We start from the raw sequence: 144,179 nt of genomic DNA, 5'->3' as shown, positions 1-144,179 counted from the left end.
TGTCTGTCTGGATTTTCAGCCTTAATTTTGAAATACAGTTCTGTCCTGTTATTGGTTTAGGAAAGCCCTTTAGTCTTTCCTAAACATAGGTTTTTGTGATTGATGTCATGGGTTTGTTTCCTTTGCAATTGTATTATTGCATCTAAGAGATCTTATTTGGAAAGAGAACTCACAATTTTTTCCCTATCAGCAACATATGTATATCAGCCCTTCCAATAACATCAATCCACTGTGCTCCTCTATACAACAGTAATAATCTTAACAAAACACTCACTGTCTAGGCTGTTACCACTGACAATTGCTTAGGATGGTCTAAAACTGGAAAAAATATATATAATGAAGGCTCTGATCCTGTCCTCGTGGAAGACAATGGGAGTACTGTCACAGACTTCAGTGAGAGCTAGATCAAGCCCTAAAGAGGGTGGAGGTTTTTTTAAAAAAAAAACAAAAAAAAACCAGCATGAATTCTTAACACAATACACAATTATGATCTATTGTGTTGATGCCCTACATACTTTGAGGACTTATTAATTGGCATATCATTGACCTGAAATAGTTCCAGTCTATCCCAGATGCAAAAAAAACAAGCTGAAATTTCCGTAAGAACACATCATAGGAGCACCCAGGAATTCATAATGAACCAACTCAGTTGATTTGTTTTCAGTTTCAAAGCAGCAGGGGGGTGGGGGGGAAGGGGGGAACAAAACCCAATCTACCCTCATTTAATTAGTAGCTTTGTAACTTGTGTAAGTGGGTGGGTGGGAACGCTCCTAAGTAGTATCTTACAAACAGGGCTACTGTTCTGGGCTGTCGGGTTTTTGGGGATTGTTACTTTCAGACTCATGATCTGGACAGTTTGGCATCTTTGGCAGAGATTTTCCTTGTTTACTCAGCATTTTCTCAGATAATTTTTTACCCTAGAAAACAGGAGGTTTGTAATAAGAGAGAATATGATGGCCATAAAAGGCCAAATCTATTTGCCTTCTCTTCCCCACCCCAAGCCCTCTCCAGGCTGAGCTGGTCACTGAAGAGATGCAAGGGGGGATTGAAGAGAATGAAAAGTGACCTTGTCCTATTTCCTCACGGAGGAAGCAGCCTGCGCATCCCCTAATGCATCTAGGGAAAGCACAGAAGCACTCTGCAGGAACAGAACTGCCTAGCCCATCTCTCTCCGATGACCTGTCCTGTGCCCTGATGCCTGCCCTCTGTGGTGCTGCAATCTGCAGTGAGGCTGGGCTCAGGTCTGTGCACACGGCATAGGGTTCACCAGTGGAACAGCGGCGGAATCAGGGCTGGTCCACATTTGAGATGCTACAGAGGCACAGCTGCAGCGTTTCGGTGTGTAGACACTAGCTATGCTGACAGGAGGGGTTCTCCCACGTCCTCGGCGTAGGTAATCCACCTCCCAGAGAGGCGGTAGCTACAGTGACAGAAGAATGCTTTAATCGGCCTAGCGCTGTCTATACCAAGGGTTAGGTAGGTTTAACTATGGCGGAGGGGTCAGTTTTACACACCCCTGAGCGACATAGCTGGGCTGACCTAATTTTTTTTTAAGTGTAGACCAAAGCTAAGAGTGACTTTATTCTGGTTTAGCTTATGTCTTCTGGGAAAGGGTTTAAGCTATGCCAAAAAAGCTACTATTGTACTGGCTAAGTGTCCATAAGGGGGGTTATGTCAGTATAACTACAGCCGTAAAACTGGTAAAACCTTCCCAGGTAGAAAAGGCTTAAGTCACACAGCCGTCCCACCATTGCTGCAAGAGTCCCATCCCTCTGCAGGTCCGGCCATCTGGATCATCCTTCCTGTATTCCTCTGCTGCCGGCTCTTTTTCCAATTTCATTTTGATCTATCTATAGCCCTTTGTTATTAGCTATACAGCTAAATGCTTCAGTCTATCTGCCATGCTGTAGCTCTGCTCCTGTTTACGCTGGCTTAGAGGTGTGACTGGAGAACACATCTGACCACATTAGTTGTCATTGTTTATGTGTTTGTAGCCTCACAAAGTCTGCTAGGAGGTCACTGTAATGGGAAAGGGCAGATTTCTTATACAGGCAGATTCCCAGAGGAGGAAACCCCAGGAGGGAAAAGTTCAGACATGCCTCAAGAATGTGGATTAGAGACAATACCCTGGGGGATCAGACACCGCAGGGTTCCAGGGGGAAAAGAACAAAGGGATGAAGTTCCACCATGAGGCAGACCCTGCTGGGAGAGGGGACACAGAGATAATGGGATACCAGAGGATGCTGCTCTTCCCAGGTCACCCTACTGCGTATGAGAAGGGAGAGAAAGAATCAAGCAAAAGGTTCTGACAGGGACACCGACATGCAAGGCTCCTGCTACCTCTCCTTGCCCTTTGGAGACCATGCTTCATGACCCATAGTGGTGCAGCTTCCCACATGAGCATACATGTCTTTATTTGCATCTGCTCCTCTCCTCTTTGGGAGAGGGACTCTCTTTTAATCTTATGTTTGTACAGCACCTAGCATAACGGGGTCTTGGGCTATATCTGGGGCTCCTAGGCACTATGGTAATACAAATTAAATAAATCCTCCTCCTCATTTGCATTTGGCTGCAAAGTACAAAAAAAGATTTTGCTCCATTTTGCTATGCACTAGCTTCTGCTGGTGCATCCCGGCAATCCTAATGCCCTAACTCCAGCCTTTCTCCCTCATTCTGTCCTTCCATTTTGTTGCCCACATTCACGGTGGGTAAATCTATTCTGCATTGTAAACCTACGTCTGTGGGACACGGGATTGTGGACTCGATGTTTCCAAACCCACACTTGAGCGTCCACACTGCATTGTAAACCTGGGCTTGCATCAGCTGGACCTGGGTCTCACGACCATGCTAACATGTCCATACTGCACTACGCAGACCTTCCGACTCAGATCTGCAGCTTGACTTATGTCCACACTGCAAAATCACAGGGCTTGGAATGGAGTCACAGTGGGATTGGGGCTCTGATCCATCCCTCTAGGAAGGTCCTAGGACCCAGGTCCTGAGTGCTTGCTGACCCGAGTCAGATTGATTTGTGTGTGGACGGAAACAGAGCTTGGGCTCAAACCAGAGTCAGAGCCTTATTGTGTAGTGTAGACATGCCCTCTATCATGGTTAAGCTAGAATGACTGGGCTTTGGGGTGGGGACTGTGTCTTCTCGATTGCAGTGGGAGGTGTCTGGTGCACTTTGGGGCACTGTAAGATTAGTAAACAAAGAGTTTGCCCTGGGAGGAAACATTTGTCCCGCATGTGAGGCAGAGCAAACGGTGCAGTCCTCTCATCTTGCAGCAGCACCAATGCGCAGAGGGGCTGTGGGTCTGGCCCAGTGCCAGTCACCACTCTTTATGTCCAGCCACTGATTCCCCTTCTCCCCCATAAACACAAACTATTTGTCTTTATATTAGAGGCCCTTTGTGGGTTGGCTCTGCCCAACCTTTCAGCTCAAATACCTTATTGCGCCATTGAGCCACCTGACCTCTCTGCCAGCACTGCCAGCCTGTATCACCTCAGTGGGGACCGACCGTCTTTCGTTCTGTGTTTGTACAGCACCTCACACAGCAGGGTCCTGGGCCAGGACTGGGGTTCCTAGGCAGTAATTACTGTGTTTATTATTAATTCAGGCTTTGTGTTATTTAGCTCTGTAAAGCATTCTGGGTTACAGTTTGCATGAATGACAAAATAAGGAGCTTTTCTGTTCCTATTTACTTTACTTTCAATTCTTTACCTTCATCAGGCCATTGTTGTTGGGTTTTTTGCTATATTGTTTTCTAGGATTTGCTTTGTCCTAACTTGCACCAAGACCCTGGTTTTTACAACAGTTGGAGGCCTCTTTAATCCATGCTTAATTTATCCATAGCATACATCTGGATACATCTGAAAAATTTAAGCAGTCAGTCTCAGAATATATATGTACTATTAATCTGGATTATTTAATTTTTCTGATCTGAAAGAAAATCAGATTCTAGTTACAAACTCCTTTTTAACTCTTTTGAACCCTGCTATGCAGCACCAGCATGCTGGAGGTTAGCACTAACGCAGATGCCATCTCCCAGCATGACATGGATTAAGCTGATCTGACTACTGCAGAGATGACTGTTTGCAAGCCCTTGTTTGCCATTTTATGGCTGTTAAATTCAGAGAGAGGGAGGTTGATTCTGCTTTTAAAGTTTTCACCCAATTTCTGGGCAGAGAAGCACAGCACTAGGGAACCTAGCATGGCAGCAGTCAGCATCTCACATACTGCGTACTGGTTTATAGTCGCCAGGGTGAGTTTTCCTTTCAAACCCTGTATGTTAAAGGTGAACGGAACAGGAAATTAAAATGAAGTTTGTCCCCTTTTTGTGATACATAAAGACAAAAGTTGTTTTCTGAAGTACAAGGAGGAGCTGAGGAGGGGCTTTTAAAAAAAAACAAAGAACAAATTAACCCCACCTAACTCACTGAAGTTATTTCTGCATTTTTTTTGTTTGTTTTTTTGTTGGGTTTTTTTTGCATTTCCTTGTGTTTCCTAGAAGATTGCGTGGATAGCTGGAGATCTTTTGCTGTGAAGTTCTGAGTGACCAAAGTGTGCAGCATAAAGACGACCCTAAAGTTCCTTGATGGCTGCAGGTTTGTAATAATATTCTAGTGTTCGGCAGCAGTGATTCTCAACAAGGTGTACATGTACCCCTGGGGTACGCAGAGATCTAGATATTTGCCTACTTTTACAACAAGCTACATAAAAAGCACTAGCAAAGTCAGTACAAACTAAAATTTCATACAGACAATGACTTGTTTATACTGCTCTATAGACTATACACTGACAGAAGTACGATATTAATATTCCATTTGATTTATAATTATATGGTAAAAATGAGAAAGTCAGCAATTTTTCAGTCATAGTGTGCTGGACACTGGTAGTTATGTCTGATTTTGTAAGCAAGTCGTTTTAAAGTGAGGTGAAACTTGGGGTATGCAAGACATATCAGATTCCTGAAAGGGGTCCAGTAATCTGGAAAGGTTGAGAGCCACTGTTCTGCAGGATCCTGGAGTACTACCACTACTATCTTTAGCATTTTAGAAGGGGAGCTCAACTCGATTAACTCTTACCACAATGAAGCCCTTTCTGTGGGGTAATCCTGGTTCAGCAGCAGGCTGAAAACTGATTAGAAATGCAAGTAATTCATTCCAACTAGGTGAGGCTAGCTTATTACACCTTGATCAGTGAGTTCATTACTTAACAGAGGGGCAGTCACTGTTTCCCTTGGAATTTGATCTCTATGTTAAACATGCCACAGGGACACTAACTTAAGTGAAAAGAAAAGGAGGACTTGTGGCACCTTAGAGACTAACCAATTTATTAGAGCATGAGCTTTCGTGAGCTACAGCTCACTTCATCGGATGCATTCAGTGGATGCTTTAAAAGTAAGAAGTTCACACACAACCAACCAGAGAGAAGAATCTGAAAATGCATATGGTTACATCAGATTCACTCATCATTAGCTGAGCCTTCTTAGTCTGCAATATGCTGAAAATTTCATGAGGTTAGCCCTTTTATGAGATTTCCAATATTTTCAGGTTTCTGCCATGCTGGAAGGTCAGTTGATCCATAGGTGGTTTTAGTGGGGACAGGTCCATTGAAATCAATGGAGATTTACCAGCTTACACAGTGGTGAATGAGACTCCTATCTCCCCTTTCTGGCTAAAGCCCCGTCTGCTTGAGAAGCAGGGTTTCCCAGTGGACAGGTACTCACGAGGCTGGGTTCCATTCCCAGCTCTAGCAGCAATATGCTGTGTGACCTTGCAAAAGTCACTTCCCTCTCTCTGTGCCTCAGTTTCCCATCCCACCTTTTGATTGCCTTGTTTATTTAGAGAGTGTGGACTTTGGGACAAGGACTGTCACTCACTCTGTGTGCACAGTGCATAGCATGATGGAACCCCAGTCTCAGCAGGGACCTGTAGGTGCTAACAGAACATAAATAATACTCATCTTCTACAATCACTTAACAGCCTGGTTACATGTTTCTGGACTGGCTGGAGAGCCCAGCAAAATCCCCAGGAGTGCCCTGGTTCAGATTGTCAACAGCCTCTTTCTAACTACTGCTAGCGAGCTGCCTTTTACATTTGTCTTTCTTGTCATCCTTCACAGCTGCATTTGACACATCTCAACATGTGATTCTCCTCAAATGCTTGATGACATCTGTTGGCTTGAGTGGAACGCTTTCTTTCTTGCAGGCCAATCACAAGCAGTTCATGTGTCTCTCAACAACTTCATCTCCTCTGGTGAATCAGTTGTCTTGGGTATTTCACAGGGTCTGTCCTCAGTCCCCTGCTTTTAATCTGCACATGCTTTCCCTCTGCAATTTGATCTATCGACATAGCTTTACATTTCATTCAGATGCCAAAGGCACAGATTTACGTTAAAATTAGCCATAATATTCCTTCTGCAACCTCTATGCAGTCTACGTGCCTAGTCAATATCAAGGCTTTGGCATCTCAACAGCAGCTACGATCGCTTGCCTCTTACCCCACAGTTAAATGCGTCCAGTGTTCAGTTGGGTTATGGTTCAAGAGTTGAACTGCATGAGATGAAGTCTGCTCTTGACCATTTAAAGAACACTGCCAGATCTTGCCGCCTCCTCCCTCTTTCTAATGTTGAGACCAGTGTTTCTTTCTTCCATACCTGGTACAAATTGCTACTTGCTGAATTCCCAATGGCGCTATCTAGCTATAGACCTGAATCTGCTCTCACTTTCCTCCAAAACTCCATTGACTTCAAGTTACTCTGGTGTATGTGATAGGGGCACCAGCCACTGTATATTTATAATGTAGCCATGTATAACGCGTCCATGATGCCTGATCTCACACATACCTGCATATCCACATTTGGCTCTGTTATGCTGGTTGCCAGTTTCATTCCAAATTAGCTTCCAGACCCATCTTTGAAATCTTAATCTGAGCTTTCTCTGATCTGGTCACTCTATTACAACCCTAAACTCCAGCGGCAGTGACGTGATTTTGGTTTACATGTTTCACCGGTACCAAGGGAGGCCACATTAGATAACCAGTGCTTTCATTTAGCAATTTCTCAATGGGCAGCCGAGCCATAAAATGTTACTGTGCTACTGCTCTTTAACTCTGATTTCAAAGGGAAGATTTCAATTGCTAACAGGCACTTGTGCATGGCATTACTCAATTGTTGTAGATGTTTCATAAAGTGCCTCGATATGATAAGACTCTATATAACCGCAAAGTCCTAACAACAGGACACTGAGTAATTATAAATCCCTAACAGAGTAAGTGTCTACACTAAAATTTCGCTGCCACCGACATAACGCGCCCACTACACCGACTTCTGTGAGAGGCAGAGAGCCAATGTCGATGTAGTTAGGTTGACACAGTGTCAGTGTAGACACTGCGTTTCTGACATCAACTAATGCGGACTTTCAGAAGCTGTCCCACAATGCCCCACACTGACAGCTTAATTGGAGCAAGTGCTCCTGGTGAGGACACGCACTGCCAACACAAGGAGCAAAGCTTAGACACGCACAAGCATGCAATTACTGCAGCAGCTGTATGCCGACGTAAGTTACCTCAATTTAATTTTGTAGCGCAGACATGCTTTGAGTGGCTAAAGGAATCTGAGCCCTACCAGAGGCACCACCCACGGAAGTTCAGACTGAAACAGCACCCAGCCCCACCAACAGGCCGACCGGTGCTATTTAAGCCAGAAGTTGTCCATGCAGCCAGGTGAATTCCTGGCTGGCTGGCACATTGGACACTGCCTTCCCACTTGACTCCTGAGCCCTGCTTTCCTGACTTGTTCCTGATCCCTGCCCCATGTCTCCCAACTCAGACCCTTGGCTCAACTCCCAATTCTGACTCTGGCTCTGACCCCCAGCTTGATTCCTGGTCTGACGACTAGGTCCAACTACCCGAATCCTGGTTGTGACACCAACCTTCATTCCCCCAACTGTCTTTGAGAAAGTTCTGGACATTTATTTGAGGCTGAAATTCTGTTTTGTCAAATTAGTAGAGAATGGTTTTCAAAAGTTTGAGCAAAATCAGCCGACTCATTTCTCATATGTTCCATTCAGGCATGACTCAAAACTAGCTGGGCCAAATTTGTTCAAACTCAGCTTGGTTGGTAGATCTTTAACGTGACGTGTTCCTTTGTCCTTGTCTGAGAAAAAAATAGCTTAAAGTCATGGGACGTTTGAGTGGGACATTTTGTTTGAAATGCTTATGGTTACTACACATGAGAGATACATGAATGACACACTTTCCCTTCCTGCTAGATAACTGGCTAATGTTTGATTATCCTCCACTATTGAACTACTCTCTAAACAACAAATTCTTCAATAGCACATGACGATGTCACTGTTAACAGGCACAGCATCCCATCTCCTTATGTTTTCATGATAATTTTATGGTGAGGATCTTGGCTTGTTTAGCCTAACCAAAAGAAGGTTGAGGGGAGATATGATTGCTCTCTATAAATATATCAGAGGGATAAATACCAGAGAGGGAGAGGAATTATTATACCATGAAAAATTTGGCTGGAAAATTGAGGAGAGAATGGAGTGAAAAAATGAGAGAAGACTGATGGCAAAGGGGGTGGAGGGTGGGAATCACCAAACAAATAAATGCAGCAGCGCCATGAATGCAGAGATGATCAAAAAACAAATGCGGAAGACATTTTAGGGAAGAGTTTGAAGAAATTTTTGTTCCACTCATTTAAAAAATGAATGATTTTGTATTTGATTTTTTGCAACAATATTCACTTCTACTTCTTTTAATTTCATTTTCCCTTTCTCCCTCTATTCCCTCTTTTTTCTTTCTTCCTCCATTTTGCCACTGAAAAGGAGGAGGGGGAGAAGGCAGAAGAGGAGCAACAATACGCTCAAGACTAAACTTCATTTTCCAGTTTCGTGGAAAATTCTGAAAAAAACCAAACATTTTTGGTGAGAATTTCCTATTCAAAAAAGGCCATTTTTTAGTGAAAAAAATTGTTGCCCTAAAAAATTTCAAATCAGCTCTTATATACAATAGCAACACTATGCCAACAATCTTGCTTTGGGTTGTTTTATTCTATCCCTTCTACGCCTCCCTGGTTTCTCATTAACTTGAAAAAAACCTGTTGTTGAATCACCCTAGTGGAAGATAAAACAGATTTTAATTACAAGGGGAAAAAGCCAATGACCGGGAACTAGTTCTGAGAACCCCCAAGAGGATCTACATCTCAAGCCCCACAAGTTTCAACCATGCACTGATGAATCCATGTCATGACTCTGCAGCCTAGAGGAGAAATAGCCATTTAAAATTTTAATTTGGTACATATCATATTTTTTGACTCTTAAGATCCTGTGAGACTGATGTTGTCCCCGAGCCCTCACACACCCTGCTTTCACTCTTCCAGTGACCTGCATTATCATGCACTTTTTTATTAAATCTACTGTTAAAAGGCCAAATAGCTGAGAGAAAAAGTACCCCATGCTGCTTTTCTAGGGCAATATATGGTTCCCAAAGAGGAACCATTATTTTGTATGGTTATAAAATTTTATAATATATTACTCAATATTTTGCCTCAGCAGTTATCCCCCCAGGGACTGGATCAGGGGTTTCTAAAAATCACGTTATGATGATCTTACTGTCATTTCAACATAGCTTCTAGATGAGCTCATGCTCGGATCCGTTCCATGTCTAGCACAAGTCAGTCAGAAAAGTAAAAATCACAAACGGAGAGTGATATCCAAGATATACATTCCTGCCATGCTAGCTATTACTTGCCTTGTAGAAGACCAGAATAAGTTCATGCAAAGTTCTTAGCTCTCAGTCAAGAGCTACAAAATAAAGTGGAACAAAAATGTTGCAATATCTTTCAGCCAACCAGTTCCCACGGTGCTATACAAACTATGGGGATGGGCCTGCCCCTGCTAGAACAGAGGGGTGGAATTTATACCCCTCTCTGCCAGCCAGGGCAGCTGTACCCACGTGGGATTCACCAGCTCAGGAGGGCAACAGCGTTTGCACTGCTGCATTCTGGGGAGGTTCCACAAAGCCACACCAACTCCAAATTGCCATCAGGCCACCAGAGGGGTTCCTACAGGACACACTGCACCAGTTCAGGAGAAGTAGCACCCTAAGGCTCCATACCATAAGGCGCTAAGTCTATGCTGCAACGTGATGATGACTCCCCTCAACTCCCGTTGACTTCATCAGTTGTCGGGGCACTCAGCACCTCCCAGGAGGCGCTGAGCATCTTGCAGAAGCAGGCCTGTAACCAGTGGAAGCCATATGGGGAAAGACAGTGAGCATGCTGTTACCCAAAACATTAGGGTTAGCACCTATAGCTGCTCCTGAGAATAGTGCAAGGGGCTCTTTGACTGAAATGAACCTGACCAGAGCATCCGTTTTACATCCTGTCAGAGCGACCCTTGGGAGGGGGCTTTCTACTGCACCAACACCACTTCCTCCAGCGCCCTCCTGCGCTTTCCCTGGGAGGTTGCCCTTGCGAGGACAGCGTCACCCCAGCCTTGCTTTTGAGATCGGACAGGTTGGCTGGTTCGAGGACACTAGGGTTGCCAGGTGTCCGGTTTTTGACCGGAAAGTCCAGTCAAAAGGGGACCTGTGCAGTGTCCAGTCAGTACTGCTGACCGAACACCAGAAGTCCGGTTGCCAGAGTAACCGCAATCAGCCTCCACCGCCAGGAGGGCGGAAAGAGCAGCTGCTGCTGGAGGAGGAGGCGGCATCCTGACAGCACACAGCATCTGAGGAGCAGGGACGGTGGCCGGGCTCACCGCCCATCCTAGCTTCTCAGTCTCCCGGGGCCTTGGCTCTCTCCAGCCCCAGGCTTCAGGGACTGACCCTTCCTCTGCCCTGCCATGACCCAGTTCCGCAGGCTGACAGGCTCCGCATCAGCTCCTCCCAGGCCAGCTCTGCAGGCAACTCATGAGTGCAGGGAGAGCAAACAACTTGGGGGGAGGGGATAGTGTGTCCACTTTTACAAAACTGGACAGTTGGCAACCCTAGCCGGAGACCTGGTTTCAGTTCTGGTTCCCCACTAGGTGTGGAACCCACTGCAAGCTTGGGAGAACAGCTTGCGAGATTTTGGCAGCAGCAGACTTTGCACCCTGAAGCTGCCTCTCACTCCAGCACCCTGAAGGTGCATCCTCCCACACATGCCTCCTCAACCCATCTCCGACCGCACACTTGGATTACACTCTGCATCAGGCACCAGACCTCTCGACCTTCAAACCTGCCAGTGGGATACATCATAGTGTGAGCGCTAAATGCAGAACACCCATGGTTCGATGCACTATTTTTTTAAAAACCAGAAAACCTGCTTTTAAGAGCATTTCATCACTGGGTCAATTAAATACAGCTCTTGGGTAACCTGTTACAGAGGGGTAGTACCTGGGAGGGGTCCCTGCTCTGTTTGCTCTGGGATTGGTGGGTCTGGGGAGAGGTTCCCACCTAGAGTTTCTCAGGGTGCTATGGGGAGGAGGGATCTGGCAAGAGGGGTGATCTCTGGGCTCAGTGTTCCCCTCACTATGCAACCAAGATAGGCTGACCCTACTCCGGCCAGACCTCTCCATTTCTCCTCCACACAGTTAATTCAGTCCCTCCCCTGCAGCCTGACAACTCTGCAGGGCTCCACCGGCCTTGCTGCGGCAGCTCTGGGCTCTTCTAGGCTCTGCCCTATTCCCCTAGGAGGGCAGGGAGAGGGAGACAAGATGCCCATTGCTTTCCCTGGCATGGGAGCAGGTGAGATGGAGAAAGCAGGCAGTGGGAGCCTCCCAGTCTATGAAAAGTCCAGCAGCTCAGGGCTGGCTGTAGCCCCCAGACTCCAGCTGGGAATAAAGTAGTGGCCCAGCCTCCTAGCCCTGCTCACAAAAACCTCAGCTGGCACCAGCAGCTTCCTTCCTAGGAGCCCCTCTCTGCTTCATGGAGATGGGGGCAGAGAGGAGCAGGGCCCCTGAACTGCTGGAAGAGCATCTCTCCCCATCCTCCTATAAAAGCAGCTGCCGTTCTCAAGCAGTCTGCTCCTGAAGAGATGCACACACTGTGCTCTCCCCAGGGGCATTCCCTTGATCTGAAATAAAAGCTCCAGTCAGGCCCAGGTATGGACCCCTGATGGGCCTTGCTCAGCTGTGCCATCAGCTCCCTGTGTGGCCTAGCAGGGAATTCCTGCAATAGCAACCCTGTGAAGCATATTAACGGCTTTATCTCGGCCCCCACCCCCACCTCCTTGGTAGCAAGTCCCCAAAAAGGGTGTGTGTGGAAAGGCATGGTCACAACCCCTCCCCTCTTCCCCCTCAGCTTGTAGCGTGGGGGCAGTGCAAGGAGGGAAGCAAGCTGCAGGTTGCACAGGGAGCAGCATTTGGAGAGACCACTCCTGCCTGCAACACAATCATCTCCCCCCAGGGCTCCTCCTGGGGTGCTCTAGCTCAATACTAACCCCAGCCAGGGGTCTGGTGTAAATGACACCCTGAAAATACAGCAGGGCTCTTGGTGCAGGGAAGATCATAAGACCCACCAGGAAGAAGCCAACCTCCAGATTTCAGCAGATTCCCACCCCCCCTTCTGCATGGGTTTATGTAAATCAAAAGCAAGAGAAGAAATGTATGTGGTGGGGAAGGGGGACAGAAACCTGGGAAAGGGAGAAGGATCCCAGGGAAAACCCTTTCACAGAAGAAGAAGAAAAAAAAGGCAGCAGCTTCCTCCGAGCAATGCCAGGGAAGCTGCATTCCCTGCCTAACTGAGCATGAAGGGAACAAGACTCTTCCCTGCTATTTCACATGATTCTCCCCCTTCTCTCTTGGAAGCTCCCCACCTGTTCCAGGCTGGAAAGGGAAACCGGCAGCATGAATTCAAGGAGCCATTGACTCTGTCTGCCCATTTATGAAAGGGGGGAGGGAAGAAAAAAAAACCCCAAAACCCCACACTCTTAGCCTTTGGTTGGGTAATGAAGGAAGGGGGGAGGAAGGGGAAGGGGGAGATTGTATGACACACCAAAGGGATCCATCCTGTAGGAACTGGTCTCTCCAGCTGAAGACAAAGAGTAAATAGACAGCCTGCACAGAGAGGCTCTCTTTATGGCTGAAAGTGGATACTTTGTTGGAACAGATTTCCAATAGATTGCCCAGCACTCTCTCACAACTCGGAATCTCATTTCTTTATGTTCCCTGAACACTGGGATATGTTAGTGAGCTTGCAGCTGTCTTTGAGGGGACTATTCACCGTCTCATCGTTCTTTTTTGAATGCTGGCTTTGTAATTGCTTATAATAAATGGCTTCTTTTGCAGACTGTCCCCAGATTAAAAATAAACTAGATTCAACTAGCAGAAATCAGACTTCAGCACCCACTCTTAGTTTTGTGATCAAAATATTTGTGGGGGGGGGGAGGGAAAGGGGTTTCTCTGGTGAGGAGACAAAAAGAGTCAATTTTGTATTTAACGTGTGTGAAACAGAACAATGGTGAAACAAACTGCAGCACATGTCGAGTAATTCATTCTGGCAAGTGAGCTGGAATCAGCCAAATCCAACAGTTCCCCAAGCAAAGATCTTAATAGTATAACTCCACCGTCTTTTTAAATAAAGCAGACGGGGCTGTATATCTTTCTCCTTATAAGGTCCGCATCACCCTAATAGCTGGGTACCTCATTATTATTATTAATGGAGTCCCCTCACAGCACCTTTTTGAGTACAGCTGTCTCACTGACCGATCATTTTACAGATGGGAAACTGAAGCACAAAGAAATTAAGTGACTGGCCCAAGAACACATAACAAAGCCTCCCACCGTCAATCCTGCAAAGACTTAATGCAAGTGCTTAACTTTCCTATTTCAGAGTAACAGCCCTGTTAGTCTGTATTTGCAAAAAGAAAAAGGAGTACTTGTGGCACCTTAGAGACTAACCAATTGGATGCCGATGAAGTGAGCTGTAGCTCACGAAAGCTTATGCTCAAATAAATTGGTTAGTCTCTAAGGTGCCACAAGTCCTCCTTTTTCTTTTTGCGAACTTTCCTATTGCAAGCTGTCCCACTGAAATCAGTGGAACAACCCACAGTAATCAAGTTAAGCACCCGTGTGAATCTTTGCAGGATTGGGGTCTATATCTGTTGTAGAGGGTGGGATCTGAATCCAGATTTGCTAGATCCAACTGCAGTGCCTTAGTCACAAGACCACCACCCAGCACTTAGTTATTGTTGTTAGTTTGTTACATTACAGACAGAAGCACCTAGAGGACCCAGCCAGGTAGGAGAAAAGTCTCTGTAAGCAAAGAGATCAAGGGCTTGAGTCTGTTGTTTTATGGCCCTGTTACACTGCTCTGGCAGCAGATCTGCTCACATGGGAATATTCCTAACAGAGGGGCTTTCCCTGGATGGCCTAGGGCTGGCTCAGCACCATCCCCTTTAAAAGCCTCTGGCATTGGGGCATGCCAAGGACGTGGCCAGAGGGGCCAGGAGCCTGGTAGGAGCACAACTGCATCCCAGATGCTCTCAGCTCCCATAACAGCCTTATGGAATCATGGGCAATGGAGCATGAGTTAGAGCAGCCTTTAGACTAGGGTTCCCAGGATCTGTGGCCAGCAAGACCCAGAGTCAGGGTTGGACTGATCTACCGAATGCCCCTCCAGTCGATCAGTTTCTGCCTGGGGTTGATATGTTGCTCATCTTCACCTAGTCCCAGTCCCCCTGGATGTCTGTCAGCAGATCCACACTTTTCTTTTTTCCAACCATGTTCTGGTACCACGCCCAGCAAAAACCAGCTTGCACAGGGTAGCAATAAGGCTGGTCTATACCCAAAAGTTGTATGGCTTTACGTGTGTGTAACATCTGACCAATACATCTTAAAGCATGCATGAGAATCCACTACTTCTGGGACCTGAGTTGAAGTTTCCATGGGAAGGTTATTGCTGGCCTTGCTCCCAGCGGAGTCTGCTCTTCCCAGCAGGTGTTTGGCTTCAATGTAGGACCAATTACAGGAGACATGTGGTGTCTAGATCATAGGCCCAGGAATGGAGAGGGATTCACTTCAAGCAAAAAATGTCCACAGTGACCCTCCCTTCCAGCAACCAGAAACTAGAGATGAGGCCCAAGACGAACTCCCAAACCAGACCACTCCCAAGCCTTGAGGAGTTCAAAGTAGGATCTGAACTTGACAGATATCTCCAGTTCTAACTAGCCAAAAACCTGGATCCAAATATCCCAGAGCTTTGTATCTGGACCAGAACCTTGTGCTATGTATCCATTTCTGCCAGAAACTTTCCCTCCTCCCCAGTGTAGTGTTCTCTAGCAAATTTCAAGCCCCCTAGGAAGTGTAGCCAGTTCCCAGATGACAGCCACCCAGGAATTAACGAGTTTCCCAGGGGTAAAGCTAAGGCTTTCAGAACCATTTCTAACTGCTGCAAAATTCATTAGAGTCCCAGTCTGATTTCTGGTGTTCCTAGGTAAGCCAGGGACGGAGCAGTTCACCCTAGCATATCTACATAAGAATCACAAACAGAGTGAAATCAAACCTGAGCAACAAGCTTTGCAAATATTAGAGAGAAAGAAAAAGATGTGGAACCAGGGTACACATTTCACGAAAGAGATCAAGCTAGTTCTGAGACAGCCTCTGAAAAAAAATCAGCCCCAATACATGACTGAGTCAACTGCTCAAAGTGCAAATGATTCACAAGTGGCTGGATAAACAAAGATTTAAGAGACCATGCAAAGCAAAAGAGGACAATAGAACTCAGCCCAGAAACAAGAGAGGCAGCCGGAATACTCAGAGGCTGTTAATGGACTAAATAATAAGGGAGTTCCAGATAGGCTCATTGTTTTGTTTTTAAAAAGAGGTGAGGGGAAGGGAGGAGACTTAAAAGGTTATTTCCTCCTCCTTGATATCTTGGGACAGATAAAGCAGAGGGCGCTTTGCATGTACATAGGGCCAGGGTATTGCTATTGATTTCAAAGGGATCAAGATTTGGCCTGTAAACATCCCCACAAAGTGTGTGGTGTGGTGGGGGTGGGGAAATTGGGTTTGTTCCTTCTTTATGACATACGGAGGTTGACCTGACAAGGGTTTGTTTATTTTCCTGCTTGTTTGTTTTGTTTTTTAAACCTTAGGCCTAGTTTATTGGGGCGATGCTGTTGACTCTTTTTATACCGGTAGCTACACTGATGCAAACTCCAATATAGATGAGAGGCACTGCTGAGGCTCCTACCAGTACCACTTGTTGGGGCATGCAAGTTTTCACTGCAATCAGAGACATGACAGGTCAGTGGGTGTAAACATCTAGATCAAAGATAGCTCAGGTACCTCAACCAGTGTTGCGGCCACACCTCCCATTGCAGTGTAGACACATCCTTAGTGTGGGGGAAGCTATGTTTTAGTCTAAACAGTACATCTCCATTAGGAGTTTGCTCTAGTGTAGCTTCCTCAACGTAGTTACACCAGTGCAAATTTCCCTCATCTATACAAGCCCTTAGAAATATCAGGAGGTCATGTCTGGTCTAGCCTGGTTTTGCTAGCTGTCTTTTTGGAAGGCTTAGATGTTTATTTCACCACTTTCTCAGCCTTTACTGAACTAATATTGCTGCTCCCAACCATTCAAAAATCATGAATCAGCCCACCCTATCAGAAAAATCATGGAGCAGGTCCTCAAGGAATCTGTTTTGAAGCACTTGGAGGAGAGGAAGATGATCAGGAACAGTCAACATGGATTCACCAAGGACAAGTCATGCCTGACCAACCTGATTACCTTCTATAATGAGATAACTGGCTCTGTGGATTGGAGGAAAGTGGTGGACGTGATATATCCTGACTTTAGCAAAGCTTTTGATACGGTCTCCCACAGTATTCTTGCCAGCAAGTTAAAAACATATGGATTGGATGAATGGACTGTAAAGTGGATAGAAAGCTGGCTAGATCATCAGGCTCAATGAGTAGTGATCAACGGCTCGATGTCTAGTTGGCAGCCGGTATCAAGCAGAGTGCCCCAGAAGTCAGTCCTGGGGCCGGTTTTGTTCAACATCTTTATTAATGATCTGGATGATGGGATGGATTGCACCCGCAGCAAGTCTGCAGATTACACTAAAATGGGGGGGGGGGGAAAGCGGTAGATATGCTGGAGGGCAGAGTCCTGCACGTAGGATGGAAGAATCCAATGCACCGCTACAGACTAGGGACCAGCTGGCTAAGCAGCAGTTCTGCAGAAAAAGGACCTGGAGATTACAGTGGATGAGAAGCTGGATGAGTCAACAGTGTGCCCTTGTTGCTAAGAAGGCTAATGGCATATTAGGCTGCATTAGTAGGAGCATTGCCAGCAGTACAAGGGAAGTGATTATTCCTCTCTGTTTGGCACTGGTGAGGCCACATCTGGAATACTACATCCAGTTTTGCCCCCCCGCTACAGAAAGGATGTGGGCAAATTGGAGAGAGTCCAGCAGAGGGCAACGAAAATGATCAGGGGGCTGGGGCACATGACTTATGAGGAGAGGCTGAGGGAACTGGGATTATTTAGTCTGCAGAAGAGAAGAATGAGGGGGGGATTTGATAGCAGCCTTCAACTACCTGAAAGGGGGTTCCAAAGAGGATGGAGCTTGGCTGTTCTCAATGGTGGCAGATAACAGAACAAAAAGCAATGGTCTCAAGTTGAAGTGGGGGAGGTCTAGGTTAGATATTAGGAAAAGCTATTTCACTAGGAGGGTGGTTAAGCACTGGAATGGGTTACCTAGGGAGGTGGTGGAATCTCCATCTTTAGATGTTTTTAAGACCCGGCTTGACAAAGCCGTGGCTGGGATGATTTAGTTGGGATTGGTCCTGCTTTGAGTAGGGGTTGGACTAAATGACCTCCTGAGGTCTCTTCCAACCCTAATATTCTATGATTCCGTGGCAGCAATAGAGCAGGGTAGGAGAGACAAGCATCTCATTTTACATTGCGAGGCTCAGTCCCATCTCAAATCAGATCGGACCCTGAATTTTACCAGCATTCCAATGGAGCTAGGATTCAGGAATTTGGGCTTATTATAGAGATTCTGCCCCCAGTTCTGTGCATTGGTGTGGCTTGATCATTTACTGCCATCAAAGCACATTCCTGGTGCAATCTAAGATAGGTGCATTAAACAAACAACAGACAAGATGGTAAGCAGTAGGTCAGATCAGGGTATGTAGAGGTTATTTAGCAGAGGAAAAAAGTATGAAGTGTTGGAAGAAAATGGGTGTGAAGGGAAAGAGGGAAGCTGGCAAATCTACAATGGTTTGCAGGTTCATTGTTATACTAGGATATCTGCAGCTGTCCTGGTTTTGTAAAGATATTTCAGTCCTTTAGAGCAGAGACCAATCTTTGCATGTAATCTCCTTACATTAATAAAAGGAAGTGGCAGGGGTGAGATTCTGATCTGTGTTACACCACCATCAATCCAGGGTGAATAATCTGGATCTCGCCCACTGACTTTTCAGGCTAGAACGTGCCAGTCTGAGGCCTGGGTGTGCACACATGGTGGTTTATGTGCCCTTGTGCAGCCTTTGTATGCTTGAATGAGGATATCGCCTCATAAGCGGCGGCGTTTAAGGGGATTCAAAGCCCACTGTCACTGCATCTTCAAACTGGCAAGATCTCAAGCAGTTGTTAGCATGGAAGGTTCAGTGTATGTTTTCTTGTTCTGAGCCTTTTTTCCTTTGTAATAATGTAATGTAATGGCTTGCCCTTGTTTCACCTTTTTTGATCATGTCAGCCTCTCTAGGATCAGACCAAAAGAACTGAGACGGCATTGCAGCAGACCGTCCTTGTCTTGCATTAACAGAAATCATTTAAAATATGTGTTCTGTTGCTAAATGGCATGGTATGGAATAAATGAAGATTTAGACTGACATCCAATTAGTAGCTGGATTTTGCGTGTTCTTCACCTTTACATATAATTGTGATTTTACTGTTTCTTAATCATAGAAAATATGATTGATGTAGTGCACAGGAATTGGAGAGTATCCCTTTAAATACCTTGGGAGCCCTCTAGTGGGACTAACTGCAGAAGCTAGTTAGTAAATACAATCATTTGGAACTTAGCGATGTCCTTGAGGTTGCCTCATATTCTTAATGCTGTGTAGACAGGAAAGACTCAACAAATGTGTCGTGTACAGCATTGCTGCTTTTGACCCAAGCAGCTAGTCAAAGTCTGGGGAGCCTGGAGATGTTCCAGGTGGAAGCATTAATTGGTGACCATCAGGCATTTCTTTGACACAGCTTTGTTTACTTACAAAGCCCTGTGTCCACAGGCCGAAGGAATCAAGAACAAAAGGAGCTGTTTCTTAGCTTGCAGGTAGCCCCCTGCCTCTTTAGCCAACACCAAACCCAAACCCTCACTCTGTCTTACAGGCTCCTGCTTGGCTTTTCTGGTCTGTTCCCAGTTTCTGGGTGTTCTAGAATCATAGAATATCAGGATTGGAAGGGACATCAGGAGGTCATCTATCTAGTCCAACCCCCTGCTCAAAGCAGGGCCGATCCCCTACTAAATCACTCTCACACACCTGGTCACAATACCCAGTCAAACCTCTGCTGGTGCTGGTTTCTGGGCAGACTCTGTAGGCTCTGTTTTAGGTGTGGCCCTCACCCTTCTCTTAAACTCATTCACAAATCAGCTTGAGCAAGGTCTTAACACAACCTTAACAAGATCTCACCCGGCTCATAACCATAGCTATGCTCCACCACAATTTACCTGAGGCTATGGCAGTAGAATTGTAGAACTGGAAGGGACCTCAGGAGATCATCTACTCCCATCCCCTGTATGTGTGGCAATACTCAGACCATCCCTGACGGGTGTTTGTCTAACCTGCTCTTAGAAAAAACCTCCAGTGAGGGAGATTCCACAACCTCCCTGGGCAATTTATTCCCATGCTTAACCACCCTGACAGTTAGGAAGTTTTTCCTAATGTCCAACCTAAACCACCCTTGCTGCAATTTAAGCCCATTGCTTCTTGTCCTATTCTCGGGTGTTTAGGAGAATAATTTTTTCTCCCTCCTCCTTGTAACGACCCTTTATGAGCTATATACTATGAACATGAATCCCCAGCATGCATAGCCATACTCACGGTATCTCAGTGATGGAATAGTAGCAGCATGGCTCAGCGGGTCAGGTACAAACTCTTGAAAAAGGTGGTTACATACTCAGCATGGCTCAAGTGTGCAGCAACTGCCTGGGCTACCATGGCTGCCCTGCTATTTACTTTGGTACTAGCTCTCAACAAGCTACTGTAAAATCATGACCGGTGTAGAGAAAATAGATAAGGAAGTGTTAGGAGAAGGAGTAAACACCACAAGAACTAAGGTCACCAAATGAAATTACTAGGCAGCAGGTTTAAAAACAAATAAAGGGAAGTATTTCTTTACACAACACACAGTCAATCTGTGGAACTCCTTGCCAGAGGATGTTGTGAAGGCCAAAACCATAACAGGATTCAAAAGAACTAGATACATTCATGGAGGATAGGTCCTTCATGGAGGATAGGTCCATCAATGGCTATTAGCCAGGATGAGCAGGAGTGGCGTCCCTAGCCTCTGTTTGCCAGAAGCTGGGAATGGGTGACAGGGCATGGATCACTTGATGATTACCTGTTCTGTTCATTCCCTCTGGGGCACCTGGCACTGGCCACTGTTGGAAGACAGGATACTGGGCTAGATGGACCTTTGGTCTGACCCAGTCGGGCTGTTCTTATGTACTGTGAGAACATGTACGCGAACAATGGAATCATGCCTCTAGTTCATAGTGTAGATATAGCCTGAATTACAGGGATCGAGCTGCAAACACAGAAAGCTGACACTATTTCCATCCCCAAGCATTCAAAAATCATGAGTCAGGGCCCCCCCAAGTTCATGAGAGCAGCTTTAAAATCATGAGGTTTTTTTTTTTTTTTAAAAGATGCATTCGGGGTTCTTTTATTTGCCTTTTTATTTTAGACTCCAGGGTTCATGTTTTCAACCTTTCACAGAAGTCTGGAAACTTACTTTTCAAAAAATAGAAAGCTGCGATTCCCAGGTAATCGAGGCCATGTGTTGGTCATGGATTCTGTGACTTTCCATGACCTCAGTGACTTCTGCAGTGTCTGGTGCTGGCTCAGGGGCTGTCTGAGCTGGGCAGCCCCTGGGCCAGCAGCAGTTTGGGTGTGTGGGAGTGGGCTCATGGCTGGTTCAGGGAGTTGGGGGGGTGCTTACCTGGGGGGGGTCCCCAGCTCCCACCAGCATCTTCCTGCAGCTCCTAGGCAGAGGGGCCAGGGGGCTCCATGCGCTGCTGTTCCTGGCCAATGGGAGCTGCAGAGCTGGTGCTTGTGGCAGGAGCAGCATGCAGAGCCCCGCCGCCATCCCTCCCCCTAGGAGCTGCAGGAACAGGACAGTCGGAGATGGGTAGGGAGCCTGCCAGCCCTGCCGCCTGCCCTCTCCAACACCCAGGGGGGTCCTGGCCCCAGTTTTAGTTAGGGGTATTTTTAGTAAGTCAGACCGGTTACAGGCTGTGATTTTTTTTTTTTTTTTTAAACACTGCTTGTGACCTGGCCATAACTTTTACTAAAAACCCATGACTAAAACGTAGCCTTACACATAATCACTTGACTCCAGGAGTTGTGGCTTTAAAGAAAAACACCAGATATCAGACGACTCAAAATTGCAAGAGTTGGCAAGACTGCTGATGTGAGAGGAGACTCAGGCTCTAAAAGTTTGCTGCTGTTTTAACTATCATACTGTTCTTTCCTTATAAAAGTGCAAACTGTGGGGTAATACTTACTACACCCAACATACATTTTGGTTACTTTTCCTGTGGAGTCAACTCAGTATTTCAGAAACTATTGTCTCATTGTTTCCTTCTATGCTCCCACTGGTCTGCCTGTATCCATCTGTTGTCTCATTTTATGTTTACATTGTAAGTTCTTTGGGGGCAGGCTCCATCTTTTTGTTCTGTGTTTGTCCAGCACTCACCACAGTGAGGTCCTGGTCCATGCCGACTAAGGCTCCTAGGTGCCATGGTAATCAAAATAACCATAAAAACGATTTGCAGCATTCAAGGTAGCAGCGACACTCGAGCATCCAGGAAACAATTTAACCATTGTAACATAATAGAAATACCCAAAACACAGGAAGAGGTTCTATAAATGCAGTAGGAGAAAGAGAAAGATGAAGGAAAGTGTAGGTCCACTACTTACTTGGGAAGCAGAGCTAATAACAGAGAACATCAAGAAGGCTGAAGTGTTTAATGCCTATTTTGCTTCAGTCCTCACTGAAAAGTATAATTATCTCTGACAATATTAAAGAAAGGAACACAAACCAGAAGAGGGAAAGAACAGGGTAAAGAATATTTGGGTAAGTTAGATGTTTGTATTCAAGTTGGCAGGGCCTGATAAAATCCACCTAGGGTACTTAAGAAACTAGCGCTGAAGCAATCTTGGAACCATTACCAATTATCTTTGAAAGCTCATGGAGGATGGGTGAAGTCCCAGAACACTGAAGGGCAATTATAGTATCTACCTTTAAAAAGGGGAATAAAGAGGTGTTAGGGGGCTTATTCCTTCACCCACTTACTTCCCTGGTCATTCTCGCATGACCAGAGCGACAATACCCAAAGTCCAAAGGTGCGAACAATTCGATGTTTATTGGGGTGAACTTCCAGCAAGCATGATTCTAGTTTCCTTCCTTAGTATCCTCCTTCCCAGCTCTGATACCACAGAGCCTTACACCTGTGTCCCTGTTCCCATTCCTGCCCTTAGCAAAACAATATTCCAATTTCCTTACCCCTACTCTCTGTTCCCATTTCCCCCTTTAGCAAAACATTATTCCAATTTCCCCCACCCACACCCACTCACTTCCTGATTGACTGCAGACTATATAGTAAAACTTGAGTTCTGCTTAGCTATACTTTAACCAATCATCTTTCTGAAATTTAACTAACCAATCCTAACATATTGTAACATGATTATGTAACCAATTATATCCCACCACCTTAATTAGTTTACACCCAGCAAAATTAATTATACAGCAGACAGGAACAATCACAGAACCAGACAGAGATTATACAGACAAACAATAGCAAAGTGGGAACTATAATGACAAGACAATACAGAAGTGAGGATTTCACATCCCAGCTATTGATAAGCTAGTTCTTGCCAGACAGGATGCTATCAAACTAAGTTTCCTTTTACATTTTCTAGGCACTTTCCTTTCTCTGGAGGTGACAGGCATTATCAAGATGGGATTGTATTCCTAACAGCCCAATAGCACCTTATTTCAATGTGACTAGTTTGGAATGTGAGGATGTGACCGTTCGCTTCCCAGCTTATGGCTGCCTCTGCTGCTTAGCCAAAGGTCTTAGCCTAAGAACAGGGCCTCAGATTGTCCCAGTAAGAGAAGGCTCTTACACCAGCAGACAGTGACTTTGATTCTTTCTTTTATACCTCTATAACTAGCCAAGTGATAAGAATACACCTAAATTCTTTGAGTACAGGCCTTTACCAACAGGCCTGAATATCTATATCCTAACAAGAGGATCTGGGGAATTACAGAGCCTGACTTCAACACTGGAAGGATTCTGGAACAAATTATTAAACAATCAATTTGTAAGCACCTAGAGGATAAGAGTAATAAGGAATAGCCAGCATGGCTCTGACAAGAACAAGTCATGCCAGACCAACCTAATTTCCTTGTTTGACAGGGTTACTGGCCAAATGCATGGGGGGGGAAGCAGTAGATGCGATTTATCTTGATTTGTAGTAAGGCTTTTGACACAGTCCAACGGGACATTCTCATAAGCAAACTAGGGAAATGTGATCTACATGAAAATACTATAAGGTGGGTGCACAACTGGTTGAAAATCTGTATTCAAAAGAGTAGTTATCAATGATTTGCTGTCAAACTGAGAGGACATATCCTGTAGAGTCCTGCAGGTGTCTGTTGTGTCCTAGTCATAGACACTTACTACGGTGACGGAAGGGGTTCCTCCATGTTGTAGCAAACCCACCTCTCCAAGAGGCGATAGTTAGGTTGATGGAAGCATTTTACCATGGCCTTAAGGTGTCTATGCCAGGACTTAGGTCAGCTTAATTACATCACACAGAGCGAGGCTTTTTCACAGCCCTGAGTGATGTTGTTAAGCCAACCTAACTTTGTAACGTAGACCATCCCTCAGCAACATAGGTGCTGGAGTGCAGAGCATCCCACCGATTCTCTTGGCAGTGACGAACGCCCATCTCCGCACTTCTGGGTAGTTTGTAGTATCCCAGGGTCTCCCAGTGACACCTTAGGAGCCGTTTGGGCACCACTGTCTTGTCATGCCACCCCCGACCCCTTACCAGTAATGGAATTTGTCCACATCCCCCCTCCATTGCTGTGCAGTTGGCTCAGCAGAGGAGCTTGAGCTGAAGGCGGTTCTGGGGGATGAGGGAGGAACTGTGGCTCGAGGCAGAGCTGAACTGGGGGTTGGCCTGGACCCAGCTGGGCACCCCCCCCAAACATTCCCACAAGACCCCTAGGCGGGCCTGCCCCACGGTTTGGGAACCACTGCCCTAAGGCCTAGGGTCCACACAAGGTTGCACCAGTTTAAGAGAGGTGATGTTGCACTGATTTAGTTAAAGCAGTGGTGCTTTGCATGTGGGCCCTTTCCCTGTGGTTTAAGGCCTTGCTTTCATGAGATGGAAGTGAAGTTTGAGCACATATAGCCAGTCTGGCAAAGGCAACAGGTTATGGCAGGTATGGGTATAGTATTTCTTTCCCCTTCCTGTATCTCAGCTTACCTCTCTGCTGGGGTGCAGAACAGTCTGGTGTTTTGGGGAGTTTGCGGAATAGATCTCTCTATATTAGACAGAAATCTCTGTCAGCAGGAGAGTGACCAAACCCCAAAAGGAAAATATTTACTAAATCTCTCTTGATCCATGTGAGCACATGACAGTATACTTGTAAACCAAGAAACTATAAATATTGTCAGTAACAACTCTACAAAAAAAAAAAAATCAATACTTTCAGGGGATTTCCCCCTCCACCCTCCCCAATTTTTAGTACTTACTATTGCAAGTTCAAATGGAACCTATAACTATGCATGTACATATATACACTTCCTCTTCTCTGGGAGGATTCACCCTGCTCAGTCTGAGGAATGGTGTCCAAACCCTCTGTATGGCACATCAGCTCCTTAAAGGTGGGAAAGTAGTGATAGGCACACAATCTCCTTCAAATTCCCCATAAGACTTTGCAATATCAGTCTACAATTTGCACAGCCTGCAGTCCATTCTAGTCCTCTTCTTCTGCAGGGGAGTGATGCAACCTGCAGTCTAAAGCCAACAGAATCAGCAGAGTCCCTGGAACACAATCCTTACCGTGGACTTGCCTGGATCTTGTCACGGCCAGATTTACCCCTGATGTGCCCCTGTGCACAGCGTCTTCAGTCCCCTCCCCCCCCATGCCTACAGCTCACCTTCATGTTTTCCGTAAAAAATGAAACTTTTAATCCATGTTTAACTTCTAGGTGTCCCATGGCATGTGCCTACTGTTCCTAATTGGAAATCCGGCCCTGGACTTTGTGCTGTTCTACCACTGAGTTCTTCAGTTGGGCTCCCACTTCTATTTATAAACTCCTGCCCCTCCCCTTGAGTTCCCATTGGTTTCACTCTCAGAGTGACTTTGAGCAGGTCCTGCCCAGCTGCTTGCCCACAATGGAAATCACCCAAGTAACTTCAAACAGCCAATGAGCATGCCTAGTGCCTGCCACACTCAAGTTCTGGAGGATTCTGGCCCATCCAGCAGAGTTGCCTCACCTAGCTACACAAAGTTTGAAGGCACACAGAGCGAAAACAAGAACAGTGTATGCTCACCACTGTTTCTTCCCTTATTTACATCACTAAATGCATCAGTGTGAGCCTGGGGATGTATACACACACACATACCACTTTAGCTTAACCAGTGCAGCTTCTTCATCTCACTAAGCCTTATCACCAGGCAGTAGCTGCAGTATGGAAATGTTTGTTCCACTCTGCCCAATAATATCTCATGGCTAATCATCCCCATCCCATCTGTTGGTCTCCTGATGGGTTACCATGGGATTTTAGTTAGTATGACAGGGTGGGGTACATGGTGCATGCACCCCATGAATAAGTCTCCTGGAATGTCCTTGGCCTCAGGGCTGTAAGGCTTACAGCCAGCATAAATAGAGTCACCTTTGCTCTCAGGGTTGTACGGCCTGATGGCCAGAATCAATATGGCTGCCCCCTTTCTCAGGGCTGAGTGGTCCAGCAGCCAGTCTGGGAAGTGGAACACCATCTAGGGGTGGGTGACAGCCAGGGTAGGGGGACCTGAGCCCCCCTGCTCCACCAAGTCCCAGCCCAGGGCCCTATCAGTGGCAAGAGTCTCTGCCACTGAGTCAGCAGGGATCCAGACCAAAACACACTGACTGTTCCCAGGCATGTAGCTGCCTCCTCCCACTGGGCTACTTTGTACCTTATCCCTTGTAGTCAAGCACCGGGCGTTTCCAGTCTATTCAGCATGGATGGCTCCCAGTGACCCTGGATTCTCACAGACCTCTGCTGATTTCTGGGTCTCTGCCAGGGCTGTAATGTGATTGGTTTCTGCTGTCAGAGCTTCTAGCACTTCCTAGGCTGGAGCCTATACCTTCCTGTGCCTTCTCCGGCTCCCTTTTATACTACAGCTTCACTTGGAGCTTGCCCAGTAGGGTTGAGGGGGTGTGGCTTCCTCAGCCCACAATGCGGAGTTAACCCTTCCCCGTCCATTGGGGGGTGAGTGCACTCTGTCACAGGTAGGTTTAACTTTAAGCATGTGAATAATCCCTTGATGGGGACCCCTTTGTGTTTGCATCAAGCAAACACAAGTGACAGTCCCTGCCTCAAAGAGCTATCATCTAAATAGACAAGAGACAATGGAAACAGAGACACGGAGAGTTAAGGGACTTGCCCGTGGCCCCAAAACAGCTCAGTGGCAGAGCCAACAACAGATCCCAGCCTTCCGGAGTCCCACACCAGTGCCCTAACCACGGACCACCCTGCTACACACACTATAGTATTGTTAGCTCTCATTTTGCACTACAGCTCCCCGTTTGGGCACTAAATGCAAAAAGGCTTTTACAATGACGCAGCAAAATCCCTGCAACAGGGTGAGGCAAACAGCTGCATTAAATTGGTCAGTATTTTTCTACAAGCTCATTGCTGTTGTACAGGCCATAAATATGGCTCTTTTCCGCCCCTCTGTGCTTTAAACAGTTGCTTTTGAAAATGATCACTACCAGGGCTGGCCTTTAAGCGGTTTTCATTTCTTTTGATAGAAACAAAGAGAGAACCCCCTACTGGAAACTCCTGTTCCTGCACCAGGATTTAAACAGCTTCAGGAATTGAAGTCTATGTTTCATTTGCTAATTACCGCGATCTCAGTGGTTAGTTCAAAGATGCACAAACTCAAGGTGGTTTTGGTTTTGCAAAGCCTCGTCGGGGCCGTTTGGCTTTTGAAATACCAGAGTGTCTTGTCCCAATTTATCTCAGCTGCGAAAGTCCAGGGCTGCTGGAACCAAGTAAATGATCCTGATTTTGCCTCAACTGTAGTTATTTTGGGATCACAGCAGAATCATTTCATGTCACTGTCAGAGTTGGCTGGGCAAGGTTATTTCCCTCCTTTTATAGCTATTTTACATATCATAAACTCTCCTACTCCAAATCTGTATAAAAACATATTGGGGGGGAGAGGGAGGTTCTGAAATTACTATCTGAGTAAGGAACGTTACTTGATCAATAATGTGTCGAGTTTTCTATTTAAATATGCTTTTTTGGTTTGGTTGGCAGTTGAACAAGACATGCCTATGCTCTAACATTTGGGTCTAGGGCCAGATTCCCAACACCCCACGGCTGCAGCTGTTTAGATACTTTGATACAGCTAGAAGAAAAAGAGTACTTGTGGCACCTTAGAGACTAACCAATTTATTTGAGTACTCCTTTTCTTTTTGCGAATACAGACTAACACGGCTGTTACTTTGAAACCTTTGATACAGCTGTTCGGGGAGCTCCTCGGGTGACCTTTTTGAGCACGTGGGCTGTGAAGGGAACAAGATTTCTGACTCCCCTATCTTCTAGTAAGACATTACTGCTAACACTTGCATCCTAAACTTCCTGTGTAACCTTGGGCAAGGCACTTAGCTGCTCTGAGTCTCAGTTCCCCATCTGCAAAAAAGGGGAAACAGCACTTCCCTACCTCACAGGGGTGTAGTGGAGATAAATACATTAAAAATTGTGAAGCGCTTTAAGATTTACGGGTGAGCAGCACTGTGTGAAAGCCAGGTATTATTATTACTAAGGTGAGATAATACCTTAGAGGATTGTTATCCCCGTGTCACCAACGGGGAAACTGAGGCACCGGAGAGTGACGTGCCTTTCTCCAGGTCATAAATGAGTCAGCAGTAGAGCCGGGTTTGGAAGCCAGGAGTCCTGACCTCCAGTCCTGTGCACCCTCCCCATCTTTGTTCCCGCTGTGTTCCCTTTCCCCCTTCTCACTCCCAGTCTCTCTCTTTGCCCCTCCTTGGGCCTTTCTCCTCGCCTTTTCCCACTGGCTCCTCTTTTCTCAGTTGTCCTGTCTCCCACGCAGGCTGCTCTCTCCCTCAATTCCCTTGGCACCCATCTCCCTCATAACATGGCTGGCTAGTGTGGCTGGGCTGCTGCTCAGGGCCAGGGGGAGGTAGGGCTGCACTGAGAAGCACTGAGCTGTGGGACAAGGGGGAATATGGTCTGGTTGCCTGCGAGGAAGCCGCAGGAGTAGCCTCTCATAGCCAAGAAGAGAAGCTAATGGCAAAGTCTTGCTCCCTGCCTGCATTTAAGTTGGCATGAGAGAGCGTGAGTGACAGCAGAGATCACTGTGTGACTGTGAGGGACCCTTGGCAGGCAGCAATGCAGGGTTTGGGTTTGGCCCATCACAAAGCCACTTGCAAAACATAGCTTTGCGTTCAAAGGAACAGATGTCAGTGTGCATGAGAGCACGAGAGAGCAGGCTTGTCAATGTCCCCTTCCAAGCACCTATCCCTGGCAGCAGCAGGACCCAAAAGACCTGGTGTCATGGATCCACAGGATTAGTGCCACACCCCCAGCTTTGCAACAAGCTCTTGGCGGAGCCCCTTTGATGTGCCGAACCTGCAAGGGTTCTCGCCCTTTCTTCGGGCAGGCCACACGGCCTCACTGAGTCCCACGACGGAACCTTTGGGCCTCAGCTCTCCTGCTTCACACCGTGAGCTCCGTTCAGCGAGTCCAACTAAAGCCAGCTCCTGGTAGAGACTTGCACACGCCTCACAGATTAATGCACCCGACCCCCGAGTTGCAGGGACACTCCAACCGCGCTGTCAAAACAGTCGGGTTTATTAGTACACTGGAACACAGCCTGGGAAGTCCTTAGGTGAGCAGAGAGAACTGAAGGTTAAAGCATAGTCCATTCTGGTGAGCCCAGAGCCCCAGCCAAGCTGTGGAGAACACCATGTTCAGGCTGTGTGTCTCTCTCTCAATCCGACCTCCTTAGTCAGTTCCCAGGTGAGAGAGCTCCCAGCGTCCTGCAGAAGCCAGCACTTATCCCCCTCTGCACATCTTCCAGTCCTTTGTTCCTGAGCTGAGGTCTTTGCTCAGCTTCCCTACTGGCAGGCAGGGAAATCCATCACCCTCTATGTCAGTGTCAATGTCCTGGAGACTGGGGTTTCCATTTTCTTCTCCAATTTTCCATTTATTCGGGGTCCCCCTAGGCAAGTCCTTTTTAATGACCCATTCAGGCTCAGAGAGCTAGGTGACACCCTCTCCTCCATGTCTCAGCCTACTGTGGGAGCCAACTTACTCCTTCCCCCCACCACCACTGTAGCCATGCAAAATATCAGGGAAACTGAGGCACACATAGGCTTCATAAAAATCTTACAGAAAAATTCCCACTTGGTCACACCTGGTTGTGGACAGGAGGGCACAGGACACCTGCTTAGAGTTGTGGGAGGTGGGACACAGGGAATGTGGTGGGCTGGAGGCCTACATGGCTGAAGGATGAGGTGGAAGAGACCCAGGAGTGCATAACACAGGAAGCATGCAGCCAAAAAAGAGACTCAGAAAGGAGCAGAGGAGAGCAGATAGGTTGATGGGAAGATAGGAGCAGAGAAAAGCTGGATGGGTTGATGGGAAGAAAGACTCTGTCTAGGGGTAAAGTGTGCTCATGTGATAGAGACCTGCATTAAAGACCTGGATGCTAATCCCAGCTCCCTTGGAGATTCATCTAGTCAATACCCAGGCTTACTTTCGGCAGCAGATGGATTCCTTATTTAGCTGCAGATGTCAAAGGGGAGTCTCCAGATTGGACTCTGGAACCTGGCATTTGTTACAGTTATTGCCATGCTACACAGCAGAGCAGATGATGGGCAGGGATGTAGCCAGCAAAACGTTAGGAAAAATCCCAGCACATTAACAAAGCACTGTCAGTTGCATGCTATGAAGTCAGCACTGTACATGCCGTTTGCTTTAAGAGCCGCTGACAGGACTGGCCAAGACTGCATCTTACTTTGTAAATTGCACAGGAAAATTTGCACCTGGCCTTCCTATTTAGCCAGCAGTGTTAGGATTACAACAGCATTCTTCAGGGGAAATGTTTTCATGGTGCTGCAGCTCAAGTCTCATTGCACTTTCTAGCACTGTTCAGAACTCAACAACACCTGTCATTCAATCAGCAGCTTATCCCACCTATCCATCTCTAGACCAGAGGCGTGACCCCGGAACCCCTCTGGAAATGTCTGCAATGCATGTTTATTGGGTGTGGTTTTGAACTGCATCCAAAAAATGTAGCTAATTGGCGCCATCTAGTGACTTTCCAAGGTCTATTTCTATTTGCAGAGTCGCAGCCGTGTTAGTCTAGCTGGAGACTCTTTGAGCAGAAATATCGGGAGCACAAAGCTGTTGTGAGCCGAGTCAGAATTTCTTGATGATGCGTTCAGGAAGGAGATGTAGTAACCCTTAGGCTGGGAAGTTAAACTAAATGAGTGGTGGAACCAGTGATCATGGACTGTTCCCAAACTCCTAGGCTACATAACCCCAGCCGGCTAGTTCTCTTGTCATCAGACAGCACCGATAACAGCCATGTCTCTGTCATGCACAGATTCCAGAACTGGAACTACTCAGATGACTTGTGGGCAGGAGGGAAGTTGCATCACGAATATATTACACTGAGGAAAGTAGTTTGCGCAAAGTTCTCTTCTCCAATTGCAAATCATTGAGAAACAATTCTGTGGCACTGAAAGAGTTCCCATTCACCAGCAAACTCTACCACGATGTAAAGCAGAATCCCTGTTAGGTGTGCCAGTATGAAGGCTCTGGGATGACCGCTAGCGGGAAACACACTTACACATACCCTTGGACAATCCGACATGTTAGTCAACAGAGGACACTACTGTATAGATACACTAGCCAGTATATTACAGCTCTGGCCTTCAGTGGGACATTTGCTGGTGCTGCCTTGGGTGTGGTACACTTATGACCTGAGAATTGATTCTCTTTCTTCAAAAGCAAAGCATGCTCACATGAAATCATTGCTTCACATTTTTAATGTTAATGATCTCATTCTGTTTTGTTGTGTTGGACATTTTCCTGTGCTGTAGCTAGGCTTTGCAGACGTCAGGTTTGATTATTTTTATATGTAATTTTTACTAATATCATTCATTTTTCTATTTGGATCCATTTAAATTTTCACAGTTGTGCAAAGTTCTGGGTTTTAAGGATTTTTTAAATTTTTATTTATTTAAATTTTCAAGCTTGTGGGAAATGGGGTAGGAGGGGGTGGGCAGACAATGGAGGGGTCAGGCAATAGTTATTGAATAACAGCCACTGAGTTTTTAAAAGTTAAAGCTCAACAATGGTTAAAACACAAATCGTCAACATCACCTGTCAAAAGAGACAAAGTAAATCCCCTGAAAGTAAACACCGCTGAGTTCTCAAGCTGCATTCTGCTTACTTTGCCGAGCTGTAAATTTCCATCCTCATCAATGGACACGTTTTTTTTGTCGATTTGTCTGTGTTCAGTGACATCAACAATTACCAGCAAAAGTCTAATCCTTCCAAGCCTAGCTGTAGCCCACTATTATCAATGCCACCCTGGGTGGTATAAGAAGTGTTGTTGTAGCCATGTCAGTCCCAGGATATTACTGAGACAAGGTGGGTGAGGTAATATCTTCTACTGGACCAACTTCTGTTCGTGAGAGAGACAAACTTTCGAGGATTTGGAAAGGGCCAATAAAGGTATACAGGGACCTAAGAGGGGATATGGATAGAGCGGAAGCCATCCCACAAATAAGCTGTGGTTTGGGGAGAGACAGGAACTGTTTCTTTAAGGGCCTGGGACCAGAAGCCTGGTGGAGTGAGTGAGGCAACCGGTGGGGGGAAGAACAAGGAGAAAGGGGCCATATAAAGGCTGCCTCCTCCCTTGCAGCAGGAGGCCAGACATCGGCAGGACAGACTGTCTGTCAGCGCTGACTCCCAAACCAAGGGACTAACCGGAGGGGGTGCTCAGCTGAAGGGAACTGGCCAGAGCTTTGCAACTGGCATAAGCTACAAGCCCAGCTCCAGAGAACAGGGATGGCTGGGGGGCGCCTGCTTAAAGGATGGACATACTGACCACCCAAAGGTGAGAGGGCTGAGACACCACCTCTGTCCCAGAAGGAGAGCTGGGGGGAACTCTGGTTTGAAGAAGGAAAATATGGACTACTTGAAGGCAGGGAGGCTGTGTGGAACACCCCTCACACCCTCCCGCCCCCAGCACCGGGAAGACACTACACCAGAAAAGAGCTCCTCCCGCAGACACAGCTATGCTGACAAAGCTGCACTTCATACTAGGACAGTCAAACCACCCCTGCCCGGTCTCACCTACCGAGCCTATGCCAGTAGGGCTCACTAGCGTAGGCGACTGAATGCCAGCGGCAGGTTTGCTGCTGGCAGAGTCACGCCACCTGAACAAGTGACGTTAGCTCCGCCGACAGAAGCGCTCTTCCGTCGGCACAGTTGCATCTATGCTGAGGTTTTCGTCGCCATTGCTATGTGGGCTGAGGGAGTAGTTTGGGGCTTTTCACACACACACACGCACGCAGCTAGTTGGCCTTTGTAGTGTGGACCAGGACGCCATGAACGAAAGAAGCTACCTGCAAAAGTGCCGTTTTTCCAGCGTCACTGCATTTCCACTAGGGTCTTCTGCCAGCTCAGCATGTTAGTCAGGGATCGCAGCTCATCAAGCCCCCAGCTGACATGGCTACACCTCCAGCAGTCTGTGGAATAGACCACAGCTATGCTGGCAAGCCCTCCTAGCAGAGACACAGCCTATACCAGGCAGAGTGCTTGGGCTGCTATCGTTTGTACTGATTCCCTGAATGTAAAAAAAAAAAAATAATAATACTGACAAAAGCACTTTTTTGGCTGGTGTCACTATATTCACAGGAGGGTTTTTGCTGCTATAGAAATGTCATAAAAAAATCACACACGCCCCCAACTGATATTACTGTACTGGGACTTTTTTAGAATAGACCTGGCCTACATCAACGAGGACAGCTCTGTTCCAGGAAGATGGACCCAACCCAAAAGCCTGGATCCAACTCACCCCTACACTTGGGAGAGTGATCAAAATCCAAACTTAGATCCAGCTCCCCACTTTATCGCTAGCCCCCTTAATTTTGATAATGGGCCAAACCTGAGAATCTCAGGGGTATGTGAATCCAGATGGGTTTGAACCCATCTCTACTACTGGGTGACTGTAAAGACATTAACGCACGATTGTGCTGCACACAGAACACCTCTGGTGTGATTTAATCATGCCTCACAATGTTAGCATGGCTGACCCTTGGATAGAACTTGCAGTAGATCTCCGAAGGAAAACCCAGGGGCTGCAGGTTCAGATCAGTCCAGTAACACAAATCTGGGGGAGAGTTAAGACTGACTGGGTGCTGGTCATTGAGGTTCTGGAACAGCCTTCTTATAGGAGTGATGGGGACAAACAACCTAACTAGTTTTAAGAGGGAGTTGGATAAGTTTATGAATGGGGTGCCCTGTGGTGGCAGGGGACTGGACTGATGACCCAGGAGGTTCCTATGTTCTTAATATTTCTGTTTAATGGTCTGCGTGGATGAACTGGGTTTTAAGGTTGGTGTCAGCATTGTTGTCTTGAGATTTCCATCATTTGTAATGTTAGTGGATTTGTGGCAGTAAACGCACGTCCCTTCTCCTGTTGAAGAGGACAATGGGTGTGCTGACACCGCGGCTACAGTCTACCTGACTGTTCCGGGCCTTACCACGATAAGGCACAATGGTCAGATTCAAAAGGCCAGCCCTTGGGTTCAAGGCAGTGAGGCCTAGTGGTCAGCCTCAGTACCGCAACCATTGAATTCAGGGCCATGCAGCCTAGCGGCCAGAGTCAGTACAGTTGCCCTCAAGGTCGGGGCCGTGTGACCTAGTGGCCAGAGTCAGTACAGTTGCCCTCAAGGTCGGGGCCGTGTGACCTAGTGGCCAGAGTCAGAGAAGTAGGCTGTCACCTAGGGTGGGAGGCGGCGGGCGGTGGGAGGGGCGCCCAGTAGTGAGCGTGGTCATCACCCAGTCAGCAGGGATCCTTCCGCAACATGCTGACTTTCATCGGGTGTGAGGTACCACTCACTCCACCCCCTGGGCCACTTCCTATCATGAGTCCTGAAACCATTCGTCATCGGGGTCTCCAAGCTCCTTGGCGCAGGTAGCTTGTTGGGACTCTGACTCCTGTTGACTGGCTGTGGGCAACTGGTCTCCGATCTGGGCCTCGGGCTCTCTGGTTCCTGCAGTCAGGAGCTGAAGCAGCTCCCAGGCTGGAGCCTGGACCGAGTGTCCTTCTTCTCTGGCAGTCAGCCCGGAATAAGCTGGGCTGCTCTTCTTTATACTAGTGCACCATTTGGAGCATTTCCAGTCTGGCCTAAGGGATGGGATTTCCACCGCCCATAATGTGAGATTAACCCTTCCTTGCCTAGTGCGGGGTATGCATGTCCCATCACAGGGATTTTACATATATGCTTAATGGCATGATCGCTTCTGAACTGCACTTCACAAATTTCAGACAAACAAAATGAAGTACTTCTTCACACAATGTAGTGTCAACCTATGGAACTCATTGCCAGGGGATGTAAAGCCAAAAGTATAACTGAGTTAAAAAAAGGATTAGATAAGTTCAATGGCTATTAGCCAAGATGGTCAGTGATTTAACCCCATGATCCGGATGTCCCTAAACCTCCAACTGCCCAAAGCTGGAATTGGACAACTGGGGATGGATCAGTTGAAATCACCGTGTGCTTTTCATTCCCTCTGAAACATCTAGCACTGGATGCTGTCAGAGATAGGAATCTGGACTAAATTGGCCATTGGTCTGACTCATTATAGCTGTTCTTATTTGGGTTGGAATAAGACATTGAAACATTTCCACAGCGTATGAATGTATGTTACACGTTTTGGCTGAGGGGGGGAAGGGCTAAATTCCTCAGCTTAAATATGAATTTATGCTGAACTGTTCTATGAGGAACTGTGCAAAAGTCTTTTGAGTTACTCTGCAGAGCATAGGCCATAGGGAAAGGACATTGCTTCTTCAATTATTGAGGAGACGGCATCTATTTACTCTCTCCAGTTTCAGTAGTACATGATCATTCGAGCAGCACACACGCTCTTCCAAGCCAGCACACACCAAAAAGCTCGAGGCTTTGTATTTATGTATTTATTTGTTAAGGCAAAGGACTCTGTTAAAGTGAGTTACCAGGCAATGCTGTCTCTCTGTGCAAGGAGTACTGTCTCTATTTATTTAATATATTCCAGCATTGCCAGCTCCAGAGGTTCCAAAATCAAGAGTCAGGCCCTGCAAAATCATGAGATTTTGAAACAGAACAGTTGGGTTCTTTTTCTTTGCCTTCTGATTCTGAGCCTTTTTGGAGTGCTCGGGCCAAGTCTTAAGGCTACTCTCCACAATGGCGAGGCCTAGAAACTCACCATGACAAGGCAGGTTGCTAAGGAGCTTGCTAAGGAGTCACTCCCACTCCCACAGTCTCTTTTAGGCATGTTTATTGTCCAAACAAACAAAGTTGTCCCTCAGCATCACTCTTTACATTTTAAAGAACGAGGAGGACTTGTGGCACCTTAGAGACTAACAAATTTATTTGAGCATAAATTTTCATGGGCTAAAGCCCACTTCATCAGATGCATGCAGTGGAAAATACAGTAGGAAGATAGATAGATAGATATACACATGCACACACAGAGAGAACATGAAAAAACAGCTCAATATTCCCAGCGACAACTTGGCCATTTTATTTTTGTGCCTAAGATAACTTCTACACTGCAATTGGTGTGGGTGGGTGGGTGAGAGCTAGCTTTAAGGTAGGTACTGCCAGGTACCAATAGCAGCAAAGCATGGGCTTCAGCATATAGAGTCTGCAAGCTTGGGCCCATGAGTACATGCTCGGACAGCAAGCTGGTGCTGAAATCTGGGCTGCCAGAGCTTCACCGTTATTAGTACCCAACATAGCTAGATTAAAGCTAGCTCAGATATGTCTACATGTACTTCAATCACTCTCGCTCTCTCTCACACACACACACACACTCACACACACACACACACACACACACCAACTGCAGGGTAAATTTACCCTAAGTAAAGAACTGCAGGGTCTCAATGCATGGATCAGATGATGGTGTTGGGAGGAGGGGTTTAGATTTATTAGGAACTGGGGTCAACCTTTGGGAAAGGCTGTAGAGCTGTTTTTAAACGAAGGGTTGGGGGAAAGCTGACAGGTGCGGAGGAGCACGTGGTTTGGACAGAGACATTCCTTAGGGGAGGATCTATTAATGGAGATTCTCTATGTCCTAGTAAGGAGGAGAGGATGGAAGATAAAATACAGGTGGGATCTGATGAGAAAGAGTCAAATGAAAAAAAAGTCCCATTCAATTACATCACGTAGTGGCTGATGGCTAAAAAGTGACAATTTTTTTAAGTGCTTGTATACAAATTCTAGAAGTCTAAATAATAAGAGAGGTGAACTAGAGTGCCTCGTATTAAATGAGGATATTGATATATTAGGCATCACAGAAGCTTGGTGGAATGAGAATAATCAAAGGAACTCAGTAATACCAGGGTACAGAATAGAAGGACCAGAACAGATCATGCTGGTGAGGGAGTGGCACTACATGTGAAAGAAAACCTAGAGTCAAATAAAGTAAAAGTCTTAAATGAACTAAACTGTACCATAGAATCTCTACGGATAGTAGTTCCGTGCTTGAATAATAAGAATATAGGAGTAGGGATATATTACCGACCCCCTGAACAGGATGGTGATAGTGACTGTGAAAGGCTCAGGGAGATTAAAGAGGCTATAAAAATAAAAAACTCAATAATAATGGGGGATTTCAACTATTCCCATATTGACTGGGTACATGTCACCTCAGGACAGGGTGCAGAGATAAAGTTTCTTCACACCTTAAATGACAGCTTCTTGGAGCAGCTAGTCCTGGAACCCACAAGAGGAGAGGTAATTCTGGATTTAGTCCTAAATAGAGCACAGGATCAGGTCCAAGAGGTGAATATAACTGAACCGCTTGGTAATAGTGACCATAATATAATTAAACTTAACCTCCCTGTGGTGGGGAAAACACCACAGCAGCCCACCATGTTAACATTTAATTTCTGAAAGGGGGACAATACAAAAATGAGGAGGTTAGTTAAACAGAAATTAAAAGGTACAGCGCCAAAAGAGAAATCCCTGCAAACTGCATGGAAACTTTAAAGAAACTGTAATAGAGGCTCAACTTAAATGTATACCCCAAATTAAAAAACATAGTAAGAGAACCAAAAAAGAGCCACCGTGGCTAAACAACAAAGTAAAAGAAGCAGTGAGAAGCAAAAAGGCATTCTTTAAAAAGTGGAAGTTAAATCCTAGTGAGGAAAATAAAAAAGGAGCATAAACTCTGGCAAATGAAGTGTAAAAATGTAGGAAGGCCAAAAAAGAATTTGAAGAACAGCTAGCTTCAAAAAGTAATAGCAAAAAAATATATAAGTACATCAGAAGCAGGAAGCCTGATAAACAACCAGTGGGGCCACTGGACAATCGAGATGCTAAAGGAGCACTCAAGGACGATAAGGCCGTTGCAGAGAAACTAAATTAATTCTTTGCATCAGTCTTCATGGCTGAGGATGTGACAGAGATTCCCAAACCTGAGCCATTCTTTTTAGGTGATAAATCTGAGGAACTGTCCCAGATTGAGATGCCATTAGAGGTGGTTTTGGAACAAATGTATAAACTAATCTGTAATAAATCACCAGGACCAGATGGTATTCACCCAAGAGTTCTGAGGGAACTCTAATGTGAAATTTTCAGAACTGCTAACTGTGGTATGTAGCCTATCATTTAAATCAGCTTCTGTACTAGATGACTGGAGGATAGCTAATGTGATGTCAATTTAAAAATAAGGCTCCAGAGGCAATCCCAGCAATTACAGGCCAGTAAGACTTACTTCAGTTCTAGGCAAACTGATCATTTTGTTCTGTTCTATAGTTTCAACCAGACACATTGATGAACATGATTTGTTGAGGAAGAGTCAACATGTTTTTTGTAAAGGGAAATCATGCCTCACCAATCTACTAGAATTCTTTGAGGGGGCAACAAGCATGTGGACAAAGGTGATCCAATGGATATAGTGGTACTTAGATTTTAAGAAAGCCTTTGACAAAAGGTCCCTCACCAAAGGCTTTTAAGCAAAGTAAGCTGTCATGGGACAAGAAGGAAGGTCCTCTCATGGATCAGTAACCAACTGAAAGATAGGAAACAAAGGGTAGGAATAAATGGTCAGTTTTCAGAATGAAGAGAGGTAAATAAATAGTGGTATCCCCCAGGGGTCTGAACTAGGACCAGTACTAATCAGAATATGCATAAATGATCTGGAAAAAGGGGTAAACAGTGAGGTGGCAAAATTTTGCAGATGATACAAAACTACTAGAGATAGTGAAGTCTAAAGCAGTGAAGAGTTACAAAGGGATCTCTCAAAACTGGGTGACTGGGCAACAAAATGGCAGATGAAATTCAATGTTGATAAATGCAAAGTAATGCGCATTGGAAAACATAATCCCAACTACACATATAAAATGATGGGGTCTAAATTAGCTATAACCACTCAAGAAAGAGATCTTGGAGTCATTGTGGATAGTTCTCTGAAAATATCCATTCAATGTTCAGCGGTAGTCAAAAAAGCTAACAATGTTTGGAATCATTAAGAAAGAGATAGATAATAAGACAGAAAATATCATACTGCCTCTATATGAATCCATGGTATGCCCACATCTTGAATACTGCGTGCAGTTGTGGTCGCCCTATCCAAAAATATATATATATATTGGAATTGGAAAAGGTTCAGAAAAGAACAACAAAAATGATTAGGGGTATGGAACAGCTTCCGTATGAGGCGAGATTAATAAAATTGGGATTTTTCAGCTTGGAAAAGAGATGACTGGGCGGGGGGGATATGAGAGAGGTCTATACAATTATGACTGGTGTGGAGAAAGTAAATAAGAAAGTGTTATTTACTCCTTCTCAGAACACAAGAACTAGGGAGTCACCAAATGCAATGAATAGGCAGCAGGTTTAAAAGAAAACAAACCAAGTATTTCTTCACACAACGCACAGTCAACCTGTAGAACTCTTTGCAAGAGAATGTTGTGAAGGCCAAGACTATAATAGATTCAAAAACGAACTAGATGAATACATGGAGGATAGGTCCATCAATGGCTATTAGCCAGGATGGGCAGGGATGGTGTCCCTAACCTCAGTTTGCCAGAAGCTGGGAATGGGTGACAGGGGATGGATCACTGGATGATTACCTGTTCTGTTCATTCCCTCTGGGGCACCCGGCTTTGGCCACTGTCAGAAGACAGGATACTGAGCTAGACTGACCTTTGGTCTGACACAGTATGGTCATTCTTATGTTCCTAAGTGGGAGCTGAGATCTTTTGAAAATCTGCTCTGAAAAGTTTCCTACAGGTACTGTCCTGACCCCCCCTAGTCAAAACTTTCTCTAAGGCCTTGTTTTCACTGGGAACAAAAAATGTATTTCAACACTGGTTAGCTGGTAAACCCTTGGCTTCCACTGCGTGTTAGGGGGCTTATTCCTTCACCCACTTACTTCCCTGGTCCTTCTCGCATGAACAGAGAGCAACAATACCCGAAGTCCAAAGGTGCAAACAATTCGATGTTTATTGGGGTGAACTTCCAGCAAGCATGATTCCAGTTTCCTTCCTTAGTATCCTCCTTCCCAACTCTGACACCACAGAGCCTTACACCTGTGTCCCTGTTCCCATTCCTACCCTTAGCCAAACATGATTCCAACTTCCTTACTCCCATTCCCTGTTCCCATTTCCCCCTTTAGCAAAACATGATTCCAATTTTCTTACCCCCATTCCCTGTTCCCATCTCACACACCCCCATGCCCATGCCCATGCCCACCCCCACCCACACCCCCACCCCGTCACTTCCTCATTGACTACAGATTATATAGTAAAACTTGAGTTCTGCTTAGCTATACCTTAACCAATCATTTTCCTGAAATTTAACTAACCAATCCTAACATATTGTAACATGATTATGTAACCAATTATATCCCACCACCTCAATTAGTTTACACCCAGCAAAATTAATTATACAGCAGACAGGAACAATCACAGAACCAGACAGAGATTATACAGACAAACAACAGCAAAGTGGGAACTATAATGACAAGACAATACAGAAGTGAGGATTTCACATCCCAGCTATTGATAAGTGAGTTCTTGCCAGACAGGATGCTATCAAACTAAGTTTCCTTTTACATTTTCTAGGCACTTCCCTTTCTCTGGAGATGATAGGAATACAATCCTGTCCTGATAGTGCCTGACAGCCCAATAGCACCTTATTTCAATGTGACTAGTTTGGAATGTGAGGATGTGACCGTTCGCTTCCCAGCTTATGGCTGCCTCTGCTGCTTAGCCAAAGGCCTTAGCCTAAGAACAGGGCCTCAGACTGTTGCAGTAAGAGAAGGCCCTTACACCAGCAGACAGTGATCTTGATTCTTTCTTTTATACCTCTATCACTAGCCAAGTGATAAGAATACACCTAAATTCTTAGAGTACAGGCCTTTGCAGACAGGCCTGAATATCTATATCCTAACACTCCACCCCTTTTTTTTTCTTTTGGGATCCTCCTGCCCAGGTATCCCTGGAAAAGCATAGGACATATGGCGACACATTTCCTGATAGGGCCAGGCATCAAGGTGGAAGGTGTCGATATTCCATTTGTCCCACTGCCCCTTGTGTAGTATAGTGCCCTGCACCTTCTCTCATACGGGCATACCACACCTATTCCAATTAGTGTTCCAGACTTCCCATTAGAGTGGGCCTGAGAAGGTTGGGTCCGGGTTGTCTAGTACACTGCAGGGTTTGGAGGGCTTATTACATTCCTAATAGGTTATCTCCCTATGCAACGTAACACAAGTACAGTTAACAATACAAAATCCACAGCAACACTGAGTCCTGACCACTGCAGTATGGTCCAACGTTCGAGACACCCCCAAAATACTGCCTCTCCTCCTTCGATGGGGTCACGATCTTGTGTCCAGTTGCTGGCAGTTGCAACAAGCTGCTCCTTCAAGTTTTGTATGCTTTTGTCCATATCACAAGTCCATTGAATGTTCACAGAGAAATGGGATATTGTCCAAACCAGCTTGACCACTTGGTATGGAATCAGGCAGTAAGCCCTGGCTTATTCACACAATAAGATTCACAGATCCATTTGTGCACCAAAGTCCATATAGCAGCATGTAGATGGGTATAGTTTGGTTATGGGCTGGTGTAATTGTGCCCCCAGTAATATGTACATTCCTAGCAAAACACCTTATACACAGTACACCCAATTGTCCACCCCTTGCATAGGCCATTGATCCCGCTCCTCTATAGTCATAAGAGAGGGGCACATCCAAACATCTTCTATTAATTTACACTATTTTACACACACCCCCATTGATTTCCCAGTGAGCTCCTCCCCTTTTCATTATTTCCATAGGGCTTGTGGGGGCCACCTTAGTTGCCATTCCATTTCCAGGTACCACGGTAGCTATTACACAGGTGCTGGCCTCCTAGTTGAGAATTTGCATTCCCATACACATCTTCCCCCCCAAGGCCAGCCTTTGGAAGCCATCCCCCACCCACATCATGAGGTTTTCTGTTCATTAAAACACAACAATGCTAGCAACAAGACAAACACCACAGACAAACAACACAAAACATAGATCCATGGTATTCTGGGTTATTTTTCCCGCTGGCGCCAGCTTGCTTGTAGAGTGTCTGAAAAACAAAAGAAACAATTTCCTTCCCCATGGTGGGGACAGATTATTGCTTAATAATAATACCACTTTCTTTTACAAATGTCCTTGCTACTTGCAGGAAAAACAGAAGAATTACCTCCAGACTGTCCTTATTTTGTTCTATAGTCAGGCTAGTGAATTACCTCACTCACTGGTCATTTATGAAATTTATGAGATGGTGTACCTCAGTTTCCCCTCTTGTACAACAGACCAAGTTTGCAATAGTTTCTCTGCTGTACCAAGCTTTAAGTTTATTCTCAGGTAATAGCTGAGACACAGCTTCAGATTTTAGCACTGTACACACACACACACACACACCCCTTAAGGTTAACCTGTCCCCCTTATTTTCAGGCTTAACTTGTTTTTTTTTTTTTTTTCACCTCCCTTTCCTGAAGGGCCATAATCTGAGTCTTCTAGTAGCTTGTTTGCTGACCGGATGTATTTGTTATTTGCAGCTCCTTTGTGCCCATCAGCTAGGTAATTTGCATTTACACACAGAGGCTTACTAGCTTGCTTTTGGATCCAAAGCTGTTAGCAGCTCAGACACTGTCTTAAAAGGGAAGCATTTTACTTCCACCAGAGTTCTGATTACTTTCCACTTTCATCTCCTGCTCCAAAACACAGCGACCTGGAAAAGAAAGCACAACCTATTGTGGCTCCTTTTGGAGCCCTATTAGGATTTTAATGAAGTACCATGTTTTATTTGCATTTCTTTTACTCCTTTTCCAATATACACTGCACATGTCCTGGGAAAATGCAAATTCCTTCCATATAGTTTAACCTCCATAACATCATATTAGCCAAATTAATTTTACACAAGGTATAACTGCCTCCCCCATGCCTACAGAGTTTTCATGCAGAACCCACCAAAGCAACAATCTGATCCCCCAGAGCCATCCCAAGGTTCAGTGTTCCCATCATTCCTCCCCTTTTCCTTTTCTTTTACCTGTGCACACATACACACAAAATTCTGTTTTGCCTAACATCCCTTGCACTGTAATTACTCTTTTTACACAACTGTACCCCGATTACACTTCCATCTTGTACAACTAGACACAACTAGGGGCAGCCAAGTTAAGTTCCAAAAGAAACCTCTTCTATCCTTTAGTGATTTTGATTACATTACCCAATAGTCAAATAATTTTGCTCAGATTCTCTCTCTGCCTGCTGCCTGCAGCAGTCCCCTATAGACCATTTCTGTGGGAAAAGGGCCCATTTTCCCTCAGAATAGCCATAAAGGCTTCTGGGGACAGAAGCGTAGTGGTGATAGTAGCCACTCTACCTGACCCCCTTGGAAAATTTAATGACCAAGCTTCCATCCAATGTGACTGCACAGAGTTGCACATACAGTTACATTTATATAACTGGGTTTTATCATTAAACAAAAACTTCCTTCTTGACATCTCACATAAGTATCCAAAGTACCCTCCATTAAAACTTCAGAAAAACAAGAGAGTTTGGAAAGGCAGGTTGCACTTTGAAACTTTTTTTTTTTTCCCTCTACTCCCCCAGGACCAAGTCTCAGATCCAGTCTCTAAAGGTAGTCTGTTAACTCTGCTTTTGACCTTAAACCCTTTTGTGCCAAATCATCTTTCACTACCCCTAACTAATTTACAACCCTTCAGCAGCCCTTGCTGAAGCAGCACCAAACTTGAAAGATTACTGGCAGCTTCCCATAATGCTGCCCTTACTTCAAACCTCTCAAGCAGACTGAAGTGCCTCTTTTCCCTGGGAGGCATTCAGTCCCCATGGGCAGGGACCTTCTTCCCCTACCCATATACCAAGGAGGGTGGGCTCCTCAGCCACCCCCCATACCTCTGGGTCCCCTAACACTTCCTCCATTTCTTTTTTAATCTTATCCCAGGTTGACCCCTGTACCTGGTATGGGCCCTGGTCCTCCCTTATCCATTTATCCAAAAAATCCTTTACCCTGGCTTGCCAGAACCCGCAACTACCATCACGAGAGTTCGCGATACCCCCTCCAAGCAGCTGCGCGGACTGTTGGGGAGGGGGACTTACAGGCTGCCACTCACCTATCCAATGCGATGCATCCGAGTCACCGGCACCAAGATGTTAGGGGGCTTATTCCTTCACCCACTTACTTCCCTGGTCCTTCTCGCATGAACAGAGAGCAACAATACCCGAAGTCCAAAGGTGCAAACAATTCGATGTTCATTGGGGTGAACTTCCAGCAAGCATGATTCCAGTTTCCTTCCTTAGTATCCTCCTTCCCAGCTCTGACACCACAGAGCCTTACACCTGTGTCCCTGTTCCCATTCCTACCCTTAGCCAAACATGATTCCAACTTCCTTACTCCCATTCCCTGTTCCCATTTCCCCCTTTAGCAAAACATGATTCCAATTTTCTTATCCCCATTCCCTGTTCCCATCTCCCCCTTTAGCAAAACATGATTCCAATTTTCTTACCCCCATTCCCTGTTCCCATCTCACACACCCCCATGCCCATGCCCACCCCCACCCACACCCCCACCCCGTCACTTCCTCATTGACTACAGATTATATAGTAAAACTTGAGTTCTGCTTAGCTATACCTTAACCAATCATTTTCCTGAAATTTAACTAACCAATCCTAACATATTGTAACATGATTATGTAACCAATTATATCCCACCACCTCAATTAGTTTACACCCAGCAAAATTAATTATACAGCAGACAGGAACAATCACAGAACCAGACAGAGATTATACAGACAAACAATAGCAAAGTGGGAACTATAATGACAAAACAATACAGAAGTGAGGATTTCACATCCCAGCTATTGATAAGTGAGTTCTTGCCAGACAGGATGCTATCAAACTAAGTTTCCTTTTACATTTTCTAGGCACTTCCCTTTCTCTGGAGGTGATAGGAATACAATCCTGTCGTGATAGTGCCTAACAGCCCAATAGCACCTTATTTCAATGTGACTAGTTTGGAATGTGAGGATGTGACCGTTCGCTTCCCAGCTTATGGCTGCCTCTGCTGCTTAGCCAAAGGCCTTAGCCTAAGAACAGGGCCTCAGACTGTCGCAGTAAGAGAAGGCCCTTACACCAGCAGACAGTGATCTTGATTCTTTCTTTTATACCTCTATCACTAGCCAAGTGATAAGAATACACCTAAATTCTTAGAGTACAGGCCTTTGCAGACAGGCCTGAATATCTATATCCTAACACTGCGGATTTACCTGGACCAGCTAACACATGTTAAAATGACAACTGTCCTTGTCCGCATGAGGATTTAAACACCTGTTAGTTAACCTGTGTTAAAAATATACATTTTTTCCATATACATTTTTTATTCTTCATCTTGGGTTTTATGCCATCCCTGCAACACCTGAGCACACTCCTCTAGATTCCCTTTTCCTTCCTTCACTTTGAAAAGCTTTCCTGGTGTTTCACTTTGAAAATCTGACCACCCTATGTCTCCCCAATATTTAATATTCATTCTAGGATTGGAAAAGCTCACACTAGCAGCCCAGAGCCAAGACCTTGATACACTGAAGAAAGGTGTTAAAAGACGAGTGACTTGACAAAAAACACAGAGAGCTGTTTTCTTTTTCTCCTTTGATTATTTAATTCAGCTTCATCACATACAGATGACTTCAAATACTATTTTTAATGCTAAAATCCCAGTTTTGCCATCCTAAATCAGGGTGAACTGCCCCTCCCTCTGTGCATAAGCCCTGTTGATAATCCACAAGTAGGACACAGTCACGAAGCTCTGAGAGGATGCAGTTGTGTCCTGCATCTCCTCTTTTAACACTCCAATGATATTTACAGGCACTCCTCCTGTGTATAAAGGCTAGGTCATCCAATTAAAGAACAGAAACCAGAACCTAACTGAAGCTTGACGAATTCAGACTAGAAATAAGGTGCAATTTTTTTTAAAATGAGTGAGGGTCATTAATCACTAGAACAACTTGCTTAGGCACATAGTGGGATAGTACCATGGTGGTCCATCACTTGTAGTCTTTAAATCAAGACTGGATGTCTTTCTAAATGATATATTATAGCTCAAAGGGAAGTTATGGGCTTGACGCAGGAATTACTGGGTGAGTTTCTTTGGCTTGCATTATTCAGGAGGTCAGATTAGATGAACATAATGGTCCCTTCCAGCCTTAATGTCTATGGATCATGTGATTTAAATTACCAATCACACAGCTCAATATCTAACCCCAAATACTCAGAAGAGTTCCCACTATGAACTGTTTTCCCAAATATGTCCATCTATTCTGAATAATGAACAAATAAGGAAAAAGTCAATCTATTCAGGGGCAATGCACAACCAGAAGAAAAGCCCACAAAGAAAATACCTTGTAATGAATAGTCAGCCAGTTCTCTGCATTGTTATACAGGGCTCCTTTTTGGCTATTTGTGCAGGTTACAGAACCCATTAAAGCTATAAAATGTTGGCAGGACCAAGGTGTTACTAAGATGTCTGAAAATAGACCGCCTGTGTTTAGCTTGTGATTTGTAGCTGGCTGCTCATATCCTGTCAAAGGATATTTTTATTAGGTGTTTTTGTCACATACACCCCCGGGAGAGTGTTAACAAATGGCCCCAAATGGGAAATGTAATCATGTGGAAAAGCAATACAATTATCCTTTCATGAATCCCTGTCATATCCTGCACATCCACTCGAGCAGGTGAGATGAGCTTAGAGTAAGAGCACATCTCATAAAGCAGTATAATAGCAACACATTGCTCATCAGGCTCTGAAAAGCATAACTCCAAGCCAAATATCTCTGACACTAACACTCCCCTTTGGGTTCATATAATAATGAGGCCATCACCAGAGCAGAATACAAAAGATAACAGAAACACATCCCGATATACTCCCGTTGGAGAATTTAAATTGTATACCTGCTGTTACAAAGGGTATGTCTTCACTATGAAATTAGGTCGATTTTATAGAAGTCGATTTTTCGGAAGCGGTTTTATGCAGTCGATTGCGTACGTCCCCACTAAGCGCATTAAGTCGGCGGAGTGCGTCCACAGTACCGTGGCTAGCGTCGACTTTCGGAGCAATGCACTGTGGGTACCTATCCCACAGTTCCCGCAGTCTTCATTGCCCATTGGAATTCTGGGTTGAGCTCCCAATGCCTGATGGGGCAAAAACGTTGTCGCGGGTGGTTTGGGGTACATGTCAGTCGCCCCTCCCTCTCTCTCCCTTCCTCCATGAAAGCAACGGCAGACAATCGTTTCGCAGCTTTTTTCCTGGGTTAACCGCACAGACGCCATAGCACTGCAAGCGGGAGCCCACTCAGCTCACTGTCACCACTGCTGTTGTGGGCAAGTCTGCTGTGGGGGCTGCTGTGATTCAAGTAGCCAATGCAATCATTGACATTCTGTTATCAAGGGTAGTGACTCTGGGAAATGTGCGGGCCTTTTTAGATTTTAGGTGCATCATATTCCTGTCCTTTGTCGCTGGTGAAGAAGTCTTGCAGGCGCACATTCCACAGGAAACAGCTCCAGGGCTCCTGCTCTTTTGCCTCGGCCTCGCAGCAGCAGCTCCTGGGTGCCTTCGCATCAATGGTGAACGGCTCCACTGCTTCCGCTGCAACTCTGCAGCAGACGGTGCAGTAGGGCTGCGAGCCGTCCTCCTCCATGGTGTTTTGCTCGCTCCACCGCTTCCGCTGCAACTCTGCTATCTTGATCTCCTGCGAGCTGGAGGCTTCTGCCTCAGGCTGCTCTCCCAGCCAGCAGCACCGTGCAGTTTCACCTACCCCAGCCTACCCCTTGCTCCCATGGCTCATGAAGCCTGGACAGTAGTAAGGAGCAGTTTAACTATAGGCTGAGCAAGTGCAGAATGGTGGTAGAATGTGCCTTTATGTTTAAAAGCTCGCTGGCATTGTTGGTCAGACCTCAGCGCAACCAACATTCCCATTGTTATTTCTGCTTGCTGTGTGCTCCATAATATCTATGAGAGTAAGGGGAGAGGGGGACGTTTATGGCAGGGTGGGAGGTTGAGGCAAATTGCCTGGTGTCCGATTTTGAGCAGCCAGACACTGATTAGAAGAGCACAGCAAGGCACACTGCGCATCACAAGAGACTTTGAAAGCTAGTTTCATGACTGGCCAGGCTACGGTGTGACAGTTGTGCGTGTTTCTCCTTGATGCAAACCAGCCCCCTTTGTTGATTTGTTAATTCCCTGTAAGCCAAACACCCTCCCCACTTCAAAATCAAGTAACTATTGTTTTGAAACCATGCATTCTTTATTAATTAAAAAAAATTGAGATAACAGACAAGGAAACCGCCAGTGGTTTTGGGTACGTGTCGTCAGTGACCATTCCCTCGCTCCCTCCCTCCATGAAAGCAACGGCAGACAATCATTACTTGCCCTTTTTCCTGGATTGCCCGCGCATACGCCATAGCACTGCAAGCAGGAGCCCACTCTGCTCACCACTGCAGTTGTGAGCATTGTAAACACTTCACAATTGCCCTTGGAGATTTTGGCATATATATTGGCATTACGTCTTTTGGAACGGAGTTCTGACAGCGCAGATTCGTCTCCCCATACAGCGATCAGATCCAGTTCCCCCCGCTTTTGGGGGACTGCATGGTCACCTGTGCTGATGAGCTCGCCATGCTGGCCAAACAGGAAATGAAATTCAAAAGCTTCCAGGGCTTTTCCTGTGTACCTGACTAGTGCATCTGAGTTGAAAGTGCTGTCCAGAGTTGTCACAATGGAGCACTCTGGGATAGCTTCCGGAGGCCAATACCGTTGAATTGCATTTACACTACCCCAAATTCGACCCAGCGATGTCGATTTTAGCGCTAATCCCCTTGTTGGGGAGGAGTGCCAAAATCGATTTTAAGAGCCCTTTAAGTCGACAAAAATAGCTTCGTCATGTGGACGGGTGTAGGGTTAAATCGACCTAATGCTGCTAAATTTGACCTAAACTCGTAGTGTAGACCAGGGCAAAGTCAGTTAGTCCTCAGCCTTACCCTGGAGGTTTGCAGAGCTTTAGGGTGTTCTAAAGGGTTATTATGAGTATTGGGATGAAATTGGGCTATTTAAGGCTATCGTTAAAATCTGAAAGCACTTCCAAAGAAAATGGCAGGAAGACTATTGCTTAACATTTAAAACATGCCTGACAACACATCCTGAGAGGAACAATGGTTTTGTGATTAGGACGCTGGACTGGGATTCAGGGGGTCTGGGTACAAATTTGTGGCTCCACCAAAGACCACCTGTGTGATCTTGGGCAAGTCACTTCATTTTTCTAGATCTCAGGTCTCCATCTGTCATGTAAACACTCCATCATGTAAACACTTTGGGGCATGGACGGTCTCCCTTGCGTGTATGTGCAATATCTAGCACAAAGGGGCCCTGATATTGAATGAAGCCTTTAGACAACCACAGTAATACAAATCATCATCGTCCAAACTAGAGGGGAAAGTTCTATTACGTTATCTAGTCCATTTCCCCAAACAACACACAGAGTAAACCCAGGATTAGTCTAGTATTTAAATAAGAGAGAATAAACTTGCAATGGGCAAGGGACATACCAGATGACAAGTTAGGCCTTTGCCACCTCTTTCGACTAGTGGTAACTAAGTCAGGTTTCAGAGTAGCAGAGTAATTGGTTAGTCTCTAAGGTGCCACAAGTCCTCCTTTTCTTTTAACTAAGTCAGAGGGCTTGCCATACTTGCTTTAATAAGGTGAAGGCCAAAGGAGTGAAAAGCTACATGCTGACCAGGAAGCTATCTAGGTTTCTACATTACATTCATGACCATAGTACTTGAATACCTAACTGGAATATGTGAGCACTGACACACAACTATAAACTAAGCGTGGAAACAGGTGCTGTAATTTTCTGCATTTTCACTTGAGGATTATGGTTTAAAAAAACCAAAGTGGGACTTCAGCAGGTCTGTGTGAGATTGAGGATGAGGCAGTCTTAGGGAGAAAGTAGCAGGTTTGAACAGCCATGTATAATAAACTCCATTTTCCAGCAGGCACTGTGTGTGTATATATTAACACATGCCTCAGTTTTAAACAGGGCTAATGCTTTTTTCCATCATGGCCTTCAGCAGCTATGTTAGCTCTTGAATGTGTGTTTTCAGTTTATTGTCTCAGACAGTGCTCATAAGAGGTATCCATTTGACAGCCCTGCAGATGGAACTCCTTTATTTAGCTACAGAAGAGATACGGCTGGCTTCCTTGCACTGCCCCTCCCCTCTCCAAAACATGTCTCAACCCTGAGCTGGACGGACCCACCGCAAAGAATGAGAAGATAATTTCATACCAACAAAGGTGCCAGTTGTGATGCAGACACATCACTTAGGGAACTAGATGGAGACCATAACTTCCTTCACATTGGCCATTCAACAACCAGCAAAATGACTTTCAGTTACTACCGCCTTAGTGGAATTCAAACAAGAATCCTAGGTAATAGGCTCCATATCTAATTACCTTTCCCTAGCCACTGAACACACAAGAAACACCTTTAAATAAAATCTTTAGTCAGTATAATAAAATAAAGGTCCCGGGAGGGCCGCAGTTTTAACATGATGGAAAGGACAGGATCTTCAGTAGGTAAGGACCCTGTAGTAATTCCCTGATGAAGGGCGCGCTGTGATTCTCCCTTTCTTAGTGTTCTGCAGAACTTTGCTTTCTAAACATTCAGCCTAATCAGGGCTTCTCACTGGAAGCAATAGCATATCAAACACTTAAGATTTTTCATCAGCAACTTGGGAAAAACACTACATGTTCTAGTTCTTTTGCCCTTCCATCTCCGGCATGTTTTCTCACTTGCCTCTTGCCAATTTCTCACGTGCGATCCTGTCATAAATATAAAGGGAAGGGTAAACCCCTTTGAAATCCCTCCTGGCCAGGGGAAAGCTCCTCTCACCTGTAAAGGGTTAAGAAGCTAAAGGTAACCTCGCTGGCACCTGACCAAAATGACCAATGAGGAGACAAGATACTTTCAAAAGCTGGGAGGAGGGAGAGGAACAAAGGGTTTGTGTGTCTGTCTGTAGTCGTCTTGGCCAGGGACAGAACAGGAATGGAGCCTTAGAACTTTTAGTAAGTAATCTAGCTAGGTATGTGTTAGATTATGATTTCTTTAAATGGCTGAGAAAAGAATTGTGCTGAATAGAATAACTATTTCTGTCTGTGTATCTTTTTTGTAACTTAAGGTTTTGCCTAGAGGGGTTCTCTATGTTTTTGAATCTAATTACCCTGTAAGATATCTACCATCCTGATTTTACAGGGGGGATTTCTTTATTTCTATTTACTTCTATTTTTTATTAAAAGTCTTCTTGTAAAACACTGAATGCTTTTTCATTGTTCTCAGATCCAAGGGTTTGGGTCTGTGGTCACCTATGCAAATTGGTGAGGCTTTTTATCCAACATTTCCCAGGAAAGGGGGAGTGCAAGTGTTGGGAGGATTGTTCATTGTTCTTAAGATCCAAGGGTCTGGGTCTGTAGTCACCTAGGCGAATTGGTGAGGCTTTTTACCAAACCTTGTCCAGGAAGTGGGGTGCAAGGTTTTGGGAAGTATTTTGGGGGGAAGGACGCGTCCAAACAGCTCTTCCCCAGTAACCAGTATTAGTTTGGTGGTGGTAGCGGCCATTCCAAGGATAACGGGGGTAATATTTTGTACCTTGGGGAAGTTTTGACCTAAGCTGGTAAAGATAAGCTTAGGAGGTTTTTCATGCAGGTCCCCACATCTGTACCCTAGAGTTCAGAGTGGGGGAGGAACCTTGACAGATCCCTAAATTGGCAAATCAAGGCAATAACACAGGAGGTTTATCGGGGGTTAATGAGTTCATCAGGTTTACCCCTGCCCATTTCACCCCCTTAGATTTACCCTTTGAAAAATGCCATCCCCCCTATCAGCAGCTGGCAGCCAATTTTAATTTTAAGCGGAATTGTAAATACAGCTGAACAACCATCTCCAAGAGAAAACAGCCAGGGTGCGTAGGGGTGTTCTCTACACATCAGTGTTCTCATCGAGTCTGTACAGAACACACCCATCTGCTCAGGGACATGAGAGTTTTGCTCAACCCTGGTATCAAGAAAGACTCAGGGATCTGAACTCCTGGACTTTTCCATCTCATTTCAATATTAGGTGGAGACTATTCTTATTTTTACCTGTTCCAGACCACTTTAAATGCAGGACCTGTTGGTGGTAACCCCGCCTTTGGATTAGAACTTTGGATAGAACTTTGGTGGAGTGCTGCTCTTTTCCCAGTGTAAACTGTAGTCGTAATTCATTGATACTCTGGGAAACAGGGCGCGACAGCAATGGTCATTCAGACTATGGCCCTAAGAAGGCGGAACGGTGGGAACAGCATTTCACCAAAGGATACAGAGGTATTTACAAATGCTACTGTGAAAGTGGACCACCTTTCGATCCATTTACTTTCAATTCCCATTTCAAAGCAGATGAAACAGCTTTTCAGCCAAGAAATTAATTCGCATCCAGAAGATCTTATGGGGTGTGGGGGGGTGAGGAAGGGAAGAAAAATCAGGACTGACTTATTAGCTCTTGCCAGCTCTTGCGTTGTCCCAGGAATCATGATTTTCATAAAGAAAAGTGGCAATACGAAGTGAATCAGCCTGAGCCAGGAGGAAAGAGGTAGGTGGTTGGGGTAGAACTTCAGATGCTCTATATTTCAATTTATGAAGGCTTAGTTTATGGTACCCTTCTGGGTGTGAAGAAAGCAGATTTTGAAAATATAAATGATAGAAAAATGGTTAGAAACATATCCAGCCTGTTACTGCAATCTTTCAAAATGAGCATCAATATCAAATCAGGAGCTGAATGACTGGGAGGTGCACCAGTTGTCCTTTCGAGCTTTGCATCAAACTCTAAAGTGTCAACCTCTCTTCTGATGCCCGATGTGACATTAGTTGGAGTCCTGTACCAATGTCCACAACACACCACCACCACAATTTGTAATTTCAATACTAAGGAGTGAATGGGTATGAAGAGTGAACTACCCTCAGCACCTCTCCCTATTTATCTTTGTATTTAGTATATATGGCACTTAGTGTAGTACCAGCTTGCGTCCTCATCTAACAAAAAGACTGATACTAAACAAAACTCTTCCTCTACCCTCTTCTCCTGCAGGAATAGCTTGAAAGGTAGTAGAGTTCTTTTCTTTCCCTTTGCTTCCCTCCTATGCATAAGCAGACTGAAAAGTAATGGGAAAGTTAAGTCAAAGTAAGGAACTTTGCATTTAATTCTGAATGTGGAGAGGCCCATGTCATTCTTATCTATTGCAGGAGTGAGTTCCATAGTCTAGATCCAACTCCAGGGGAAGTTTTGTCTCCCACATTCAGACGTCTCCCCCTATTGGTCAGTTTCATGGTTCCAATAGAACTTGGCTGACATGGGTGGTCACAGAGGAAGAGTTGTGATCCCAGGTAGCTGGGGCAAATCCTATGGAAGGCTTTGAGTATCAGGACTGAGACTGAATTGGACATGGTATTCTCATCCCTACTTGTGGTCCCTGCCGGTAAGGTTTAAGGCACATGGTGGGAATGGTTTGTAGAAACCTGTCTTGCTGGTACCCATGGTGTACCTAGGTCCTATAAATAAATATAGGAATCCACTATTCATTGTCACCAGTTGTCACCTCCCATCAGTACCATAATCCAAAATTGTTGTGCTGGACCAAGTCTTTGACATGCTGGATAAAGGAAAGCTTTTGTGGTGAGGAAATAAAACATTTAACATTCTAGGCATCTAACTGAATGTCAGAGAAGGGAATAGTACTGAATTCTAAAAGTATATAACCCACTCTCAGAGCTTAAAGGCTTTATTTTGGAGGCACTCCAAATATCACAGTATTAAATGGAAGTGGAAAAAAAACTCCCACACACGGTAATATTGTTTAAATAATACACTCTATTTTATTTTGTCTTAAAATAGTTTAACCTTTATGCTACAGACTTGTTTCAAAAAACAGAAGGTCTCATCTTGCACCAAAAATATATATATATTTATTTTTTTATATATATATATATATATATAACACTCTTATTATTTTTTTCCTCCAAAGACCATTAAATACTAGATGGAAAATGAGAACTAAATAATGAGTGTCAAGAAGAACCAAATTTTTAACTAGAGTTGCACATTTTAAACATTAAATTCTAAGCAATGATTTGTCTCCACTGCAGAAGATTCCAAGTTCAAACGCTAGCAATAGAGGAACTGCTGAACCATAAAGGGCTTAAGACAGTGCCCACTGAAGTCAATGGAAAGCCTCCGATTGCCTTCAGTGGGCTTTGGGATCAGGCCCCAAGTGCATTGGTTGTTCGCCATACAATGGCTAACATTTCACTTTCCTGTTGAGAAGAGCAAAATTGTCCAGGCACCTTTTGCTCTCTTAAAAAAAATCCCCCAAAACAAAAAAAGAAATACTTCCTAGCTATCCAGTGATTGTGGTTTTTAGATCACTACCCTTTAAAATTTGTTAAAAGAATAAAAGAAATATGTAGTGTTTTAAATAAAAGAAAAGAAAACCAGCATCAGACTAAAATACATGATTTGTTTAAAACAAACACAGTGCACAATTGAAGGAAGTTTGGTTAGGATGCAGTCATTTTTATATATACATGGAAGTCACATCATATACAAACTGAGAAACAGAAAGTCTGTTTGCAATTTTTTAAATGGAAGGACTACAAATGGGTCCCTGCAGCTTTCTTAGAAACTGATCTTTTAAAGACAACTTCATGAAACAGTAAAAAGCAGCCACACTAAATCATCTTTCCCAGTTAACCTACAGCATGGTGCTAATCTGCTAAAATGATGGATAAGTTATGTAATTAACCAATTAGGAAAAAAGATCAATAGTCACTATTAATATAGTGAACCAATATTACAGGACAGTTCTCTACTGCAATGAGTATGGATTCCATTCACTACACTCCCTCCCACCCCCAAACAAAGACCAATTACTAGAAGCACCAAATACATCTTACAGGTTATGGTCATGCAACACGCTGATCACCATTTACTGTTTTAGAAACTTTTAAAACAGAATATAAATCCTTTTCCTAGTTGCTCTTTAAAGTGCAGTCACAACCTTTCCACTTTTTGAAGCAAAGCAAACTGTTTACTATTAACAATACTAGAATCATTTTTTTTTAAACAAATCTATGCTACCAAAGGCAAAATGCTTGTCCATACAGCAAATTTTTGGAAGCCACCCTGTGCTCTTGCAAACTGACACCAAATCAACCAGACCAGGACTCGCGGTGTCCTTTCTACTTGCTGCATAACCCTAGCTGGTAAAAATTCTGTGTCGGAACTGTAGAAAAATCCCATTAAAAGCATTTTGAATACAAAAGGACACATTTCAATTGCACAATAGATATTTAAAGTGAACATCCTCTTGTTTTGAAGTTTAGTCTTTGGTTTTTACCTTGAACAGGAGCCAGTGTGAGTGATTAAGGGCTACTTCAATACTTACTATAGGGACTAATGCTTACTAGAGTGTCTAGTCCAATTGATTTCACTGTAGTAAACACCCAGCTTTGGTAGGTAAGTGTTTGCAGGATCAGACCCTAAGAGAGGTTCAAACACTAGGATAGAAAACATGACCTAAGATAGGTAAATGGGCAGAACTACTTAAAACCAAAGGATAAGTGTAGGCCCTGATCCTGCAAAGTACTAAAGCACATTGACAGTTTTAAGCATTTGAGTAGCCCCATTGATTTCAATGGGGCTACGCTGGTGCTTAAAATTACACATCTGCTTAAGTGCTGTGCTGGAATGGGGCCTGATAGAGTAAGTTTTCTGGAGAAGATGATTGAAGGAAAGAGGTAAAATACAAAAGGAACCTTTCAGAAGGAAGAAGATTGAGAGGCATGGTTAAAAAAAATCAGGATCCTAAAATGCAAGGGATTCAGATCCCTTTAAAATGGGCAGGAATGCGGGTCTTTTTGTGACTATTTTCTTATGCTTTTGTGCTGATCAGCTGCTATTAAGTCATTGTTATTTGGGGGGGAAGAGGGGGGAAATGTAACATCTGTGGCAAATGACCAATAAAACACCATAGCCAAGAAAGACAGAAGACAGCACTGAACAGAATGTAAACTATAAATTACAACAGAAAATGACAATCCTTGAATTAAAAAGTTGTCCAGTGCATGTTATGGGCCTTTCTATAAAACGACAGTCCTGCTGGTGAAGAAACCAAATCAAATTGGGTAAATACTGTTGGTCCAATTTTCAGAAGGGCTGAGCACTTGCAGTTCCACTGAAATCAATGGAAGGGGGCTCAGCACCTCTCAAAATCAGGCCATCACTGTCTCTGATGCTCACAAAGCAAAAACACTAGCTTCTAGCAACAAAATCAATTTACTGGTAAATTAAAATCATTTTGATATCAGTGGTGGGAGAGGATGGGAGCGTGTATCTGTCTGCACAATTATTTCTTTAGATTAACACACACAATGCATAACCATAGGTGTCATTTAAATTCAGTGCTATCAAGTTTTCATACTAGGAAAAATCCTCCTTTGAGAAGGTAATATATTTGAAGCGATATTAAAATGACACTGCATTCTGATGGAAAAGGAAATTCTCCAGGAGTTTTAAGTCCATAACGCTAAGAACAGGGCTTCTGAAGCTGAAGCTACAACAATGAACTTCCGTGCCATAAAGAGGGGAAGGGATGGTGGGGGCAAAAACACAGTGACATTGCTTTACAGTAGATATTTGCGTCTGGTATCCTCGTCCAAAGTGAGATCAACTACTTCTGGGGGTGAAGCCCAATTCTGCTGGGGGGCCACCGCTGTCCATGACTGTGTTTGCCGAGTGCTAATGTACTGTGAGCCTGAGCCATGTTTCCAGGAAGACACACTCTGAATCACACCTCCCCTAGGATGGGCACACCTGCAACAAAGCGAAGAGCAAAAGCATTAACACTATTGTCAACTCTCCATATAAAATCCTTCATTGCAATATTTCAAGGTGTTAATTTGCATCCAATTAACAGGTCTCTCTGCAAAATTTGCTCGTGCCTTTTCCATTTGTGGAGTCCATGAAGGTCTGCCAACATGACTTACTACATTTTTATATATATATTTTTTGTGTATATATACATATATATATACACACACACACATATATACATACACACACACACACATGAGACCAGATTCCCATTACCAGAGATGATACATGCCTTGCAACGATTATAGTAGACATACCTATGTTTTGTACAATTATTTTTTTAAAAAATAAGCCATTATCCTTTATTGCCTTTGTAGCCCAGTGGGGTATTATATTTACTTGTATTATATTCACTGCTTTGTATCATATTCTGATTCATTATATTCAACAGTATATATATATATTCAACAATATATATTTATTATATTCAACAGTAATGCAAGGAACTTACAGGCTTGTATCCTGTAAGACACTGGCTGCAGCAGTTTTCATAGGCCTCAATCCTCATGCTCTTTGGCATAGATAAATTTACGTAACACAAGTTTTGGGGAACTGGAAGTAGAGCTTAGCGGGGAATTTTGTCTATAATGACATCAGCCAACAATAGAAACATGAACACACACCAACTTCTGGAAGGTTCTGGACGGAACATCCAACCGTAAGAGTGCCATGGCAACGAACTGACCTACATGATGAGTTAAAATCATAAATTTACTAACCTATACAACCTAACATTGGTAAGGGGAGGAAATACAAATAAGGAAGAGGGGGAAAACCCCTACTGAATATACATTAGACACGTAACATCAGAGTAATATTATAAAATTTGCATCCCAGTGTGTGGTCACTTGTAGAGGGAGAGGGAGAGGGAGAGGGAGAGAGATGTAGCCCTTGGGAGGGGCCAGAATAATGGCCCCTGGTGAAGATGAGGAAGGTGACGGTGATGAGGAAGATAATGGCTAACATTTCAGGTTGTTCTGCAAGGGATGGTGAGAGTATGGATATTCAGATATACTTTATGTATTATCTTTATTTACCTTACTGAGTTAGAGTGTGTGTGACTTTGCTAAATGTATTAACAGATTATTTATTTGTAAATTTAAAAGAGTTCCTATAGTGTGAGCGTTGCACCTGTGCACATCGGGGTTCCCAATTATATAATAATTGTAATAATACAGGGCTTGATCTTGGGACAAGAACCTGTCTAACCTTAAGGTGATAACTGGGTATTCTTATTCATAATCTATAGATCAGGCTACAGATTGGTGCCTGAACAGTGACCCTGAGGGCATACCGCGGTAATCTCCCTACCCGGGATAGGTAAACTCACCTCTGGTAAAATCTAAATTAAAATCCAGGTAAACTCTTAGTCAGAATTTGGTTCCTGTCAGAAACACTCACTGTAACTCACCAGGGACTTGCTCTTTCCCCCTCTGCTATTGTTCCTCTTTTCTAGTTCTTTGCCTCTAGTCTACTATTTCTGCTTTTTCTTAGCAAGAGAGGGAGGGTATGCCCCCCTGGAGGACAGTAGTAACACAGACCCACATCAAACAGAGGAGCACTTGATTTCTTGACTATCAGATTCACTTGGCATGCCAGAGGCAGGGTGGGACCCTCGTGGGTAACCACCTGTCTCCCACCATTAGATGCTCAAGGAAATTATAACCACATAAGGGATGCAAGTGAGTGATGTGGGACTTCAGCCTGACTGCACTCCTCATTGGGTATTATCGACTAGTCACTGGTGTTTAGAATCACGCAAGGAGGGGATTCCTTTATACACATGTTAAGGGGGCTTTGTAAACTGGTTGTAATTTTGAGGTACCTATAAGAGTTACTATGGCAGTCGCATTTGGCCCAATGACCCACACTTTGAGGTGGTGCCAAGAGGCCGCAGCGGCTCAGAACTTGTACGGTCCAGGATACTTTATTTCAGTCCCCTCAGCTCTCCCGGGCTGAGCCCAGATCCATCTATCAGCAGCCTCCCCTTTGCTGCTCTGTAGGTCCCGACGGGGTAATTATTCTCCATCGGATAAGAGCACATTAGCCATCGAGGGAAGAGAGGGGGAGCAGAACCCCATCCCCTCTGCTTTTCTTGAGACTTGTTCAAGTAATTGTTGAAACTGGTTAAGGGGTTAATTATTTAAGGAGGGACACGTCTACATATGTACAGTGTTAAGTGCTTATTGCGCAGATTTAGAATGCAGCTAGCTAGTAAGATTTAATTGAGCTCATTTGAAGTAGGAGTTGGAGGTAAGTGGAGTAGAGTCTGCTCAGAATTCTGGTTGTGGTCGACCAAAACATAGCATACAAACATATTAAAGATTATGGAGGAGGTTTCATACAAATGCAACATGGACTAATTTTTAATCGCCCTAACTTGAATTTGTGTGGGGGGGTGGAGGGTGAGAAAACCTGGATTTGTGCTGGAAATGGCCCAACCTGATGATCACTTTAGATAAGCTATTACCAGCAGGACAGTGGGGTGGGAGGAGGTATTGTTTCATATTCTCTGTGTATATATAAAGTCTGCTGCAGTTTCCACAGTATGCATCCGATGAAGTGAGCTGTAGCTCACGAAAGCTCATGCTCAAATAAATTGGTTAGTCTCTAAGGTGCCACAAGTACTCCTTTTCTTTTTGCGAATACAGACTAACACGGCTGTTACTCTGAAACCTAACTTGTGGGTTTGTTCATATGATCATATGTCTAATGTAACGTAACAACTAATGCTCATCAGTGGTTAAAGACTCAAATGGAGAAATGAGAAGCAACAAGACTGTCTAAGCACAGCTGTTAGTATAAATCCAATTTCCACCAAACCAGGGTGTTAAAATCCCAGGAGACTAAATTAAACGGTAATATAAAGGAATGGTTGAATAAAAAGTATCAAAGGAACAAGGGAAAAACCCTTACTTACCAGAAAGTACCAAAAGCTTCATTTTAGAGACCTTGTAACTATGCATTTAGCCCGTACCCTGTAATCCACCAAGACAACAGGCTCTGTGCTTTTAGCTTGTAATTTTGAAGTAATCCTCAGCAGCAAAATCACTTAGCCTTTGACCAGCAACTAACATGTTACTGAAAGGGGAAGTACTTTTGCACTCTGTGCTTAGGAGGAAAAGGGGAAGTAGGCAAAGAAAATTGCTTCTAACTTGAATTTGGCAGCATATTATTAAAGAGTAGGGACCCATAAAACATCTTATATATATTTTAAAAACATATCCCATAAATTGAGAGAGAAGGTTCAGCATCTTTTAGACAGACTAGACATAACCTTGTCTAAATGTGCATGTACAAGATAAAGCAAACTCTGTTTACTACTCCTCTAACTTGTAAGTGGTAGGGGAAGCAGTGCATAAGAACACAAAAACGGCCATACTGGGTCAGACCAAGGGTCCATCTAACCCAGTATCCTGTCTTCCAACGGTGGCTAATGCCAGGTGCACCAGAGGGAATGAACAGAACAGGTAATCATCAAATGATCCATCCCTGTCACCCATTCTCAGCTTCTGGCAAACGGAGGCTAGGGACACCATCCCTGCCCATCCTGGCTAATAGCCATTGATGGACCTATCCTCCATGAGAAAAAGTAGAAAAAGGAGTGAGGTAACGGCCTTAGGGAATAGTCAAGCATTAAGTATTTATATTTTTTTGTTACTTGCATGTTTGTATTAGATATATTCCTAATTTAACTAATTGGTTGTGCATTATTATTCCAAAAATAGGTATCATGTTAGTTGCAATTCCAGACTTACCCAACATGGTAAAGGAAGTCAGCAACATATAATCTTTCTGCTTCACACAGGAATTATTCTTTTAAGGAACTATTGACGCCTCTCACAAGCGACAGGTAGAAAACTTTGCTACCACAATATACATCATGTTTATTATTATAGGTCCTAGTTCATGAAAATAAAACATTGAATCTATCTAATTGCAATTTTCCCTTTATATTTCCTAAATAAAGAATGTGTTTTTTTTTTGCCCATTTCTGTTTTAATCTAGAATTTAAAGATTAAAGAAAAGCAAGCTCCTGACTAAATCATTAAACTTCTTTTATAGATAAACCAAGGTTGTAAACCCAGGACATTTAATAATTTCAACCCTTAGGTTTCCTGGACTTGCTCTGAGCAGCAATATTTAATCCATTGGTGGTATAGTTTGTGGTATGTTGGGATTACTTGTTTGGATTTATTTTTATGTTTTGTGTCACGTAACTAGTTTAGGATTTTTCATACTTTTGTTTTTATTGCAACAATCTTTTTGTGCGCAAAGATGTAAATAATAAAATTATTACTAGTAAAACATTTTTCTTTGTGGTACCACACTATTTCAGTATTATAATTAAAATCTAATTACAATGGGTGTGTCCCTATATTACAGCTAGGGTGGTTCAATCTTTGCAGAAATCAAAGATAGTTAAAATTAAATTATTAATTGAAACAAACCTAACTAATCGATGTGTATATAACACACACACAAAATTTTGATTTAGAGTTTGTCAAGCCATGTGGCCAGTTTGGCAGAACCCAGATTAAAATTCAGAAGTTCACTGAGCAAACCACCATCATATTAATGTAGGTTTCATAGCTATATTACAGCTACAATGCAGCACTCTTGCTGTCCTGACAGTTTGTTCAGGGAAGCACCTGGCCAATTACATGCAGACTCTCAAGCTCCAGTACGTGTACCATGTGAAGGAAGCAAAGAAAACAGACTTTGTAGTAAACCTCCAAATGATGACCTCTAAGGCTGAAGTAACTGTGGTCTGGAATCAATGGCAGCAGCCTACTCTTTGGTGCACTGCTATCTTTGAAGCCATATGATTTTGTCCCCAAATGGCAGTATACCGAACTCAAGGACGACTAATTATCATGGACAGTATTGAATTTATTGCCTGAACTGATGGTATCAATGTATATATGTACTAGAAAACAATATGTATCTAAAATGGGCCTATTGTAAAGGGCATACCAGGTAAAAGGGCAAACCTTAACTATACACTAATAAATGTAGCCATGTCACCTTTAGTAACCTGGAAAAAGGTCTGCCCTCTAATCAATAACGCCAGGGTGGTAGGTGGCTACACTTATGCCAGGAGTAGTAATGGATACAATTGTTATATCAATTTCTGCATACAGTACACACATATAGCACAATTTAGAATTGGAAAAGGCCCCACATTTAATCAAGGATTAGCAGTTGCTAAATTATATTGTTGAAACTGTTTTTAAATATGGAACAGGAAGAGCCATTTGCTTTAATTCTTATTTAAAAGTGCCATTGAGAACAACTCAGATATGGGGTCTGTGACACTGCACCCTAATTAAGAGTCTTATTTAACTAAGATTACATCACGGCACCTCCTTGCCTCTGTTCAATCCAGATGAGGATGTGTTCGGTCACTTTGCAGCTATCCACTCAGTAGGTCATCTTGAAAATAACGTCAACATTAAATGCATCAATGTACCTGCTCTGGTAGCATATCACCCAACATGGGAAATTCCAGTGATAGCCTGTTGCTCTGGGTAGGGGGTATCCGTAAATTGGCGGATGCAAGATGTTTAAGGTGGACATACAGCTGCGTGGCCAGAAGGAGGGTACCAACAGAATTTGTCGTCATCGTTGTTGGTAGCCTATCAGGTTAACCAAGTGAGTAGCGTGTATAAGAAGGGTGACGTATAGTGGAGATAGCCAGTATGGTAATGACCGAATATCAAGATATTCTTATGGTCAATTGGAGTGCAAAGTCACAGGTTTATATTTTTGTTGCACCCCACAGGCACTTATACACATATACTAACTGGGCAGGCACTTCTCTTTTATCAATCATCTATTGGGTTATGTAAAGCACAGGTTTTAAGCATTCAGTAAGGCCCTAAATGTATGTGATAAGCTTCATTAACGATTACCCTAACAAGGGAAGGGTGTCTGTATGCCAATGGGCCATACTTACCTCTATTATATTCACTGCTTGGTATTACATTCTGCTTTATTGTATTCAGCAGTAATGCAAGGAACCTACAGGCTTGTATCCTGTAAGATATTGGCTTCAGCAGTTAGCAGGAGGATTGAAGCCTATGAACTTTAGCATAGATAAACTGAGGTAACTCATACATTTTGGGGAACTGGAAGTACAGTGTAGGGGGCAATATTGAGCCAACCACAGGAACATGAACGAACACCAGCTTCTGGAAGGTTCTGAACAGAATAGCCAACTGCAAGAGTGCCATGGCAACGAACTGACATATATGATGAGTTAAAATCATGAATATAGTAACCTATAGAAGGACATGTTAACATTGGTAAGGGGAGGAAATACAAATAAGGAAGAAGGAAGAAACCCCTGTTGAATACGCATTAGACATGGTAACGTCAGTGTAACATATTATAAAAGTGGCATCCCAGCATGTGGTCAGTTGGAGAGAGATGTAGCCCTTGGGAGGGGCCAGAAAGATGGCCCCTGGTGAAGATGAGGAAGATGACGGTGATGAGGAAGATAATGGCTAACATTTCAGGCTGTTCTGCAAGGGATGGTGAGAGTATGGATGTTCAGATGTACTTTCTATATTATCTTTATTTACCTTACTGAGTTAGAGTGTGTGTGATTTTGCTAAATGTATTCATAGACTTATTTGTAAATATAAAAGAGTTCCTATAGTGTGAGCGTTGCACCTGTGCACATCGGGATTCCCAATTATAAAATAATTGTAATAATATGGGGCTTGACCTTGAGACAAGAACCTGTCTAATCTTAAGGTGATAACTGGGAATTCTTATTCATAATCTATAGATCAGGCTACTATATTAACTCAAGACTACCTGCATATGTGTGAATACTGAGATATTGTAACTGTCCAAATATAAGGCACTAATTCAGCAAAACAATTAAACTTGTATTGATTAAAGACAATGGGATTTCAGCATGGACTTGAAGTTAAGCACATGCTTGAGTGCTTTGTTAAACTGAGGCATAAATATGTTACCTTACAACATACTTCTAATTGTTATACTGCCTTACTGACAGACAAAATAAAGTACCTGGTAATATTTAGGAAGAAACAAAACAAAAAGCAAAAATATACAGATGTATTTTGCTACAAAATGGAGTGGTAGAAAGGTCTTTACTGGCACTGATTTAGGATTGTCACATCTCTTGCCACTGATAACCTTCTTAAAATAAGTGCTAGTAAACCTTTCAAACCACTCCATGTGTTCCAAATTTATTTTTTAAAATTCTGTATGATGAAAGCTAAATGAATTTTCCCAGATCTATTCAGGTTACATTCCCCACATTTCTCTGTGATGGGAGACTGAGGATTTTCTAATTCTATTTGATGAAACTCTTCCTTGTCCAAGCTGGTTTTTTTAATGTTTCTTTTACTGCTCTTTAAAAGTACTGCATTCATGTTTCCTATTCTGCCTGCGGCCTGCTATTTAACCTTAGATGTAAAGTTCAAGGTGGCTTTTCCATCAGTTTTCTCAAATCTTTTGGAGTTCTATAGATCTACTAAAATTTCTTTCTTTAAAAAAAAAAAGCCTTTAATAATAATTAACAAGACAAGACAGTGGCCAAAGCAGAAGTATCTCATGATGCTTGAGTCCACAAGAACATGATAGTTACAGTGCATTGTTCCAGTGTAAAATGACAGTCTCTTTGGGCTTGTCTACACTGCGTGCTAAATCGGCGCCGTTGCAATTGATGCAGCGGTGTCAATTTAGAGGGTCTGGTGAAGAAACAATGAGTCAGCGGGAGAGTGCTCTCCTGTCAACTTCAGTACTTACCTTTTGCCTCTTGGGGAGGTGAAGTCAACAGGAGAGCGTCTCCCATTGACATAGCGTAGTGTAGACACTGTGTTAGGTCGATGTAAGCTAGATCGCTTGGGCTGTGCGTGATTTTTTCACACTCCAGAGCTACGTACCTTACATCAACTTAAGCGCCAATGTAGACCTGGCCTTTGGGACCTAGGCAAAACTAAAGGTAACTTTTCACCCTGAAGATGAAAAAAATCTAGCTATTAATTACTACGTCGAAATGATGCCTAACAAAAATTCATATCCTTGAACAAATCACACAAGGCAGCCAACTGCAGAAGGTTAAATCAAACATTAGCTCAGGAAACATGCTTGACAACCTGAGCATGAGGTCAATATGTCATCATGGTAAATGCAACAAACCCGAAACAGAAAAGGAGAAACAGAGGAAGATTTATTTTTTAAATACATGCATGGTAGGAAATCCACTCAACAAACAAAAAACAGCCAATAACTACCAAAAGGATTCAGTGCTTTAAGTAAATACCAAATCATTTCTAATGATGAAAAATGTCATCAAATCACTAGAATCTAAACAACCACAAATGAAAAAAGACAAACTCAAGTTTCACAGCCCACACCAATCCAGCAACACTACAGAATATGGAGCAGAGAAATATAGTGCGAACTGAATACAATCATACAAACTAAGCATGCAAAAAAATACTGATCAAAAACCTAAAACCTTTTCAACATGACAACCCTGCCAGAAGCCCATCAATACTTCATAACTGCAAGCCTAGACCTGCAAGAGAAATAAAATTCTAAATAGGAAACAAACAACCAAAAGGTGCAAGTTTCAAAACAGAACTGATGAGAGATGGCCTCCCCAAAGATGGCAAAATAGTTATAAGCACAAAGGAAAACACAGCTGAGGATGACTTAAGAAAAATGTGCTGGAAAAACAACCTTCTCTCTCCTTCCTTTTTGAAGTGCAGGAAATATTTCCACATTAGCAAGCCTATGTCCACTAAAACTAACTTTCACTAGCAATTGTGCATTGAATTTAGAAAGATTTACATTTTAAGTATTACTGAGGCAAACAACTTAGAAAGTTTAAAAAAGAGAGAGAAAGGGATGAAACATGAATGTGATTAGTATTAGCATCTACACAAACTAGAATTTACAATGAGGAGAAAGGTCTTCTAAATAGTAGATCTGCAGGATATAGAAACCACGTATTCCAAGTGAGATCGTCTTTAAAAGAATTATCAATGTTTCATAAGATAAGGCTCAACCTGCACACAAAATGTCATCCATCTGTCTGTCTGTCTGTCCCCGCCCCAAAAATCCCACAGGTCTAGGTTGTGCCAGGATCCTATGGCGTCAGACTGAGTAAGGCCTTCTGTGTGACTACAAAGGATTGAGATCTTGGGTGCTGCGTACTTCATACGTCCCTCCTCCCACCAGCCCATAAGTGGTGAAGGAGCAAAGAGGGTGAAGAGTAGGTGGAGCCAGGGTTCTATCTCCCCACGCCCAACATCAGCAAGCAGAGCTGTGCATGTTTCAAATGTAGCTTTGTGTGGACAATAACGACTGATTTTTTTTCCAATTTAGTTTCCCAGAATGTAGAAAAAAAGTCTCTATGTGGGCCTCAATCTGTTAATTACTTCATAATACCTCGGTCCAAAGATAGATATGAGAAGGCATTTGTCATAAATATAAAGGGAAGGGTAAACCCCTTTGAAATCCCTCCTGCCAGGGGAAAGCTCCTCTCACCTGTAAAAGGTTAAGAAGCTAAAGGTAACCTCGCTGGCACCTGACCAAAATGACCAATGAGGAGACAAGATACTTTCAAAAGCTGGGAGGAGGGAGAGAAACAAAGGGTCTGTGTGTCTGTCTATAGTTTGTCTTTGTCAGGGATAGACCAGGAATGGAGTCTTAGAACTTTTAGTAAGTAATCTAGCTAGGTACGTGTTAGATTATGATTTCTTTAAATGGCTGAGAAAAGAACTGTGCTGAATAGAATAACTATTTCTGTCTGTGTATCTTTTTTGTAACTTAAGGTTTTGCCTAGAGGGGTTCTCTATGTTTTGAATCTAATTACCCTGTAAGATATCTACCATCCTGATTTTACAGGGGGGATTTCTTTATTTCTATTTACTTCTATTTTTATTAAAAGTCTTCTTGTAAGAAAACTGAATGCTTTTTCATTGTTCTCAGATCCAAGGGTTTGGGTCTGTGGTCACCTATGCAAATTGGTGAGACTTTTTATCCAACATTTCCCAGGAAAGGGGGGGTGCAAGTGTTGGGAGGATTGTTCACTGTTCTTAAGATCCAAGGGTCTGGGTCTGTAGAAACCTAGGCAAATTGGTGAGGCTTTTTACCAAACCTTGTCCAGGAAGTGGGGTGCAAGGTTTTGGGAAGTATTTTGGGGGGAAAGACGTGTCCAAACAGCTCTTCCCCAGTAACCAGTATTAGTTTGGTGGTGGTAGCGGCCAATCCAAGGACAAAGGATGGAATATTTTGTACCTTGGGGAAGTTTTGACCTAAGCTGGTAAAGGTAAGCTTAGGAGGTTTTTCATGCAGGTCCCCACATCTGTACCCTAGAGTTCAGAGTGGGGGAGGAACCTTGACAGCATTCAATGCAAGAAATATGTAAGGCTTAAAGATTATAAATTAAAACATGGTGGGCCTGCCACCTATTAGGATTTTGTTCCCCAATTCTCATCTCAGGTTGAGCACATGAAATGTTCTGAAATCAAATTACGACTCGTAAAAACATATTGGCTAATTCTTAAGCTACAGTGGGTGTGATGGGCCCGTCTGGGATGCAACCTGGAACTGGGATATCACTGTGCCATCTGTCTCCCCGGCCTGGGCTCTCAGTCACACTGTGACGCTGTGACAAGCTACAGTCCCCTCCAGGACTTGCACTTACACAGACAGGGACACACCCAGCTGCAGTTACATGAACACTTCTCCTCGGCCATTCATGAACTAACAATAGAGAGGCTACAGCCAGTAACCTCCCCCTCCCCAGCCCAACTCCACAGCCTAGGAACCCAGAGCTGTACCATCTTGCCCTGGTCAAAAACCTGACCAGTAAAGAATACCACCCAGTCTACGCCTCCCTCAATGTGGAGAAGACAATGCACCAGTCCCCGTTCCTGAGATTCCCCAAGCACTTAAAGCAAAACACACTGTTTTAGGTAAAAATATAAAACAAATTTATTAACTATCAAAAGATAGATTTAAGTGATTATAATAACGTACAGTAGATTATCATAAGAAATAAAACAAAAATGCAGTCTAAATTCTCTAAACTGGATAGGATTTGAATCTCACCCTGTTAGATAGTACAAACAGTCCACCAAGCTTCCATACACAGGCAGGCTTTCTTCTTTCCCGCCTGAGACCTCCCTTCCCCAGTTCAGTCACAGTTTCTTAGCTGTTTCCAGGTGTTGTCTTCTATGGGGAGGGAGGCCTAGTAGTCATGTCACCTCCCCCTTTTATAGCTTCTTCCACGTGGAGGCAACTTTTGTTTCAAGCCAAGCCCCCAAGCACAATTTGTGAAAAAGTACAAGCAATGAGATGAAGTTCAGTATCACATGATCTAGTCACATGCCCTAGCATGCTTGGATGAGTAATGGCAGCCATTCCCTATATTTTGGCTGAAGCATCCACACAAAGCTTATCAGGCGAGGCCAAGCTTTTCCCATGGCCCACTGTCTTCGCTGATGAGCCATTACCTTGGATAGCCCCTTCACTATGTGCTGGCTAGACTGGATGTAACCAAACTTTGTGGGTTTTACCCAGGAGCAAACACATTTGAAATACAGATGCACAGTCAACTCCAGATACAAAAATGATACATGCATACAAATAGAATAATCATATTCAGCAAACCATAACTTTTCCATTGACCCCTCACATGACATTTTGTACAAGATGCATCATAATTCTATTATAACCATATCATAATCAGATCACTATGGTGAATATGGAGTGCAGAGTGTCATAGTGGGCATCCTTACATTTATCACATTGACCATGCAAGTATTTAACGGTCAATGTTCTTAAAATGGGGAATTAAATATCCAAGAAACCATTTCAATACTTAAATGAAATAAGTGCACATTTTTAAGGGCACTGTGTACACACACAGTGGGATACCTTAAACACACCTATTTTTGTGTAACCCTATTAGTATGTTCAGTTGTACACTGAATAAACACATCACATCAGTATCAAGTATACCTTGCCTATCAATATATTTGATATAGAAATCACATGCTTAATCTGTGTACATCTGAAAACATTAATAGGCTAAAAAAGATAGGCAGAGTATAAGAACCTAATAAAACAGTATATATTTTGCATATTTGGCACTGGTCATGGCTGAACTGTAACATCAGAAGTCAGTCAGCATTTTTCTTTTTAATTTATTTTGGCTATTTAAGAGTTTGGATAAAATGAAGAATTCAAAATTAAAATATAAAGCAAAAAATATAATAAGTACCTTGCATGTTCTTGAACTCCCACAATCTCCACTTCACTGTCAGAAGAGGCAATATTAATTTCTTCATTGATCTGTGCATTGCCAGAAGAGGTTCTCTCACTTGCTAGGAAACCTGGATCCAAATGACCTGCATAGAAGAAAAAATGCAAACACAACCTGAGCCTAAAGAACTCAGAAAACCAATGCTGAAAGTTACTTCCCATCAAACTAACCACAAACGATCAATGAATTTGAGATAATCTATTAGATCACCTCATGCAACCCCCTCCTACTGCAGGACTGGTAGATACTGTATATTGAAGTGATTTGTCCAATCTTGTTTTGAATGGCTCAAGTGATAGGGCTGTCGCACAAAAGGTCGTACCCAATTACTGTTATGAGAGCTTTCCAACTCTAGAAATAATTAGATTCTTCACCTGTAGTACTTCAGAATTGCCTTAAGAATCAGACTGCTCCTGACCAACCCTGAGAAAAAGTCATATGAAGGCCAAATTATGCCTTATCCTAGACAAAAGAAAGTTCCTTCCAGTCAGTTACTGAAGTAGCAAGATGGAAATTTACAACAATTGTTTTTATTGTACCTTTTCTTAAGATTAAGCCATTTACTCTAGGAACTATTTTTGTATGTAACTTCCAGCACCAGCAATGAATGTATGAAAATCACTAGACAAGGAATTAGCAGTGCCATAGTCATAAACCCAAGCTCTCCCATCACTCAGAAAAGGAAACATTACTGTGAATAAATCAAGAGTCACAGGTTAAGCAGAATAAAAATCTTCTGTGGTGTTTCAGGCTTATTTTTTAAAAGTCAGGGAAGGGGGGCAGGAAATCATGCAATCAGAAATCAATACAAACCATCAGTCCCTTCTTCATGCAGTTTAAACCCTTAAACTCCAACATGTACATAAAGCAACCAATATAAAGTAGTGTAGTTCTTCTCTCTGCAGAGTGTTCTCTATCGGATTCTAGAAAACAAATTTCTCTCTCACATGAAACTAGCCTAGCTCTTCTCTACAAGCTGATTGCCAGTACCTCAGATCAGTGAGGACCTCTTAGGTGGGACTCTGAAACCCCTACTAGGATTCCATCCCAGAGCCCCATGACATTGTCTTGCTGGACAGGACTTCCCCCAGGAGACTGCTGGAGAGGTATGTGTTATGGCAGAAGGCCCTCTTCCAGGGCATGCCAAATGGTCTGTTCACTGTCACAGACTAACAGGCAGTTTTCAGTATAAATAGTTTTTCTGGTGACTGATGACTGAAAGGGCTGGAGAACAGGATACATTCTGCCACCTCTTGGCTGTCAGCGAAACCCAGCCAAGGTCAGCAGAGGCTTGTTCCACATGAGGCTGTCTAATGGTTTAGGAAGTGAGTTGGTGATCTCTGTCTCTAACTCCCACTGACTGCATCATAAAAACCATCACCACAACTGGCCTTTATTAGTGTCAGCAGAGAGAATGGACATGAAAACTGAACTACTCTCTTGCCCACAGAGGTGGTCTCTTTCAAACAGAGTCAAAGCAGAGGGATTGGAAGTGTGGACAAATGTTCACTGCGATTACCTCTGTATCAGCTATGTGGATGATGAGAATTTTGGTTGAAAGGGTACCTTGTCCTTAGCACTGAATTAATTGGGAAAGGATTTGAGAGGAAACATGATGCTAAATACAAGAGGCAGTAGTTGTTGTTAATGATAATACATGGTAGTTATAAATTTCAAGTTACAAAATTCAGATATTTAAATTACAGATGCCCCCAAGAACACAAAATATAGTCTGAAAAATACAGAATTGTCAGTGGACTCTCCTGAAATGCATCTCCTGCCTACAAACATACTCTATCAGGGAATCTTTTTGAAAAAACATTCATGAAAAGATCTGCAGGTGCGTACAGAAAAGTTGTTCTTTAAATAGTATCATTCACTGGACATTCACTTGAGTGGTTCACCAAACAATAAGGATGTTTTTAAAAGCTGTTTTACATACTGTGCCAGACACCACATTACCATGACACAGTAGGTAAAGTCCTAGCTTTGAATTGGAAAACACTAAATCTTTAGCATATTTTAGTGAAGATGTGTAGAGAACCACAAAACACACCTAAAATAGATACCAGACCAAAAAAGCACTCAGGTGCTCTGGTGATAAGTTCTCTAGAAAAGTCAACTACTACCAGCGCTCCAAGGAAAGTTAAAACCTATATCTCTTTTTAGTGCACAGTGGTGAGACGGGAGAGGTTGGGCAGCCTTGAAGGAGACTGCTTGCTCTTCCAACTGCCTGAGGAAACAGCTAGTACAGCTGCACTACACAGTGGGAGAGTCACTCATCCAGAGGGAAAGCGCTCAGATAAGAAGGGAGGGGTGTGTATACATCTAGCTTGGCTGAACACCCGCTAAACAGACAAAGGAGGAGGAAGGGACATGATAACCTCTAGTATTTGAAAAGATCTTGAGAAACGGTTACACATTAGGCCGATACAAGGAAAGGATAATTAGGAAGAGCGGGTTTAGGCTGGATACTAGAAAAACTTTCTAATGGGATTCTATTAATTGTAAAGGTTTCAGAGTGGTATCCGTGTTAGTCTGGATCAGCAAAAACAACGAGAAGTCCTTCTGGCACCTTGGAGACCAACAAATTTATTCCAGTTGTGCAGTTTCTTGTTGGAGTCTGGACAGTTGCTACACAAAAGAATAAACGGACACAAATCTGACATCAGGAATTATAACATTCAAAAACAGGAGAACACTTCAACCTCGCTGGACACTCAATAACAGACTTAAAAGTGGCAATTCTTCAACAAAAAAACTTCAAAAACAGACTCCAACGAGAAACTGCAGAAACGGAATTAATTTGCAAACTGGACACCATCATATTAAGCCGAATAAAGACTGGGAGAGGTGGGTCACTACAAAAACTAATTTCCCCCTGCTGATACTCACACCTTCTTGTCAACTGTTTGAAATGGGCCACCTTGTTTACATTGGCCTCATTAGCACTACAAAAGTGATTTCCACCCCTTCTTGTCAACTGTTGAGAATAGCCCACTTCCAACTTAATTGAATTGGCTCATTAGCACTGACCCCCAACTTGGTAAGGCAACTCCCATCTTTTCATATGCTGTGCATTTATACCTCCCTACCTTATCTTCCACTCCATGCATCTGATGAAGTGGGTTTTAGCTCACGAAAGCTTATGCCCAAATAAATCTGCTAGTCTCTAACATGCCACAAGGACTCCTCATTGTTTTTATTAATTGTAAAGAGTTCTATTAGATACTGGAATGACCCCTTGGGGAAGCACTGGAAGCAATATCACTTGAGATATTTAAAGCTGTTCTAGACAAAGCACAACAGCGGAGAATACACTGTAGAAAACAACGCTGCACTGGGAACAGGACTGACTAAATGACTTAATCAGTCTTCCATCTCCAACTTCTATGATATTATTTGAAGCAGTACAGCGGTGCATAGACAATCCAGGAAGTTTTTGGAAAGTGTAGGGGACAATTTCCTGGTGCAAGTGCTAGAGGAGCCAACTAGGGGGGGAGCTTTTCTTGACCTGCTGCTCACAAACCGGGAAGAATTAGTAGGGGAAGCAAAAGTGGATGGGAATCTGGGAGGCAGTGACCATGAGTTGGTTGAGTTCAGGATCCTGACACAGGGAAGAAAGGTAAGCAGCAGGATACGGACCCTGGACTTCAGGAAAGCAGACTTCGACTCCCTCAGGGAACGGATGGGTAGGATCCCCTGGGGGACTAACATGAAGGGGAAAGGAGTCCAGGAGAGCTGGCTATATTTCAAGGAATCCCTGTTGAGATTACAGGTTAATGTTAATGAATGAGGGAGGCAACCTAGCGACGGAGGATGTGGAAAAAGCTAATGTACTCAATGCTTTTTTTGCCTCTGTCTTCACGAACAAGGTCAGCTCCCAGACTGCTGTGCTGGGCATCACAACATGGGGAATAGATGGCCAGCCCTCTGTGGAGAAAGAGGTGGTTAGGGACTATTTAGAAAAACTGGACGTGCACAAGTCCATGGGGCCGGACGAGTTGCATCCGAGAGTGCTAAAGGAACTGGCGGCTGTGATTGCAGAGCCATTGGCCATTATCTTTGAAAACTCGTGGCGAAAGGGGGAAGTCCCGGATGACTGGAAAAAGGCTAATGTAGTGCCAATCTTTAAAAAAGGGAAGAAGGAGGATTCTGGGAACTACAGGCCAGTAAGCCTCACTTCAGTCCCCGGAAAAATCATGGAGCAGGTCCTCAAAGAATCAATCCTGAAGCACTTACATGAGAGGAAAGTGATCAGGAACAGTCAGCATGGATTCACCAAGGGAAGGTCATGCCTGACTAATCTAATCACCTTCTATGATGAGATTACTGGTTCTGTGGATGAAGGGAAAGCAGTGGATGTATTGTATCTTGACTTTAGCAAAGCTTTTGATATCGTCTCCCACAGTATTCTTGTCAGCAAGTTAAGGAAGTATGGGCTGGATGAATGCACTATAAGGTGGGTAGAAAGTTGGCTAGATTGTCGGGCTCAACGGGTAGTGATCAATGGCTCCATGTCTAGTTGGCAGCCGGTATCAAGTGGAGTGCCCCAGCGGTCGGTCCTGGGGCCGGTTTTGTTCAATATCTTCATAAATGATCTGGAGGATGGTGTGGATTGCACTCTCAACAAATCTGCGGATGATACTAAACTGGGAGGAGTGGTAGATACGCTGGAGGGCAGGGATAGGATACAGAGGGACCTAGACAAATTGGAGGATTGGGCCAAAAGAAATCTGATGAGGTTCAATAAGGATAAGTGCAGGGTCCTGCACTTAGGACGGAAGAACCCAATGCACAGCTACAGACTAGGGACCGAATGGCTAGGCAGCAGTTCTGCGGAAAAGGACCTAGGGGTGACAGCGGACGAGAAGCTGGATATGAGTCAGCAGTGTGCCCTTGCTGCCAAGAAGGCCAATGGCATTTTGGGATGTATAAGTAGGGGCATAGCGAGCAGATCGAGGGACGTGATCGTCCCCCTCTATTCGACATTGGTTGAGGCCTCATCTGGAGTACTGTGTCCAGTTTTGGGCCCCACACTAAAAGAAGGATGTGGATAAATTGGAGAGAGTCCAGCGAAGGGCAACAAAAATGATTAGGGGTCTGGAACACATGAGTTATGAGGAGAGACTGAGGGAACTGGGATTGTTTAGTCTGCAGAAGAGAAGAATGAGGGGGGATTTGATAGCTGCTTTCAACTACCTGAGAGGTAGTTCCAGAGAGGATGGTTCTAGACTATTCTCAGTGGTGGAAGAGGACAGGACAAGGAGTAATGGTCTCAAGTTGCAGTGGGGGAGGTTTAGGTTGGATATTAGGAAAAACTTTTTCACTAGGAGGGTGGTGAAACACTGGAATGCGTTGCCTAGGGAGGTGGTGGAATCTCCTTCCTTAGAAGTTTTTAAGGTCAGGCTTGACAAAGCCCTGGCTGGGATGATTTAATTGGGTATGGGTCCTGCTTTTGAGCAGGGGGTTGGACTAGATGACCTCCTGAGGTCCCTTCCAACCCTGATATTCTATGATTCTATGAATGTCCACCTTACCATACCCACTCAGTCTGATCCAACCTTCTTGATCACTGCTTTTGGGAAGAGAGGGCTGCCGCCTTGGCACAGCCTCTGATCAGGGTCAGAAGAGGTATGAAAGTGCTGGGCTCAGACGTGGGGTGGGTCCTGCCACCTCACAAGTAAAATATGACTATAAAAGAAAGATGACTTGTCAGTTGAACTTTAAATGAGTAATAGATAAGGCCAACTACTTTGACAATTCAAGTTCAACTGAATAACTCTTGACAATTGTTATCAGGCTGTCAGAACTTCCAAATATTTTGTTATATATATTTCGTATGTAATAAAGTGGCAGAGCACACTGTGAAGCATGAAATGGAAGTGCTAAAGAATAGGGCTATATATTACCATGCCTCAGCAATTCACCCGAGAAAGCATGATTAGCACAGCAAATACAAGAATACACTACAATGAGAAGCTTGGTACAGGTGAGAGTTGAAGTGCAGAGGCAGACTTGAGTATGCAAATGCTTAAAGACACAAATGTCATATCTAGGCTGTTAAGTTTCTCACTTTCACAAACACACACACACACACACACAGAGAAGGTATTTTGTTTACCCTCCAAGATCAACACTTGCAGAACAACCCAAAGTATTTGCATCCCCATCAAAGAGTTGTTACCACTCCCTAGAAGACATTTTCCACTTAAACACAAAGAAAGTTTCTCATATAACCCCACAATGTATGATCTGCTGGACTCGGACTCTCTTCAATGGAGGATCTAGGTTTTTTGGCACGCACGGTGCAAGTATTTAACCAAAGAAATCCAAAGCCTTTAGGGTATGTCTATACTTACCAGGGATAGATGTTGAGGCGATCGATGCACTGGGGATCATGCTAGCGGGTCTAGCGAAGACCCGCTAAATTGACTGCAGATAGTTCTCCCGTCGACTCCAGTACTCCACCAGAAAAAGAAGTGCAAGGTTAGTCAACGGGACTGTGTCTCCCGTCGACCTAAGCTACGTCGACTCCAGTTATGTTATTCACGTAGTTGGAATTGCATAACTTACGTCGACTTACCCCCGTAGTGTACACAAGGCCTCAGATAAAGAGGGGGTTGGACGAAGATGAAAGCCAGTTAGGGGAGAAAAGACTGTGTTCCAAATTCCCAATCTTGGAGCACAGTAAAGAGAGACCACTGAGTTTGGAACACACAACCAGCTTACAAAATGTTTGGGGCTTGGAACACCAAATAAATCCAAGAAAAGAGTCTTTTATATGCCCTATATGACTAGGGCTTTTCTCCAAAGTGAAGCAGAGTACCCTTCTGCTACTGAAAGGAATACTGCATCATTCCTGTTGGATGCAGTCAAAGAAGAGAGTCCAGAAAAGACGACTGATATCCTGAACATTGGGACATTAACTGGAAAAAAATACAGAGCTGGTACAGACATTGATGAAAAGGAAAGTACAGATTTCCTGCTTTCAAGAGACCAAGTGGAAAGTCTCTTGAAGACAAGACAAGAGATATTGAGGAAGGCTATATGCTACTATACTATGGACGTTGAATAAGAGAAATGGACTTGGTATAGTTTTAGAGAAAGTGATGCAGGGATGTGTAGTTGTTGTGGATAGGAATGGTAGTATGAGTGTACAGATAAATTACTTCCTGATAATCCAAGTCAAGCAGAAGAACACAAAAAACTGTAAGGTTATCTCAGGGGAAAGCACTACAACTCAACATATGCTGGTTCTTGACTATGGAGACATATTGCATATGAGAAGAAAATGGTCCAAAACAGTACAGGAAACCAAGTGGTGGAAGCTTAATGAAGTTAACAAGGAGTTTAAAATAAAAATGTTGCAGAAGATCCCTTTAGAAGGGGTAAGAGAAAATACAAATCAATGGTGGAATCATATTGCAAGCTACATTCTAGAATGTGCAAAAAGCCTGCTTGGTGAAACAAAAGCAAAAGTCTTCTTCCCCAATGAGACCTCATGGTAGAATGAGAAAGCTTGAGAGGCTCTGAAGAAAAACTAAGTGTTTTAAACTTCAGCAAACAATGCTCCAACAGCAGGATTTTCAGGAGTATTAAAAAAAGCCAAAAAAGATAGCAAAGTAAGAGGTGTCAGCCACCAAGCCTAAAGCCAGAGAAGGCTTATATGCCCATCTTGAAACAAAGGAGAATGTGAAAGAAATATATAGATTGACAAAGACCCACGATAAAAGAATTAAAGACACTGATGAGATCAAAGTTATTAAAAACGGGCATACGTTAATCAGTGAAAACCAGATTAAGGAATGGTGAAAAAATTACTTTGGAAGGCTTATGAATTAAGAGAATCCAAGAGAACTGAGACATATGATAAAACCAAGTAACGTCTCATGGCACCAGTCTTAAGAGATGCTTTTACAGAAGCACTGAGAAACATGAAAAATAAAGTTCCCAGCCCCTACGGCATACCTGCAAAAGTATGGAAGTGCCTGCAGCAATTAGACATGAACATATTGACAGAATTAATTAATTTCATCATGAGGACTGAGAAGATGCCTAGTGAAAAAATATTAATACCAATATTTAAAAGAAAAGGAAACATACAAGACTGTGGTAACTACTGGGACATTAAACTCTTGAGCCACAAAAAGATATGGGAGACAAGTTATTGATAAGAGACTTTGAAGCCCTGGTCTACACTACAGGGTTAGGTCGAATTCAGCTGCATTAGGTCGATTTTATAATGAATGCGTCTATACAAGCAACCCCATTCCGTTGACCTAAAGGGCTCTTAAAATCAACTTCTGTACTCCTCCCCAGCAAGGGGAATAGCGCTAAAATAGACCTTGCTGGGTCTAATTTGGGGTAGTACGGATGCAAATCGACGTTATTGGCCTCCGGGAGCTATCCCAGAGTGCTCCAATGTGACCGCTCTGGACAGCGCTTTCAACTCCGATGCACTAGCCAGGTACACAGGAAAAGCCACGGGAACTTTTGAATTGCATTTCCTGTTTGGTCAGCGTAGCAACCTCATCAGCACAGGTGACCATGCAGTCCCCCCAGAATCACAAACGAGCTCCAGCATCGACCAAAAGGGAGACACTGCATCTGATTGCTGTATGGGGAGAAGAATCTGTGCAGGCAGAACTCCAGTCAAAAAGAAGAAATGCTAATATATATGCCAAAATCACACAGTGCATGGTGGAGAGAGGCTACAACAAGGACACACCACAGTGCCGCGTGAAAGTCAAGGAGCTCAGGCAAGCCTACCAAAAGACAAAGGAGGCAAACAGTCGCTCTGGGTCAGAGCCCCATACATGCCGCTTATTCTAGGGGGGGGGACCCTATCTCTGCCCCACCACTGTCCATGAACACCTGCAAGGGGGGCGTCTCACGCAACACAGAGGAGGATTTTGGGGATGAGGAAGAGGAGGTGGAGGAGGAGAAGGAGAACGCGCAGCAGGCAAGCAATGAATCCGTTCTCCCCGGCAGGCAGGACCTTTTCATCACCCTGGAACCAATACCCACCCAAAGCAGGATCCCCGACCCTGAAGGCGGAGAAGGAACCTCTGGCAAGTGCACATTTGTAACTACGGTACAGGGTTTAAAAGCAATAGTGTTTGATTTGCCCTGAAGACTTGGGATGCATTTGCAGCCAGTACAGCTACTGGGAAAGTCTGTTAACGTGTCTGGGGATAGAGAGGGAATCCTCCAGGGACATCTCCATGAAGGTACTCTGGAGGTACTCTGAAAGCCTTTGCAGAAGGTTTCTGGGGAGGGCTGCCTTATTTTGTCCTCCACAGTAGGACACTCTACCACGCCAAGCTAGTAGCACGTAGTCTGGAATCATTGCAGCACAAAGCATGGCAGCGAATGGTCCTGGGTTTTGGTCGCATTCAAGCAACATTCAGTCTATATCTTTCTGTGTTAGCCTCAGGAGAGCGATATCATTCATGGTCACCTGGTTGAAATAGCGGAATTTTTGTAATGGAACAGTAAAAAGGATCCCGTTCATGCTGAGCTGTTTGCGTTTGGCTAAAAGGGATCATCCCATTGCCATGCGGCGGGGGGAGGGGTGAAGGGATCATCTCAAATAGCCACACAGAGGGGTTTCCCACCTGAAAACCGCAGCTCCTCCTTTTAAATGGCAAACCCAACCGGCATTGCTTGCCATCGGAAAGGAGGGTGCTTCAGTTTGAAAACATTCCCACATGTTATGAAGGCATTAGAAGCCAAAACCGCATACCCTTTGGCTTACCATGGCTGCCTGGAAACCAAAATCTGTTGCCCAGCCATGGGTCATGTGTCACCATACTGGCAGTCGCTCAACATAAAAGGCAAAATGCAACCTTGTACCTAAAGCACATGTGCTGTCTGCTGTGAATTGCTTGATTCACTGTGAAAGAGTCTCCCTTTTTTTCTCTGAAATGTATCTTAAATGTACCATCTTAAATTTTAAACCTCCCTTTTTTTCCCCCTGCAGGTGCAATTTTTCTATGCTCCCCCTATCACCTCCATCCCTGAGGTTATCGCAGATGAGAAGGCAAAAAAAACGCACTTGCGATGACATGTTTTCCGAGCTCATGCAGTCCTCCCACACTGATAGGGCACAGCTGAATGCATGGAGGCATTCAGTGGCAAAGGCCAGGAAAGCATTAAGTGAGCGCAATGAGAAGAGGCAGGATGCTATGCTGAGGCTAATGGGGGAGCAAATGGACATGCTCAGCCATCTGGTGGAGCTGCAGGAAAGCCAACAAGAGCACAGACTGCCGCTGCATCCACTGTACAACCACCTGCCCTCCTCCCCAAGTTCCAAAGCCTCCTCACACAGATGCTCAAGAACAAAGAGTGTGTGTGTGTGTGTGTGGGGGGGGGGAGCAGCTCTTGTCACCCAGCCACTGCACTCCAGACGACAACCCAAGCAACAGAAGGCTGTCATTCAAACAAACAGTTTTGATTTGTAATGTGGCTACAGTAAGCAATGTGGCCTTGTCCTTCCCTCCTCCCCCACCCCACCCGGGCTACCTTATTAGTTATCTCCCTTTTTTTAAAAATTAATAAAGAATGCATGGTTTCAAAACAATAGTGACTTTATTTCCTTTGCCAGCTGTGATCGAAGCAGGAGCGTGGTTGGCTTACAGGGAATTAAAATCAAGAAAGGGGGCAGGTTTGCATCAAGGAGAAACATACACAACTGTCACACCGTAGCCTGGCCAGTCATGAAACTAGTTTTCAAAGCCTCTCTGATGCGCAGCGCACCTACCTGTGCTCTTCTAATCGCCCTGGTGTCTGGCTGTTCAAAATTGGCAGCCAGGTGATTTGCCTTAACCTCCCATCCTGTCATAAACGTCTCCCCTTACTCTCACAGATATTATGGAGCACACAGCAAGCAGTAATAACAATGGGAATATCGGTTGCGCTGAGGTCTAACCTAGTCAGCAAACAGCGCCAGCGAGCTTTTAAACGTCCAAAGGCACATTCTACCACCATTCTGCACTTCCTCAGCCTATAGTTGAACTGCTCCTTACTACTGTCCAGGCTGCCTGTGTATGGCTTCACGAGCCATGGAAGCAAGGGGTAGGCTGGGTCTCCAAGGATAACTATTGGCATTTCAACATCCCCAACAGTAATTTGCTGGACTGTTGTCTTGTGCTTGTTTGCCGGGCCCAGAATCAGCATTCCACTGTATCAACCATCCCCACTGCCGCCATGATGTCCCAACTGCCACAGCCCGTGCTTTCAGGAACGTCTGTGTCCATGTCCTCATCACAATCGTCCTTGTGCTGGCATCTCTCAGCCAGGTTCTGCACATACTGTAGTATAATGCACGAGGTGTTTACAATGCTCGCAACAGCAGTGGTGAGCTGAGCAGGCTCCATGCTTGCCATGCTATGGCACCTGCACAGGTAACCCAGGAAAAAAGGTGCAAAATGTTTGTCTTCAGTTGCTTTCATGGAGGGAGAGAGGGAGGAGGGATAGAGGGGAGAATGACGACATGTACCCAGAACTACCCACAATGTTTTTGCCCCATCAGGCATTGGGGGCGTAACACAGAATTCCAATGCGGAGACTGTGGGAACTGTTGGATAGCTACCCACAGTGCACTGCTCCATGAGTCGATGCTAGCCACGGTAGTAAGGACGCACTCCGCCGATTTAATGTGCTTAGTGGGGACACACACAATCGACTGTATAAAATCGATTTCTAAAAATCGACTTCTATAAAATCAACCTAATTTCGTTGTGTAGACATACCCCTAGACAAGTCAAGGTGTATGACAATCAGTGTGGTGTCATGCCAAGTCACCAGTGGATGCTATCTTTGCATTAAGATTGTGTGTGGAAAAATACAGAGAAAAGCGAAAAACCCTGCACATAGTACTAATCAATCTTGAGAAAGCTTGTGACCACATTCCAAGAGAAATCATCTGGTAGTGTATGAAAACGAAACAGATACCTGAAGACTACATCACACTTGTCCAGGACATGTATGAAGGTGCTGTTACCACAGTTAGAAGTGAAAAGTTTCTAGAAAGAGTTGGAGTACACCAAGGAAGTAAACTTTAACCATGATTCCAGGGACTACTTCTGCACCTGAAAACTCTAAGGTTTTGCAAATAACTTAGGAATTAGCTGACAGGAGAACTGTATCTAATTATTAGTCCTGGGGGACTAACTTGAAGGGGAAAGGAGTCCAGGAGAGCTGGCTGTATTTCAAGGAATCCCTGTTGAGGTTACAGGGACAAACCATCCCGATGAGTCGAAAGAATAGTAAATATGGCAGGCGACCAACTTGGCTTAATGGTGAAATCCTAGCGGATCTTAAACATAAAAAAGAAGCTTACAAGAAGTGGAAGGTTGGACATATGACCAGGGAAGAGTATAAAAATATTGCTCGGGCATGTAGGAATGTTATCAGGAGGGCCAAATCGCACCTGGAGCTGCAGCTAGCCAGAGATGTCAAGAGTAACAAGAAGGGTTTCTTCAGGTATGTTGGCAACAAGAAGAAAGCCAAGGAATGTGTGGGCCCCTTACTGAATGAGGGAGGCAACCTAGTGACAGAGGATGTGGAAAAAGCTAATGTACTCAATGCTTTTTTTGCCTCTGTTTTCACTAACAAGGTCAGCTCCCAGACTGCTGCGCTGGGCATCACAAAATGCGGAAGAGATGGCCAGCCCTCTGTGGAGATAGAGGCGGTTAGGGACTATTTAGAAAAGCTGGACGTGCACAAGTCCATGGGGCCGGACGAGTTGCATCCGAGAGTGCTGAAGGAATTGGCGGCTGTGATTGCAGAGCCACTGGCCATTATCTTTGAAAACTCGTGGCGAACCGGGGAAGTCCCGGATGACTGGAAAAAGGCTAATGTAGTGCCAATCTTTAAAAAAGGGAAGAAGGAAGATCCTGGGAACTACAGGCCAGTCAGCCTCACCTCAGTCCCTGGAAAAATCATGGAGCAGGTCCTCAAAGAATCAATCCTGAAGCACTTGCATGAGAGGAAAGTGATCAGGAACAGCCAGCATGGATTCACCAAGGGAAGGTCATGCCTGACTAATCTAATCGCCTTTTATGATGAGATTACTGGTTCTGTGGATGAAGGGAAAGCAGTGGATGTATTGTTTCTTGACTTTAGCAAAGCTTTTGACACGGTCTCCCATAGTATTCTTGTCAGCAAGTTAAGGAAGTATGGGCTGGATGAATGCACTATAAGGTGGGTAGAAAGCTGGCTAAATTGTCGGGCTCAACGGGTAGTGATCAATGGCTCCATGTCTAGTTGGCAGCCGGTATCAAGTGGAGTGCCCCAAGGGTCGGTCCTGGGGCCGGTTTTATTCAATATCTTCATAAATGATCTGGAGGATGGTGTGGATTGCACTCTCAGCAAATTTGCGGATGATACTAAACTGGGAGGAGTGGTAGATACGCTGGAGGGGAGGGATAGGATACAGAAGGACCTAGACCAATTGGAAGATTGGGCCAAAAGGAATCTGATGAGGTTCAATAAGGATAAGTGCAGGGTCCTGCACTTAGGACGGAAGAACCCAATGCACAGCTACAGACTAGGGACCGAATGGCTAGGCAGCAGTTCTGCAGAAAAGGACCTAGGGGTGACAGTGGACGAGAAGCTGGATATGAGTCAGCAGTGTGCCCTTGTTGCCAAGAAGGCCAATGGCATTTTGGGATGTATAAGTAGGGGCATAGCGAGCAGATCGAGGGACGTGATCGTTCCCCTCTATTCGACATTGGTGAGGCCTCATCTGGAGTACTGTGTCCAGTTTTGGGCCCCACACTTCAAGAAGGATGTGGATAAATTGGAGAGAGTCCAGCGAAGGGCAACAAAAATGATTAGGGGACTGGAACACATGAGTTATGAGGAGAGGCTGAGGGAGCTGGGATTGTTTAGCCTGCAGAAGAGAAGAATGAGGGGGGATTTGATAGCTGCTTTCAACTACCTGAAAGGGGGTTCCAAAGAGGATGGCTCTAGACTGTTCTCAATGGTAGCAGATGACAGAACGAGGAGTAATGGTCTCAAGTTGCAGTGGGGGAGGTTTAGATTGGATATTAGGAAAAACTTTTTCACTAAGAGGGTGGTGAAACACTGGAATGCGTTACCTAGGGAGGTGGTAGAATCTCCTTCCTTAGAGGTTTTTAAGGTCAGGCTTGACAAAGCCCTGGCTGGGATGATTTAACTGGGAATTGGTCCTGCTTTGAGCAGGGGGTTGGACTAGATGACCTTCTGGGGTCCCTTCCAACCCTGATATTCTATGATTCTATGATTCTATGATTATATAAAGAAAGAAAAAATATATACAAACTCCAGCAAAAGACACGTTTAAAATGTATACGTAAATTTAGATCAATCAGGAGATAATACAGCAAGATATTCCGAATCCCAAACCTTGAGGTATCAGTTCTAGAGCTTTAACACAGATATCAGAAACACGTTTGATACTTTGTACGCTATCTTTATTAGGGACACACAAAAATTAATAAAATCTGCTTAAAATCTGTGTTACTGCCATTATCTACTCTATTTTAGTCCATTTTTTTCACTAAAAACATAATTTTAACATGTGATTAATGTTTTTTTCTCTCTCTCTTTTATTAAGAAAGGGAATTAATTTTTCTAATTATTTTGGCATTTATGTTTACCAATCAGAGTCATGTATGTGACTCACTAACATTTGATTCCATCATTGCTATTGGTATCATTTACTTTCATGCAAATTTTAAGTTTTTTACAGATATAACTAAAAATACAATTTGAAAACAAGAAACCTTCATCTGCCCTGTGTCTAAAGTTATGCATTTAGCTAATGTTTTTTAAACTGGCATTGCTTAGATTAGTACAAGCTAAGGTTACATTCTAGACGGATACTATTATTTGATTGTACCACTTTAAATGATGAATGACAAAGCACAATATGACAAAGCCCAGTTTGCCCCTACGTAAGGCCAGCCGTGCTGTGGCGTTTCCGAGGAACTGCTTCAACATGGACTGGAATGGAGAAGACAGACTTGAAGAGCCAACCCCATAAAATTGAGACTAATGCCAGAAGAAGATGAAGGGCTTGATACCCAGCCACTGAGTTCAGTGAAAAGAATGTCAAATTGATTCACAGACCGGTCTTCTCATCTTCAAGGGCTTTAGTGGACATCGCTAACTTAAGTTAATCACGAGTGTACGTTAACCAACTTATATTTTATGCACTTGTGTTAGTCCTGCTTCTTTGGAGAAGTTTCAAGCAGCTGCCTTTCCCGGAGCCTTAGACACACTACAGAGTAGCTCAGGACTCACAAGAAGATGGAAATGCTTCAGGTGGCTGGTTTTACAAATATTATTAGGACAAAGAAAAGAAAGCCCTTGACGGTCAGCCCAGATTAGTCCAAAAATATCTTCAACTTTTTAAATACAAAAAATAGATTGCTTTTATAGGATGTTTCCACCAGAATTCAGACAACATCACTTCAACATTTTCTAGTTTTCACTGGCTTCATCTTCATGGGTGGATCTGTGAACAATATTTGCACTACTGTGCGCTGAGAGACTGACCATTTGTATTCATCTGCCTTGACGATACATTTTAAAATCACTGCATAAGGAAGGCCAAAGCTTCAGACTCTCATACTATCAGTACAGCCAAGTCCCCATGTCCTGTGCAGCTAAAGACGTAAATATGCAGTAAGGATTCTGAATTTATGCCATACTACCTACGCCAAACCCTCTTCCTTCTCTGTTTTTCCCCTCTGCACACCCCAAGTCCAATCCACTACTTCTTGTATTATTTATTTTTATAGTCAATTCAGTCACATTATGCTGCCCCTAAATGTTCAATGTGCTGCAGATTTTTTGTTGACAAAGATAACTTCATCACTGAATTTGCCTGGGAAAAAGCTGGAGGTAATTAGCAGTAATTAGATAGGAGACAGTTGGCTATGGGAACTTGGGACATTTTGGAGCTGTCCCCAGGAAGCAGTTAAGGTTTCTGGGACTGAGGAAGGAATACTCCTCTTCTTTCCATCCCCCTTTTAGGCAAAAGCAGTGGTGACTTTCAACTTAGAGAAAGGGATGTTTGAATTACTTATTACCTTCTCCAGCAAATACTGACAGCAACTAACTGCCTGACTGCATTGTGTCAGAAACATAAATGGCCAGGGTGGGCCAAGGCTCTGAGGTGGCACGAAGCTGGCTGGTTCTTGCTCACATGTTCAGGATCTAACAATGCTATATGTGGGGGCAGTGACGTTGGAGGTTTTCCACCTTCCTCTAAAGCATGTGGGTGCAGGTCACTTGCCCGGATTAGCTGAGTATATCCCACTTAATCATGTCCTTGCCACTGCAAGGGCCTCTGCCTTTCATGCACCTCAGTTCCTTCCTATTCTCTCCCTGTGGCACATCTCGTCTAGTCTCCTGTGGGCTATAATATTTTGGTCTAATTTCAGTTGCTGGGTTTAATGTGTGGGTGCTGGGGGGGGGGGTGGTGATGTACAGACTAGACGATCCAGTGGTCCCTTCTGGCCGTAAGCTCTCTGACTAAATATCTACCACTACATCCAACAACAATGGATAAGCATTAGCTTGCTTCTGCTAAAATGATCTGCAGTGAAACAGTAAATGGTGACATTTAAATTATCATTAGGTTCCTGTGTCAACTGCCCATTGAGGTGAAATGGGAGCCATTCACGTCTATCATCCCATCCAACAACACTTCCCACTCTTACTTGAAGTGGATTTGACCCATTCTCCGTGATGTGTTTGGAAAGGTGGGTGATAAGAGGGAATACGTAATTTTGATATTAAGGGGACAATAAGAGGAGTAGGTCCAAAACCTGACTCCCCCATGACCTTCCACCTGTTTGCAAGATCCATGCAATTCTTGAGATGATTCAATGTTGCGTTGGCTGACTGGTGTTTTTAGGAGAAAAAAAGTCACAGCTCAACACAGCCAACCCTTCAATAAAAAGGCTAGTCTGCAAGCAGGATGTCAGAAAAAGCTGACTTCAGTTTTAAGGTTCCAAGCAGTGGTTTGGGGCAGAGGGAAGGGAACAGATTCCCAGCAGTTTTGCAATGAGATAAATCAGAGTCAGACATTTTTCATAAGTATAAATAAATTTTTCCTTGTGACTGAAAAGAAGGTATAGATGTTGCATTTCCATAGCATCTTCCATCCAAGCTCCCACCAGGTCTTTGGTGAATTGTAAGGGGAGGGAAGGGGGAATTTTGGCTTAAAAACATAGGGGCAAACTTTTAGGATCTTTAGTGTCCATGTAGCACACACAGGATCTAAGGCCCAGACCTGCAAAAGATATTTAGGTACCTAACTTCCACTGCATTCATGGTTGTTAGGACCCAAACCTGAAAACTCTTACGACTAATTATAGTGCATAAGTACCATGAGTAGACCAATTCTTAAAATCAAAGTAGGAGTAAAAGTGTTTTCAAAATTGATCACTTAGGGCTTGAGCCTTTCAAGGTGCTGGGCACTCTGGCTCTGAACCAGCCAAGCACTTAAGCATATACTTAACTTTAATCACATGATTAGTCTATTGGTTTTAAAAGGACTACTTAAGTACTTAAAGCTAAGTACATGTTTAAGTGCTTGGCTAGATTGGGACAAAGGTGTTCAGCATCTTGTAGACTCGAGTACTTAGCTTTCAGAAGTATCATCCAAAAGACCTACACATAATAAATTTCATCGGAGTTATTTTATTTACTTTGGAAGATTGAAGGGTTGAGTTTGACTCTGCTGGGATCTGAACTTTATGGTTGCAGATAGTGTGGAGTATATCTAACATAGTACTCACAGGCCTGATTCAGTTTCCCCCGGAAACTGATTCCAGCTGTCTTAATTTGTAGCGGATCACATCCTATGTCGGTAGGCCATTTTCAAGCTACAATCTGTGGTCAAAGCATGATGATGTCAGCATCTCTCTGCCTAAGTTTGTACATTGCTCATGTGTGTGCACACTTGCCAGCTTGCATCTTACTCATTAGGAGTGCTTGTGTGGCTGTAAAGTTCAGTGCATCACAGGTAAATATCCCAGTGTGCCATGTGCCACCATCGAGTGCAGAGCCTTTTGGGAAATTTTTGCAATGGGTTGGTGGGATTAAAAATGACATAATCCCTAGCTCCTAGATCCCTGGGTAAGTTCCCAGTATGCAACTTTCTCCATCCCATAATCATCCATATCCCATAATTTTCACACTTTTTAAAATCCCACAAACCCATGTGGCATTTTTCCGTCTCTGCTACTTCTGACAGAAGCATGGAGCCTGCAGAGCTCTGCACTACTCTCATGAACATTGAAAATACAGGATGCATAATTCTCCTGTACTTGCAGACCCGCAGGAAGCACCACAACAACTGGGGACACGAGGTTGTCTCCAAGGATGGTTTGCTGAGGGACACAGCAAAAAACAACTCAAGGTTGATGGTAGCATTCACAGAGCAGCTGCAGACAGTGGAGCGCTGCCTTCTGGGCCCTAGAAAGGAGCATTGACAAGTGGGATCGCATTGTAATGCGGGTATGGGATGACAAGCAGTGGCTGCACAACTTTTGGATTCCTGGAGGTGGTTTTATTGTGTTACTGTAACAAGGCGCTTACGTCAGCCAGAGGCAAATCTGAGCATAGAAACATGCACAAATAGGTTGGTGCAAGGTGATTTACGTCAATGTAATTTGGTTGTACAGACCAGGCATGGGCAGTCCCTTACTCTGTGAGGAGTCCATTGATTTCAATGGAACAAGTCACAGAGTAACAGACTACTCAGCATGAGAGAGAATGGGAGAATATGTCCCTAAACAAGAAACAAAGTACATTCAGGACACACGTTTCTTCAACATGACCCTTTATACCTGATCTGTACTATTCTACACTTTTTATAACTGGTGTCAGGCCATATACATGCTACAGCATCAGAGAAGGAGGTTAATGTAGACAAACCTGTATCAGTATTCAGTTCCTCTAGCAGACCTCTGGTCCTCCAGGTAGCTCCTGTGTCCTGGTTTCCTACAGAATTATTGTGCTCTTGAACTACTGCAGCCGCCAATAGATTGTCCACATTTACCACTTCAGAGTCAGAGTTTGTGTCCGATATATCATAATGAGCTACAACCGGAGGTCCATCTGAGGAGGAAAGGAAAAGCAATGGACAAAAGATGAATGCATGTTTTGAAAGACAGACACTTTTAAAACATAAATCTCTAGCTCTAGGATCACCACATCTTCCTAAGTATGTCCTCAAGGAACAGTCAGAGGCACGTACATTAATGATTAAACTTCAACTGGAGGAAGGAAGTCTGACACCAGAGGCATTTTAAGTTTTGCATAAATAGAAAAGATATAGAGTACCCCGCCATGTAAGCTTGCCCTCTCATATCTGATATTTACATATTATCCTTTACATTAACCCAGAAAATTCTACATATTTAACAATGTTACATTTATAACACTAAAACAAATACGTTTCAGTTTAAGGAAAGAAATAATATTCTGAATGACGGGACATTAAGTAAGGCAAGAGAAAATGTTTATGGAATTGTACCTAATTCAAATGACAACTTACATTTTTTAGGGGTTGATTTGGATAAAACTACTATTTTTTTGTGTGTAATGGATCCAAACACAATACATTTAACACCAGGCAAGTTTCCTTACATAAAATCCACCTGCCAAGGACACTGGCATTTATCAAAACTGCAGTGGCTTTTTTTCATATACAAGTGCAAAAAAAAAAAATGTAAAAATATACAAGCGAATAATACCCTTTCAGGCAGAGTTTTCTGTTGAAAGCAAAGCATAGCGACATGTATGCCTTTAGCAGTGTTTTCACAGTATGAGTCTACCACCACCAAGGGGTGGGGGGATTGGGGGGGGGGGGGAGAAGAGATGTAAACCTTCAGTTTTTTGCAGCCTATTATTGAAAAACAACTACAAGAGTTTTTTTGGGGGGGGGGCGGTGTTTTTCTTTCCTTCGTTTTCTTTCATCCTTGAGAGATGAAAATAACGTATAGTTTGATGGGGTACCAGAAGCAGCCCATCCTCAAAATAAAATCAAATTCAATTAAAAGGGTCATTTGGAAGCAGAAGAATAATTAATAAATATCATTATGAAAGTCCTCATTTTCATTAAAAAAAGGCTGCGTCCCTTAATAGCTCTAACTGATCTAGATAGTTTGGAAGACATTTTAAAGGATGAAATCCTCTCTCCACTGAAATCAACTGTAAAACTTCCACTGACTTCAACAGGGCCAAGATTTCCTCCAAAGGAATCATACCTTTGAGTGGCACATATAAAAATATCTGAATATTCTGGACCAAGACTCGAATGATGTCAGCATAGCATAGCTTTTATTTGCACTAGGAATAGGATACATTGACAAGGCTACTACTACTTTTGTTGTATAGAACCATCTAAATTATAAAACAACTAAAATACAAATAAAAAAGCAGTTCTCTAAAAAACATTTGTTTCAGGAAAGTCTGGCTTCTTTAGGGGCATAACATGAAAAGTGTTTGGCACTGAAGAAAAAAAGATCAATGTATAATTAAAGCTTAAAACTTGGGTCACGGCTGATTCCACCAGAGCTTGTTTTGTTTTTACTTAATCCTTCAGAAAATAATCCAACACAACAATTTTAAGGAATTCTTATTCTGCAGTTAGCAACTCACTTCACTAAAACACAACATTATGAAGGAATCTTGCTTAAACTGTGCTGAAGATCAGTTCTGCAATCTGACATGAAAAAATTCACAAACCATTTCAAGTCAGAACTCCCCCAACATCAGTTTCATAAAACAATGTTGTTACATTACAAATTCAGAACAGACCCAACGTAAAAATAAATGGGTAGTTAAATGCCAATGTATAAGAGAGCAAATATGTCACAACATGAAATACTGATGATTATTACTGGGAAAAAAATCCTTATGACCAGTGGAAAGACAACTGTTTTCTTTTAAAAAGGCAAATCCAAAGTACAAGATTACCAACTTTATGATTAAATTGGTTGTTTTTGAGGGGTTTTTTTTTGCACATTTTGGACTAAATTACATGTAGAATTTACAATATAATTAATGATCCAAAGGCATGTTTTCACAGTCTTATCATCAGAGTTCAGTGTGATATGGTATCAATATATTGTGTGATCTATAAAAATAAATACTTGAGTGCAGAAGATACGAGGGTCAAGTACAATATTGACTATTTGACCATGTTTTCAGTAAGGATGTTATCTAAAATTTAAGGAGCTGTGTATAATTCCTTCATTGTTTGGTTTCTCTTTTGGTTATTACTAATCTTTCTAAGAGCAGACGCCAAATTTAAATTAAGTCGGCATGTCTACATGAGTCAAATTATAGTTGGAAAATGGCATCAAAAGTCTCAAGTCAAAATTGTACCACTCCTACATGTATAATCATGCAAAAATGTATAATAAATGTATATACATGCAGAGTGATATTCTCTTCACCTACCCATAGAAATAACTTGTGTGAAAGTCTTCATCAGTAGGAAATACAAGCATAAACTTGTTATCTGTAGCTCCACTCTTGTATCTTCCACACTTCCAAACAGCACACCTTATAACTTAGCTTAAATTTAGTATACATCAAACAGACAAATATCTTCAATGTAATTTACATTATTGTACAGTAATTTGGTCAATTTGACAGCCACCATTAAAGGATCTTTAAAATCCACATAATCACAAGCAGACTATTTACAAACCATCCACAAAAAGGAGAGAGATTTTTGCTTTTCTCAGCCTTGTCTTTCAAAATCAGATTTGGAAACAAAATGTGCCGTGAATATCAGGGCTATCTAAACCCGTCATCAGTGAATGACTGATTATGCCAACTTAATGACTACAAGACTGGAGCAAAACCCTGAGACTGTCAGCATGCGTAAAGCTAGAATATACACCCTATTGAAAAGCTGTGATGCCCCTTTAAAAAAACCAAAAACAATCAACCCAAGATTTTCTCATTAAAAAACAACTCTAGAAGGACTAGAGCACTTAGAAGATTTGTACAGCGATACATAGCATTTCCCGTCTCGGTAGCCGTTTTAAATCCAGCTCATATTGGTACAGACTGAAAGTTGTTGCAAATCTGATAGCTGTCAGTGGCCTATGTTAAAAGAGCTGGTGTTTTCAGTCCAATTTCCTAGGAGACAGACATACACATGACCAAAGCCACCATTACAAATGGAATCCTTGATGGCAACCTTGATGAACTCCGTGCCCTCACACATGGCAAGGAACAGGGCAGCATGGGGAAGCTAACAATGCTACTGTCAGTACTTCTTTCGAACAGATAAAAAGAATTCTCTTGGCATCTGCCATCACAATCTGGATAAAGAAAAAGTTATGCGCTAGATCCTGCAGTGCAGCTGATAAGCACAAATGATGACATTAGTGCACCCTCTGCAAAGGGACAAAAGACCTATGCACTATTTAAATCCCCCTCACACTTTATTTTGAGGGCTGAGGCCCAGGTCCTCAAAGGTATTTAAGCTCCTAACTCCCACTGATTTCAATGACCAAAGAAGAACGCTGTGTAACTTGAAACCTTCTCTTTCACCAACAGAAATTGGTCCAATAAAAGGTATTACCTCACCCACTTTGTCTCTCTAATATCTTGGGACCAACATGGATTCACATGCTGGCTCCATACCATTGGTGGATTCCCCCCGCCTCCTCCTTACAAGCCAGTTATGCCAGCTTTAGGGCCAGTTTACACTGGTGGTGCAATGCAAAACTAACACATAGCACCAGAAAGATCAGGATCACTGACTCTAGGTAGGGAATAAGAATGAACTTTACTGAAGAAAAATTGTTTTCATTACAAATATCCTTTTGAAAAGGATGAAAAAAAATTCAACACTTACTTTTTCCAGTTTTTTCACAAGAATTAGGCTACTCTTTTGAAGGAGTGGATTGAGTAAAAGGAATTCAAAAGACAGTTATTAAAGCAGACTCTGGCAAAATCAAAAATGATATTCCACATGAGAGAAAACAGGAAGTTTTTTAGTCAGCTGACAAAAGCTAAACAATTTTTTTCTCTTTTAAAAAGTCAGACCTATTGAGACTTGATTTAGGAGAAATGCTTAAAAAGCTTCATTGGTGGAAAGCTTAAATCCATGATTAATGCAACAAACACATGGGAAAAGACAAGTCTGAAAGTTAACATACATCAGCAGCAAAATACAGCTATTGACATTTAACATTAATACTGCAAAAAATTAAAAGGAGTACTTGTGGCACCTTACAGACTAACAAATTTATTTGAGCTCAAATAAATTTGTTAGTCTCTAAAGGTGCCACATGTACTCCTTTTCTTTTTACGAATACAGACTAACACAGCTGCTACTCTGAAAACTGCAAAAAACAGACAATTTTTTCCTTTGAAAGGCAGAGGCCATCTTGGCATAAAAATATCAAGGGTCTGATTCCGTTCTCACCTACACTGATGTAAATCAGAATGGTCTCCACCAGTGTCAATGGAATTTCAACCAGTGTAAAATCAGACTCAGGCCTCAATTGTCAATTTTTTATATTTTTAAGTTTGCAATATAGTTAGTTCACTATCTCACTCATGTTTACTAACCACTTACGTGTTTACTAATCACAGTGCCTCTCTCCCTGCTGGATCCCAAAACACTTTGGGCCAGATTTAGCTAGGTGTATGATGATTGTTGTATATAAAATTCAGCCTCTTTGTGATGAAACCCAACAGCTGTTTATTGATACACTATAATACTGCAAAAAGAAAAGGAGGACTTGTGGCACCTTAGAGACTAACAAATTTATTTGAGCATAAGCTTTCGTGAGCTACAGCTCACTTCATCGGATGCATTCAGTGGAGTTTAGGACAGGAAGCAAACAACTCTAACTAACTAACGCGATAGGGAAAATTTAGCCACTACATTTTCATATATAAAACAGGTATTACAAACAATCTCTCAAAGTGCTTTTCATCAGAAGATCTCAAATCGCTTTACAAAGGATGTAAGCATCATGATCTCCATCTTATAGATTGGAGAACTGAGGCACACAGCCGTGACTTGCCCAAAGTCAACCAGCAGCCAAGCTGGAAATAGGAAGTTTCCCAAGTTCTAGCCCAGCGCTCCAATCAGGATGCTGGGACAGTTCCGAACAGTAAATTACTAATGGTTAAAAAAATTAGCTTCAGAGTATTTTCTTGAAACAAAAATTAAAAAGGGTGACAAAGAACTGGGAGAGGCACTTTGTTAATGGCAAACCAATAAAGATAAGGCTTCCTTTATTCTTGCAATACAACAATACTTTTGGATCTTATTTATGGGTATTGATAATGCTTTGTAGTATTTGAACTGCATTACCCCACAACAGAGAAGTTTAATTTTTTGTATCTATCATGTGAGGAGAATATTAAAAAATTTAAAAGAAAAAACCCACAAGAATAAAAGGTCAGATTCTGGCCTCATTTATATCTGGTATAAATCCAAGGTAACTTAGTTTACATCAGTGGAGTTACACCAAATTTTAAAAAGTAGCATTTCATAGATTTATAGTTTTTAACACCAAAAGGTCATTAGAATCATCCTGTATAACATAGGCCAAAGAACACACAACATAGGTTATGCTTAAGAATATGGCCCTTCATGACTTGCAAAATTTATTTTAGACAATATATACTACTAATGCCTCTGACTCCATAGAAGGATTTTTTTTTTTAGAAGGAGTTTGGACTGGATACTTTTTTTGATTTAAAAAGCACAATACAAGCTTGATATTATTCAAGACATGAGTAAGAGCAACAGTTTCATAACACATGCATGGTTCAAGTGGCATTGAACCAGACTAGCTGAGCTCTAAAATGATTCCCAAATGAGAAGAAAAAAAATCTTGCCCATTGTCTAGAATTTATTAACAAGAAACATTTTATTACTATTTATATTTATTCACTCTAGGTTACAGTAGTTACATTTCAAAATTTACAGTGTTAGGCAAAAGATACACACTGTGTATACAATAAAAACAGTGAAACTACATTCTCCCTAAAATCATAAAGTGAACAAAAATTACTATTGAGATTAGTGTTTTTCATATTTTTCCTTCATTCAACAAGATACTTAATTTAATTTACACCATGGCAATAAAATCAGAAGAAAAGTAGATGAGTATCTGTTCCGAGCTAAGATTCAAGCTCATTTTAAGATACTATGCACAGATGTTAAAGCTTTGTAGATCAACATTCATACTTTCAGGCTATTTGATGGCTAGATGGAAAATAGCTTTGTTTTTTGGATAATACACAAGCGATAAAGTCACTGAGTTGTGCTCTGAATAAAGGCACATGGAACATGGCTATGTCCTGAAGATTCTAGGAAGTGGTGCATATTGTTTTACAGTGCATGTTTATCTTCTGATGGTATGTTCTGTTTCTACTGTTATTGAATTGTGAGCTAAACATTACAAAAACTGAATATCCAGGCACTCTAGTTGGCCAGTCTGTAAACTTCCACCTGACCTTTTGAGTCCCTTTCAGTCAACGAAACTATTTTCCATGTGCCCTCATTTTCCCAAGCTAATACTACATGGGATTAATAAAATTTGTAAAAAAAAAAAAAAACACCTAACACCCACACACACTGAAGTGGGTTTGTGACTTCACTTTTTGCTAGGTACTGTCCACCGTTATCAATCAGCCTGAATATTTATCTTATACAGTACATATCACACAGCACTCTCATTCTAATGATTTCTTGTAACTGTAGTGTCATGTTGCAGCCCTGTGTTATGCTGAATCTAATCAAGCATCCACTTACAGGGCCTGACCTGCAGACCTTATTCATGCAAATGCCCCATTAAGGACAATGGGAGTTATCCTTGAGTAAGAACTACAGGATTAGCTCCATCATAATTAAAAATAAGGTTTGAATACTGGTTCCATGGAAATCGACTTTTTTCCACTGACTTCCATGAAACCAGGATTACACTCTGTGTTAAAATGGCCTATAGAGACATACAGTATGTGATACAGGAAAAGACAATATATATCTTCAACAACAAAATCATTTAAATACATTTAAGGTTGTAACAACTGCCACAAATAATCCCAGAAAATGTTAGATTCAGATTGATAATCCATCCTTAGCTTTAGCAGCTCTGAAAAATAACCAAAATATTCCTTTCATAGACATTAAATAATAATAGACAAAAAAATGATATTTCTGACAATCATTTTTTTACCTACCATTATTACAAGTCACATTGAGGATCAGTGTAAGTAAAAGGTATTGAGCAAAATATTTTTCCTCTATTTTCTCAGGGCTTGTCTACACTTGAAATGCTACAGCATAGCGCTTCAGTATAGGCAATACCTACACCAATGGGAGGGGTTCTCCTGTTACTTTAACTAATCCACTTCTACAAGAGGTGGTAGCTAGGCTGATGGAAGAATTCTTCCATCAACCTAGCGCAGTCTACAAAGAGACTTAGGTCGGCTTAACTCTCAGGGATATGGATTTTTCACATCCCTGAGTGATGCATCTAGATCAACCTAATTTTCTAGTGTAGACCAGACATCGATTTCTTTACTTTGTGAATCTGACAGCACTTTGTGTACTCAGTTTCATGCTTTCACCTGTATAGTCCCAATAGCCAGTCAGTTTTCTGTTTGTGTAGTCACAAGGCAACACGTGAGAGAATTTTTTTATTAAAATAAATAGAAATATGTTATAGAAAAACACAAAACTCACAGAAGAACTCTGGCCAGGTGCAATATCTGAAACTATCAGCGTCTCTTTTTAAATGGCTAGTTTTCAAGTTGATGACATCTCTCTAATAAAATACCTGTTAGTTAAAATACTAGAAGAACTCTTCCGAAGGCATTCAGCTCAAGTAAATGTATGTTTAGGAATGTTTACTGGTACTTTATGAACAAAGAGGCAGATTCAGGCCTTGGATGGATGCATGGACTTCTATTAACTTCAATTAGAGCCACGCAAAAGTATCAGAATTCAATGCATCACATGAAATCACAAGAGATATCTCAGTAGTATCATTGGGCATGTCAACCATTTCTTAAATGTGCCTATGATCAGTATATCAAGATGCCTCCTGGGACTCTACATGGGGGTAAGAGTCTGTTCACACAGATCAGATCTGCAGGACCGGATCGCTACCCCTTCCTGCTTCTCCACGTGGGCACCAATGATACTGCCAAGAAGGACCTTGAGCGGATCACTGCGGACTACGTGGCTCTGGGAAGAAGGATAAAGGAGTTTGAGGCGCAAGTGGTGTTCTCGTCCATCCTCCCCGTGGAAGGAAAAGGCCTGGGTAGGGACCGTCGAATAGTGGAAGTCAACGAATGGCTACGCAGGTGGTGTCAGAGAGAAGGCTTTGGATTCTTTGACCATGGGACGGTGTTCCATGAAGGAGGAGTGCTGGGCAGAGACGGGCTCCACCTTACGAAGAGAAGGAAGAGCATCTTTGCGAGCAGGCTGGCTAACCTAGTGAGGAGGGCTTTAAACTAGGTTCACCGGGGGAAGGAGACCAAAGCCCTGAGGTAAGTGGGAAAGCGGGATACCGGGAGGAAGCACAGGCAGGAATGTCTGTGAGGGGAGGGCTCCTGCCTCACACTGAGAATGAGGGGCGATCAGCAGGTTATCTCAAGTGCTTATATACGAATGCACAAAGTCTTGGAAATAAGCAGGGAGAACTGGAGGTCCTGGTGATGTCAAGGAATTATGACGTGATTGGAATAACAGAGACTTGGTGGGATAACTCACATGACTGGAGTACTGTCATGGATGGTTATAAACTGTTCAGGAAGGACAGGCAGGGCAGAAAAGGTGGGGGAGTAGCACTGTATGTAAGGGAGCAGTATGACTGCTCAGAGCTCCGGTACGAAACTGCAGAAAAACCTGAGTGTCTCTGGATTAAGTTTAGAAGTGTGAGCAACAAGAGTGATGTAGTGGTGGGAGTCTGCTATAGACCACTGGACCAGGGGGATGAGGCTTTCTTTCGGCAGCTCGCGGAAGCTACTAGATCGCATGCCCTGGTTCTTATGGGTGACTTTAATTTCCTGATATCTGCTGGGAGAGCAATACAGTGGTGCATAGACAATCCAGGAAGTTTTTGGAAGGCATAGGGGACAATTTCCTGGTGCAAGTGCTAGAGGAGCCAACTAGGGGGGGAGCTTTTCTTGACCTGCTGCTCACAAACCGGGAAGAATTAGTGGGGGAAGCAAAAGTGGATGGGAATCTGGGAGGCAGTGACCATGAGTTGGTTGAGTTCAGGATCCTGACACAGGGAAGAAAGGTAAGCAGCAGGATACGGACCCTGGACTTCAGGAAAGCAGACTTCGACTCTCTCAGGGAACGGATGGGTAGGATCCCCTGGGGGACTAACATGAAGGGGAAAGGAGTCCAGGAGAGCTGGCTGTATTTCAAAGAATCCCTGTTGAGAATGGGACAAACCATCCCGATGTGTCGAAAGAATAGTAAATATGGCAGGCGACCAGCTTGGCTTAACGGTGAAATCCTAGCGGATCTTAAGCATAAAAAAGAAGCTTACAAGAAGTGGAAGGTTGGACATATGACCAGGGAAGAGTATAAAAATATTGCTCGGGCATGTAGGAATGAAATTAGGAGGGCCAAATCGCACCTGGAGCTGCAGCTAGCGAGAGATGTTAAGAGTAACAAGAAGGGTTTCTTCAGGTATGTTGGCAACAAGAAGGCGGCCAAGGAAAGTGTGGGCCCCTTAATGAATGAGGGAGGCAACCTAGTGAGAGAGGATGTGGAAAAAGCTAATGTACTCAATGCTTTTTTTGCCTCTGTCTTCACGAACAAGGTCAGCTCCCAGACTGCTGCGCTGGGCATCACAACATGGGGAATAGATGGCCAGCCCTCTGTGGAGAAAGAGGTGGTTAGGGACTATTTAGAAAAACTGGACGTGCACAAGTCCATGGGGCCGGACGAGTTGCATCCGAGAGTGCTAAAGGAACTGGCGGCTGTGATTGCAGAGCCATTGGCCATTATCTTTGAAAACTCGTGGCGAACGGGGGAAGTCCCAGATGACTGGAAAAAGGCTAATGTAGTGCCAATCTTTAAAAAAGGGAAGAAGGAGGATCCTGGGAACTACAGGCCAGTAAGCCTCACTTCAGTCCCCAGAAAAATCATGGAGCAGGTCCTCAAAGAATCAATCCTGAAGCACTTACATGAGAGGAAAGTGATCAGGAACAGTCAGCATGGATTCACCAAGGGAAGGTCATGCCTGACTAATCTAATCGCCTTCTATGATGAGATTACTGGTTCTGTGGATGAAGGGAAAGCAGTGGATGTATTGTATCTTGACTTTAGCAAAGCTTTTGACACGGTCTCCCACAGTATTCTTGTCAGCACGTTAAGGAAGTATGGGCTGGATGAATGCACTATAAGGTGGGTAGAAAGTTGGCTAGATTGTCGGGCTCAACGGGTAGTGATCAATGGCTCCATGTCTAGTTGGCAGCCGGTGTCAAGTGGAGTGCCCCAGCGGTCGGTCCTGGGGCCGGTTTTGTTCAATATCTTCATAAATGATCTGGAGGATGGTGTGGATTGCACTCTCAGCAAATTTGCGGATGATACTAAACTGGGAGGAGTGGTAGATACGCTGGAGAGCAGGGATAGGATACAGAGGGCTAGACAAATTGGAGGATTGGGCCAAAAGAAATCTGATGAGGTTCAATAAGGATAAGTGCAGGGTCCTGCACTTAGGACGGAAGAACCCAATGCACAGCTACAGACTAGGGACCGAATGGCTAGGCAGCAGTTCTGCGGAAAAGGACCTAGGGGTGACAGTGGACGAGAAGCTGGATATGAGTCAGCAGTGTGCCCTTGTTGCCAAGAAGGCCAATGGCATTTTGGGCTGTATAAGTAGGGGCATAGCGAGCAGATCGAGGGACGTGATCGTCCTCCTCTATTCGACATTGGTGAGGCCTCATCTGGAGTACTGTGTCCAGTTTTGGGCCCCACACTACAAGAAGGATGTGGATAAATTGGAGAGAGTCCAGCGAAGGGCAACAAAAATGATTAGGGGTCTGGAACACATGAGTTATGAGGAGAGGCTGAGGGAACTGGGATTGTTTAGTCTGCAGAAGAGAAGAATGAGGGGGGATTTGATAGCTGCTTTCAACTACCTGAGAGGTAGTTCCAGAGAGGATGGTTCTAGACTATTCTCAGTGGTGGAAGAGGACAGGACAAGGAGTAATGGTCTCAAGTTGCAGTGGGGGAGGTTTAGGTTGGATATTAGGAAAAACTTTTTCACTAGGAGGGTGGTGAAACACTGGAATGCGTTGCCTAGGGAGGTGGTGGAATCTCCTTCCTTAGAAGTTTTTAAGGTCAGGCTTGACAAAGCCTTGGCTGGGATGATTTAATTGGGGATGGGTCCTGCTTTTGAGCAGGGGGTTGGACTAGATGACCTCCTGAGGTCCCTTCCAACCCTGATATTCTATGATTCTAAAGGATGCATGTTAAAAATGCATAGCAATTTAATTAGTTTTGTGTTTAAATTTAGGTTTTGTAAATTTGCAGCAACCAAGGCCACATGTCAGATTTTAGTGTCTCAGCCAAATTAATCCTGTGTCAAATGTGACTTCTGAAATCAAATGTTATTTTGGCAAGATAAGAATAGGAACTAATAGCACTAAAGTTATCAAGTGTATTAAAATTAACTTTTTAAACCAGATGTTTAAAAAATTGCCCTCAGTTGAAGCTGATGTATGACAAATTTCAGCCCAGAGTAAAATGTTTAGAGCTAAATTATGGAGATTGAACATTAGGCTAACTTGCTTTAAAAATACTTTTCAGTCCTAGAGACAACTATTATGTTTTATAACTCTGGGTTATGTTAGAGTTTACTACACTTCGTTTTGCTGTGTACTATTTTTTAAAAAATCTAAAATATTTTAAAGTTATAAACCTTTTAAAATAGGGCTCTAATGTGAACAATGTATAATTTATAAAACACTAAACCAGTGTCAAACTATCATTTGTATGCTAAGTAAAACAGAAACTCTTTATTTAAATAAAAGACTTGTGTAACAAACAAGTAAGAGACAGGAAATGCATAATTACAACCAACACATCCTTCTTAACTTACCCCATTTCTGGGGGAGAGAAGTGGCTCCAAGCCTCCATAAGGACCTACAGGGAAACTTGAGCCTGCAATCAACTGAACTCCAAATCCGCACATATTTCAAAGGAGTTCTACACATAGACCAGTTCCGGTATCTGAATTTTGAATTTCCTGATTTATCAGCTTGACACACATCCTCAGTGGCACTTAAATTAAGAGAGTGTACAAAGATTTAAGTTTCATTTGCACTTTGTTACAAAAACCATAAATGAAGTAAATGTATTTCAAGTGCACAGATGCACCAATTCCTAGTTCCTGAATTTCCAGTTAGGCGTGTACTTTCATTATTCACATGCATAAATGTCTGCAGTATTTTAGGTGTCTTTTAAATTAAAGATTTTGCATAAACGAGCATATAAAATTTAATGGCCAATTCCTCATCTGGTTTTGAATAGGCACGGACTTCAGTGGAGCTATACCAGTTTACACAAGTTGACAATCTGTCCTACCATATTTATTCTTTCACAGGAGTCTGAAAGACTGCAAGTAATATTTTCTTAAGAAACTAGAGTGTTTTTTTACTCCATTCTGAAGCAAAAACCACAGGCCAATCAAAGGTAATCTAGACTCCAATAGGCTGTTCCCCCAACATACCGTATATACTCGTTCATAAGCCGAATATTTTTGGTAAAAAAAATGACATCAAAGAGCAGGGATCGACTTATAAATGGGTCTACACCAAAATATGATGATTTTAAACTCTATGGAATCATTTAATTGAATATCTAATACATTTTCGTTTTGTTTACCTGCAGCGGCTGCAGACATGGAGCCCCTCAGCACCCTGTGAACTGCGGCCACAGGGAGCTGAGGGGCTCCATGCCGGCAGACGCTCCAGGTAAACAAAACATCCCAACCTGCCAGCGGCTTGCCCTGACAGGCCGGGAGCCAAAGTTTGCCAACCCCTGAAATATAGGGTCAGTTTATGAAAGGGTCATACAGTTTTTGCTATTTTTACCTATCCATCTTGGGGGGGTCGGCTTATAAATGAACGGGCTAATGAACGAGTATATACAGTATGTAGAATTCCCATTGGACTCTCCCACAAATGTATTCATTAAACACAACAGTTAATTAAATTTCATTTTTAAAGACAAGGCTCGTACTCTTAAAATAAAAAAGGCCAGACTATTTTACTAGCAGGATGTCAAGGTGGGGACCAGACCTTATATACTAAAATTTCAGCTCAGAGCAAATCTTAATTCCCTGGAAATATTAATTTCAAGCCAAAACCTTTGAAAATAGGAGCTTATAGCTGAAACTGTGACAACCTTAACTGTAGCTGTATGAATATACCACCATAAAATACAAACACTTTCAGTTTTTCAGAAATGCAACCGAAGTCCAGAACTCCATTCAGTTAAAAAGATGTCAAGTGCTGGCATAAACAATTCAAATACATAATATAAAGCAGCAAGATAGATACTTTTGTTTAAGTGTACAACCAAAATATTGCATATTTTCCAGGAGCATAAAAACAGACCATTCGTTGTCTCAAATATCATATTTATACCAAACCAATGCAAGTGGAGATTCCCCCCCCCCCCCCGGAGGAATTCAATTCTTGAAACCAGAACACAAGCTAATGGGTCAGATCCTCAGCTTGTATAAAATGACATTGGATTTGACTTCAAAGAAGTAATACTGACTTGTGCCAGTAGAAGATCTGACTCCATATGTTTTGGAGGCAGATAGAGCAGCTGACCAAACTAAAACCATTTACACATTCATATGTTTTCAATATTGTGTAGTTCATATATGGAAATACTGTTAAATTCTACATCTCTAATCTGAAACATTTTCCTAACAATCAACTGGCTGCCTTTGAACTAATCTATCCTAAAAAGGGCACCATCTTAAAAAACATCATCCCCATATGCAGCAAAACATGTATGTTCCACCACTATTATTTTCTGATTTGTTAACATTCACAGTAATTTACAAGATAAAATCAAGTAATGTATTGGTGGTGAAAAGGTTTTATGAAGCAGAAAGTATATTTCTGTTGTTGCAAAGCTAGGAGTGCTGTTTATTAACACTTAAATTTCAAAGGTCAGTTTCAATAAAAAAAATCCCATCCAGCTTCAATGCAAAGATTTTTTTTCAAGGTTCCTATGACCTACACAAGGCACAGAAGTTAGAGAGAAATTTAATTGACTACAACCATTGCAAAGTTATTATCCAGTTACAAGAGATTTCTAATCAGTATATAAAAGTCTGTATAACAGATGAACAAATTCTGCTCAATTCTTAAGGCAATTTGTTTTCAGATGCCTAATTGCTCCATTTTTTTAAAAATAGTAATGTTTCAGAGCATGCTTAACATACTGAATAAGTGACCCTGTTCTATATAAAAGTAACCAGTCACTGCTGGAAGCAGCTTTTGCATGCATGGGGAAAACTGTAGAGTTGTCATGCTTTAAATATGCTGCTCATATTAGAATTCTAAATGTATATATTATATATTAAAATCTATGAATACTAAAAAGATTTTTTTTAAATCAGCAATCAGTTTTCCCTGAAAGATCTTAACTTTTAAATAGATGAGGACAAGTTTGTTAAATTGGCTGGTATAGGAAAAATATTAAACACATCATGGTTACTTTTATTTTTAAAACAAGTAAAAAATATTAGTTATTAATGGAGGGCCTGATCAGAAGGCTATGTAAATTGATAGATTCCCAGTGACTTCATCGGGCTTTGTATCAGGCCTGTAGGATACACAATGGTACTTCTAATTGGAAGAAAAAGCTTTACTGAAATGATCTAAATAAAAATTCATAAAACCACCGTGGCTTAAAAACTGAAATTCTAAGAGCCCCAAAAGACCTCTTCCATTTTCTTTACTCAAAAGACATCTAGGTAGAGACTTTTAATTCCCATTATTACAGTTTTGACTTTATTTGCATTAGAAACATCTCACCAATACAAGGGTGAAATAAACTATATAAATGTATACTTTTGGTAACTAAGGGGAAATTATTCTCTCATGAAGGCCCAACTGTAAAGGCAACAGAAAACCACATGTATTCTGGCAATGGTGAGAATTAGTTATTTCTATAATATATAGCTTAATCCTAATTTAAACATCAAAGTTTCAAGCCTGATTACTCAGAATAACTAATTATCAGTATAACAATTAAAACAAAACCCACACAGTAGACAGTTCTTATATTATTTAAACAAAACTAATGCTATGGCATTCCCAATCACAGATAATCATTTCAATGGCAGTCAGAGAGGTGGCTCAGAAAATGCTCTAGCTTTAAGACCCACAAGCAAACAGTGCATTAAGTCCACCACGGTGTTTACCAATCTGAATGTCAGACATTCGGTTTTAAGTTCTTGGCCCAAGACTCAAAGCTACCTACAAAGTTTGCTTATCTCAGAACTGACAATGCTCTTTTTATTTCAGCATGAAAGACATAGCCTGACCATATATATATATACACACACACACACACGAAAGTATCAATGTTTTATTTGTGTGCATATGTCACGCGCACACACAAAAGTGTATGTGTATACATAATTATATATATGCAAGCATACATACAAAATTGGTGCTACCCCTAAATATGAATGTTGTATGTAATATAGCAATGTCATTAATAGAAGCTCTTGTGAGAAAATTAACTACCAAATGGGACATGAATATCAACTACTGAGCACATTCAGTATATATAGCTAATTTTTAGGGTAGGCTTATTTACGACTTCTGCCAAAAAAAAGGAGGAGGGTCAATATATAGACAAGTTTAAGCTGCAGAATTTAGGTATGAACAGACATTTAAGTATGTATTAATTATTATTATGTAGTCAAGTTCACTAAGATTCCTTAAGTCTTTAAACTTATATTTCCCTATATAAACATTTTGGCATGCAAGAGGAACATATAGATGAATACACTGATTGCTTCTACTATAACAAACATAGCTCTACCATTCCAAGGGTATGTAACAAGGATTCTAATTTACATCTTGCCAAACGTTGGTGACAGGAGGTTTTTGTTTTGAGTTTTGCATGTGTGTTTATGTGTGTGTTTTGCTTGCTTTGTTTTTTAAAAAACCACATAAGTTTTCTTTAAATAAAAGATTTACAGCATAATGTTAAAAACCCATCACGGAAAAAAAAATACTTGCATGGAGAAAAGCAAATTTTGTTCTTAACACAATCCAAGGTAATGTCAAGATTTTAAAGACTAAGTTTTTGATTGATTTAAATCATGCTCTGCAATATTCCCATTCTCTGGAAACACAGCTGGAATATTGTTATTAAAAGTCGCTGGAAACTCTAATGTAGTGTCAACATTTTGATAGCTCACATAAGAATTAAAGGACTGCTGAGGAAGTACTTGGCTATCAGGCATCTGCGTGTATGCCCCTGACTGTGTGGTAGGGGGAATTCTTTGGCCAACTAGTTGCATTTTAGGTTCCCTGGGCTCCAGTTGTTGCTTGCTTTCTTCATCTGTGTCAAGACGAGTTAGCTTTTCTATCCACATGCGAAATTTCTCCTCTGTCTGCCTCTGCATCTCGGCAAAGCAGTTCATGGCCTCTTCCAGGACATTGCCTATGCAGTTCCTATCCCACACGGTGCCCCTGTCAAGCAATCCTGGAATTTCCCTGGTCGCTCCTCCAGATCCCCCAGCACGACTGTAGCCAGCTTTAAAGACATTGAGGCCATTTGATAAGACAACGTTAAGTAAGAACATTATAGTGTTTATTAAGGCATGCTAACTCAGGAAAACAGTATAAACTTTTCTAACTGTGGCCAGATGGATACAATATTGGGAGACCAATCTGTAGCCTCCAAATTAACCAGAAGCATTTACTTCAAAGTAAAAACCCACCAGGCACCACAGAGTTATTACTTCAAGTTCTTGGCTTTAAAAATATTTCATTCTAGATTTTTCTGGTAACTATTCCGTCACAATGTGCTTGTAGGTTTTGGAAACCAAATTTAGTCCAATCCCCATAGAAACTTTAGATGCTTTCACTGTTGATTCAAAATCAAAACATCGTACAATATTTAATGATATAATGAATACCTCCATTAAACTGCAATATAAAAATATCATAGATTTTAATGGATAAACTCAATAATTATACACATATTACTTAAATGGTTAGTGCCCTCCCTCCCCACCAAGGGATGGGTAAACACACACACAACTGTACACGTAACAGAGATAGAGATTGATACTAAAATTGTACTATTTCAAGTAGCAAATCCCAAATTTTAGCCCTGTTAGTCTTTACTTCTAAAACACTGGACACTAAAGGAAGAATAAAATGTGACAAACAAAACCCTGATCTTGCACGTAGTACGTAAGTAACACCATGCTGCTATATGGGGGAAGGAGGAGTAAAACAGCTTCTGTTTCTGACGGCAGGAAAGACTAACCACACCACAGGGGTAATCCATGCAAAGCCCAAGCCTGCTCAAATTAATATCAATGGCAAAACTCCCATTGACTCAAATGTGAGCAAGACCTGATCCTTATTCTCCACAGTATCAGAAAAATGGCATTTTGTTTCTAGGAGACCCTCTTTCCTGGGTCCAGTGAGAAGGAAACTGCTTGCTCTCCTTTCTCAGTGAGGTGCTAAAATGACCGTCATTGGAAGGATCAGAAACAAACTAAGCCGGGGTGGGGAAACTTTTTGGCCTGAGGGACACATCTGGGTTTGGAAATTGTATGGTGAGCCATGAATGCTCATGAAATTGGGGTTGGGGTGCAGGAGGGGGTGATGGCTCTGTCTGGGGCTGTGGGCTCCAGAAATGAGAAGTTCAGGGTACAGGTGGAGGCTCTGGACTGGGGCAGAAGGTTGGGGCCCGGGAGGGGGTCGGGGTGCAGGCGGCACTTACCTCAAGCAGCTCCCGGAAGCAGCGGCATGTCCTTCCTCCAGCTCCAACGCAGAGGAGCGGCCAATCAGTTCTGTGTACTGCCCCATCTGCAGGTGCCGCACCTGCAGCTCCCATTGGCCGCAGTTCCCAGCCAATGGGAGCTGCGGGTGCGGCGCTTGGGGTGGTGGCAGCATGCGGAGCCCCCTGGCTGCTCCTGCACGTAGGAGCCAGAGGGGGGGACATGCCGCTGCTTCTGGGAGCTGCGCGGAGTGCCTCCCGATCCCACTCCCCGGCTGGCGTGCAGCAAGCCCCAATCCTGCTCCCCAGCAGGAGCTTGAGGGCCGGATAAAATTGGCTGGTGGGCCGGATGTGGCCTGCAGGCTGTAGTTTGCCCACCCCTGATCTAAACAGAGGCGCTCATCCTAGCTTATTTTAGCTTCTAAACAAAAAAGAAAGGCAGTGGTAACCTATGCTTTGGTGCTCAAACTCCTCAAAAATGCCAACTCAAAAAAAGATAGTAACATGAGGATCTGAACCTGTATGATTGGAAGTCAACAGCATGTACCTAGAACAGTTATGTTGTTCTAATACATAAAGAGTTACTTTATTTAGATGTTTTCACAACTAGACAAGGATCACATTAAACTATTAAAAACAGGTAATTAACCGATGGAGTTTACATTTAAATTAGTATTTACTAATAAATTATATATAAATAAATTTAATTAAGTGGCTTTTTTCATGCAGCTAAATTTCTGGAAGAGTCTGTTTGGCTGTTTACAATTTTCTTTACAAACCTAATGACTTGCTATAGGATATGGGTGTCTTAGTAAACAAACATTGTTGTTTACAATATCCATAGGCTATCATATCTTAAGAACAACAGAAAATACCTTAAAATGCAGAGAAATCACTGGACGACCTAGACCAAGAATTTACTGATAATGAGATATGGTAGTAACACATTATTGGGGATTTATCTCTTATAGGAAATTACAGTGTCATTTAATCAATACATTCCTTTTGAGGAGCCATTTAAATTAGACACGTAGAAGAAACCTTACATTTTGGATAATTACCAATATTTAAGATTATTCTGTTCTTATTTTCTCTATAGTTAAGGGTCACATGGCATTTCCACTATGAGCCCCGGTTTTAAGGGCTTATCACTTATCTGTTTTCATACTAAACAGGCTAAAACTCAGCATTCAAGTTCTCTATTCAATAGCAAACTGTTTGAGCCCTGGTCTACACTAGGACTTTAGGTCGAATTTAGCAGCATTAAATCGATGTAAACCTGCACCCGTCCACACGATGAAGCCCTTTATTTCGACTTAAAGGGCTCTTAAAATCTATTTCCTTACTCCACCCCAACAAGTGGATTAGCGCTTAAATCGGCCTTGCTGGGTCGAATTTGGGGTACTGTGGACACAATTCGACGGTAGTGGCCTCCGGGAGCTATCCCACAGTGCTCCATTGTGACTGCTCTGGACTGCACTCTCAACTCAGATGCATGATTGTTAGCTGTTGCTCTGACGCAGGGAGGGGCGACTGACAACACGGCTTACAGGGTTGGCTTACAGGGAGTTAAAATCAGCAAAGCAGGTGGCTTTACATCAAGGAGTATTTCAGGCAGGGCTTCACGGAGGGTTCCAATAAGAAATGGTGCACCTAAGTTATTGTTCTTATTGGAACAAGGAGGTTAGTCTGGCCTCTGATTGATACATGGCTAGATTTACCTCGCTGCACTTCTCTGTGAGTGACTGCAGTGTGACCTAGAGGAATGAGTCCCCTAGACGGGGGGCGGGTGGGGGTTTGCAAATGAGTACAAAACAAATCTGGTCTATTTCTTGTTTTGATACACTCCATCTATCTTTTACATCTTTGGCTGGCAGCAGACGGTGCAGAAGGACTGCATGCCATCCACATCTCATGGCTGCTCGGCAGAAGATGGTACAATAGGACTGCTAGCCATCCTCATCTCTTGCCTGCCCAGCAGAAGATGATGCAATAGGACTGCTAGCAATCCGTATCACCTGCCTGCTCACCATAAGATGGTTCAATAGGACTGACTGCAGGACTAAAGAGAATGACCTGATCAAGTCACTCCAAATTTAGTCCCTGCACCCATGTTTGCCCAGGCGCTCCTGATCTACCTCACAGAGGCGACCAGGAGCACCTCAGACATGACGATGACTGCTACCAGTCCTATTGCACCGTCTGCTGCCACAAGACAATGGGTTGCTGCTGCTGTGTAGTAATGTAGTACCACGTCTGCCAGCACCCAGGAGACATACAGTGACAGTGAGCTGAGCGGGCTCCATGCTTGCCGTGGTATGGTGTCTGCACAGGTAACTCAGGAAGAAAGGTGCGAAACGATTGTCTGCCCTTGCTTTCACGGAGGGAAGGAGGGAACGGGGGCCTGACGATATGTACCCAGAACCACCCACGACAATGTTTTAGCCCCATCAGGCATTGGGATCTCAACCCAGAATTCCAATGGGCAGCTGAGACTGCAGGAACTGTGTGATAGCTACCCACAGTGCAACGCTCCGGAAGTCGACTCTAGCCTCGGTACTGTGGAAGCACTCCGCCAAGTTAATGCACTTAGAGCATTTTCTGTGGGGACACACACGCTCGAATATATAAAACCGATTTCTAAAAAACCGACTTCTATAAATTCGACCTAATTTCGTAGTGTAGACATACCCTGATAATATTTGGTCTCAATTGAGTTGGCTGCATTTTATTTAAAACAAGGTTGTGATTAGAAAGTATAATTACAAATGGCATCTTCTTGCTCAAACAGATGTGACCCTGAATATACACACAGGAAGCAAATCTATTTACTGACAAAACTTACATTTTCTTCTTTTTACTCCTAAGTATTACTGCAGGCCAATACAATAAGAGTAAGCTGAACTCTATTTATGCTTGCTCATCAAGGGCTTGATCCAAAGTTCAGTTAAACCAATGGGAGACTTCAAAGGGTTTTGGATCAGATCCCAACAACTTGTTAACTAAGTTCTAATCGCACAATCCTTTTTTATCACTGGTGATGATGGGTAAGAAATAATCCAGATTGATGTTCAAAACTCTGGATGAGTTTGCAGGGCTAGAAGCTAGAAAAAAAATGCTTCTTTAACAGGTCTGCTGAAGGAATTTGATATGATAGCTGTTGAGTCACAAATATGTAATCCTACATCATTTTTAAAGAGGCACTATTCAGGGTATAATTACACTTTAACTTAACAGTAGCAGCAAATATATCAAACAGTTTGAGATACTTCTTTTGCACTTCTAAGTAAAAGATGTTGTATGATTTTGTACATGAAATTTTACAGGAGGCTTGTTTGCAACATGCCTCAGTCAAACTTTCAATTTTATCGGCAGCTTTCCGTGCCATAAAGTCTGGTTTCAAGGTGCTTTTTGCATGATATTAAAACAATAACATTTATCTAATAGATCTCTCAGCAGTCTGTAAACTGAAAACTTTATAGCTTTTGAATTTGGCTAGGATACCAAACAGCCTTGGAATCTTCAGTGACCATAAAGGGATCAGTATATACACACTATGCCTCGTCTGAAACATAGCAGCCCCAGCAGAATAACATCCCTCAGCAGTGGGGCAGTGGTTTCAACACTGATTTAAGAGATTAGAGCACCAGCTACTGAAATCACCAACACTGTCTATGTACAACAAACTCCTCTTATTAGCAATCCTTTGGTTGCCAGCAAAGAGTTGCTGTTACCCATCAGTTGCTGTACCAGGGCTTTCCATAAGGAGCAGGAGTGCTGGGACCCATGGAGCTGTACAGTATCTCTCCCTGAGCTTCCTTCCCTGTGTGGGATCCCTGGTATGGCACAGCCTGGAGAGCACATGGGGAAGTACCACAGCTCCAGCATACAGGCTGCAGCCCCTCTTCCTGCTACTGCTCAGCCCACAGCTCCATACCTCCCGTGTGAAGGCAAGTTTGAGAGGCTGAAGCTCCAGAAGGAAGGGCTAGGATGTGCTGTATTTTTGCAGGGCTGTAACCAGAGAAGGCAAGTCCCAGTACTTCCTTTCCAGCCTCACAAACGTGCCTGCAGGGGGTACTCTGCACATATCCAAACTGACAATGGGATAGGACTGGTTCCTGGCAATATGTTGCTATTAACCAGAAGTTGCTAATATCAGGATTGCTATTAAGCAGAATCTACTGTGTGCATTCTTTAGGTCTCCCACCCTAGCAACAACTAGGATCAATGTTGTTTAATTTATGAGATCTGGCAAGATCAGTTTAAAATGGTATGCTGCATCTTGTCCCCAGCTATTAATAGTGGGTCTCTCACTTGTTGATACACTAGCCCAGTACTTTTAAGAAAAACTGTATACTTTACAGCTTTATCCTTCCAAACAGATTTTTAAATATATCTGCTCTTGAATAATCATCCTCAGTTATTCTCTTCAGTTAAAATTCATTCCTTGGCAGAGGGCCAACAAAAGACCTAGGCACGAAGCCTAGGTGAAATTGAAATGGTTCATGGTTCAAATGCTTTGTGCTGGCCCTCTACACCATGTGTTAGAAAGGCCTACATATTAAAAATCCTTATTAATATACAGGTAATTTGCCATTTCACATATGTAACTTTTCCAACTTTAATATTTCAGCTTTTAACAATATTCCCCCATATATTAGCCTAAAACACGGATTAATGCCCTTTTTAACATTCAAAACTGTTTTTGACTTATAGGATAGCACAATGGTGTGCGGAATAACAATATTATATTATATTTTATACTTTAAGAAGTGTCAAATTGTTTTAAGCCAAATATTGATTCCTAGGATCATTTTGCATGCCAAGTTTTCTTCATCCAAAGCCAGTCTGTAGAGTGAAATCAGAAATCAACAAAGAACAAAACCCTAAACAATAACAGAAGTGCTCGTAGAAGCTGCTGTACCATATTTTATCAGTGCCCAAAGTGAATGCCATCATATATCCAAGGATTGCTTAGGAATCTTGTATGCCAATATTGCTGCTCAATCTTTAAAATACAATAGAGGCATCTTAATTTGCATCAATTAGCAAGCCATTGTGGTTTACTGGACTGGATGGAGCCCAATTCAGTGCCCACTGAGAAAAATGAAAAGGTTCTCACTAACTTCAATGGGTGTGGGATAGTGCCTATAGCACGTAAAGGAACAACATAAAACATTCAGGAATACTGCCTCACAGAATGTACTTTTGTCATGTATGCCACTAATCTAGTTATAATTGTAATGAAGTTTTAGTAATGAAACCTCATCATAACATTTTGCTATTCAACCTTTGCTGAGATGTGAAATAAGACTGCTAATATTTTAATGAAAATTATCAGGTTTGCAGATTAGCACTGAGAATTGAAATTCTATTGCAAAATAGTCTGGTTCAGAAATCGTGTGTTTGAGTGAAAGCAGAAAAGTTAGTAAGATTGTTTATGTTTACGGCATCATTATGCATTTATTGGGACATTTGTCTTCTTAATAATCATCCCAAACTCATTGCAAAAGCAATCATATTGTGGGGTTCAAAAATTATTTATCTGCACTCTTAAAATGGAAGATGTCCAGTGAAATCCTTTAGCATTAAAGACCCAATTGTATCCTACCAAGTACATCACTTTAATTTTCAAACTACCCACAGGTTTAAAACAAACTTTTTTTTTCCATATAACTAAAATAATTTTACACGTTTGACAGCAGGAATATTTTATTCTTTTTTACAGCATCTCTTCATATCTGTGCTAAAAAAACACCTATAGCAAAGTTATAATCTTGGAACATCTTTGCTGGCGTAGCTATTTTTCATGCTTATGCTTGACATGTCTGCAAAACAGCATCTATGGTAAGCTGCTGAACCAATCTTGAAACTAACTCATTAGTGCAAGAGCATCCAAGCTTTATGACACTGAGGGTTACATTGGCTTCTTGTTAGTGTCATAAGTCATTTGCATAAAGAGGTACAGAATTTTTCAAAATAAGTGAACACATTTGCTCGTTCTTATATATCCCTTGATAGATGCAGAGAAGTTCAGGAGCAATTAAGCCTGCAGTTTATCACCCTTTTATCACCAATAGGGGTAAATATGGCTGAACTTGGCCTTCAGGCTGCACTTTGGGCCACCCTGTACTAGTGTCTGAGTGGTCTTTCATTTAAGTCTTTTGAGGGTCCTATTCACAACACAATGTCAACTTGGTTTCAGAGTAGCAGCCATGTTAGTCTGTATCCGCAAAAAGAAAAGGAGGACTTGTGGCACCTCAGAGACTAACAAATTTATTTTAGTCTCAAATTTAAATTTGTTAGTCTCTAAGGTGCCACAAGTCCGCCTTTTCTTTTTAATGTCAACTTGCTATGCTTTCTCAATGCTCTCTATTAAGTCAAATAATTATGACTTTAACAACCAGTTCACCCAATTCAAAGAAGGATCAAGCAGAATTAAATATTTATTTTAAGTAAAAGTAGCCAGGCCAGATCATTAGCGATCCATCTACAATGGGAGAGCTAGAAACTCAGGTCAGATTCAAGGCTCAAGTACACCTATTAAATCTATTAATTTTCACTAGCCTACACAGAGCAATAGGATCGTTCTGGATCATTTCTCTCACAACCCTTCTCATTTAAAGGGTAACTGAAATGTGAAAGAATTAGCAAGGATTCATTAAAAAGACAAAGTATGTCTTAAACATCACTTTAAAAAAAAAAGAACAGTCAAAGAGAAACCCACTGTTTAGAGTCCATCAGAACACCTGGGGTATGAAAGAAGATATGCAGGTCAGTGCTGTCCCCAAGTGTTTTGTGTGCTCACTCCTTGTGTCACATGTAAAATTAGGCCTTGATGCAATGTCCACTGAAGTCAATGAGAGTCTTTCCATCGATTTCAGTGGGCACCGGATCAGGTCCTTCGAATGCAAGCTCTCCAGGGCCAGGACTGAGGGCCAGATTTACAAAGGTATGTAGGCACCTAAAGATGCAGCCAAGTGTCTAGAGAGGTTTTCAAAAATTCCTAGGCACCTGACTTCCATTGCAATCAATGAGAGCTAGGTGTGTAGGTGCTTCTGAAAACCCCACTACGGCTTATCTGCAACTTTCGGGAGCTAAATACCTTTGAAAAACTGGCCTGGTCTATTTATTTGTTCTGAAGGACCTGATCCAAAGCCCACTGAAGTCAATGGGAGCCTTCAATGGGCTTTGAATCAGGCCCCAAGTGCTGAGGGCACTCTAAAAATAATAAATAATGAGACAAGTGACTGTCAAAGTTATCAGTCACATTGTACTATTTTAACTGGTAAATATAGCTACTGAACCACTATTAAATAAACCTCTTTTTTTAAAAAAACAAAATGAACAGAACCAACCACATAATTATGGAAGTCTGTACCTTTCCCATACCTTCCAATGATAAACTGCATTTCCTGTGTTCAATCTACATCCTAGCAAAGAGATGCAGCCTTACAGAGTATAAGCAAAATAGCAGTTTTCAAACAGACAGACCAGCACCATTCACCATTATTAAAATAAGCTGAAACAGTTACAACTATTTGTAAAATCGTAGGTAAATTCATCTTTTTTATATATTCATTCATTTTAGCTGTCAAAGTTATTAAGACTGCCATTTTCCTTTAAATCTTCCTTTAAACTACAGAAATATGCTGTTATTTAGCATACAGTTTATCCCCCAAACATCCTCTTTAGTTAGCAGAAAGGGGGAAAAGGCAGATCCACCCAGGAAAGACTGGCAAACCAAAAACTTTATTTTAAATTTTATTTTATTTTTTAACGTTGCTATACGATGAAGGTTTTGAGGTATAGTATATTGGAAAAATAGTTCACACATAATCCTGACCATGGTATTTGCACCAATTAAATAATGAAGTCTAACCGATGAGAAACTTTAAGAAGTTATCTTTCTTCTGCTATAAAAATCATGAGAATGCCCCAATTTGCTGCACCCAGCTTGTCAACATGGATATAACAGAGAATTCAGAAATATAAAAATTATAGATTCATGTAACAGAGAAGGATGGAATTGGCTTACTCCTAAAATTTTGAAACACCAGGAGTGGAGACAATTTGGGGCACGTACAAATAATTTTATTTATGCCCTAAAGTAAGTGGCCAGCTGCAATTTGCATGAATGTAACGAACAAAAAGGTTAAGTAAACTACTTATTTGAAATGTAGAGCTGGAAAGCACAGCATAAGTGCAACACTGGAGAATGAGGCCTTATGGTAAAATGGGCAATAGATATGCCATATTTTTTCCAAACACAGATGCAGAGATGCTATTGTAATATATTAAAGTGCGGATGCCCACTTATAATAATGTATTGGCTAAATATGCTGTTATGATTATTACCATCTAACCAGCAGTGATAAGAGTTCATATAGGTTTACAAAGAAAAATCTGAAAATTCCAAGATAGTCCCTTCTACAATTTACCTGTACAATTTGCTGTTGTGCAAAAGCAAACTGAAAACCTCAGAACAGAGTTTAAAATTTGCCATGTCTTGTTAATACACTGCAGTCTTCAAATTTACACAGAGCTGCAGTTCTCCTGGTTTTTCTCAAGTGTCACTCATCTAATTTAGCATGACAGCTGAGAAACGATGTCAGGCGCTTTACAGTTCAGTTTAAAAAACATCCTCTACCTGGTATCTCTGCCGTGATTGTCTTGCTGCTCCCTGAAACCTCTTCATCATCTTCTGATGAACTCGTGCTTGAGTCACAGGTCAGGTCACTATCACTGGTACTGCTGTCCTGCAGCAGATTGTATTTCTTGCGAGCAGCTGCCTCCCGTTTTTGTCTTAATAACCGGATTCTTTCTTTGTGCTTTTGGCTCCGATGACCTTTTACCTTGGTGACTCGTCCATTCTGCTTATCACTAGACTGTCGATTTTTCTTGGCAGCCATAGTTGATGTTTCACTTTCAGACCTGGACCGTCTGGATTTTCTCCCAGCTGCAGCCCCAGAAACTCCAGAAGGGTCTCCCTCTACAGGAGCTTCAGCCTGACAGGGCTCATTCTCTTCTGCGGAAGACAGCGTATCTGAATCAGCCAAATGCCCACTGGAAGAAGGGGAAAGCATGCAGTGATTAGAAGAGTCACTCTCATAAATTTGGCCTGCTGTTGGCTTATCACTCTCTGTTGATGCTAACTGAGACTCCGAGGAGTCCCGTCTCAGTTCCATCAGTAAGCACGGCATTGAGGAGAGCACCATAGAATCTGCTACAATGGGCACACCATCTTTCTGAGCACACGTGTCTAGTTCTATAGGTCCATCTTCACCAGGAGCTGTCTCTTGTTTTTCAGAGAGTTTTGGTGAGACTTCTGAGTCAATGCATTCTTCTACTTTTCCCACTGCCTCCATCTTCATTTCAGAATTCCAAGCTCCTCCTTGTCTCAAAGCATGGAGTCTAGAGGACTGGGGGAACTAGATTAGGTTTTCAACAGCAAAGCAACCTGCATAACAGAACAGAACAGTAATGACAATTTACTCAAATAGCAGAATCACTTCTACTTTTTTGGTCATGTCCACAATTTCACACAGTGAGACCACTTCTTTATTTAGTTAAAGCTAGTAAGGTACATTACAACTTTGGCTGTGGTACTTTTCTTTAGCTTCTGCCTTTTCCTGGTTAACTCAGTCTGTTACACTGACATGCTTAATGCTTTCCCTCTTAATGAAAGATGGCACTATCATTGTACAAAATACACTTCAATCTGCGCTAGTTATCACAACAGATCAGAAATAAAAACAACTGCAGTTTCTAAACTCTTACTTTGGAAGGTTTAAATTAATACAATATAAGCAGATTTTGAACTTTTATCTAGAAGTAATTTTTAATACACTTTAAAGGAAACTTCAGTATTGGTAAAAAGTGACATACTGAAACCCCAAAATCCTGAAGTCCTCTACCTGGGGAGGCCACCTTTACGGGTGACAACATTGTTCAGTTTCCATGCCAGTGGGAACCCAATGAGTGTTAGCAGTCCACTTCCAGTAGCACTAAATCTGCTGAGGCACTGGTTTAGTACCAGCCCATAGAGAAGTGGCACTGATGGTTCATTTACAGTGAAGTACTAACAATACTTCATACAACATTTAGGTGCTCCTTGAAGGTCTCGGATATGAGTATTGACCCATCCTGACCTGGTTTTGCTGATAAGATCTGTCAAGGGAACAGCATAAGATGGTACAGCTTCTGACAAGAAACACTTTCTATCCACACACAGTTTCAATCGCATCTTTTACTTCAAGTTATAGTTTGATCAGCACTGTTCCATCTTAAATGTTAAAATCAAACTGTCTAGAAAGCTGCTAACTTGTAGGTCCCCAACCTTTGTAGTGTCTGAGCACCTCCGAAGTATTATAAATAAAAATAGCATTAATTCTTCCACCTTTATCATAGATCTTCTTCCATCCACACTTTAATTTTGACTTCAACATACCGTAAAACCACGCAAAAATCTTTCAATTATCATTCCCACTTATATGTAAGTTAAAGGGGACAATTTGTTTAGGCCTAAAAATTGGTATGTGCTAAACAAAGTAATTTAATAGTTACTACTGTCAACATTCATTATATTGAAAAATATACAGTGCTATGTTCTAATTTGTGGGAGGGCTTTTTAAAGGCTCTATTTCTGTAGGATCTAGAAAAAGACAATGAGTACTTGTATAACATAAGAATAGCCATACTGGGTCAGACCAAAGGTCCAGCTAGCCCAGTATCCTGTCTTCCTACAGAGGCCAATGCCACGTGCCCCAGAGGGAATGAACAGAACAGCTAATCATCAAGCAATTCATCTGTCACCCATTCCCAGCTTCTGGTAAACAGAGGCTAGGGACACCATCCTTGTCCATCCCCATAGGAAGGATGGTCTAATGGGGAAGGTGCTAATCTAGACTCAGGAGATCCAGGTTCAATTCCCTGCTCCATTACAGACTTCCTATGAGACGCTGGGTACTTCTGTTACTCAGTTTCTCTCTGTAAAATGGGAATAATAGTATTCCTTACCCCAGAGGGTGCTGGGAAAAGGTCTAGATTCTGTTACCAATCCCTTGAATAATCCTAAATCTTGAGATTTTTTTTTTTAAATATATTTCACTTCTCCCTAAGTGTCATGAGTGTCAGGCACTACAGTTATGGGGGGTCATAAATGTACTTCCGTCAGACCAGTGAAGGAAGGAAAGTTTAAATTAACAAAACTTTCACAGCGTTGTGCTGACATTTATTAATTGTACTTCAACAAGTAATTGTACTTGAAGTAAATGTACTTCAACAAGGAAATAAACTTGCCATATTAGTGTTGGGCACCATGAAAAACACAAGTATTACAAATCAAGGTTTGCTAAATGAGAAAGTGGAAACTGCTAAGCGGGAATCACAATTACAAATGCTAAAGAAGCAAGTATGGTGATGTATATAGATAAAGAGCATCTGACAGTACTTCAAATGAGCAAAGCTAGTTTGAAACAAAATAGGAGAAGGTCCGTCTGAAGCTGTTAATTTCTAAAGAGAATTCTTATAGACAATATATAACTGCATAAGACCCACTTTCTCTGCCTCTTTTCAAATGTTACAACAGACTACAGTAAGCTGTAGCTCACAAAAGCTTATGCTCAAATAAATTGGTTAGTCTCTAAGGTGCCACAAGTACTCCTTTTCTTTTTAGTAACTCCTCACTTAACTTTGTAGTTATGTTTCTGAAAAATGCGACTAAGTGAAACAATGTTAAGTGAATCCAATTTTTCCTTAAGATTGAATGTAAATAGGGGGGGTTAATTTCCAGGGAAATTTTTTGCCATACAGTACAGTACTATAGTTGGGAGGTGCCCCCGCCTTACCCCACACAGGCACAGCCCACTTGCACTGGAGACAATGAGACAAGCAAGGAGGCTGAAGGTGCTGTAGGCTAGGAGAAGCACACTGCGCAGCAGCAGCGGCAGCTTCCCCTACTTTGCAAGCACCAGGGGTGGGGGGCTCAACCCTCGGCCCGCGCACTCCACCCCTTCTCCCAAGCCCCCACCTTTAACCCGCCTCTTCTCCCCCCCCTTTACTCCGCACACCGCATCCTCGCTCCTCCCCCCTCCCTCCCCCGCCTCCTGCCCACAGCAATCAGCTGGCTTGTGGTGTGTTCAGGAGGGAGGAGCGAGGACACAGTGTGCAGGCTCCCCCTCCCTCCCCTGCCTCCTGAACACCGCAAGCCAGCTGATTGCCATGGGCAGGAGGCAGGGGAGGAAGGGGGGAAGCGCACCGAGTCCTCGCTCCTCCCCCCAAACGCCGCAAGCCAGCTGATTGCCGCACGCAGGAAGCGGGGGGAGGAAGGAGAAGGCGCTGATCTGTGGGGTCTGCCGGCGGGTGGGAGGTGCTGTGGGGGGTGGTGGAGGGGAGCTGGTGGAGGGCTGCCAGCTGTGGACAAAGCAGGCAGCCAAACAACGTTATAGCGAAGCATTGCACAACTTTAAATGGAGCATATTCTGTAACTGAGAAGGGACGTAAGATCGAAACAACGTTAAGTGAGAGGACGTTAAGCGGGGTGTTACTGTACATCAAAAAAGAAAAAAAAACTTATAACTAGGAAAGCGAATATACTGAGATGTAAAAGCATCCTAAAACTAGAATACTTTCATGTACTTCACTGGCAAATCTCATTATTATTAATATACCAGTTATACAGATGGAAAAACAGAGGCACAGAGAGTTTAAGTGACTTGCCCTAGGTCAAAAATAGTATTATACCAGGAAATGGATCCCAAGGCTTTGTCTACATTAGATTTTTTTTTGTCTGTAATTCACTATGGATGCAGTTCTCTGTTGGCAACACTGGTTAAAGCAGTAGAGTAGACAAGACTCATGTGGGCTCAGGCATTTTTAACCTTGAGTCCATCCAAGCTTTGTCTACATTAGTTTTCTCCAGTGCTATAACTAGAGAAGTTATACCATATGGGAATTAAGGAAAATTTTGTGGAGATCAAGTCCATGATTTCCTTTCCTTCTGAGCTAGGGAGTCAGAAGGGAAGCAGTATATGCCTGGGCCAGGGGAAGCTCTGGGAACTTGAGATTTACATAGGATACAGAAGTCAACAGGGCAAATGGTTCATGATGTTCAGCAGTCATGCTTCATCTCCGTTGATACGGATGCCTGCTGCTTCTCCACTATTTACCTGCACACATGGTAATACACTGTAAATCCCAAAGCTTGATCTTGTAATCGTGTTTATGGAAATTTTGGATTTCATGATACTCTTTCTTGAGCACCATAACTTTCCCCGTTTTCCTCTCACTGGGATCAAAGAAATGTTATGTCCCTGGGGAAGATCTCAGGCAGAGGTGTGAAAATTCAGCTGCCTGATCTTTGCAGGTGTATGTGTATATTCTTCCACCTCTGCCCCTGAACTGAAGAACATGAAGATTTTGCTACCACCATATCACCGCTAGACCCCAGAAATCACACTACATGCCCCTTGCAGATTGATGATTTTAAAGATTCCATTCTGAAATCAACATCTGCACAATGCTGCTTCACAGAAAAAAAAAGATTCTCCAGCTAGAAGCATGAGGACTGGTGCTTTAGAGCATGTCTTCACATACAGTACTGCAGCTGTGCCACTGTAGCGCTTAAGTGAAGATGCTCCTACAATGACAGGAGAGATTCTCCCGTCAGCGTAGTTAATCTACATCCCTGAGAGGCGGTAGCTATGTCAATGGGAGAAGCTAAGGAAAAACAAATCTTAAGAAATATTATTTTAGTTCTACTTGAGAAATATAAAGAGGAAAGAAAAGCAAAAAGATGATGCTGAAATACTCCCACCCTTTCCTGGAAACATGCTACATAAGTTCTCAAGGTAACCTTAAGAGAAAGCCAAGCAGGCAACTTAAATCAGAAAACCACTGCACTGAAAACTAGTTTGTAAAACTTCACAGGCTCAAATGGATATTTAATTACACAATGTCCAAGAATTCCATTCAGCCAAAACAAAAATTTTGTCCTTTTTCTTAGTGAACAAATGTTTGTCTGAAGATTAAGAAAACAGTTCTTTAAAACAGCACTGTCAGATACTCCTAAATATCTAACATGATCTTTATGAAGAAAGTATTTTCACAGCAATCAACTCATAGGCTCATTTTGACTTCTACTTAAGCAATAAAAACTTATGCAATATTAATTTACACACTGTCAAATAGTGCACCTTTATTTGAATTAAAGTGTATCTTGTGAACAATTTAGGCATTGGTCCAGAAGGACTGCGAAACTCAAGGGTTCTGCCTCAATGCATTAACTGCAGGCATAGTAATACTAAGCATTTCTTTCTAACCTTTAATCAGGTTCTCTTAAAGAACTTCAGAAATCCAATTACACCGCACAAGATCTCCGTAATACATGTATTACTGTTTCCATTTTACATATGGGTAAACTGAGGCACAAAAAGTTGTCCAAACACCACACCAAGACAGTGACAGAAGAAAGAATAAAACCAAGAGGCCATGATTCTCAGTCTACTGCTCTATTACTCCTGGGGAAAATGTGCACGACTGCGCACATGCAGAATTCATGTCCCCAGCAGATTTCTTTGTTTCCCCACAGAAAAATGACTTTCTGATGGGGGAAGCAAAGGGAAGCCGCAAGAACAGTCGTGCGCCCCTCCCCAGCAGCACGTGCGCACCATTTCAGGCACCTGGAGCAGCCGACAGAGAGGTAAATCACTGTAGGGACTATGGATGCCTCAGCCAGTGCTCCTATCCCGCATCGGGTTCAGCTGCTAGTCCCTGCGCGGGGGGGGGGGGGGGGGAAGAGAGATGGGATTTTCTCTTCCCCTGCAAGGAGCAGCCAAGGCCAAGTCAAATCCACCCCCAGAAAACTCCCCTGGCTGCAGGAATCTCTGCAGGCCCCCCACCCCCACTTCCTGCCCACATCACGCCTCAGCCATGTGGGGAGGGGCTACTGGACAGGGAGCTGCTCCCCCATATGCCCAACCCTGTGCATCTGGATGCCCCCGTAGACAGTTCCTCACACACCTAGAACCCCACCCACCGAACTTCCCACACCCAAACCCCCATCCCGCTGAGCCTCATCCCCTGCATCCAGAGATCCTCTCCTCTCAAATCCCTGCTCCTGAGCCCCACCCCCTGCACCCAGACCACCCCTGATGAGCCCCCTGAATTCCAACCCCCACAACAATAAGCCGGAACCCCCACACCTCGACCCTCCAACAGGCCCCCCAGACCCCCACCCCACCAAGCCCCAAGCCCCTAGCATCCAGATCACCCCTGTTGAGTCCCCTGAACCCCAACCCCCACCCCAATAAGCCCGAACCCCCTACACTTCAACCCCCAACCAACTGCACCCATCCCCCCACTCCACCAAGCCCAAATCCCCTAGCACCCAGACGCTGCTGCTGAGCCTCCTGCTGCTGAGCCCCCCACACCTAGACTCCCCTGCCGAGCCCCATCCCCCGACTTCCCTGCTGAGGCCCAACCACCATCACCCAGACCCCCCCCTACAGAATCCCATTGCCCCAGCACCCAGACCCCCACTGAGCTGCCTACACCCAGACTGCCCCACACAGAATCCTCTCACCCCACATCTGGATCCTCCCACACACTAAGCTCCTCCACACTTGGATCCTGCTAGGTGGAGCCTGCCCACACCTGGTCCGCCTTTCGTGGAAAGGTAGGGCCCCGGGGTGTTTCTGGGACAGGCCCAGGCCTTGCGCTAGTTATTCCTCACTGCCGAGAGCATTCTAAAGAATATGATGAAAGTTTATATTCTCATTATCTCAGCCTAAAATTATTGCTGCCTATATATTTTACGTTTATGTAGCAGACTGAAAGATCCCCAAGTATGTTTAGGTATACAAGCTCGCACACTGTCTAAATACTCCACCACATGTAATTACAGTCACCTCTGAAGTGCAGGGATGCACTACTGCACAGTAAAGCAAAGAGAGGAAGCTTTGGCAAAGGACACTGAAGCAAATTCCTACTCTTACAAAGAGAATTGTGAGACCTTTAATGCCCTCCAATTTTAAGATTTAATCCAAAAGACCCATATATAGGTCTTCATGATTTTCATGCCATCTTTTATGCTTGGAACTCCCTCCCTCCCCTTTAGTACCAATAGGCCACCCTCTCCATTCAAAACCGTTCTTTACTCCTTCAGTGAAGCCCATCAATGATAATCTAACACTGAACTCAAGTTTTATATAAATGTTCAACAACAAAAATATCTAAGTAAACAAAGGAAACAAGCAAAACTAAATCAATTCAATTGGTCCTTTCTCTGCTGGAAATACTAGCCTCCCTCAAGACAGGTGTGCAAGTACGGACGTTTTCCTTCCCACCCACCACAGTCTGTCATTTTTACTGAGCTCTTGATCAGATTTACTCTGCAAGCTCCAACACCACATCTTTTTGTCTGCTCGTAGAAGATGCCAGGCATATCCATATACATAAAACAACAGAAGACTGCATGGCACTCGGTTTAACTCAAGATGGTGGAGTCATCTTTGCTTGAATTTGAAACCTGGGCTGCTTTAGAGTGTCTAGCCTTTTTCACACCACTATACCACCACCTTCTGGATACTGTACTTCTTTATATAGATGGTCCTTAGAAAAATGCTCTCCTAAAGCTGATTCAATAGCACACCATTCTACCTAAGGAACATTTTTGGGGAGTGGACTTGGCTGTTTAGCCAGTTAATTCATAACTCAGGCCCAGCAGCAATCCTAAAAGGTTGGACACTCCATCCTTTCCAACCAATATGGTTACAGAAACATGAGATGAAAGGATGAAACTAAAGCTCTGTTTCAACTGGTTTTGCATAAACAAATGAGGTTAAAAAATAAACTATTTCTATTAAGCCCTCAGACTGTGTATACAAACCAACCAAGACTCAGTAGAGAGGGTATGTGAAACACCTCTGCATTCTTGGGAAAAAAAAAAAAAAGTCCTTTTCCAGTATAAGCAAGCAAGAATTTAGAGTAAAAAACCTCCATTTAAAAATATTAATATAGGTGAACTTGAAAAAGGGAGACTATTAAAGAAAACTAGTCAAGACTGACCAGCCAAGATAATCCAAAACATACCTGTAGGACATGAGCCTGCACTTGGCACTCTATACGCACTCACCAGCTGAAAGGGAACCAAGCAAACTCATTTTCCTTGCTAAAATAAATTCATGAGTTAAATATACAGGAGAAGAGGACAGAAGTTAAGGTGTGTTTGCTTTGTTAAGCGTTTCCCTTCCACTGTGCCTGGCTGTCTATATTCCATTGTTGTGAGTAGCCGGCGTTTTCAAATCTACAAGACTTCTTCCCTCTGAATTCAAGGGAAATGGATTTTTATAAACTGCTTGTTCCTAAAAATGGAGACAGAAGACACTCGATCCACAAAGGGACTCAGGTGCCCTGCCAGCCAGTAGTATTTACAGCTCCAAGTTAAGTGCCCAGCCTCCCCCTGCATTTTATGGGGAGAGTTAGGTTCCTAAAAGAGGGATTCACAGAAGCCAACACACTGAGTGGGGAGCTGCCTAAACTAGCCAGTAATAATTCCAAGGAGAGGTGCAGCATCTAAGCACCATCCGTCAAAGGTAGTTAGGTGCCTAACTACCTCTTGGAGTTAGGCACCTAAGTCAGGTCAGCCCTTTTTCTTTCTCTCACACATACACGCACTCTCAACGGACATCTGCCCCATAATAGCTAATAGCCCAGTGGTTCGGGCACTCACCAGAGCTGCACAAAACCCCTCAAACCACTGATCTGCATAATTTGGAGCAGCTATTTGAATACATCTGGGTTCAGGTCACTGCTCCAAATCAGGCAGAGCATGGATTCAAACTTGGGTCTATCTATCATTGCTAGCTCTTGTATAGAAGTCTACAGCACAGTATGATCAAACAGAACTGAAGGCTGCTGCTAACACATGGACAAGGGGGATCCAGTGGATATAGTGAATTTAGATTTTCAGAAAGCCTTTGACAAGGTCCCTCACAAAAGGCTCTTAAGCAAAGTAAGCAGTCATGGGATAAGAGGGGAGATCCTCTCATTGATCGGTAACTGGTTAAAAGATAGGAAATAAAAGGTAGGACTAAATGGTTAGTTTTCAGAATGGAGAGAGGTAAATAGGGGTGTCCCCCAGGGGTCTGTACTGGGACCAGTACTAATCAGAATATTCATAAATGATCTGGAAAAAGGGGTAAACAGTGAGGTGGCAAAATTTGAAGATGATACAAAACTACTCAAGATAGTGAAGTCCCAGGCAAACTGCAAAGAGCTACAAAAGGATCTCTCAAAACTGGGTGACTATGCAACGAAACGGCAGTTGAAATTCAATGTTGATAAATGCAAAGTAATGCAAATTGGAAAACATAATCCCAACTATACATATAAAATTATGGGGTCTAAAATTAGTTGTTACCACTCAAGAAAGATCTTGGAGTCAGTGGGGATAAGTCTTTGAAAACATGTACACAATTGTGCAGCGGCAGTGAAACAAGCAAACAACATTGGGAATCATTAAGAAAGGGATAGATAATAAGACAGAAAATATATTGCCTCTATATAAATCCATAGGCAGCAGATTTAAAACAAACAAAAAGTAGTTTTTTCACACAACGCACAGTCAATTCGTGGAATTCTTTGCCAGGGGATGTTGTGAAGGTCAAGACTATAATAGGGTTCAAAAAAGAACTAGATAAATTCATGGAGGATAGGTCCATCAATGGCTAGTAGCCAGGACGGGCAGGGATGGTGTTGTTCCCTAGCCTCTGTTTGCCAGAAGCTGGGAATGCGCGACAAGGAATGGATCACTTGATGATTATCTGTTCTGTTCGTTCCCTCTGGGGTACCTTGCCACTGTCGGAAGACCAGATACTGGGCTAGATGGACCTTTGGTCTGACCCAGTATGGCCGTTCTTATAAACCCAGCAGGATGAATATATATACCCATTTGGAAAGTGAGTACAGGTGGTACCAGTGCCATATCCTCATCTGAAACCTGACTAAAGTGTCTAAGAACATTGATTGAGATCAGCTTCTGCTGGACTATTCTCAGAACCACTTTCTTGATAATTTTGGGGACAAAAGTGGGGTTGCTAGTTGGCTCGAGAACTATCTAGGTTACTGTGCAATTTAGCGTGATCAGTGCGATTGCCCACAATGAGAAACTTTGATAATGTTGATCAATAGAGGACCCAACTACTCTCCAACAACCACGGGGGTAACAGGTCCATTTGATATAAATCACAGCTTTCTGATTAAGAATTCCCATTTGTACAATTGGGTCACATAAAAGACTACTTCAAATTCTCAGTTTAGACTATAAACCTTTCAGGGTAGGGACTGTCTTTTATTCCATGTTTATACACTTCTTAACAATGGGACACTGACCAGACTTGAGAACCCGAGAACTACTGTAATAAAATAATTATTTTGATCCTTTCAACAAAGGAGGCATGAGAGCTCTTCACAATGAGAGCGACTCTGGTCTGAAGCTGTCAACTGCAGTCTGGGTTGAGATATTGCAGGTGGTGTGGGAGTGAAGATTCTTTTGACCACTAGCACAGTTGCTCTGTTTATGACTGCATAAAATTTCTTGTGATGCTAATGGGAATCCAAGATTATTTAGCACCAGATGTATTATAATATTCTGCCCATCAGTTGATGTAGATAAGTAGTAAATTATGATAAGTTATGAGGACAAGGCAGGAGAGGAGGAATTTTAGAACTAAAGCTGAATGAAAGCAGATGATTGTTACGTTTTAACTACACGCACTTTGGTTCCATAAATGGACAATATGCTCTTCAACTATTCTGGCTCAAGGAGGCCCTAGGATGCATGATCAAACCCACTCTCTCCCCTCCAGCTGGTAATAGCAGCATCATGGACTGAATGGTACTACTGGTAACTCTAAATAAGAGGCACTTTAAATTTATTAGTCACTAGCATAGGATTGTTCTCCTGAGTACTCTGGTACCTGCATTGATTATTTTTTGTTTTTGAAGAAGAATAAGGCAATACTGAATTGGCAGTAGGAGAAATATAGTAATATCACCCTCACACTGTAAGAAAAGAGTAGAGAAGCTGGTAAACCTAGCATGTTTAGAGAACAACACTATTCCCTTTAAATAGTCTCACTCAGACTTTAAGGACAGAAGGGACCATCATGATCACCTAGTCCAGTGGTTTTCAAACTGTGGGTTGCGACCCAGTACTGGGTTGCGAAATGTAAGGCACTCAGTCATGGCGGCTCTGGTCAGAATCATTGACCAGGTAGTTAAAAGTCCCGTTGGCGGTGCTGCCCAGCTAAGGCAGGCTAGTCCCTACCAGCTCCGACACCATGCTGTGCCCCGGAAGCAGCAACCAGCAGGTCCAACTCCTAGGCAGGGGGGGCCATGGGGCTCCACACACTGCCCCTGCCCTGAGCACTGGCTCTGCACTCCCATTGGCCAGGAACCAATGGGGGTCGGTGCCTGCGGGCGAGAGCCGCAAAGAGTCGCTTGCGTGCCTCCGCCTAGGAGCCAGACCTGCTGCTAGCCACTTCCGAGGCACAGCGGAATCCGCGATGCCTGGACAGGCGGGAAGTCTGCCTTAGGACCCCCATTGTGCCACTGACCGGGAACTGCCAGAGATAAGCCCATGCCCCAAATCCGCACCCCAAACTCATCATTCCTGGCCGCACCCCAGAGCCTGCACCCCCAGCCCAAAACCCTGACCCCCTCCCACATCCCAACTCCCTGCCCCAGCCCTTAGCCCCCCGCAAAACCCGGAGCCTCCCTCCCACAGCCCAAATCCCTCATTCCCGGTCCCACCCCAGAGCCTGCACCCCCAGGCCAGAGCCCTGACCCCCTCCCGCACCCCAAGCCCCTGCCCCCTCCCGCACCCCAAGCCCCTCATCCCCAGCTTCGTTGAGTTACAGGCATCAACAATTTTCTTCAACTGGGTCACCAGAAAAAAAGTTTGAAAACCACTGATTTGTCTGACCTCCTGTACATTGCAGGCCACCGAACCTCACCACCCACTCCTATAGTAGACCCCTAATATTAAAAGAATTCAGCATTCACTAGTTTGTATTTTTAAATCCCCTCAATCTTAATTGCATGCCCTTATCCAAGTATCGTACTTCAGCAAAGAAGTATATAGACAAAAAAGATTAGATTTATTACACATATTGGGAAAAACAGAAGAAAAAACTTTTCTGATCATGTGTGACAAAATTAAGTCTCTACTCTAAATTCAAATTATTTTTGAAAATTGAGTTATATAGGCTCTATAGTATCTATATAGCCCTAGAATTTTTTTTTTTAAATTGGGTTGTGAAAACTTCCTCTCTAACCAGAATTCCATGGCACTCCGTCCTAGCATGTTTTGCAGCAACCTACCATTCCTGAATTCCCTCACACCATGCTGAATTGATATCCAGCCAGGCTCAACCCACAGCCTTCAAAGGGCTACTGCACACCGCTTTTAATTAAGGCTATAAGTCAGTTTTCAAAATATAGTACATTTTATTGGATGAAATCATGGATATAGATAGGGTATCAGCCACATTATACAGCATCCATTTCCTTATGTCTTGAAAAATATTGTCATCAGGTGTTCTGCTTACATGCTGCTAATCAAACTGTATTGTAAATCCTGGAAAAATACAGGTATTCTGTGGCCAGGGAGTTTCACAGTTCAATTGCACCCGTGTTGCTCCTCAGTGGTCCAGCCAGGGCACCTACTCTTCTCAGGCTTCCAGCTTCCACCTCTCTTGGGTGGAGACCCGCATCCCTCTCCCTTCTGACCAGCTTATTTCCAGGCTGCACAGTTCCCTGACTTCACTGTATATTTCCCAGTACAGTCAGGTTGTTTGAGGACACCTGCTTGCTTTCTCTTTAGAGAAGGTTATCAGGTGCTACAGATATAAGTCACCACACAGCACTTCCCATGCAAGCCTCTTAAGGTAAAAAGCATTACAGAGAAAACACATAGAAAACAATGAAAGAACCTACTGAAATGAAAATAACCCTAAAATGAGCTCTAATAGGAACTGTCCTTCAAACCCTTCCCCTCTCCACCTGCCCACAACCAAAGGGGAGTTCTTGCAGTTACCAATTCATCACAGCTTCAGCTCAGAACAAGCACCCGGCCCTTCCAACCCTCCACTAAGGATTGGGACCCTCCATGGATCAGGGTCCTGTCCATTTGCTGGATGAGGAAGAAGGCCTTGAGCCAGTTTAAAACCAGGCTTATTTATCCACAAACCCTTTCTTTGCCCGCTGGGCCCTGGAGAATCCAGTTTGAACTAGTATATGCAGACCTCTCCAGAGGGGTGGCTTCAAAAGGTTGATAGGAGAAAGTATATTAACATCCCCGACTACGGAAGGTATATACAATGCCACAACACATATATAATTGCATTTTTAATACAACGTACCTCAGAGATATTAACCCTAATTCAATAAATTTTACCTTAATTCCATAAAATTTATTCAGGATAATACAGAATATTGTCAGTCTGTCACAGGGAGCAACAGCCAACTATAATCGCGCCAACTTTCTTGCTAGCTGTACCTGCAAGCTCTGCTACAGAGTTTAGCATGAAAATATTGCTGCAGCCTCATTCAGTGAAATTAACACGCATTGCTACACTGTGCTTTTATCATTAACCCCCAAGGTTTTAATATTATAGAAGAGAATAAACAACTGCAATACTTCCTTTACTTTTCCTCTTAATTAAAGTGAACTAGTGCTAGTGAAAGGTGCTACCTTGACAGTCTGGAGACAGGGTTTGCTACAGGCACTGTCAGCGTCCTCAGACTAGCCTGCAGTGTGCTTGACCTCACTCTCCTCTCAAATATGTTAATTTAGATATTAAATACTTCTCATTTATCAAATGTTAAAGTCAGTCATAGCATGTTTTTTCCCCCCAAAGGTCAGTTTCTGCTTCACTAAAGACAAAGAAAAGTATTCTCTTTGCAGCTATTTTGCTGAATGCCTCTAGTCTTGTCAAAGGTGCCTGACTGGCTACAAGTGTTAACGGAGGCAACCTATTAGATCTAGTCCATCTAACAGCAATGGTATTATATATTCAACAGGTAACTCATACCATCTCTTTAGGTTACGAGTTTATCCAAAATGCCTTATACTGAAAGTCAACTTGCATATTGTTTGTACTGAACTTGTAGTATTAGGGTTTTTTAAATTATTGCCCTGTACCAATGCCCAATGTCAACAGTCCTTATCAGTGATCATCTAAAGAGGAAGAAGAGAAACTCTGCATAAAGTAGAAAGTTTGGATCAAACTGCTTTGAGGCCCTGTATTTTTTCTGTGGGAGATTCCACACAGTTTATAGAAAATATTACATTAAGTGAGCTCACTTAAAATATTTTAACTTCAGCCACAGTGACAAGCATACGCAATCAGTAGTCAGTCTCCAATCCCCCTCCTGTACTCACCACCTCTTTCCCTAAGAGGCTGTGCCAGTTCTTGCTATACAGTCATCTTGAATTCCCTGGGAAAGCATTCTCAGAAAAGACAGAACTGGCAGAGTGAAGTGGGTGGACTGGAAGCTGACAACTGATTAGAAAGCCAAGATAAAACTGAGAAGTCTAGTAGTCTTAAACTGTTTTCCTGCTAACGAATGTCAGCCTGATTTCCCAGCATTACCAGAGATGGATATCAGCATTATGACAAACTAATATAGGGTACATTTAAATATTGGAATAATTGCTTAAGCAAAATAGACAATTATCTAACTTAGAAAAAGAGTGCAATAGCAATTGTAATCTATCATTTAGAGTGGATTGAGTCAGGCCTCCTTGGGCATATTTCCAGCTCTGCCACTCGCTTTGTAAACTTGGGCAAGTCACTTAACTGCTTCACCTCAGTTTACCCAAAATGGAAACAGTAATGTCAGCTTCTGTGAAAGGAAGCCTTGTACAGTTTTATCAATGACTAAAACTCAAGACCATTGATAAACACTGATGGAGCAGGCTGGGATAGGAGTTAAATTTCCCATATGTGATCAGGTTACGCATGTCCACCTTTCTGGAAAGTTTAAGAAGGTACAGAGAAACAATGTCTATAGGATACTATTAGAAAAGGAGAATTTCACCATAAATACCCAAAGCCATAATTTCAGTAACCTCTTGAAATTAAAGTGGTGCAAATGTAAATTTGAAAGTGTCTTAAATACACACACTGATACCTACATCTAGCCTTAAATAAATACCTGTTATTTGTGATTAAAAGTAGCCTGATGTAAACATCATAACAATTTAAGATTTCTCCACAAAGATTGAGCATCAAGAGAGGCATAGTATATCTGTGAAAGTAAATATATTATGCTAAGTGAGTTATGCATATTCTGTTTGAAAGGCAGCTACACAATTAAATTCAGAGAAAACAGAGGATAATGGACCACCCTGGATCTGAACTCAACCCACTGCATGCCCATGGGCGTATTATTTGACCTTCCTGTGCCTCAGGCAACCCATCTGTAATTGAGTAAGAGCAACATCTCACTAACTCAGATGTTGTGCCTAGTTTTTAATCTTGAATGAGTAAAATTACTATATAAGCGTCAAAAATCTAAGCGAAATAAGGTAACAATAATACAATTGTGTTGGCCTCTTCAGTTATGAAAAATGTATTACAGATGCGTGTGAACAGGGGAACGTATTCTAAGAGAACACCGGACTGGGAGCAAGGAACTATTTAGTTTTAATCCTGGCTATAACACTGGCCTGGACTTCATCTATGCCACCAGTTCAGTTGCAACCTCTCTAGCTCAGTTTCTTACCTAACATAGGGATAATAATTCTCTATGATGAAGGTGTTACCAATACTGAAGATTATCTAATGCTACACACCAAGTATTTTTTGTTATGGATTTTTATACAAACCCCTATACTCCTCTCAATTATAACAGTACAATTAACTAAGGGAAGAAAATACTAATTTTACTGACTTGCTTTTAAGATCATGTGATTAATGACACATATATTAATGAGAACTGAACAGCTTGGTTTGTCAGTCCACCATGGAAATCATCATCACTATAAATAGACTAAGGGAGATAACACTATTTCATTGGAGCAGGCACTAGTGCTGTGGTAGCTCAGCAACTCCTAGGGCTTTCAATACAGCTAAAAGTTAAATGCAAAACTGAAGGCCCTCTGGGTTGAATGTGGATACACGTTTTGCAATATGAACACCATTAGCTTCAAGTCTAGTCAGTTTTAACGGAGATAAAAGACTTACTACACTTGCTCAGCAGTCCCCTATCAGTATCTGCAGTTTTAGGTCACATTTTAATATTATTATGTTACAGACTCAGTGAGGTCAAATGAAGAGTATATTAAAATACAGACACTTTTCCTGTGACCTTTCAGTTTTAGGAACCTTAGAGGTTACTAGTATCTGTAGGTAATAAAGTGTTCAGAGAAATAAAAGTTCATTGTGTTCCTTTAAAATCTACAAGAATTTTTCAAAAACCTTCAGTTAGCAGTGTAGACGGGGGGAACTGGGTGGGGGGGATAAACACAGCCAACGGAGTTCTAACCACCTTCTTTAAGCAAATACAACCTGCAGCCACTCCTTTATACTGTAACATCTGCGGAAACTACAGGTTCAAGGGACACAGATGCTTTTGTGATGAAACTTGCATTGTCGGTGGAGCAAAGGATATGGGAGTGGTCACAATAAGACAAAAGGAAATGGGCAAGTAAGAACACAGAGCCATGAAGATCTTTAAAAACAAACAGAGAAAGCTTGAACTTGATGCAGTATAATTGGGAAGACAGTGAAGGGATTCAAAGAGGAGAGGTGTGATCAGAGCAACAGGCGAAGTTGACAGCAGGTATGTTACTTGCTGCTTTGACTAAACCATACCCTTTTTTGGATCTCTCCACTGTATCCTTCCTTCCTACTTAATCTTCAAGGCCATTCACAATTCTGTTTCTATTCTTTGTTCGTCCAGCCTTACTTCATTAACCCCCATGTCCTCTGCATTGTTGATGGTAGCCTTATCTACCAGTCTGTCAGCTTCCCACAGGTGCTTCCATGTCTTCTTTTACAATTCAGGAGGATTTACATGGCATGTGCTGTGACCACTGACTATCATGCTATTCTTAGTTGCCTGGCTGTTGCTTTGCATTTCCTTCATCATCTGTTTGTTGTACCATTTGTTTGTTATCTTATAAACTGTAAGCTCTTCAGAGCATGTAGTCTTTTTGCTGCACTTTTTACAATGCCTATTTTAGTATGAGACCAGGTACTACCACAATACAAGTAAACACAAGTAACTGTAAACACAAGTTTCAGAGTAACAGCCGTGTTAGCCTGTATTCGCAAAAAGAAAAGGAGTACTTGTGGCACCTTAGAGACTAACCAATTTATTTGTTAGTCTCTATGGTGCCACAAGTACTCCTTTTCTTTTTGTAAACATAAGGTCACTATCTTTTCCTCTTTCGAATCTCTACTCGAGACATTTCTGCTGAGATGCCTATAAGAAGTCAGCCAACTAATGATTAGTTTGAAAAGCAGATAGGGATAGCTGGCACTTATAATTTAAAAATACAAGTGTGTATATAAATAGAGATAGATAAAAATGAATCTGAACTGTTATCTTAATCTTTCTGTTCATATGCAGCTACTATATTCAGCAATCATTTTCCAGCATCTTTTCTGCCCCTCACCCCCTCATTATTCACTTAACAAAACACTGGTATTATAAGTACACTGGCATTATTATCTGATATTTTACCAGCCATTCAAGTCTCCAAGTAATAAAACCCTTCTCTGGATCAGTTTCTTTTGTAAACACCTGACTCTTCCAGATCATTAACCAAGCAGATAAACTGCTCAAGAGTACAGCACTCACATGTTGATCAAGCATGTCATTAGAGTCTTAGGAATGGTTGCTGTGTTGATTGCACCACATTTCATCTCACTGATTGGGTGATACCGATTTACTTATACATGGATCTAAACTTCATGTAGAAAAAAAAAGGTTGTGCGCTTGCTATACCCAAATCACAGAAAATCCTGTGCCACCCAAAACTTTTCAGAAGATAACAGAAATTTGATATATTTAAAGGAACACTGTTAGGTATTTCAGCAAAGATTTGTTTGGTTGACTTTAATAGCCAAGATTCACTGATTCCAGTAAAACATTTGACACTAGCATTTCTACACAGGAGTTCTAACCGTCTTTGAAACAAAGTCAGAAACTGTGTGTTACTTATATATTAACACTAGCTATCATCAAAAGTTTGAAACTTTATAACTACGCTGTTTGAGTTATGACTTCCCAAAAAGACTACAAAGGCAAATGTGTAAACTTCTCAGAGCACAAATTATTTGGCTGATTTCTTTAAAGATTAAAAACATTTCAGAAGTATATTTAAATTACATAGAATCAGATAGATTTAAGAATAGATTCTTCAGTATTCTGAATAAGAGTGAAGACAACTTTGGAAAAGTCTGTCCAAAAATGCCAGAATTTATAACAATGAGTAGGACCAAAAAGAAAAGCTCAAACATTAGAAAATGTCATCTGAAATATATTCAACAGCTTATGCTATGTCTACACTAGAGAGCTACAGCGGCACAGCTGTTCCAATGCAGCTGCACCACTGTAAGATCTCTCATACAGCCACTCTATGCCAAGGGGAGAGAGCTCTCCTATCAACATAATTAAACCACCCCCAACAAGCGGCAGTAGCTATGTCAGCAGGAGAAGCGCACACCACCACTTATGCCAGCATAATTTATGTCGCTCTGGGTGCTATTTTTCACACTCCTGACTGACATAAATTGCTGGCATACGTAGTAGTGTGCACTTATGGCCATAGTGTCTTTCTTACACCAAGCAGGACAGTGAAGTTTTATTTACAGTATTTTTAAAAGGTCTTTCTACTTAAAGCTTCAGTGACAAGTCCTACTGTCACTCAGTAGAAACTCCTATTAAAGTCAATGGGAGATTTGCCTAAGTAAGGAAAACACAATTTGAACTCATCATAAACTCTCGAATTGGAACTTTTGCATAAATTTAGATAGGTCTATTATTTATTACATAAATTAGGCATACATTTGTCTCCAGGGGCTTTTCAAACAAAACATATTATGGTATTAGATTATGTAAATTTCTTTCTAGAACTATTTAAGTTAAGAAACCAAAAATGTGCTTCCCAGCATTGTCAAAACAGATTCAGTGAACTAGAGTAATCAAATTACAACAGATTATGGGGCTATAAAGGCAACTGGAAAACTTGAGAGTTGAGCTTTTAAGTCAGGACATGAATGAACACAAAACATCACATCAATGCTCACTGGCACTAACCTAGTAAACCTGAACACCAGGAACCATTATTTCAGTTACCCCTATGTATTCTTTCTGTCCACAATAATATTAATTAAAAAAAAAACATGGTAAGTAAGATCCCTAAAGGTAGATGGGATGAGCATAAGAGTTTATAACTAGAATGACAGGCAGCAGAGCTGGAGTGGTGGGGGGGGAGTGGGACGTGACCACTTTTTGACTGAGCCAAACCTGAGGGCGCTTTGACCCCACACTCCAGGTTGCAACGCCACTCAGGACACTCCTGTGTCATGATGGAGGGGCAGCTGAACCAAATCTGAGTGAATGGCATTCCCACCTGGCACACGGGGTTGCGGCAGCACTCAAGTTTGCACCGGGGTCACAATGCCACCCACTCCAATTTGGCCCAGTTGCCCCTCCATCATGATGGAAGGGCAACTGGGTCAAACCTGAGTGGTGCTACAACCTCACATGCCAGACTGCAGCATCACTGGTTCAAAATTTGGAGAGGATGGGTGTAGGGACTCATGGGCCAGAGGACCAGGCTGCTGGGTGGTGGGGTGCCTGAGAGAAAGAGAAAGGTCAGGCAGAGAAGCAAATTCTATTGGCCCCCACTTCAAACGGCACTCCACAGCCTGGACTGGAACAAATCCCGACACACTAAAGGTCTCTACTGGGCTTCTCTTGAAACCAGAAGTGAGGTGCTGCACTCCCACACTTCCCGCCATGTGGTAGAATGGGCGGGGGAGGGGGGGAGAGAGAGAGATACACCTAAGGGCTCCTGAAAGCCGCCCCAGAAGCTATCAAGTTTTTAAGAGTCACCCCCTGGTGCGCTGAACTGCATTTCCCGGAGCTCAAGGGTGCGGATGTGACCTCCCGCCAGGGGGCCCGGCCTTCACACGGGCACTGGGGTGCTGGAACCACCCCTGAATCCCACCCCCACGCAGAATTCACCCGGCGCCTTGGCACCAGAGCCGGGCCCCTCCCGCCCGCGCACTGAGCCCGCGCTGCGCACTCTAAGGCCGCAGGCCCCTCCCGGCATCCCTTCGGGGCCCAGCCCGCTGCAGCGCGCCGGGACCCGGGCCCGGGCCCGGCCTCGGCCTCACCTCACGGGCTTCCTCCCCGGCCCGGAGAGGGGGAGACGCGGATCCCACCCGAGGCCGCGCCTCCTGCCAGTCCCGGCGCGCTGGGGGCGGGTGTACGGGCCTCTTCCGCCCAGCCCGGCCTGACGCGAGGGGCGGGGGGGGGGGGCAGCGAGCCCGGCTTCTCCGAGAGCGCAGGCCGCGCGGGCGGGTCCCCCGAGACTGGCCCGAGCCCCCAGCGGCTGAACGCGCGTCGCTCACCAGTGCCAGCGCCGCCGCCGCCGCCACTGCGGCTCCTCCTCGCCTCCCCCTCGCGGGGGAGCAGCTCGGACATGGGGGGCCGAGGCCGGGTCGCCGCCGCCGCCTGCCCCGCTCCCCGCCCTGAGCGCCACCGAGAGAAAATGTCACCGGAGGCCGCTCGGCTCCGCTCGCGGCGTCACTTCCGGCGGCCGGGACCGGGCTGCCGCCGAGCGCCGTGCCGCGCACAGAGCGACCCCGCCGCTGGCCCCTGCAGCGCCACCTGGCGGCCCGCCCCCGCCGCGCCTCCCCCCTGCCCCGCAGGAACGGGAACCGCCCCCAGCCCGGCCCCCGAAGAGTGGGAGCCGGCCGAGCCCCCCCCCACCCCCCAGGGCCCCATGGGGATGCGGGAGCAGCCGGAACCCTTCCTTCCAGGGCCCCATGGGGAAAGGAACCAGGGAGACCCCGCTCCTCTGGGGAGTCGGGGGGTAATCCAGAGCCTCCGACCTAGGGTCCCGTCCAGAGGGATGGGAGCCAGAGCCTCTTCCCAGTCCCGCTTCTCTCCCCCCCTCGAAGAGACCCGGAGCCTCACCTGTCAGCTCCCTCTGGGGCCCCATGGGAAGGGCTTTGGTATCACCCTCTGGCAAGGCAGGGCAGCCCTGGCAAGCCCCTGATGGATGGGGCTGAAAGAGACGGGCTAGACACAAACCAGTTAACTCTGCAGCCCCATGCTCACGGGGGGTGTCCAGGGCCGCCAGGCTCAGGCAGGGCCAGGCTGGAGGTGCCCTCTGTGTTGTTAGCGACACATGGGAAAACAGAATGTTTGAAGTAAAATGTTTCAGGGGTTCCGGCTGCGGAACGTTCCGGACCTTTGCAGTATCTCGTGCAACCTTCCAGATTTTTTGAGAACGACATTTTCTTTGAACCGCCTCGAATCTTGTCAGCCAGAGCCTCGTGGGTGCGTAAGGGGCAGGGCCCTGCCAGTCAGTCAGTGAGATACGGAGTGAAGTGAGAGCCCAGCTGCAATATTGTGTAATTGTGAAAGTACTTTGGGGTTTAAGACTTGAAGAGAGTAAATACAGACTAATAAAGGACTATTTAATGAGACACCAGAAATAACTATTGAACCCTTATCTAAGCAACAATATAAAAGAAATACTGTTACTCCTTTTGCCATGCTTAACACATAATGTTTGATAACTTTCTAAGACTGCGGAATATAGACTTTTGTTCTCCCTAATACGGTCTGTTTTTCCCCATAGAAAATAAAAGATGACCCCAAAGAAGCTTTCACATGCTCAATATAGGAAGCAAAAAGTTCAGCTGCAATCTCATTTGAAGCAAGGGGCAAATTTGATGGGAAAATATCTGAAACAGAACAACACAGACTGGGCTTTAGGCCAGGGGTGGCTAGACTGAGAAGGAGCCAGAATTTACCAATGTACATTGCCAAAGAGCCACAGTAATACAGGAGCAGACCCCACACTCACCCCGCCAGGCCCAGCACCTCCTGCCCGCTGGCACCCCTGCCGATCAGCACCTCTCCCTCCCTCCCCGTACCTCCTGCCCACCGTGATCAGCTGTTTCGCAGTGTACAGGAGGCTCTGGGATAGAGCGGGAGGAGCAAGGGCACGGGGGAAGGAGTGGGAGGAGCAGGCTCAGGGGAAGGTGTGGGGGCCTTGGGGGAATGGGTGGACTGGGGGCAGGGCCTAGGGTTGAGCAGTGGAAAGTTAGCAACTGTAGTTCCAGCCCTGGAGTCAGCACATATGCAAGGAGCCACCTATTAACGTCTGAGGAGCCTTGCAGCTCTGGAGCCACAGGTTGGCCACCCCTGCTTTAGGCAATAGTGAGCGTCCCAGTGCAGAAGAAATTGAGGAGCAAAGTGTAAATTATGGAAGTCTTATTACTAAGGAATTAGCAGATTTACCTGATAAGGAATAGAAATGTGAGGAAAGTGATGAAGAATCGTCCAGTTTTCCTGGCGATGTAAAGGAGAGTGATGATAAAGAAAAATCTGGTTTACATGAAAAGGAGAGAAACAATAGAGAAGAATCAGCCTCGCATGATGACAGAAACAGCAGTGAGAAAAATTACACCCCACAAATCGATACATCAGATCCTGCTTTATGGCCAGAAATCCTGAACTCTGCCGCTACTGATCATAAAATTTTGAAGGGGCTGGGCAAATTCAAGGATATGATGTTTCCAGTAAATGAGCAGAAGCGACACTTCTCAAAGTCACACTGTGAAAGAGTGCTCAAGAATGCTAAGAAACTGAATCGGCATTAACTAGTTTACTCAGAATCAATAGACAACGTGTTCTGTTTTTATTGCAAAATATTTGACAAGAATGCCAAATGATTGCTTGTGCTTTCGGGGTACAATTACTGGCATAACTTAGCTGATGCTTTGAAGCAACATGAAAAGGCATCTGGCCATTTTATGGCCTACTCCAAATGGATGGCGTTCCAGTCCAGGTTCAAGCTGAATAAATGCGTAGATCCAGAAAACCAGCGCATTATTAATGTAGAAACCCAGCTTTGAAGGAACGTGCTCAAGCTCTGATCTCAATTACCCTCTTCCCTGCAAAGAATAATTTGCCTTTCTGGGGTTTGGATAAGTTGTTCACGGAACATAATGGTAATTTCCTCAGTTTAGTAGCGCTCCTTGGGAAATATGACAATGTCATGCGTGAGCACCTGCATTGAGTAGTTCGTAAAGAAGCTATCGACCATTACTACAGCAAAACAATTTGTAAGCAGGGTCTGAATGAGTTCTTTCCTGACAGCTAGTTGGGGAAAAGGAGAGACTTGGACAAACTGGAGAAATGGTCCGAAGTAAATAGGATGAAATTCAATAAGGACAAATGCAAAGCACTCCACTTAGGAAGGAACAATCAATTGCACACATACAAAATGGAAAATGACTGCCTAGGAAGGAGTACTGCAAAGAGAGATCTGGAGGTCCTAGTGGACCACAAGCTAAATATGAGTCCACAGCGTAACACTGTTGCCAAAAAAGCAAACATCATTCTGGGATGTATTAGCAGAAGTGTTATAAGCAAGACACGAGAAGTAATTCTTTTGCTCTACTCTGTGCTAATTAGGCTTCATCTGGAGTATTGTGTCCAGTTCTGGGCACCACATTTCAGGAAGGACAATGTGGACAAATTGGAGAGAGTCCAGAGAAAAGTGACAAAAATGATTAAAGGTCTAGAAAACATGACTTATGAGGGAAGATTGAAAAAACTGGGTTTGTTTAGTCTGGAAAAGAGAAGAATGTGAGGGGACATGATAACTGTTTTCAAGTATGTAAAAGGTTGTTACAAGGAGGAGGAAGAAAAATTGTTCTTCTTAACCTCTGAGGATAGGACAAGATGCAATGGGCTTAAATTGCAGCACGGGAGGTTTAGGCTGGGCATTAGAAAAAACTTCCTAACTGTCAGGGTGGTTAAGCACTGGAATACATTGCCTAGGGAGGTTGTGGAGTCTCCATCATTGGAGATTTTTAAGAGCAAGTCAGACAAACACCTGTCAGGGATGGTCTAGATAATACTTAGTAATGCCATGAGTGCAGGGGACTGGATTAGATGACCTCTCAAGGTCCCTTCCAGTCCTATGATTCTATTAATGTTATTGTCTTTATTGTATGAGTAAAGGGGAGCAAAACTGTGCTTAACCTGTCCCAAATAAGGAGGTCACCCTCAGCTGAAAGGACCTCGTTAAGCCAGGGGCTCGAACGCCAGACCCCGATGAAAGTAACAGGGGTGAGGAGGAGACATGTTTCCCAGCTAGGAGGTGTGGACTCTCCCTAAGGGTCCACGGTCTGGTTTAACCTGTTCCTCCCCACTTTTCAAAGATAAAGCTAAATAGGCTCCATTAGGAACCTTTTGTTATTTTAAGTGCTCAATAAGAGCTGACATCACTTGTGCAGGGACAGTGTTTCTGCCCAGCCTGTTAAGAGCTAAAAATCACTAAGAGCTGACAAAAAGAAAGCTCTACACGAAAGCTCATGAAAGCTTATGCTCAAATAAATTTGTGAGTCTCTAAGGTGCCACAAGTCCTCCTTTTCTTTTTGTGGATACAGGCTAACACGGCTGCTACTCTGAAACCTAAGAGCTGACAGTCACTAAGAGACTGACCTGCAGAGGTCACAGCAGAGAGGCAGATGGCAGCAGAAGGCGAGCAGTCAGCTGGCGGGAGGTGGCTTGTCATTGGGAGCAGCCAGCGAGATGCAGCTAGGAATAGCGGCTGGCAGAATGGCCAGGCAGCCAAGCAGCGAGGAACAGTGGCTGGCGAGGCAGCCAGCCAAAGCAAGCACTCAGATGGTGGAGCAATCACCTTCTTCCCCAGGTGTGAGGTGAACTCACACAGATGCACCTCTGAACCCTCGGTCCTCACTGACCAAGGTCAACCACTGTGAGTAGGGTATGGTGAGGAAGCAGGGGCGGCGGCGAAGGGAAGGCGTGGCACAGTAAAGGAAGTTTTGGTTGTAGAACTCAAGAACATGAGACAGAAGAAATTGCCCCACACACTCTGGGGTGGGTATCCTGCTTACAGGTTTATGTTTATGAATCCTGCTTGTGGCGTTTTCCCTAATTAATGTCAGGTGAGTTCCCTCCTTTCATTAAAAGTTTCTTTTCTACACTCAGACTCTGTGCTTGCAAGTGGGAAAGTATTGCCTGTCAGAGGTGTCCAGGGGTGGTGTGTAATTTTCCCAGGTTACTGGGAGGGGGCTTGAGCCAGTTCTGTGTTGTATTGTTGAAAAGGAACCCCTAGATATTGAACCCCGCCCTGGTTGCTGCTGGCTCCACCTGGCAGAAGGGTTACAAATTCAAAACAAATTGATTGACCTTATGGCAAGGAAGGTTCTTGATAACATATTGATGCGGCTTGGAAAAGTGAATTACTATGCCATAATAATGGATTGCACTCCCAACATTAGTCACACGGAAAAGATGTCATTTACAGTAAGATTTGCTGATGACAAGGATGGCTGTATCCAAGTAAAGGAACACTTAATCTGTTTCCAGTCAGTGGATGACTCTACTGGAAAAGGCTTAACAGAACTCTTCATGAACGTTTTGAATGAGAATAAAATAAAGCTTCACAACTGCCGCAGCCAAGGCTACAATAACAGCATGAATATGAAGGGAGGAAACAGTGGTGTCCTGGCAAGAATCCTTATGCTGAATTCAAAAGCTTTCTTCATGCCTTGTGGTTGTCATTTCCTCAACCTGGTTGTGTCAGATGCAGTGTCTTCTTTAGATTCAATATCTCTCTTCAAAGTACTGCAAGGGATATACATCCTGTTTTCAGCATCAACTATCAGGTGGAAAATCCTGTAGGTCATGGACAATGCTACAAATCTGACTCTGAAGCCACTAGTGACACTTGCTGGGAGAGCCGCATTGACAGCGAAAGGCCAGTGAAATACCGAGTGTCTGAGGTTTATGACACCCTCATGGAACTGCTGTAGTCAAGTAAAGCCAAGGCCAGAATCCAACACAAGGTGCAAAGCCTGGAAAACCAGATCACTGACTTCAAATATCCTGTTCCAAGTAAACATTGTAAGCAAAGCATTACAAACTCAGTTGATGGACATTGCGACCACTACTACTTTAAGGAGAAGCTGACTTAATTTCATCGTGGCCTACAGAGATAATGGATTTGAAGGTGCCATCACTGCTGCCAAAGAAATGGCGGAAAACTTAGGAGTTGAGCCTGTCTTCAAGGAAACTTGTATTCATCAGAAGAGACAGTTTGGTTATGAGGGAAGAGATGAGGTAATGGGAAGCTCGGAAGAAAAATTCAAGAGGGAGGTTTTTTGCTCACTCGTTTACACTGCTTTAGTGTCCCTTGAAGAAAGGTTTGGACAAATGAAGCACCACAAAAGGACCTGGGGGTGGGGGTGCGGGGGGTTGTATTACCTTAGTAATGTTCTTGAACAGTTGTACAGACCTTCGCCAGACACTGACACATGGGGAATGGAATGTTCAGATGTCAATGATAAAGATCTCTACGTTGAACTGAACAACACCTGTCACATTTTGCAACACGGGAAGCACTCTCCACCCCAGGTTCTCCAATTCATTCATGATGCAGAGCTGAAGCACACTTTTCCAAATGTGTGGATAGCTTTGAGGATTCTGCTCACACTGCCAGTCACAGTCGTGAGTGGTGATCGCTACTTTTCGAAGCTCAGGCTCATTAAAACATATATTCGGTCGATGATGGCCAACAAGAGATTGATATCGCTTGCTATTTTATCACTTGAAAATGCCATTGGCCAGTCTTTGGATCTCTCTGACGCTGTGCTTCAGTTTGCAACCAAACCAAAAATCAAGTGCATACTAGGGAAACAGAATACATACTTTCCTGTGGAGCTTTCTAATGGCCTCTCCTGGAATTATTCCCCTTAGAGTCATTGTGTAAGGGAGGAAAAAGGCATACAAAGATCAACATTGATTTGTTACAAGAGCTCCATGACACAGCAGCATCTAGAGATACCCATTCAAGTGCTCAGGAAGCAAAACATTCCTTAAAGTAAGGTGGGACACCTTTAAGACCCTTCCAATTCATACTAACTTGGTAAGGAAAAGCACCAATGATGCCGTCATCAGTAAGTTCACACAGACAATATCAGACTGATATTTTGCACACCTCATTGATACAAGCTGCAGAGTCCTTAGCCAAGAGCAGGAGTCTTAGAAACTGCTTTAAAAATTAAAGCCAAGCAAGTCAGATTTGGTTTTAGATTTAGATCTTAAAACCTGTCTCATATAATGTCTTACTAATAATCCGGAAAAGGGTGTGAACAGCACACTAGTGAAATTCACAGATGATAATTTGGGAGTCCTCTAGATTCTAAAACCTGACAGGACAGATAAAGAAATGGAGCAAGGTACAGAATTAATATATAATCTACCAAGAGATATAGTGGATTCCCCATCATTTGGTGTCTTTAAAATCAAGATTGGATGTCTTTGTGAAAGATACACGTCAGATTCATGAGCAGTTATGAGTTTGATGTAGGAGGTACTGGATTAAATTCTATGGCCTATATTATGCAGGTAGTCTGGCCTTAGAATGCATGGGCAGAAAACAAAATCTAGGAAGCAACTTGGAAAAATATACTCAGCTACTTCTGGGGAAAATAATCCAGCATACATATTCAAAAGGAGGGAGACACCTGGAATTATTAATGCTGAAAGAGATCTGGAGGTGACAGCCAAGTAGAACTACATTTGTATTGTGATATAGGGACAAAAGAAAGAGCTGATACAGGTTTGGACAGCATTCAGAAAGGCAGAGCAGGTGGTAAACCTTCATTTCTGCACAGCCATGGGGCAACAATATTACACAGCAGCACAAACATGAGGGATATAACTAGTAATAATGGGAATAAGTTAAGAAAGGGCATGTTTAGGCTGAATATCGGGATGGGAAACTTTCTGACAGAGAAAACATAGGGCTGGGAGGCAAGCATTATTACTTGCAACTTTTAGAACTAGATTAGAAAATATAGCATGGAATAATGTGTATGCACTGCAGTAGCTGTGTTGGTCCTGGGATATTAGAGAGAGACAAGGTGGGTGAGGTCATATCTTTTATTGGACCAACTTCTGTAGGGGAGAGAGATTGAGCTTTCGCGCTTACACAGAGCTCTTCAGGTCTGGGAAACTGAAGAGTCTGGGGCACTCTGAGTACATTTCCCAGACCAGAAGAGCTCTGTATGAGCTCGAAACTTCATTTTAACATTAGCTAGCTAAAGGGAGGGACATGACATCCCCTAGGTAGACACCCCAAAATAGGATTGCCAAAGGAGGTCTTTTTAAAGAAAAAAATTGGAGGATAGCGTTTCAGCACTGCAATGCCAGGAAAGGGTATTTAAGTAAGTAATAACTGGAAGATATAGCAC

At 43.2% G+C, this 144,179-nt stretch overlaps 1 protein-coding gene across 3 annotated transcripts; it reads right to left on the bottom strand.

Moving 5' to 3' along the window:
* Nucleotides 1-54,224: 54,224 nt before the first annotated feature.
* Nucleotides 54,225-136,467, bottom strand: ARK2N (arkadia (RNF111) N-terminal like PKA signaling regulator 2N). 3 transcript variants are annotated; one of them, XM_073343456.1, is made up of 5 exons: nt 136,284-136,467; nt 115,277-116,086; nt 88,548-88,730; nt 69,564-69,690; nt 54,225-57,223 (listed from the first exon to the last, which is right to left on the bottom strand). In XM_073343456.1, exons 2-5 carry the CDS (start codon nt 115,998-116,000, stop codon nt 57,034-57,036), a joined length of 1,224 nt encoding a protein of 407 aa, XP_073199557.1. In that variant the 5' UTR covers nt 116,001-116,086; nt 136,284-136,467; the 3' UTR covers nt 54,225-57,033. The 3 variants fall into 3 exon arrangements, with proteins under 3 accessions (XP_073199557.1, XP_073199558.1, XP_073199559.1); XM_073343457.1 differs by lacking the exon at nt 136,284-136,467 and adding an exon at nt 136,047-136,235; XM_073343458.1 differs by lacking the exons at nt 54,225-57,223; nt 69,564-69,690; nt 88,548-88,730 and adding an exon at nt 104,635-105,426.
* Nucleotides 136,468-144,179: the final 7,712 nt, after the last annotated feature.

Source organism: Lepidochelys kempii, chromosome 5 (assembly GCF_965140265.1).
Source record: "Lepidochelys kempii isolate rLepKem1 chromosome 5, rLepKem1.hap2, whole genome shotgun sequence".
In the NCBI taxonomy this organism is placed as follows: domain Eukaryota; kingdom Metazoa; phylum Chordata; order Testudines; family Cheloniidae; genus Lepidochelys; species Lepidochelys kempii.
Note: the sequence above shows the minus strand (reverse complement) of the source record. Positions and strands in the feature narration are given on the sequence as shown.

Excerpts from the sequence above, each read along its gene's own strand:
- ARK2N (XM_073343456.1), bottom strand. The coding sequence starts at position 116,000 with ATGAAGATGGAGGCAGTGGGAAAAGTAGAAGAATGCATTGACTCAGAA. Across the intron at positions 88,731-115,276 it reads AATCACGGCAGAGATACCAG|ATGGACCTCCGGTTGTAGCT; the intron begins GTAGAGGATGTT and ends TTTCCTCCTCAG. Across the intron at positions 69,691-88,547 it reads GGAACTGAATACTGATACAG|GTCATTTGGATCCAGGTTTC; the intron begins GTTTGTCTACAT and ends TCTTCTATGCAG.